The 116,566-nt window shown below is 42.8% G+C and overlaps 5 protein-coding genes across 9 annotated transcripts; all 5 read left to right on the forward strand.

Moving 5' to 3' along the window:
- Positions 1 to 452: 452 nt before the first annotated feature.
- LOC139539602 (FYN-binding protein 1) lies at positions 453 to 21,978 on the forward strand. The gene is made up of 16 exons (XM_071342686.1): positions 453 to 555; positions 2,289 to 2,940; positions 11,899 to 11,995; positions 12,158 to 12,267; positions 12,505 to 12,542; positions 12,660 to 12,697; positions 12,952 to 13,087; positions 13,924 to 14,086; positions 18,467 to 18,638; positions 18,749 to 18,768; positions 18,867 to 18,927; positions 19,700 to 19,763; positions 19,932 to 20,088; positions 20,259 to 20,292; positions 20,433 to 20,473; positions 21,701 to 21,978. The coding sequence occupies exons 1-16, from the start codon at positions 553 to 555 to the stop codon at positions 21,742 to 21,744; spliced, it is 1,830 nt and encodes a 609-aa protein (XP_071198787.1). The 5' UTR covers positions 453 to 552; the 3' UTR covers positions 21,745 to 21,978.
- A 206-nt stretch (positions 21,979 to 22,184) lies between these two features.
- pex11g (peroxisomal biogenesis factor 11 gamma) lies at positions 22,185 to 25,724 on the forward strand. The gene is made up of 5 exons (XM_071342687.1): positions 22,185 to 22,517; positions 22,698 to 22,889; positions 23,375 to 23,553; positions 24,308 to 24,370; positions 24,693 to 25,724. The coding sequence occupies exons 1-5, from the start codon at positions 22,455 to 22,457 to the stop codon at positions 24,913 to 24,915; spliced, it is 720 nt and encodes a 239-aa protein (XP_071198788.1). The 5' UTR covers positions 22,185 to 22,454; the 3' UTR covers positions 24,916 to 25,724.
- Positions 25,725 to 28,226: 2,502 nt separating this feature from the next.
- Positions 28,227 to 46,821, forward strand: LOC139539604 (amyloid-beta A4 precursor protein-binding family A member 3). 3 transcript variants are annotated; one of them, XM_071342688.1, is made up of 11 exons: positions 28,227 to 28,517; positions 29,403 to 30,437; positions 31,224 to 31,254; positions 31,377 to 31,522; positions 32,053 to 32,139; positions 34,699 to 34,887; positions 35,327 to 35,506; positions 36,101 to 36,313; positions 44,465 to 44,584; positions 45,002 to 45,142; positions 45,259 to 46,821. In XM_071342688.1, exons 1-11 carry the CDS (start codon positions 28,293 to 28,295, stop codon positions 45,328 to 45,330), a joined length of 2,439 nt encoding a protein of 812 aa, XP_071198789.1. In that variant the 5' UTR covers positions 28,227 to 28,292; the 3' UTR covers positions 45,331 to 46,821. The 3 variants fall into 3 exon arrangements, with proteins under 3 accessions (XP_071198789.1, XP_071198790.1, XP_071198791.1); XM_071342689.1 differs by having other exon boundaries at positions 29,469 to 30,437; XM_071342690.1 differs by having other exon boundaries at positions 28,378 to 28,517; positions 29,267 to 30,437.
- Positions 46,822 to 54,955: 8,134 nt separating this feature from the next.
- Positions 54,956 to 106,548, forward strand: abca7 (ATP-binding cassette, sub-family A (ABC1), member 7). Of its 2 annotated transcripts, XM_071342691.1 has the most exons (50): positions 54,956 to 55,070; positions 56,970 to 57,072; positions 57,456 to 57,549; positions 58,792 to 58,933; positions 59,272 to 59,399; positions 59,570 to 59,691; positions 61,375 to 61,569; positions 62,335 to 62,427; positions 62,684 to 62,921; positions 63,184 to 63,323; positions 63,476 to 63,592; positions 63,881 to 64,072; positions 64,413 to 64,618; positions 66,491 to 66,667; positions 66,845 to 67,067; positions 71,779 to 72,000; positions 72,241 to 72,445; positions 72,693 to 72,806; positions 72,899 to 73,070; positions 75,110 to 75,241; positions 76,187 to 76,326; positions 76,496 to 76,633; positions 76,838 to 77,058; positions 77,443 to 77,500; positions 77,784 to 77,986; positions 80,374 to 80,500; positions 80,631 to 80,654; positions 80,807 to 80,952; positions 81,096 to 81,220; positions 81,646 to 81,738; positions 82,172 to 82,364; positions 82,618 to 82,712; positions 82,821 to 82,859; positions 83,043 to 83,148; positions 83,242 to 83,316; positions 83,423 to 83,592; positions 83,887 to 84,064; positions 84,718 to 84,833; positions 85,125 to 85,269; positions 85,559 to 85,682; positions 101,484 to 101,613; positions 101,960 to 102,083; positions 102,205 to 102,267; positions 102,413 to 102,519; positions 102,803 to 102,944; positions 103,084 to 103,218; positions 103,326 to 103,429; positions 103,565 to 103,657; positions 103,952 to 104,201; positions 105,233 to 106,548. In XM_071342691.1, exons 2-50 carry the CDS (start codon positions 57,007 to 57,009, stop codon positions 105,641 to 105,643), a joined length of 7,053 nt encoding a protein of 2,350 aa, XP_071198792.1. In that variant the 5' UTR covers positions 54,956 to 55,070; positions 56,970 to 57,006; the 3' UTR covers positions 105,644 to 106,548. The 2 variants fall into 2 exon arrangements, with proteins under 2 accessions (XP_071198792.1, XP_071198793.1); XM_071342692.1 differs by lacking the exon at positions 80,631 to 80,654.
- A 1,787-nt stretch (positions 106,549 to 108,335) lies between these two features.
- r3hdm4 (R3H domain containing 4) lies at positions 108,336 to 114,799 on the forward strand. Of its 2 annotated transcripts, none has more exons than XM_071342695.1 (8): positions 108,336 to 108,514; positions 109,465 to 109,622; positions 109,817 to 109,938; positions 110,084 to 110,198; positions 110,472 to 110,548; positions 110,726 to 110,811; positions 110,964 to 111,019; positions 112,676 to 114,799. In XM_071342695.1, exons 1-8 carry the CDS (start codon positions 108,474 to 108,476, stop codon positions 112,780 to 112,782), a joined length of 762 nt encoding a protein of 253 aa, XP_071198796.1. In that variant the 5' UTR covers positions 108,336 to 108,473; the 3' UTR covers positions 112,783 to 114,799. The 2 variants fall into 2 exon arrangements, with proteins under 2 accessions (XP_071198796.1, XP_071198795.1); XM_071342694.1 differs by lacking the exon at positions 112,676 to 114,799 and adding an exon at positions 111,125 to 111,795.
- Positions 114,800 to 116,566: the final 1,767 nt, after the last annotated feature.

Raw genomic sequence — 116,566 nt, forward strand, 5'->3', positions numbered from 1 at the left:
GACAAATGTGAATTTTATATTTCCTCCATTTATGTAAACAAGGTAAAGTGGTTGTTTATGTTCCAGAAAGTGACATCCATGCATGCTGTGGATCTCATAATGACGGATGATGAGTGCTCATAAATCATGTTTGTCAGAATTTTTTTATCAAGTAATGCAGGTGAAATACATTTATGAGTATCTCATCTCCAATTTTGATTAAACGGTATTAGGCCTACTAAAAAAAAGTTTTTCTAAAGGAACAGAAGCTTCGTAAATGGTAATCAAATCAAAAGACAGTCATTAAAATAAATTACTGTTGTGTATCACATGCATTTCATAATAAAAATCCATAGCCTATAATTAACCTTCAGATTCAAATTTTTACCGTGATATAAATTAACTGTTACAGTAGCCTTTTGTCACCCGCCCCACCTATTTCCTGATTTTAGCATTGGAGATATCCATTGTGTAACAAACGGAACAGTGTCGCGCAGCATCCTTGAATGACACAGTTCAACATGGACCACTTCATTTTCATCTAAATTTAAGTTAAACTCCAAACGGACAAAGATGGTAAAGTATCACTTAAATATTGATGAAACGACACAGGAAAAACATGCAAACGATGAATATTAAACAGCATATATATATAGGCTATAACAATCGTTTACTGTCTATGACATTTTTTGTAGCTCGTATTCTCTCTAACAGGTCGCGTTTCTTATTTGAGGTCGAATTTTTTGCGCTTCTACAAATACATGCGTGAAATGAAATGTCAATGGCTCGAGCATCTATAAACCATATGTTCAACCCCAATCTCTTTTGGTTGAAGAGTGACTTTCACATCTACTCTTATGAGACACAATAATCACTTATTATTAGACTGGACATGATTGATTTCACTGTTCTCCAATTCAAAAAATGTTAATACATTTTTGTTTAGATTCAACAAAAATATACAAACTTAAATGCTGAAGATGTGAAGAGAATTAGCCTAGATTTAAGTACCTAAAAAACGAAATAATGTCTTGAATAATGTTATTTCAAGGGACTAGTTTGAATTGATCATCAGGATATAGTCTGGAAATAATATATTCAGTCTCAATTAAGTTGAACATTTAAACATTGCACTCAAGCTATTTGATTAGTTGTTATTTCTCTGTGTAAGAAGTGGTGGTTCAGATAGGGAATTATTGATTACTGTTATAACCAGTTAATTATTAACACTCAGCATTCCACACACAATGGATCCACACACTTTCTCTCCTATTAGATTAGATATTTGTTTAATCTGTGTTTTGTTATTTGGTATCACATTATCCTTTAACCTTTATACACCTATCCCATAAACAAACTATATGTTAATAACTCATGTGAACTCTTTCAGACAATTTTGGAAAGTTCTGGAGGCAATGATCATGTTAAAGGGCATGCAGTTCTGTTTTGAGTAAGCAAGTGCTTGAGAACAATGACAGATAGGCTCCATCTGTTGTGGTCCACAGACAGGTCTTTCTTATTTCCTCTGTGTGTCACAAGAAAAATATCTCTAGCAAAGCATGCACCTCATTGGCCCATTTAAGACTGCTACTGCATTTTCTATGGCAACCATTGCAGAGTGATACACGGGGTGAATAGGTGTGTGGTTGTAGTTACTTCCTGTTTCTCTTCATTGTTTTATTCTTTTAACTCTTTATTCAGCAAAGATCTTTGCTCTTGAAGTAATGATTTTTGAGTGTGGGTTTTTCTAAACTTTTCAGAGAAGTAGCATTGATCATAAAAGTGCACTGTCTGTGGACAATCTGACCTAATTGATTACTGTGCCATGACCTCTATCTCAGAACATCTTCCCTTACTGGCTCTTTGGTAGTTTCACTTGCATAAGACATTTGGTTTAGTTGCACCTAACATGTCAAATGTGCCTCAGAGAACACTATTCACACATCTATTGAAATATCTATCTGTGTCTCAAAGAAAATAATAGCTTTCAGTTTTATCAGCTTTCTCTGATAGTAGCACATTCAGAAAGACTTGTACCTGTGTTTTCACTCTGGTGCTTGAGAGAGACTTTATATTGGTCAGAGCAAGTAATTTATTGAGCCTATAATGTCATTTAGTGGTAGTAATGATGCTAGGATCAGGAACCGCTAGTGATTTGACGTGTGCATTCCCTCATTTGAATGATGCCTCAGTATTGGTGTGTGAAGAAAGAGAAATGTGTGTGGGGGTGGTTGCACTTGTTTTTGCTATTCTGCTAACTTCCTGCTTACAAACTGAGCCGCATTCTCACCTTACTGTATCTGTGTCAGGGGGAGAGTGTGGATGTTCGTGCGTTGAGGGCCAGGTTCCATGCCAAGGCTGACATGGCAGGTAGCCAAGATAGTACTTCTCCAAAATCTCCACTGCCAGGATTTGGTAGAGGAGGCCCGTTGTTGGCAGATGTCGGTGTTACAGCAAATGGAGGGGTCCGACATAAACTGATGCCTATGGTTCCCACACCACCACTTTCTGGATCAAGCTCCACACCCGACATTCAGAGACTACCACCACGACCTGTAAGGGCTGAACTGGAGGGCATATCCACCATCCCCAAGCCTCATGGTGTCTTCCCCCGCCCTCCACCATCACACCGCCCCCATGGAGCCACCAAGGAGCTGCCCCGACCTCTACCCCCACCCTCAGACACTGACAGGTTAGGGAAGGTGAGGGTCACAGGAGAGCGCCTGCAGAATATGATGCTAACGCACAAGGGAGTACCCACCGCCCCTTCCAAGCCAGCGCACCCCTCCCTACCCAGCCAGAGGAGTCTGACGGAGGTAACCCCCCTGAGAAGGACCCTGCCCTCTGAGGGCCCCAGACCCATAAAGCCCAGACGACCCCCCCACGTCAACCTGCAGGCCCATCAGAGAAACACCAGGGCACCACACCTTGCAGGGCGCCCAGGGTTAAGGAAGACTGAAGGTAAGCAGCTTGGGCCTAGATCAGATCAAGCGGTCACCGGCGATAGCCGACACCGGCATAGCTGGTGTTTTGGCGGTGTCAGAGGTGTAACTTAGTTTGGCTAACACCTACAGTGCCTTCAGAAAGTATTCACACCCCTTTACTTTTTACAGACTGCTTTTTAAATTGATTGTGATCTACACGCAATACCCCATAATGTCAAAGTGGAATTGTGTTTGAAGAACATTTGAGATTATACTGAACAAAAATATATACGCAACATGTAAAGTGTTGGTCCTATGTTTAATAAGCTGAAATAAAAGATCCTAGAAATGTTCCATATGTACAAAAGGCGTATTTCTCTCAAATTTAGTGCACAAATGTGTTCACATCCCTGTTAGTGAGCATTTCTCCTTTGCCAAGATAATCCATCCACCTCACAGGTGTGGCATATCAAGAAGCTGATTAAACAGCATGATCATTACAGTCTCACCAGGGTCAACCTGACTGCAGTTCAGCATTGTAACCGATTTCAGCGGGTAAATGCTCACCTTCGATGGCCACTGGCACGCTGGAGAAGTGTGCTCTTCACGGATGAATCCCTGTTTCAATTGTATGTGCTCTTGTGGGCGAGCGGTTTGCTGATTTCAACATTGTAAAAAGAATGGTGGCGGTGGGGTTATGGTATGGGCAGTAGCGATGGACCGGTTGACTCATAATCCGCAGTCTCCACGGTTATATCCACGGGGCGGATGGGTTTAGGGGTCATTTAATATTGGCTGAAGGGGTGGGTGGCGGGCTGGTTGAATAAAGAGAAACAATACCTTTAAAAAAATCAACAAATGTATAATTATTGTGCAATTTATATAGGCTACATTGAGGTTTGTCGTTCATTATTTTAGGGTATTAGTGTATAACATGCTGACCACAAGGGTCGCGTCGCGCCAACGAGTGACTGCATTACCAGGCGCTAAAATAGAAGTTGATTCTATTTGTGGCACGGGATGCGCTGCAAGTCCTGTCTCTCCAATCTCCTCATTGGCTTTTAAATCAAATCAAATCAAATTTTATTTTATTTGTCACATACACATGGTTAGCAGATGTTAATGCGAGTGTAGCAAAATGCTTGTGCTTCTAGTTCCAACAATGCAGTAATAACCAACAAGTAATCTAACCTAACAATTCCACAACTACTACCTTATACACACAAGTGTAAAGGGATAAAGAATATGTACATAAAGATATATGAATGAGTGATGGTACAGAACGGCATAGGCAAGATGCAGTAGATGGTATAGAGTACAGTATATACATCTGAGATGAGTAATGTAGGGTATATAAACATAAAGTGGCATAGTTTAAAGTGGCTAGTGATACATGTATTACATAAAGATGGCAAGATGCAGTAGATGATATAGAGTACAGTATATACATATACATATGAGATGAGTAATGTAGGGTATGTGAACATTATATTAAGTGGCATTGTTTAAAGTGGCTAGTGATACATTTTTACATAAATTTCCATCAATTCCCATTATTAAAGTGGCTGGAGTTGAGTCAGTATGTTGCCAGCGGCTACTAAATGTTAGTGGTGGCTGTTTAACAGTCTGATGGCCTTGAGATAGAAGCTGTTTTTCAGTCTCTCGGTCCCTGCTTTGATGCACCTGTACTGACCTCGCCTTCTGGATGATAGCGGGGTGAACAGGCAGTGGCTCGGGTGGTTGTTGTCCTTGATGATTTTTTTAGAAGCATATACCCACGTGGGTGGTTGAAAGATGAACTGAGGTCAGTTATGGTAATACGCCTTATTATGAAAGTTAGTTGCCAATCGCCATATAAAATCCAAAGATTCGGTTGACCGTTTTATGTGTGGATTAATTGTCGGAGTAGAGGACCTTGTGCATTTCAGGTAAAATAACAACTCAATGTGTATATCCTAGGACAAATTAGCTAGCAAGAGCAAGCTAGTTATCTAAATAGGACAAATTAAAATGCCTTAAACGTTTAATGCTTTCGAGCTGTCCCCAAATTAATATAATTGGTTAAGAGTTTGTTTTGATATTTCAACCTGTGTGTCCTGATCTTTGGTGTGGGGTGACAAAATCAATTTGAGCACAATGGCGCACGAGTACGCAGGCACACGTCTGGTTTGTGCATGGTGTAAATCTAAACGTTAGGGCTTAACGGTACACTCGCCAAATAGCCTACTCAGCCAATCGACAAATAATGTTTTTGGGAACGGGCAGAAAAAGTTAAGGGAGGTAAAAAAAGGACATTGTTGAAGTGTAATGCAATAAGACAAAAGCTGCGAAAGGAGAGTTGAAAATAAAGAGTAGGGAGGGCCAGAGAAGTCATGTTTGGAAAATATTTTGTGAAGTGGCAAAAGAGGATGATAGCAGTGCCGGTGTTGTGCCGAAAATCTCCCCCCTGCCAGAATCCCCCCCCCCACACTCTAATTTCCTTAATTTTGTGGCTAGAGTTAAATACTTTCTGTAACACACATCAGAGTCAAATACTTTCTACAGAACAAACTTCACGTCAGGATAGGCAACCGAAATTAATAATTAATGTATGTGTGTTAAATTAAACATAGAGGGGGAGTAAAATGTTGGCAAGCAATAAACATTTCAAAACAATTATGGCTGAATTATTATCCTTACACATTCAAAAATACTAGTCGAATAAGACCTGAGAGAGATGACGAATTTTGGCAAAGAGATTTATTTATAGAGGAATACAAAATTCAGCAGCGGATTTAGGTACGGGCGACATGGGCAGCCGCCCAGGGCAGCATCTTGCCGGGGGCGGCCCCGGGTGCCCCTAGGTGTGGGCGGGGTCGGGCGCGGACGCTGAAGGTGGGGTTCGCCCAGGGCGCCATACAAGTTAGAACCGCCACATACACTTGAAACAAATATCCAAACCGAAAACTGCAGACAAAAATGCTTTCTGCTACTAAGGTCAGTGAAATGTAGGCTAAACTGACAACGGAGTGAAGAGCAGAAATCTCAACTAGCAAGCAAATCGCAACAATGAAGAACGCGGAGGGGGGTGAGAATTCTGGCAGGGAGGAGATTTTCGGCAGAACACCTGTTATGTTATGTGTGATGATTGTGAGGCACTATACAAATTCGACAGTCACAAGACGAGACTTCAACATTTGTGGACTATTTAATTGGCCTATGGCATGTCAAGGGAACTGTAGCCTACTGTTTAGATTGGTTAAATTGAAACTGAAATCTGGACACTGACTGTAGGTCTATAACCTCTCACATATCCTTAATAATAACTCCTGCAGAATTAAGCATTTCTTGCAGTAAAACTGCAAACTGCGAAATTTGGACTTGGGAACAGGAGTGGAGAAATATGATTTATTTATTTCTGCATCTTGAGAGAATGCTATGCTTAATTAGACACCATCTGTAGAGGTGCTGTCTTCATCATAAAATCATCTTAAAAGCTGATAGTATTTTAACCACATAAAATATGCATTGAAGATTAACTGAAATCTTATCAGATGGGTTATTTTAACTTTTTTCCCCCTACAACCAGTCAAACCGATATCATTTAGACATTTTGCACAGGAAATCTTTCTGTTTTTTTTTTTTTTTTTGCGTTATTGTATTTTCTCCCCAGTCCCTAAACGTCTTTGCTCCGTGAAAGATGACAGAAAACTTTACCATGTCAACTATATTGAAGCATTCATTCTATCGATCTATGACATTATTCTGTTGAGCAAGGGTTTATTTAGTCTTCTAGGACGACATATATATGTTTCTTATTTAACTAGGCAAGTCAGTTAAGAACAAATTCTTATTTACAATGACGGCCCACCCCGGCCAAACCCTGACCCGGACGATGCTGGGCCAATTGTGCGCCACCCTACGGGACTCCCAATCACTGCCGGTTGTGATACAGCCTGGAATCAAACCAGGGTCTGTAGTGATGCCTCTAGCACTGAGATGCAGTGCCTTAGACCGCTGCGCCATTTCGGAGCCCTCGGTCAGTCAATGTCTGCGTTGGAAAGGGCACCATATCACTGCTTTTGACTAGTGCACAATATAGGGAATCGGTTGCCATTTTGGATAAAACCAATGTAACTTCAGTTCAATGGGTGCATGGAATTTGGCTCACGAAGTATGGACTGAGTGTAACATTCATTCTATATTCCAAATGGGACAAGTTCTAAATCAAGTGAAACACTATGAATGGAGTGTATCATTGTAGTGTGCCAAAATTAAGCCTAAATCAAATGCACTCAATTGTTATGTCATAAATTACACCCTTTTCCCTATATAGTGCACACCTTATTAGGTAATAGAATGCCATTTGGGGACACACACGATGACGAGCATAGAGGTTCTCCAGGGAACTAGTGGAAAGATTGATGTAACTGTTGTCGTGTCTTTACTATTATTAAATGACGTGATTGAACTGATTAATCATGTAACTGTAATTAACTAGGAAGTCGGGGCACCAAGGAAAATATTCAGATTACAAAGTTAGAATTTTCCTAATATAACTTTTCAGATATTTTATATCTGATCAATTAGTCTTCGAATTAATTAATTATTTACTTTACCTCACTTTAGTCTCATTCCAAACGTCATAAATTGTTGGTTATCTGCACGAACCCAGTCTTCACTATGAGTCATCCATACATAAATTGTCTTAAATCCTTTATTTACTAACTAAGTAATTCACAGAAATGCATAAACAAACAGTTGATAGTTACAAGGAAATGATAACGGAGTTTCCCTAGTGGGCTAAACCGGCATGGCGGCTTGTTGTACAAAAGGGAAGTGGGGGTCGACTGAGATAAGACAACACACGGTTGATAATTATAACAATTGAAATGCTAATCCTTTGCACATGAACGCTCACTCATTCGGGAACAATTGCAATCAATATATATATTTACGCTCAGTGTGTCGTCGGGATCTCTGCTGAAAAGTTAGTTTCTGTTGGAGAGTTTCCGTCCTCTCTCTCTGTCTCTCTCTCTGTTGTGGTTAGAATGGATAGTTCAGAGTGACATTCATTCAATTCCGAATGCACCGCACCGTCTCTCATGAGTTTTACAAACTTGTACCAAACGGACCAGTTCGTAGCTGGATTCTTCACCGATCTTTTATACCTTCTCCGGAACATAAATGTTGTTCGGACCTCAAGTTCTGAGGTGGAAGAAATTCCTTTGTTCTCTATGAAACTTCACTCTGTCTCTATACTGTGGCCATGAGGAGATAATCTCCTCCAGGAATTTACGACCTCTCTGACCACAGCAGCCTAGTTGTAGGAGACAGAGAGAGGGGGATGGTACTCGCTGTACCCAAAGAGGGCAACGTCATGACACTGTCATAAGTATGATGGAGAGACGTAAACATCTAACTGTACAGTTTAGATTTAAGTTAGTTAATATTGAGTTAATCATAACAATAATACAATTATTTTGCAACTCAAATCTTGTTGCATACAGTATATAGCAAAACAAAAAAGGATTCATAACAATCATGTTTGTTCCCTCGATAGAACATCACACCCCTCCAGCATAACGCCACCTAGTCCCATTGTGATGTCACAGCGTTCTCCTGAGACGACTACCCCTGACAATTTGTCCTTATTGGTCTCTGTCATATAATATAATGACAAAAAAAAGAAGCAAACTGTGTCTAATTATAGACAAGTTGACTAACAAATAGCTTACCAAAATGTCAGGAATTATAAGCAGAAACATATTTAAATCAGGCAAAAACAAATCCTGCACCCCCTGTCAAAAAATTGTTCTGCTGTCTTTGACTGTAGCCTATAGCGCATTTTTTCTATAATTGCAGGTTAGAGTTGGGTGCAGGCCTCAGATTTTCACTTCATCAGCGGTTGCAGATGAGTTATTAGCAATTGCTGACGGGTGCTACGGACAACAAACGCAATTGCATTTTATCAATTGCAATTTGAATGCACAGAGATACCGTGAAGAGATCCTGAGGTCCATTGTCGTGCCATTCATCTGCCGCTATCTTCTCATGTTTCAGCATGATAATGCACTGCCCCATGTCGCAAATACCTGTACACAATTTACAAGCATCTCACTACACTCGCAATAACATCTGCTAACCATGTGTATGTGACCAATAAAATTTGATTTGATTTGACAATTCCTCGTAGCTTAAAATGTCCAAGTTCTTCCATGGCCTGCCTACTCACTAGACATTTCACCCATTGAGCATGTTTGGGATGCTTTGGATCGACTTGCACAACAGTGTGTTCCAGTTCCTGCCAATATCCAATATTGAAGAGGAGTGGTACCACATTCCACAGGCCACAATCAACAGCCTGACCAATTCTATGTGAAGGAGATGTGTCGCACTGCATGAGGCAAATGGTGGTCACACCAGATACTAACTGGTTTTCTGATCCACACCCCTAAGGTGTCTGTGACCAACAGTTGCATATCTGTATTCCCAGTCAAGTGAAATCCATAGATTAGGGCCTAATTTATTTATTTCAATTGACTGATTTCCTTATATAAACTGTAACTCAGTAAAATCTTTGAAATTGTTGTATGTTGCGTTTATATTTTTGTTCAGTGTAATAAAAAATGAAAAGCTAAAATGTCTTAAGTCAATAAGTGTTCAACCCCATTGTTATGACAAGCCTAAATAAGTTCAGGAGTAAAAATGTGCTTAACAAATCACATTGTAAATTGCATGGACTGTGTTCAATAATAGTGGTTAACATGATTTTTGAATGACTACCTCATCGAGTAGTGAATTTCAAGCACAGATTCAACCACAAAGATCCGGGAGGTTTTTCAATGCCTCACAAAGAAAGGAACCAATTGGTAGATGTGTAATAAAAAATATCCCTTTGAATATCCCTTTGAGCATGGTGAAGTTATTATTTAGGCTTTGGGTGGTGTATCAATACACCCAGTCACGACAAAGATACAGGCAAGTTAGTTTTGTTACTCCACAATACTAACCTAAATGATAGAGTGAAAAGAAGGAAGCCTGTAACAGAATAAAAATATTCCAAAACATGCATCCTGTTTGCAGCAAGTCGCTTAAATAATGCTGCAAAAAATGTAGCAAAGAAATTACATTTTGTCCTGAATACAAAGCAATATGTTTGGGGACAATCAAACACAACACAACAGTGAGTACCACGCTTCATATTTTCAAGCATGGTGGTGGCTGCATCGTGTTATGGGTATGCTTTTCATCTGCAAGGCCTTTTTTTAAAGAAAAATACTTTTTGGATAAAAATAAATGGAATAGAGCTAAGCACAGGCAAAATCCAACAGACACTGGGAGACAAATTCACCTTTCAGCAGGACAATAACCTAAAACACAAGGCCAAATCTACTCTGGAGTTGCTTACCAAGATGACATTGAATGTTCCGGAGTGGCTTAGTTACAGTTTTGACTTAAATCGGTTTGAAAATCTATGGCAAGACTTCAAAAATACTTTCTAACAAGGATCAACAACTTACTTGACAGCTTGAAGATTTTTTAAAAATAATAATGGGTGAACATTGTACAATCCAGGTGTGCAAAAACTCCTAGAGACTTACCCAGAAACACTCACAGCTGTAATAGCTGCCACAGGTGATTCTAACATGTATTGACTCAGGGGGTTGAATACTTATCTAATAAAGATACTGTATATTAGTGTTTTATTTTCCATAAACATTTTCTTTAAATGTTAGAATTTTTCTTCCACTTTGACATTACATAGTATTTTGTGTGGATCGTTGACAAAAAATTACAATTAAATCCATTTTAATCCCACTTTGTAACGCAACAAAATGTGGGAAAAAGTCAAGGGGTGTGAATACTTTCTGAACGCACTGTAACTCTCGAACTCTCGACCAGAGTCTGGTATGACTCTTTGATGTTGTTGGCACAATGCGTCGATAAGGAAAGGGGCTGTGTTGGGTTTCCTCTGTGTCTATCTCAATCAAACCCACATGCACAGCCACACACACTTCAAACCCCCAGGGAAAAAGCATATTTGAGAGAACCAATTAAACCCGTCGCACAATTTCTGAGCGATTATTGCATTAGCAAACAGCCTCCTTTCCAGACTAATATGGTCACAGCTCTCCCTGCGCTGTGAGTCACCTGGGTTGCGTCAGCCAGGCTAGGTGTAACTGCTTTAGAGCTGTCGAATCACAGCGTCTGCTCGTGTGGACCGTGTCACAAAGCCACACCCGTCCCAATCGCATTAGAACTAGAAAGTGTAGGTTATATAGAAAAAATGACACCCAAATTGAAAATCTTTAAACTAAATAAGGATTTCTATCAGCCTAATCGAGGAGTAATTACAAATCATATTCCACTGTTCGAACTTATAAACAAGGCTGCATGGGATTTCTCTTAATGCGACTTCGTGCAGCCAATGGCAATTTCCGCTTTAGGTATAATGCTGGGAGCCACTTGTGGATTCGATAGCTCCACCTCTGACACCGCCAAAACAACCATTATGCGGGTGTCGGCTAGTGTGGGTCTGACCTTAATCTAGGCCTTAATTTCCTTTGAAAAAGCCCCCCTTCCGTACAAGTGTAAAATGGAAAACTGACTGTTTTGAATACATTTATACAATGGGTGGATTTAATCCTGGATGATGGTTGGTTAAAACCGCATTCCAGCCAGTGTCTATTCTATTTGAATACGTGTATGGACTTACTGTAAGCACCATAATGACACAAGAAAGGTATCTGTTCACTTGCAACCTGTATAATATGCAGTGTGCCTTATCTAGTTACCAGTTAAAACCTCAAAACGTCTCTCTCTAAAAAGTATTTTTGAATGACCTACTGTATACATGCGGAACAGTATCTTCTGTAAGAAATGAATGATCAAAATAAATTCTCAGACTGCTGCTGCTGGTGCAGAGCATTGCCCTTCAATATATATGTTAATGTTGAATTAGGTGGTGAAGACCTACTGTAGACCTACAGTGCAGGTTGTTTCTTTTCCTCAGGTGGCAGCAGTAAGTCTCTTCCAGGGATGGTCAGTCTGTCTGGCCCCTCAAGACTCCCAACCAAGCCCAGCAGCCTACCACGGCAGTGTACCCCTGTGTGAGTGTGCTCACTTGAAATGTCAAGTGTTGAGTGTTAAATATTGAGTGATAGTATGAACACAATTTGTGATTACTCTGTTGGAAACTGGATTTACAGGAACAAAAAAGCCACATTTTTCACGTAAGTATTTTTTCCCTCTGATTCCTGTTGTCTCGTTAGACATTCCGAGGATGACCAGGGGGTATATGATGACATAGGCCTAGGCCTAGATGTAAAACCACCTCCCCCACCTCCAAACCCAAAACACCCAGGGAGCTGGGACAAAAGTGGTATGTCTGAAAATAACTACTATATTTCCATGAACACATGCAAGAGATTCACTAGCTATTGTGAATTTAGGGCTGAATCATGATGACTCTTAAATCGTAAATGTATGATTTATGTGAAAGGTTGAATTATATACACATATAGTTTCTCAATCCATCATCCCATAATGTATGTATTTTACATGTTCATCGCTTGTTCATGCATGTCATGAATTATATTTTCTGCTATTTCACCTACAGACTCCTGGAATGAAAATAGTTCTTCACAAATAGATAAGGTGAAAGAATAGGAACACAGACCATCAATGCAGAACACTGCTTTTGAATTATTTCTGAAATACTGTTCTTGATACACATGCTTTTCATGACATCTATGTTCTTATTCCTGGCTGCAGGGGAGCGATGAAAGTGAGGTCTATGATATGATTGATAAGTAAGTATAGTATTGAAATACAACTTTGATCCCCTGCCTACATACAGTACGTGGTATCTTGGGTTTATGCCTGTCTTACAAGTAGACAACTCAATGGCGGGCATAGCATACTTTAAACAGCCAATATCACAAGCATAATAATAAAAAACACTTGGATACTCACATATCTGTTATAACATGTTTATATAGGCGCAATAGCTGTCCACTTCAAATAATCACTGACCCGTTAATGTCTCTGTCTTTTGCCATCTCAGAGGCAACCAAGAGGAGGTGAAAACCACAAGTTCTGATAAGAATAAACAGAAAGAGTTGAGGTGGCAGAAAGAGCAGGAGAGGAGAGAGCAAAAGGAAATACTGGAAAGGGAAAACAAATACAGAAAGAAATTCAAGGTGATATGCCACATTTCCATGCGCTAACAAATCAATAAATCCCCCCAAACAGTAATGTTTGTCATAACACACTTGCTACATTTGATACCAGTGTTTTGGATATGGTGCTGCAGCCTGGTCTCAAAGCATTTCTCATTATTCTGTATTTAAATCCAAGACACTCCATTTAGTATGATATGTTACATTTCGTATGGTATGTATTTATATGTGGATGTCTATCACCCATTTCGTATGATATGTTACAAATTACAATTCATATTATATGTTACAAATTTGCAAAATGTACAATATATTATGAATTTGCAAAATGTATGATATATTACGAATTCTAGCTAGGTGGCAAATGTTAGCTACCTGGCTAACGTTAGCTAGGCTAGGGGTTAAGGTGAAGGTTAGGGTTAGGGTTAAGTTTAGAAGTTAGGTTAAAGGGTTAAGGTTAGGGTTAGGGGAAGGGTTAGCTAAAAGGGTTAAAGTTAGCGTTACGGTTAGCTAACATGCTAAGTAAATGCAAAGCTAAAAAGTAGAAAGTAGTTAAAAAGTTGCTCATGAACTAAAATGCCTTAATTAGCCATCTGTCTTATGTAACCATACCAAACGTAACATATCCTACTAATTTAAGTGTCCCGGATTTACGTTTACTATGTTACGTCTGAGACCAGGTTGGGAATTCTGGAACACACCTGTAATACATCTCTGTGAGCCTTTTACATATGGTGTTTTGCCAAATATAGATATACAGTAATGTAATCTCACATGCAGAACATAAATCTCATTAATCTCTGCAGTCTAAAAACACCACTTTACAACCCTCTGTGTTTATTTGTACCCTTCCACAGCTGGGGACTGGGGACATAGAGGTCCTTCACATGGCCAGGGTTCGACATGACTGGCAGGGGGGGAAGCAGGATCTAACTGTTCGACAGGGAGACAGTGTGGAGATCTTACGGGTTAAGAACAATCCTGGGGGCATGTGGCTAGCCCGCACACAGACTGGCACCTGTAAGTAAAACACTGTTAAGTTCTATAGAACTAAGGGACGGTTCTAAATTTAATGGGGTGAGGTGGCTGGTCCAAAATAGGGGGGGGGGTTGTCTAACTTATTTTTTTGATTTGGGGAGGGTAGTGTGATTTTTTTAATGGGCACAGGGAACGGTAGTGTATTTTTTCGCTTGTTTACAATCCCCATTTTGCAGGTTTTACTATACAAATACCTAGGTGTCTGGTTAGACTGTAAATTCTCCTTCCAGACTCATATTAAGCATCTCCAATCCAAAATGAAATCTAGAATCGGCTTCCTATTTCGCAACAAAGCATCCTTCACTCATGCTGCCAAACATACCCTCGTAAAACTGACCATCCTACCGATCCTTGACTTCGGCGATGTCATTTACAAAATAGCCTCCAACACTCTACTCAGCAAATTGGATGCAGTCTATCACAGTGTCATCCGTTTTGTCACCAAAGCCCCATATACTACCCACCACTGTGACCTGTATGCTCTCGTTGGCTGGCCCTCGCAACATATCCGTCGCCAAACCCACTGGCTCCAGGTCATCTATAAGTCTTTGCTAGGTAAAGCCCTGCCTTATCTCAGCTCACTGGTCACCATAGCACCTCCCACCTGTAGCACGCGCTCCCGCAGGTATATTTCACTAGTCATCCCCAAAGCCAACACCTCTTTGGCCACCTTTCCTTCCAGTTCACTGCACCTGTACACAGCCCATCTGTAAATAGCCCACCCAACTACCTCATCTCCATATTGTTATTTTTTTGCTCTTTTGCACCGCAGTATCTCTACTTGCACATCATATAGCCACATTTCCTCATCTGCTTGAATGCACCTCCCTTATTAAGGTGTTTTGGTACTTCCCTTAAGCACGTTGCTTTTCTGCACTCCTAGTATACAGTCAACTCTATCTTGCCCATCTATACATAGTGACAGTAGTGGTAGGTGGATAATTTGCCCAGATCTGTAATAGGTTAACTAGCAATCATACTGCACATAAAATCCTTCAAATCTGCACATATTTTCCATATAAATCCACAAGAACATAGAGGATTAGCTGATAGGAGACACGCAGCTCAAAAAGCTATCTTATTGATCTTGTTTAGACTACAAATTTAATTTACTGTATAACGGATTCCCTCTTCACATTTATCAAAATAGTGAAAACTAAAGTAGTGATTCCTTCAATTCATATGAATTGATTATTTTTAACAATAATTTTTCACTAACCGAATGATGTGCTTTGCCATTGTAGTAGTTGGGGGTTTGGTTAAATCGCGGTTAATCAAATTATGGGAATAATCATTTGTGAATCACAAACAGTAAAAGGAAACAATTCAGCTGTAGACTTCCTTTCGAATTGTGTCGCTGCAAAACTCATTTTGTAGATGCTTTAAGTTGATTTGGACGTTCAACTTTTATTTTATTCTATATATACAGTTGAAGTAGGAAGTTTACCTACACTTAGGTTGGAGTCATTAAAACTTGTTTTTCAACTGCTCCACAAATTTCTTTTTAACAAACTATAGTTTGGCAAGTCGGTTAGGACATCTACTTTGTGCATGACACAAGTAATCTTTCCAACAATTGTTTACAGACAGATTATTTCACTTATAATTCACTGTATCACAATTCCAGTGGGTCAGAAGTTAACATACACTAAGTTGACTGTGCCATTAAACAGTATAAACACCATGGGACCATGCAGCCGTCATACCGCTCAGGAAGGAGACGCGTTCTGTCTCCTAGAGATGAACGTACTTTGGTGCGAAAGTGCAAATCAATCCCAGAACAACAGCAAAGGACCTTGTGAAGGTGCTGGAGGAAACGGGTACAAAAGTATCTATATCCACAGTAAAACGAGTCCTATATCGACATAACCTGAAAGGCCGCTCATCAAGGAAGAAGCCACTGGTCCAAAACCGTCATAAAAAGCCAGACTACGGTTTGCAATTGCACATGGGGACAAAGATTGTACTTTTTGGAGAAATGTCCTCTGGTGTGATGAAACAAAAATAGAACTGTTTGGCCATAATGACCATCATTATGTTTGGAGGAAAAAGGGGGAGGCTTGCAAGCCGAAGAACACCATCCCGACCGTGAAGCACGGGGGTGGCAGCATCATGTTGTGGGGGAGCTTTGCTGCAGGAGGGACTGGTGCACTTCACAAAATAGATGGCATCATGAGGAAGAAAAATTATGTGGATACATTGAAGCAAAATCTCAAGACATCAGTCAGGAAGTTAAAGCTTGGTCACAAATGGGTCTTCCAAATGGACAATGACCCCAAGCATACTTCCAAAGTTGTGGCAAAATGGCTTAAGGACAACAAAGTCAAGGTATTGGAGTGGCCATCACAAAGCCCTGACCTCAATCCCATTGAAAATATGTGGACAGAACTGAAAAAGCGTGTGCGAGCAAGGAGGCCTACAAACCTGACTCAGTTACACCAGCCCTGTCAGGAGGAATGGGCCAAAATTCACCCAACTTATTGTGGGAAGCTTGTGGAAGGCTACCTGAAACATTTGACCCAAGTTAAACAATTTAAAGGCAATGTTACCAAATACTAATTGGGTGTATGTTAACTTCTGACCCACTGGGAATGTGATGAAAGAAATAAAAGCTGAAATAAATAATCCTCTCTGCTATTATTCTGACATTTTACATTCTTAAAATAAAGTGGTGATCCTAACTGCCATAAGACAGGGAATTTTTACTTGGATTAAATGTCAGGAATTGTGAAAAACTGAGTTTAAATGTATTTGGCTAAGATGTATGTAAACTTCCGACTTCAACTGTATATATATATTTTTTGCTGGCTCACCTCACTTATCCGTTATACAGTTAATTACATTTATATTGCCTTGGTGACGATACAATTATCCTTCTTATTACCTAGAATAGCCTACAACACCACAGTGCAATGAATATTGCATTATAGTTTTCAAGTTAGTACAATTCTCCCGATAAGGCACTGCATCTGAGTGTTAGAGGTGTCACTACAGACCCTGGTTCGATTCCAGGCCGTTTCACAAGGGTGGTGAACAATTGGCCCAGCGTCACCTGGGTTTGGCTGGGTTAGGCCGTCATTGTAAATAAGAATTTGTTCTTAACTGACTTGCCTAGTTAAATAAAGACTAAATATATATATTTTTTAAATAATAAAAATAATTCAGTACAATTCTCTAGGCTGTAAACTGCAGTGAAAATGTAATTTGAATAATGGCGCAAAAGCCCTGTTATTTCAATGTTTCATTCCATTTGGATCAATTGTGGACAGTCTAGCTGTATTTTTACTTCTGATACTGATGCGCTGTCTGTTGCGGGTCATCATTCTCCCAAGTCATCCAAGTGGCCACATAGACCTATGCTCCCAGCAGGCCCAGTTATTCAGGAAAGCTAAACACACGTTCTAGTCCTCGACCTCTAGCTCTAACCTTCAATATAGCCAAACTATTTGTAATTTAACTTTTAAAATGTACCACCTTTTATGAGTGGCATGATCACAACTAATCACAATGTTTTAATCTGATTAGGCTACTTCAAGTCTCTTGTACTGTAGGCTGCCTGCGCATGTTCATCCACTCCACTCCACACGAATGCGCCCCGGCCATTCGATGAATGGAAAGAGACATCTGTTACAAAACACCAAAAAGTTGATTGACATTCTGAGATTGTCAAGCCAAGCCTTAGATACTGATAAGGGAGGGATGAATTATCTGTTTGTTGAGATTGACATACTCTATTTGATTGTGGTGTTGAAATGCAAACCATAATGAAGCTCTCGAAGTCGGTAATCGGTATGCAGTTATGTGTTGCTTATTGGTTGTGTGTGGTGCATTGGCACAGAAACCTAATTATAAATTGAGCATCAAAATGCGATTTCCCCCTAGCTGATCATTGTCTGCAGCCAGCTATCATCATAGTCTAATGAGACAGGCAGGGAGAGTGAGCTTGTCTGTGGTGGTCAACCTTCTGGCCCGTAGCCCTGCTTGGCATCAACTGTGCTACAAAACCATGCTGAAGTGGTCAAGTCAATATCCACATAAACACAAGGTTGCTACAGTTATTATTTGTGGTGGTAATCATTATTTTAGAGTTCATTTTATGAGGAGGGAGGGTGTGCATAGTTTTTTACAGTACAAGGGGAAAAAAACATTTACATTGGGGAGGGAGGGGGTACATTTTTTTTATGACACCTGGAGTTGGACAAGCCCCACCCCCCACTCCAGTAAATTTTGATCTGTCCCTAAACAATTCCATATATGTTTCATATTTTATACTTAGTCCATATTTGCTGTGACAATGCTGAAAACCACACATTTCGTGTACCTAAAGCTACCAAAAACCAGTAATGAAGTGTTACTTTGCAGATGGCTACATCATTAACACATGTGTGGATGTGGACTATGAGGAAGTGAAACGTAAACTCAAACTGTCCAGAGCCCCTGACCCCTCACTGCCACCACCACCACCTCCACCTCCCGTCTCTTTTGAGGACAATGACATTTATTATGATGTCGACTCCTCAGATAACATGAACAGGTAGCTCTCGCAAGCACAAATATACCATGTTGCTTTAACTTTGTCTGTAATTGAAACAGTGTAACCTGAATGCAAGTGATTGATATGATTGATATGTTTCTCTCTTACAGCAGCATGACTCAGGAGGAGGGTAAGTGGAGCTGTGAATGACCATTTTCCATTAAGTTGTTCATGTAGTATGCTTATGTTACACTCGCTCTCTCTCTCTCTATCTCTCTCCCTCTCAAGATGACTACGATGATGTGCAAGGAATTAACAATGACTTCCCCCTTCCACCTCCTGAAATAAGGTATTCCTCATATACAGTATCTTTTAATTAAATTATTTTTATTTTAGTACTTTTCCCGATACACAGGAGAGTAAGTCACAGATTACTGCACCTGTACATAGCCTATCTATAATTTAGCCCAAACAACTACCTCTCCCCCTACTGTATTTATTTATTTTGCTCCTTTGCACCCCATTATTTCTATTTCTACTTCGCACATTCTTCCACTGCAAATCTACCATTCCAGTGTTTTACTTGCTATATTGTATTTACTTCGCCACCATGGCCTTTTTTTTGCCTTTACCTCCCTTATCTCACCTCATTTGCTCACATTGTATATAGACTTATTTTTCTACTGTTTTATTGACTGTATGTTTTGTTTATTCCATGTGTAACTCTGTGTTGTTGTATGTGTCGAATTGCTATACTTTATCTTGGCCAGGTCGCAGTTGCAAATGAGAACTTGTTCTCAACTAGCCTACCTGGTTAAATAAAGGTGAAATAAAAAATAAAAAAGTCAAATGCCTTCCTCTGTCTGGGGTTTTTCATAGTGTGGTGTTGCTTTAATAGCTTGCCAACTTTGGCCTGTATGTTTACTTAAAATATGAAAATCAAAGCTTGTATACGGTTTAACTTGTCTGTTGCATAGAGCATGTATTGCACTGTATATAAATAAAGTAGTTGCTAATGGCTAACAATAAGAAAGCATAAATAAGAAAGTTGGCTACTAAAAGAGGACAAAACCGACTTTTGTGATCAGATAAAAAAGGACATGTTTGTCTTTATGTTCCAGTCTACATCCAAAAATGAGCAAGAAACTGGAGAAAGATGAACAAGAGTTCAGAAAAAGATTTAAGGTAAATCTTAATTTTCTCTTCTTGCATATCTGTTGAACTGTTAAAAATAGCTTTTACCGCAATTCATGTGCACACATTACTCTGAAAGCACAATCACTAGTCGCCTAATAATATGACATTACCAAATCATATGAAAAAATAAACATAACTTTTATTTTGTTCTGTCAGTTTGAGGGACCGATTAAGGTGTTACACTGCATGATGGTTGATGCAAGCATCAAGAAGGCAGGAGGGAAGGATCTAGCTGTGGTTCAAGGAGAGATCCTGGAGATAATTCAACTCACCAGTGACAAGAAAGCCCTGTGTCGCAACGAGCAGGGGAAATGTATGTGAATACATTGCCCTCTTGTGAAAAGTTTCTGTAAAAGTCAGTTGTATATTTGATTAGGCTACAGCCTAATCAATTAGAGATTGCAGAGAATTCCCTGTTTTGATTACTTTTGTCAGCATGAGTGTCATTATTTTAATTGTTCATTAATTTTCTTTCTCTCACAGATGGATATGTGCCCAGGGTTGTTCTTCTTCAGGCGTAGGTTTCTTATATATTTATTCAACACAATTATTGGTAGAAGCCATAGTCTCTGTTAGTCAGTCACTGGTATCATAATTTGCTGCTGACAACTGTGTCATAATGTTTTGGTTAATATGGTTTTCAATATTCCTTTTCAGGGAAGGGGAGGATGTTTACGACGATGTTGATCATATTAACGGTAAGTTATTGTTGAATGAATTATGCTTACTGTAAATACATTTATATTTTGACTCTGAAGTGATATTATGAATCTAGCTTTGGGACACAACATCAGGAGTCACAGACCCCAGATGAGCTCATGTAATATATACTGAACAAAAATATAAATGCAACATGTAAAATGTTGGTCCCATGTTTCATGAGCTGAAATTAAAGATCCCAGAAATGTTCCATACGTACAAAAAGCTTATTTCTCTCCAATTTTGTGCACAAATTTGTTTACATCCCTGTTAGTGAGCCTTTCTACTTTGCCACGATAATGCATCCACATGACAGTTGTGGCATATCAAGAAGCTGACCAAACAGCAGGATCATTACACAGGTGCACCTTGTGCTGGGGACAATAAAAGCACACTCTAAAATGTGCAGTTGTGTCACACATCACAATGTCACAGATGTCTCAAGTTTTGAGGGATCGTGTATTTGGCATGCTGACTGCAGGAATATGCACCAGAGCTGTTGTCACAGAATTGAATGTTCATTTCTCTACCATAAGCTGCCTCCAACGTTGTTTTAGAGAATTTGGCAGTACATACAACCGGCCTCACAACCGCAGACCACGTGTAACCACGCAAGCCCAGGACCTTCACATCCGGCTTCTTCACTTGCAGGATCATCTGAGACCAGCCACATCTGAGACCAGCCACCAGCTGATGCCCTTATGAAAAAAGATTGCAGTCAGAGTGCAGTATAACTGCGGCATGCTGCAGTATAACTGTAGTAAGAGTGCAATATGACTGCAGTATGCAGGAAAATACTGCGTCCAAAATAACACCGTTTTTTAAACTGCAGTAATTCTGCAATTACTGCGTCCAAAATACCAGAGTCGACTGCAGTTACTGCACCTTTACTGCAGTTTCAAAACTGCAATCTTTTTTTGTAAGGGTGAAACTGAGGAGTAATTCTGTCTGTAATAACACCCTTTTGTGGGGAAAACTCATTCTGATTGGCTGGACCTGGCTCCCAAGTGGCTAGGCTTAAACCACCCCTGCCCAGTCATGTGAAATCCATAGATTATCGCCTAATTTATTTATTTCAATTGACTGATTTGCTTATATGAACTGTAACTCCGTAAAATCGTTGAAATTGTTGCATGTTGCGTATATAGTTTTGTTCAGTATATATGCAAAGTAGTAAAAGTACAAGGAGTTAACCCCTTTCTTGACCTTCTCTCTCCTCCTTACAGATATCTATGACAATGACAATGTCTATGATCACACAATCCACTGAAACCCTTTTCCTTTCCTGACCAACATGGATCACCAATCCTGGACTGACAATTTAATGCTTGTCTTCCAGGGAGACACACACACACACACACAAATGTCCTAAGAATTGAAACAATCATGGCATGATTGTTGTTTGCTCGAATTTGCTTGTAGAACTATTTAATACACTATGCTTTGTTCGTGGCTGGGCTTCTTGAGATGAGTTTGAATAATAAATACTTTTTTGTCAGTTGTATTTTGTGTATTATTCATATTTTATTAGTGTACTCAACAAAATTATCCTCCCAAGAATTAGAAGAATAATTTAAAAAGATGATACATTTATTGACATTCCCATGGAATTTATTACCAAAAGCTACCCACTTTTTCAGTTTTTTCAAAAAGGCATTGCATCTTTGAATATGTGATCTATTACTACTGCCTGAATATCGATAAACGTTTCACTGAACACTTCCTGTTCAAAGTACACCATTTTTTCTGTCACAGATTGTAGAGGAAACCTGTTTTTGGTACTATTTCACACAATTTCGTGTGGATCTTCGTGCTGAAAAAGATGACATCTGTCACGTGCATTTACAGATCTTTGTTACTTTGACGCACAGTCATTGCTTTGACGTTGCAGTCAACACCGGCAGGATTAATTTGATTACCATTCGAGTGAACAGAGCTGTGTGCACCTGACTTGCAGACCGCTACTAGTGTGTTTACATAATGCAAAATTCCTTGGAGTCGCTTGTGAATGTGCTTGAGTCGTACAGAGGAAGAGATAAAGTGGTAAGTGTAGCACCAAAACATTTCATAAAAAATCTGATGTAGTATGAATACAAACTACATTCAGTTATTTCATTTTAAATATGACAAATGTTGAGTCATTGCCCTATTTAAATGAAGATGCATACCACCACATTCTTCCTAATAGAATGGCCTTGTGTTATGTGGGATATTTGTGGGCAGATAAGGACACTGTGCTATGGGTCCCAGCTGGTTGGTGGGGTTCTGTCTGAGAAGCCAGGGCTGTCATCCGCACAGCTTGGAAAGAGCCTCCTACTGTTCTCTGCACAGCTAAGCCACTGTCGGACTGTACTTCGACTCTTCGATGACCTCTCCATGCTCACATATTCACAAAGCTATGGTCTTGGAGCCGGGGTGAGCAATGAGACTATAGCAGCGTTTCCCAAACTCGGTCCTCTGGACCCCTAGGGGTGCATGTTTTGGTTTTTGCCCTAACACTACACAACTGATTCAAATGTTCAAAGCTTGATGATTAGTTATGATGATTATTGGAATCAACTGTGCAGTGCTAGGTCAAAAAACAAAATGTGCACGCCTTGGGGGACTGAGTTTGGGAAACCCTGGTCTATAGGATTGGACCTTTCTGTCATGAAATTATATATTTTCTTTATTTCTATGACCAGAAATGCCCTGTATGAAAGGTTTCTGAAATGACATAGCCAGCCATCATCTGTGTCTCAAGACATGGCAATAGCCCCACTTTAATATCAAAGCATGTCAGTGTCAACACACAATTGAAACTAATTAAAGCCAGATTCCCGTAGTGAGAGATTGAGGGCCAGAGACTTAGAATAGAATTAACACTTTCTTTAGATTGACATGCATTTCCCTCTCTCCAGGAAGAAGATTCTGCACTGCGCTGGATGTCTGTGCTGAATAATGTGGCTGACCAGTTGTATTACCCTTGTGAACATATAGCGTGGGCTGCCGATGCCAAGATCATCAGTGCTAAGTCTGACAAATGGTGGCTACTAAGCGGTATACTCTGGGGAGTATCTCTGCTTTTAGGCGTTTTCAGGTAAGACTATTTCTCCGCTGATGGTTTCATACTACAAAACAAATCTGAGGCACTCTTCAATCAAATCAAATCAAGTTTATTTTATATAGCCCTTCGTACATCAGCTAATATCTCGAAGTGCTGTACAGAAACCCAGCCTAAAACCCCAAACAGCAAGCAATGCAGGTGTAGAAGCACGGTGGCTAGGAAAAACTCCCTAGAAAGGCCAAAACCTAGGAAGAAACCTAGAGAGGAACCAGGCTATGAGGGGTGGCCAGTCCTCTTCTGGCTGTGCCGGGTGGAGATTATAACAGAACTATGCCAAGATGTTCAAAATGTTCATAAGTGACAAGCATGGTCAAATAATAATCATGAATCATTTTCAGTTGGCTTTTCATAGCCGATCATTAAGAGTTGAAAATAGCAGGTCTGGGACAGGTGGCGGTTCCATAACCGCAGGCAGAACAGTTGAAATCAGTGAAAATCAGTGAAAGTTACAATGCTGCTAGCCTATTTGGCATATGGCCAAAGTACTAAAAAAGTTGGTATTATCCTTGTTCCCAGGCTCAATTTCTACTGTAGAGAGTGGTTCAGTTTGGAGCTGGCTGGTGGACGAGATTACATTGGCATACTTACAGTACAGATTTTGGCATGGAGTTTTCCTTCGAATGTAGCCTATTGCTTTGGACAGGATTTGAAACACTCAGTGATAGTGGGGAGGCATGTAGAATGGCTATAAGCCAGTTTTACTCACCATACGCACTTCCCATTCTAGGTCTATGAGGGTTGTCGTGCTGCTGCGGATGAAGTTAAGGAAGTCAACACGAGGCGACAGTAGGTGAGTCGGGTCAATAGTGTGTGTGTGTGTGTGTGTGTGTGTGTGTGTGTGTGTGGTGTGTGTGTGTGTGTGTGTGTGTGTGTGTGTGTGTGTGTGTGTGTGTGTGTGTGTGTGTGTGTGTGTGTGTGTGTGTGTGTGTGTGTGTGTGTGTGTCAATGACTGTGTTCCATTGCGTAAAATATATTGATGGAATCTTGGCGTTCCCAATGCATAGTCATCACATCAATTGGGAGGACATTTCAGGTAAGGATACTAGATACGTGTGTCGCTAAACCAATGAGTGTATATAAACGTATCTTGGGTTTGATTTGTCTCTCTCCAGTGAGGGAACTGTTGCCAGCAGGTCTCAGCTCCGGAGGCAGGTGCAAGGGGAGGTCCTCAGTATTCTCAGCAGCATGGCAGATCTGAGTAATGCCATTCATTGGATGCCCCCTGGTTTCCTCTGGGCAGGACGCTTTCCCAATTGGCTAGTTGGACTTATGGGCACCACGTCATCCCTGATTGGCTTGATCCAGATGGGTGCCAGTCAAGCAGTCAGTGCCTAGTCTTATTGCTTTGACAAATCTTTCAATCTTTTTTTTTTACTAACACATTTGATAACCCAATCAGCATTAGTGGACAATATCATTTGTTGAAAAATCTACTGAAAATTGGGGAACATTCATCAACATCAAACCCTGTTCTGGATGACATCGTTGTGCCCAGTGTTGGTAATTAACGGGTCTTTTCTTGACAAAGCTCCACAACCAGATGCAACAGTTGACTATTGTCTGTTTTTAAACTGCTACCAACTGTTCAGCGGTGTTGAACATAGCCCAGACATATTTTAAGTTGACTTGTTACTAGTAGGAATACAGTGAAACATGGGAAGCTCTGTCAGCCTGTGCTTGAGTTGAGTCATGTTCAGCTGGCCTACTGTTTCTCCTAGCTAGGCACTCCAATTATCTGTTATGAATCTCAGTATTTCTTACATAAACCCATGGAATGTGAAGTGAAAAAATATATAATATCTATTACAACATTTTAATTAAATGAATTAACCTATTAAACACATTTTTTTCAGAATTCTGAGTGTTAGATATGAACAATATTGCTGTAACATTAATTGTTTGGCATTTTGGCACCAATCAAATTTTTTTTGTAAAATATAATCATAACTTTAGCTCAGAGTAGCAATTGCCCTTTCAGTATGGTAATGTTCATAAAACCAATCAAACAACGTCAACACAACATTTGTGGCTACTATTTCAACCACAGAAACATGCTCAACAATAATTATATCACCTGCTGTGAACAGTGATGAATTGTAATTTTTGTTCATAATTTTCCTAGAATAAAATAGACAATTAAATGGCGTAGTGTATTTCTGTTTTATTATATATAAATCACGTACAGTGTACAGTGAACGTATTCAGACCCCTTGACTTTTTCCACATTTTGTTATGTTACAGCCTTATTCTTAAATTTATTACGTTGCCCCCCCCCCCCTCAATCTACACATAATACCCCATAATGACAAAGTAAATTTCTTTAAAAAAAAAATGAAATTACATTTACATAAGTATTCAGACCCTTTACTCAGTACTTTGTTGAAGCACCTTTGGCAGCGATTCCAGGCTTAAATCTTCTTGGATATGACGCTATAAGCTTGGTACACCTGTATTTGGGGAGTTTCTCCCATTCCTCTCTGCAGATCCTCAAGCTCTGTCAGATTGGAGGGGGAGCGTTGTTGCACAGCTATTTTCAGGTCTCTCTGGAGATGTTCGATCAGGTTCAAGTCCGGGCTCAGGCTGGGCCACTCAAGAACATTCAGAGACTTGTCCCGAAGCCACTCCTGCGTTGTCTTGGCTGTGTGCTTAGGGTCGTTATCCTGTTGGAAGGTGAACCTTCGCCCCAGTCTGAGGTCCTGAGCGCTCTGGAGCAGGTTTTCATCAAGGATCTCTCTGTACTTTGCTCTGTTCACCTTTCCCTTGATCCTCTGCCCACTGCCCTATCCCATCTGGACAAGAGGAATACCTATGTAAGAATGCTGTTCATTGACTATAGCTCAGCATTCAATACCATAGTACCCTCCAAGCTCATCATTAAGCTTGAGGCCCTGGGCCTGAACCCTGCCCTGTGCAACTGGGTCCTGGACTTCCTGACGTGCCGCCCCCAGGCGGTGAAGGTAGGAAACATCACATCCACTCCGCTGATCCTCAACACTGGGGTCCTACAAGGGTGCACACCCCCCCCCCCCCCCACCCCATCTACATCGACGGACCGCAGTGGAGAAGGTGGAAAGCTTCAAGTTCCTTGGCGTACACATCACTGACAAACTGAAATGGACCACCCACACATACAGTGTGGTGAAGAAGGCGCAACAGAGCCTCCTCAACCTCAGGAGGCTAAAGAAATTTGGCTTGTCAAATGTCGCAGGAAGGCCAAAAAGTTCACGGGCATCAACCACCCGAGCCACTGCCTGTTCACCCCACTATCGTCCAGAAAGAGAGGTCAGTACAGGTGCATCAAAACTGGGACTGAGAGACAGCTTCTCTCAAGGCCATCAGACTGTTAAACAGCCATCACTAGCACATTAGAGGAAGCTGCCTATAGGCATAGACTAGAAATCACTGGTCACTTAAAGGAATGGAACACTAGTCACTTTAATAATGTTTACATATCTGGCATTACTTATCTCATATGTATACTGTTTTTCTATACTATTCTGTATCTTAGTCCGTTCCGCTCTGATATCGCTCGTCCATTTGTATATAGTCTTAATTCATTCCTACTTAGATTTGTGTGTATTGGGTATATGTTGTGTAATTTGTTAGATATTACTGCACTGTCGGAGCTAGAAGCACAAGCATTTTGCTACACCCGCAATAACGTCTGCTAATCAAGCGCATGTGGCCTATAAAATTTGATTTGAGAAACATCCCCACAGTATGATGCTGCCGCCACCACAATGCTTCACCGTAGGGATGTTGCCAGGTTTCCTCCAGATGTGACGCTTGGCATTCAGGCCAAAAAGGTCAATCTTGGTTTCATCAGACCAGAGAATCGTGTTTCTTATGGTCGTAGAGGCTTTAAGGTACCTTTTGGCAAACTCAAAGCGGGCAGTGGCTTCCATCTGGCCACTACCATAAAGACCTGATTGGTAGAGTGCTGCAGAGATGGTTCTCCTTCTGGAAGGTTCTCCCATCTCCACAGAGGAACTCTAGAGCTCTGTCAGTGACCATCGGGTTCTTGGTCACCTCCCTGACCAAGGCCCTCTTCCCCTGATTTCTCAGTTTGGCCGGGTGGCCAGCTCTAGGAAGAGTCTTGGTGGTTCCAAACTTCTTCCATTTAAGAATGATGGAGGCCACTGTGTTCTAGGGGACCTTCAATGCTGCAGACATTTTTTGGTACCCTAACCCAGATCTGTGTCTCAGAGATCTACGGACAATTCCTTCGACCTCATGGTGTGGTTTTTGCTCTGACATGCACTGTCAACTGTGTGACCTTATATAGACATGTGTATGCCTTTCCAAATCATGTCCAAACAGTTGAATTTACCATAGGTGGACTCCAATCAAGTTGTAGAAACATTTCAAGAATAATCAATGGAAACAAGATACACCGGAGCTCAATTTCGAGTCTCATAGCAAAGGGTCTGAATGCTTATGTAATTTATTTTTTTATTTTTAATAAATTAGCAACATTTTCTAAAAGCCTGTTTATGCTTTGTCAATATTGTGTGTAGATCATTTAAAAATGTTTATTCCATTTTAGAATAAGTAACGTAACAAAATGTGGAAAAGTCAAGGGGTCTGAATACTTTCCTAAGGCACTGTATGAAGTTCAGTTTGACAATAGATTGAGCATGACTTGAATCAGTCGTACGCATGCGCACTACATCAACATTGTAGCAGCAGAGAGAAGACCACCGAAACAATTTATGAAACTCTGTAGCAGAGATGCATACAACAGCAGCATTTTATGTGTCATACACGAGACGGGCGTACTGCTAATTGACTCAGCACAGTGCTGTTACAGTTGTAGCTATTACTACGAAGACACTGCTATATTGCTGACTTGTTTCGTTGCAAAAGAGTTCCCAGCCACGTCAACTTCATCCGTGGCAGTAAAGTTCAAGCATTCATCGGATCCAGAATTTAACAGGGTGAGCATCTGGATCATGTCAGTTAGGGTGTTACTGCCAATATCGCCCTAAACGTCCCTAACTTGTTCGCAAACCAGCAGGAAGATTACTAAAGCTTACTAAAGCTTATTGGCTGTAAATAGGCTGAAAGTTAGCTGAGTAGCTAGCCATACTTGCTAACGCGTTAGCTAAGCTAAACGAAGCTAGCTGGCTAACGTTAGCAAATTAGCTCTAGTGATCCAGCCAGGCTACGACAATTAAATACTGCAATTTCTCTAGCTAGCAGCAGTGCAGCATAAAGAGATGTTTTCAGTGTCATTATTCGGAAGACTGGTGTCTTGTATTTGTAAGTGTTAAGTAGCTCACATCATAATTACTTATATGTTAGCTATGATAATTGTTTTATATTGGTTACAGCTATTTTGTTACATATGGAGAAAATGTTACAATGACGACAGTAACTTAATACGAATACAAACATACCATATTGTCAGGCTAGTTACACAAAGGGGACTTGATGTCACATGACCATAACATGTACTTTGAGCCTGAAGCAAAAGCAGCACTGCTTTCTTGGACATAGGCCAATGAAGACAGAAAAAGAGGGTGCTTTCATTATCCCCTGCACAAGAAATGGGGGAAGTGAAAAGCATTTACAATTTTGATTACTGTTGGATAGTGTTAGACGATACGCAATTTGATGGTGTAAATATAAATTTTTATCAAGTCATATATTTTAATGTATGTTTTAAAATGGTCTACTTTCACAGTGAAACAGTATAGTAACCCCTTTTAAATGGCTCAACCTTTGCCGAAATACCCCACAAGACATTGAAAGGTGCTTGTATGTGGAGTCTATCATGTCAACTTGTTGATGTGTTGCCAATGACCCGTGCTCCTATCCAGAAAATGGAGGCTGATAATTGCCCTGCTGGAAACAAGGTGGAACAAACAGTTTCCTCACCTCAACAGGAGAACACTGCTTGTGGTGGACCTGCTGTAGGTGATCCAGACAGTCAAAGCCAGTCACCTAAAGCTGCCGCCAAGGTTTCCCACCCTGAATCAGAGGATCTGGACTCCTTTAACCTGATAGAGCCCCCTCCTCTGGACTGGAGGTCAGACGACTCTAGTGAAACAGGGTCAGTGGAAGAGATGGATGACCCCAGCTTTCCTCCCTCCTCGGTCCCTGTGGACAGTCCAGAGGATGTACTAGGTGAGTCCCTATCTGCCGCGGATGGAGTAGGTGAGTCCCTACCTCTCTTGGACACCAGTGACACTGTAGCTTTACCTGTGGTAGTTAGCCAGGAGGAGCTAATCAACTTTGCTCCTGAGGATAGAACCCCAACTGAACGGGTCCTGGATCCTTGCGAAAAGGAAAGAGTGGTGGAGGAAGAGAAGAAGGTTGAGGTCTGGAGACCAGGTGACGAAGACCACACTCGGATCCACCACCTGTTGAACCGACTCCAAGTCATCAGAGAAAGCCCTCTCCCCAGGGACTCAACCGCTGACCCTACACCATCAGCGTTCTCTGAGTCCTCGGACTTTGACCCTCCAGGCCCATCTCTGTTGACTGACGTCAGCCCTTTCCTACCAGAGCAGAACCTGAACCAGGCCTCGGGGCTGCTGTTCTCTGAGAGTCAACAGAGAGACCTATTAGGGCTGCTGGGGTGTACAGAGATAGGGGTTCCCCAGCCCAGTCCTTCTGATACCCAGGTTCCTCCTTACATGGCCCGGAGAGAGGAGATGGATGCGGTGGTGTCTGTCTCCTACAACCAGGAGGATGGGGAGAGGTTCTGGGACCACTTTGGGAACAGCGGGCGGCTACGCCACAGAGATGACTCCGTGGACTCTATCCCAGAGGATGAGGTCCCAGAGCCTGTGTGGAGGAAGTTAGGGGAGGAGGCTCCAGAGGAGGTCAACGATGCAGAGAACAGTGAGCGGGTAGGTTTGACATGCTGAAAGATGGTTATTAATGATTAATGGTGGTGTTATTATACTGAACAAAAATATAAACACAACATGCAACAAATTCAACTATTTAAAAATTCATTAGGCCCTAATCTATGGATTTCACATGACTGGGCAGGGGCACAGCCATGGGTGGGCCTGGGAGGGCATAGGCCCTTGGGGGCATAGGCCCTCCCACTTGAAGAAGCCGAGGTTCTGGGCTGGCGTGGTTACACGTGTCTGCGGCTGTGAGGCCGGTTAGACGTACTGCCAAATTCTCTTAGACAACGTTGGAGGCGGCTTATGGTAGATAAATGAACATTCAATTCTCTGGCAACAGCTCTGGTGGACATTCCTGCAGTCATCATGCCAATTGCACGCATCCTCAACTTGAGACATCTGTGATATTGTTGTGTGACTAAACTGCACATTTTAGAGTGGCCTTTTATTGTCTCCAGTACAAGGTGCACCTGTGTAATGATCATGCTTTTTAATCAGTTTCTTGATATTCCACACCTGTCAGGTGGAGGGATTATCTTGGCAAAGAAGAAATGCTCACTAACAGGGATGAAAAACCAATTTGTGCACAACATTTCAAAAATACATTTATTGTGTTTATGGAACATTTCTGTGATATTTTTTTTGCTCATGAAACATGGGACCAACACTTCACAATATCTTTTGTTTGGTAAAGTATCAATTATTTTGCTGATGATTGATTGGTTCAAATGAGCTGTGTCTTTTACTTTGTTCAATTATCATTGACCTCTTCACTTACAGGGCACAGAGGACCACCCAGCCTATAAAGATGGTAAGCTAAACATAGGCTATGTAAAACTTCTGTGCTTCTTTTATTGGAATCTCAATATTAATAATAATAGTAGTAATAACAATAGTAATATATTTCTGATAAGTCACTTTGTTTTTTGTCAGTGCCTGGCCCCTGTGACCCAGATGACCTCCTGGATGGGGTTATATTTGGGGCCAAGTACCTGGGCTCCACCCAGCTCAAGTCTGACAAGAACCCTTCCACCAACGCCCGAATGAAACAGGCCCAAGAGGCTGTGGACAGGATCAAAGTAAGTTTACTTTTGGCATTTTAGTCATTTAGCAGATGCTCTTATCCCAAGCAACTTACAATTTGGTGCATTTATCTTAAGGTAGCATGGTAAGACAACCACATATCTCAGTCTATTGGGACCGCTGGGGTTTAGAGTGCGCTGCGGCAGAACCTTGTTTTTCCCCGCTGTGGGATGGTGCTACAGTCAGTCATAGATGCTTTATTGAGGAAAAGTTTTACTATCAGCAAAGTCAGTGCTAGTAAGAAAAGGCTGGCGTGAGTTCAATGGCAGGGTTTTTTCCCCCATTCTACTTTTTGAAGAGGTAGGTTTTTAGACATGGTCGGAGGATTGCAGGGACTGTGCTGTCCTGACGTTAGGGGGAAGCTTGTTCCACCATTGGGGTGCCAGGATAGAGTACAGCTTTGACTGGGATAAGTGGGAAGTGGGAGGGCCGAGGTGCCAGAATGGGTAAGACACACCATTCTGCTAAAAAGCGGTGATCTGCTTTAGATTGTGTCATCAAAACATCTGCTCTTGTCTTTCTCCAGGCCCCAGAGGGAGAGTCTCAGCCTATGACTGAGGTGGATCTCTTCATCTCCACTCAGCGCATCAAAGTCCTCAGCGCAGACACACAGGTTTGGTTTGAATGGATGACAAAGTAGTTAAGGTCATTTCTTGAATAGCAGTGTCTCTAATTTGAGTCGTACTCAGCCTGTACAGTTGAATAGTCAAGCGAATTTTGTGACAGTTTTTCAGCTTTTTCCCTTCTGAATGGCTGGCTGGTCCTAGATATATAGCGGTTGCTGTTTAACTAGCCTGGCCGTCTTTGTTGTTAGATCCAGTGGGAATGGATCTATCATGGATTTTTTTCATTAGTGTTAAACTTACTCCTAAAGGTTCAGCCCCTGGGTTGACCGTGATCTTGCAGAGTTACTCCAACTCAAGAATTGCTTTTGGCAAAAGACTCGGCACACGCTGACTGGCTCTCGTTCAGGCAAATGAGAAATAAGTGCACTCAGGCTATCCAGGATGCCAAAGTTAGTTACTTTAAGGAGCAGTTCTCTCTCTGTGGGTCTAACACCAAGAAGTTCTGGAAAACGGTTATAGACCTGGAGGATAAACCCTCCTCCTCACAGCTGCCCATGTCCCTTAATGTTGATGTGGCTGTTACTGACAAGGAGCACATGGCTGAGCTCTTTAATCACCACTTCATTAAGTCAGGATTCCTATTTGACTTAGCAATGCCTCCTTGCCCGTCCAACATTTCCTCATCTCCCACCCCTTCTAATGCGACTATCCCCGATGCTTCTCCCTTTTTTCCCCCTGCCCTGCTACGAAGTTTCTCCTTGCAGTCCAAGGTGCTAAAGGAGCTCCTTAAACTGGGTCAGATGGTTTAGACCTTTCTTTTTTAAGGTTGCTGCCCCTATCTTCGCTAAGCCCATCTCTGACCTTTTTAACCTGTATCTTCTTTCTAGGGAGGTTCCCATTGCTTGGAAGGCAGCCAAGGTTCGTCCTTTATTTAAAGGGGGAGATCATGCTTAGCCTAAATGTTATAGGCCTATTTCTATTTTGCCCTGTTTATCAAAAGTGTTAGAAAAACTTGTCAATAATCAATTCTGGCTTTCTTGATGTCTATAGTATTCTCTGGTATGCAATCTGGTTTCCGCTCAGGTTATGGATGTGTCACTGCAACCTTAAAGGTCCTCAATGATTTCACCATTGCCCTTGATTCTAAGCAATGTTGTACTGCTATATGTATTGACTTGGCCAAAGCTTTTGATACGGTAGACCATTCCATTTTTGTAGGCTGGCTAAGGAGTATTGGTGTTTGAGGGGTCTTTGGTCAGGTTTGCTAACTACCTCTCTGAGTGCAGTTTATAAAGTCCGAACATCTGTCTCAGCCACTGCCTGTCACCAATGGTGTACCCCAAGGCTCGATCCTAGGCCCCGCTCTCTTCTCAATTTACATCAACACAGCTCAGGCAGTAGGAAGCGCTCTCATCCATTTATATGCAGATTATAGTCTTATACTAAACTGGCCCCTCCCCGGATTTTGTGTTAAATGCTCTACAACACAGCTTTCTTAGTGTCCAACATTCTTTCTCTGCCCTTAACCTTGTTCTGAACACCTCCAAAACAAAGGTCATGTGGTTTGGTAAGATGTGATTACTTCTTCTGAGGGTTTAGAGCTTGAGGTAGTCCCCTCATAAAAGTACTTGGGAGTATGGCTAGACACTACACTGTCCTTCTCTCAGCACATATCAAAGCTGCAGGCTAAAGTTAAATCTAGACTTGGTTTCCTCTATTGTAATCGCTCCTCTTTCATCCCAGCTGCCAAACTAACCCTGATTCAGATGACCATCCTACCCATGCTAGATTACGGAAACATAATTTATAGATCGGCAGGTAAGGGTGCTCTCGAGCAGCTTGATGTTCTTTACCATTCGGCCATCAGATTTGCCACCAATGCTCCTTATAGGATACGTCACTGCACTCTATACTCCTTTGTAAACAGGTTATCTTTGTATACCCATCGCAAGACCCACTGGTTAATGCTTATTTCTAAAACCCTCTTAGGCCTCACTCCTCCCTATCTGAGATATCTACAGCAGCCCTCATCCTCCACATACAACACCCATTCTGCCAGTCACGTTCTGTTAAAGGTCCCCAAAGCACACACATCCCTGGGTCGCACGTCTTTTCAGTTTGCTTCAGCTAGCGACTGGAACAACCTGCAACAAATACTCAAACTGGACAGTTATCTCAATCTCTTCATTCAAAGACTCAATCATTGACACTCTTACTGACAGTTGTGGCTTCTTTGCGTGATGTGTTGTCTCTACCTTCTTGCCCTTTGTGCTGTTGTCTGTGCCCAATAATGTTTGTACCCTGTTTTGTGCTGCTACCATGTTGAGTTGCCTCCATGTTATGTTGTTGTCTTAGGTCTCTCTCTTTATGTAGTGTTGTGTTGTCTCTCTTGTCGTGATGTGTGTGTGTTGTCCTATATTTTTTTATACATTTTTATTCCCAGCCCCCTTCCCCGCAGGAGGTCTTTTGGTAGGCTGTCATTGTAAATAAGAATTTGTTCTTAACCGACTTGCCTAGTTAAATAAAGGTACATATAAAAAAAAAAAGACCAAATAAAGTGTTAGTAAACAGTTTCTATACATTCATCCCTCCTGTTTCTCCTATAGGAGGCCATGATGGACCACCCTCTCCAGATGATCTCCTACATCGCAGACATCGGCAGCATCGTGGTCCTGATGGCCCGCAGGAAGCCGGCCGTGGGCCATAAAAGCCAGGAGGGGAACCCCACAGGGGCCAACTCCCCCGGGCCACAGAAAAAGTGCTGCATGATCTGCCATGTGTTTAACTCCGATGATGTGAGTCAGCCAAGTGGAAACCGTACAACTTTATGTCCAATATGTTTTGTGTTTTTTGTTGAAAATAATTAGGTTGAGCTGTTTTTTAAATTTTATTTCCGGTGCCAGTCTTTTTCTACAGTACTTGAGCCAACTTGTCGTTGTCTTGCCTAAGCAACTAGGTAAACCAGCTTTGTTGAATACAGAAAGAAACAGCCTGGCACACAGGTTATTTTTCCATGCCAGGAGTCGATTAACAGGAGGAAACACTAATTAGCAGTTCATTACATTATTATAGGTTAAGGTTTGGTTTAATAATACGTTAGCCACAGCCTATTTTGGCTACTTGAAATACTCTGTGAGAAGGAACAGGTATGTAAAGGATTACCATACTGTTGGCTGCCAGTCTGGAACATGTCTGAACACGCCCACTGACTCACTGTCACTTTCCTGCATGTAGGCCCAGGTGATCGCTCAGGCGATTGGCCAGGCCTTCGGTGTGGCCTACCAGCAGTTCCTCCACGCCAACGGCATTAAGGCCAGCGAGCTAAAGCCCAGCGAGTACAGTGACTACTTGGGCACACAGGAGCTCTACAACGGAGACCTGGTGCACTTCTCTGATTCAGATAACATCAGAGAGGTACAGTAACACTCAATTTCAGCACCTTGTTGTTAGGACCAGCCGGGGTGTCCTTTTAAATGTAGGTCTACAAATGCGGTATTCCTCCTATCCTGCAGGGATTCTCAACCCTCTCCTTGGGGACCACCAGACGTTTCACATATTGGTTGTAGCACTTAACTGGCACTCCTAATTCAATTAGTCAACTATCACCAAGCCCTTAACTAATCGAATCAGGTTTGCCAATTCAGGGAAACAACAAATGTGTGAAACATCTGGTGGTCCCTGATGAGAGCTTTGGGAAGTACTTGCCTAGATAACAGTTCATGGAGATAATATTGTCCTTAATAAACCAGAGGTATTTGTGGTTTTACACTATGCAACAACCACTCACTCTTTTGCTCAAGACACTAATGAAACAGATCCATACATTTCATGATTTTAGTGAAATGTACATCAAAGTTGTGTTCAGTAAAGACAAAAACATGTTTAAACTGGGTTAGGTACTCCCTGAACGTATCTACTGTTTTACATCTTGAAAGGTGTTTCCCTACTGAACACCACCCAGATGAAATTCCATCTTTCTCTTAAACCACCTCCCTGCTGTCTGTCCAGGTGTCCATCTCCAAGGCTCCCGGGGAGATAGTGGGGGTGGCGGTGGTGGAGTCGGGCTGGGGGTCCATCCTGCCCACGGTGGTGGTGGCCAACCTGCTCCACGGTGGCCCTGCAGAGCGCTGCGGGGCCCTCAGCATTGGAGACCGCATCATGTCCGTCAATAGCACCAGCCTAGTGGGCCTCCCTATAACCACCTGCCAGAGTATCATACGGGTAAGAGGGGGTTGTGTTGTGTTGTGCCTTTGTGTTTCATTATTTCCTGTGACTGTTGGCTGTCTATCATGTAGTTCCTAGAATGCACACTAGATGGTACTGTATTGCTGAAGTCATACAGCAGGGTTCCCAAACTGGCGGCCTGCGGGTTATTTTTATTTGGCCCATGTTGACTCCAATGCTTCTCACATTTGTGTGAAGTTGGTTGGATGTCCTTTGGGTGGTTGAACATTCTTGATACACACGGCAAACTGTTGAGCTTGAAAAACCCAGCAGCGTTGCAGTTCTTGACACAAACTAATGCCCCTGGCACCTACTACCATACCTCGTTCAAAGACACTTAAATATTTTGTCTTTCCCATTCACCCTCTCTGAATGGCACATACACAACTCATGTCTCAATTAGAGGTCGACCAATTATGGTTTTTCAACGCCGATACCGATTATTGGAGGACCAAAAAAAGCCGATACCGATTAATAGGCCAACAATTGTATTTATTTATTTGTAATAATGACAATTACAACAATACTGAATGAACACTTTTCTTTTACCTTAATATAATACATCAATAAAATAAATTTTGCCTCAAATAAATAATGAAACATGGTCAATTTGGTTTAAATAATGCAAAAACAAAGTGTTGGAGTGAGAAGTAAAAGTGCAATATGTGCCATGTAAGAAAGCTAACGTTTAAGTTCCTTGCTCAGAACATGAGAACATATGAAAGCTGGTGGTTCCTTTTAACATGAGTCTTCAATATTCCCAGGTAAGAAGTTTTAGGTTGTAGTTATTATAGGAATTACAGGACTATTTCTCTCTATTATACCATTTGTATTACATATACCTTTGATTATTGGATGTTCTTATAGGCACTTTAGTATTGCCAGTGTAACAGTATAGCTTCCGTCCCTCTCCTGGCCCCTACCTGGGCTCGAACCAGGAACACATTGACAACAGCCACCCTCGAAGCATCGTTACCCATCGCTCCACAAAAGCCGCGGCCCTTGCAGAGCAAGGGGAACAACTACTCCAAGTCTCAGAGCGAGTGATGTCACCGATTGAAACGCTATTAGCGCGCACCCCGCTAACTAGCTAGTCATTTCACATCAGTTACACCAGCCTAATCTCGGGAGTTGATAGGCTTGAAGTCATAAACAGCTCAATGCTTGAAGCACAGCGAAGAGCTGCTGGCAAACGCACGAAAGTGCTGTTTGAATGAATGCTTACGAGCCTGCTGCTGCCTACCATCGCTCAGTCAGACTGCTCTATCAAATATCAAATCATAGACTTAATTATAACATTAACACACAGAAATACGAGCCTTTGGTCATTGATATGGTCGAATCCGGAAACTATAATTTCGAAAACAAAACGTTTATTCTTTCAGTGAAATACGGAACCGTTCCGTATTTTATCTAACGGGTGGCATCCCTAAGTCTAAATATTGCTGTTACATTGTACAACCTTCAATGTTATGTCATAATTATGTACAGTTCTGGCAAATTAATTACGGTCTTTGTTAGGAATAAATGGACTTCACACAGTTCGCAACGAGCCAGGCGGCCCAAACTGCTGCATATACCCTGACTGCTTGTACGGTACGCAAGAGAAGTGACACAATTTCCCTAATTATAAGAAATTCATGTTAGCAGGCATTATCAACTAAATATGCAGGTTTAAAAATATATTTTTTATTTTTTTATTTTATTTCACCTTTATTTTACCAGGTAGGCTAGTTGAGAACAAGTTCTCATTTGCAACTGCGACCTGGCCAAGATAAAGCATAGCAGTGTGAACAGACAACACAGAGTTACACATGGAGTAAACAATAAACAAGTCAATAACATGGTAGAAAAAAAAGAGAATCTATATACAATGTGTGCAAAAGGCATGAGGTAGGCAATAAATCGAATAATTATAATTTAGCAGATTAACACTGGAGTGATAAATCATCAGATGATCATGTGCAAGAAGAGATACTGGTGTGCAAAAGAGCAGAAAAGTAAATAAATAAAAGCAGTATGGGGGGTGAGGTAGGTAAATTGGGTGGGTAGTTTACAGATGGACTATGTACAGCTGCAGCGATCGGTTAGCTGCTCGGATAGCAGATTTTTAAAGTTGTTGAGGGAGATAAAAGTCTCCAACTTCAGAGATTTTTGCAATTCGTTCCAGTCGCAGGCAGCAGAGAACTGGAAGGAAAGGCGTCCAAATGAGGTTTTGGCTTTAGGGATTTTTAAGTACATTTAAGTCATTTAGCAGACGCTCTTATCCAGAGCGACTTACAAATTGGAAAGTTCATACATATTCATCCTGGTGCCCCCGTGGGAATTGAACCCTGGTCCCCCCGTGGGAATTGAACCCACAACCCTGGCGTTGCAAGCGCCATGCTCTACCAACTGAGCCACACGGGACCACAGGGATGATCAGTGAGATACACCTGCTGGAGCGCGTGTTGCGGGTGGGTGTAGCCATCGTGACCAGTGAACTGAGATAAGGCGGCACTTTACCTAGCATAGCCTTGTAGATGACCTGGAGCCAGTGGGTCTGACGACGAACATGTAGCGAGGGCCAGCCGACTAGGGCATACAGGTCGCAGTGGTGGGTCGTATAAGGTGCTTTAGTAACAAAACGAATGGCACTGTGATAAACTGCATCCAGTTTGCTGAGTAGAGTATTGGAAGCTATTTTGTAGATGACATCGCCGAAGTCGAGGATCGGTAGGATAGTCAGTTTTACTAGGGTAAGTTTGGCGGCGTGAGTGAAGGAGGCTTTGTTGCGGAATAGAAAGCCGATTCTTGATTTGATTTTGGATTGGAGATGTTTGATATGAGTCTGGAAGGAGAGTTTGCAGTCTAGCCAGACACCTAGGTACTTATAGATGTCCACATATTCTAGGTCGGAACCGTCCAGGGTGGTGATGCTAGTCGGGCGTGCGGGTGCAGGCAGCGAACGGTTGAAAAGCATGCATTTGGTTTTACTAGCGTTTAAGAGCAGTTGGAGGCCACGGAAGGAGTGTTGTATGGCATTGAAGCTCGTTTGGAGGTTAGATAGCACAGTGTCCAAGGAAGGGCCGGAAGTATATAGAATGGTGTCGTCTGCGTAGAGGTGGATCAGGGAATCGCCCGCAGCAAGAGCAACATCATTGATGTATACAGAGAAAAGAGTCGGCCCGAGAATTGAACCCTGTGGTACCCCCATAGAGACTGCCAGAGGACCGGACAACATGCCCTCCGATTTGACACACTGAACTCTGTCTGCAAAGTAGTTGGTGAACCAGGCAAGGCAGTCATTAGAAAAACCGAGGCTACTGAGTCTGCCGATAAGAATATGGTGATTGACAGAGTCGAAAGCCTTGGCCAGGTCGATGAAGACGGCTGCACAGTAATGTCTTTTATCGATGGCGGTTATGATATCGTTTAGTACCTTGAGCGTGGCTGAGGTGCACCCATGACCGGCTCGGAAACCGGATTGCACAGCGGAGAAGGTACGGTGGGATTCGAGATGGTCAGTGATCTGTTTGTTGACTTGGCTTTCGAAGACCTTAGATAGGCAGGGCAGGATGGATATAGGTCTGTAACAGTTTGGGTCCAGGGTGTCTCCCCCTTTGAAGAGGGGGATGACCGCGGCAGCTTTCCAATCCTTGGGGATCTCAGATGATACGAAGGAGAGGTTGAACAGGCTGGTGATAGGGGGTGCGACAATGGCGGCGGACAGTTTCAGAAATAGGGGGTCCAGATTGTCAAGCCCAGCTGATTTGTATGGGTCCAGGTTTTTCAGCTCTTTCAGAACATCTGCTATCTGGATTTGGGTAAAGGAGAAGCTGGGGAGGCTTGGGCGAGTAGCAGCGGGGGGGGCGGGGCTGTTGGCCAAGGTTGGAGTCGCCAGGAGGAAGGCATGGCCAGCCATTGAGAAATGCTTGTTGAAGTCTTCGATTATCACGGATTTATCGGTGGTGACCGTGTTACCTAGCCTCAGTGCAGTGGGCAGCTGGGAGGAGGTGCTCTTGTTCTCCATGGACTTTACAGTATCCCAGAACTTTTTGGAGTTAGAGCTACAGGATGCAAATTTCTGCTTGAAAAAGCTGGCCTTTGCTTTCCTGACTGACTGCGTGTATTGGTTCCTGACTTCCCTGAACAGTTGCATATCGCGGGGGCTCTTCGATGCTATTGCAGTTCGCCACAGGATGTTTTTGTGCTGGTCGAGGGCAGTCAGGTCTGGAGTGAACCAAGGGCTATATCTGTTCTTGGTTCTGCATTTTTTGAACGGAGCATGCTTGTCTAATATGGTGAGGAAGTAACATTTAAAGAATGACCAGGCATCCTCAACTGACGGGATGAGGTCAATATCCTTCCAGGGTACCCGGGCCAGGTCGATTAGAAAGGCCTGCTCGCAGAAGTGTTTTAGGGAGCGTTTGACAGTGATGAGGGGTGGTCGTTTGACCGCGGACCCGTGGCGGATACAGGCAATGAGGCAGTGATCGCTGAGATCTTGATTGAAGACAGCAGAGGTGTATTTGGAGGGCAGGTTGGTCAGGATAATGTCTATTAGGGTGCCCATGTTTACGGATTTAGGGTTGTACCTGGTGGGTTCCTTGATGATTTGTGTGAGATTGAGGGCATCAAGCTTGGATTGTAGGACTGCCGGGGTGTTAAGCATATCCCAGTTTAGGTCACCTAACAGAACAAACTCTGAAGCTAGATGGGGAGCGATCAATTCACAGATGGTGTCCAGGGCACAGCTGGGAGCTGAGGGGGGTCGGTAGCAGGCGGCAACAGTGAGAGACTTATTTCTGGAGAGATTAATTTTTAAAATTAGAAGTTCGAACTGTTTGGGCATAGACCTGGAAAGTATGACAGAACTTTGCAGGCTATCTCTGCAGTAGATTGCAACTCCTCCCCCTTTGGCAGTTCTATCTTGACGGAAAGTGTTATAGTTGGGTATGGAAATCTCAGAATTTTTGGTGGCCTTCCTAAGCCAGGATTCGGACACGGCAAGGACATCAGGGTTGGCAGAGTGTGCTAAAGCGGTGAGTAAGGCAAACTTAGGGAGGAGGCTTCTGATGTTGACATGCATGAGGCCAAGGCTTTTTCGATCACAGAAGTCAACAAATGAGGGTGACTGGGGACATGCAGGGCCTGGGTTTACCTCCACATCACCCGAGGAACAGAGGAGTAGTAGGATGAGGGTGCGGCTAAAGGCTATCAAAACTGGTCGCCTAGAGCGTTGGGGACAAAGAATAAAAGGAGCAGATTTATGGGCGTGGTAGAATAGATTCTGGGCATAATGTGCAGACAGGGGTATGGAGGGGCGCGGGTACAGCGGAGGCAAGCCCAGGCACTGGGTGATGATAAGAGAGGTTGTATCTCTGGACATGCTGGTCTCAATGGGTGAGGTCACCGCATGTGTGGGGGGTGGGACAAAGGAGGTAACAGAGGTACGGAGAGTGGAACTACAGGGTCCATTGCAAACCAAAACAATGATAATGATAACTAGCCTGAACAACAGTATGCAAGGCATATTGATATATGATAGAGACATACAATAAGGCATAAAGTGATTGCAGGTCTTGATTGGGAGAGCTAGCTAAAACAACAGGTAAGATAACAGCAGCAATAACAGGGTGCTAGTCTAACACAGCAACAACAGGTAAAAATGGCGACGACTCGGCAGAGAGGGTCGGATTAACTACACACAGATCCTGAGTTAAAGCACAGAGCCGACAGGTAAAACACAAATAAACAGAATGGAGTACCGTGAATTAATGGACAGTCAAGCATGCATCAGCTATGTAGCCAAGTGATCATAGTGTCCAGGGGGCAGCCGTAGATGGAGCAGGGAGGCCTCCACTAAGCTAGCACGCGGCGTTTAAAGTTAGTAGCCCGGGGGGTGGTCTGCTCAGACGGCGGGGGTCTGCTCAGACGTGGTCGTGTCGACAGAGAATCCAAGCCGGATGGCGAAAGAGAGGTTGTGAATTGTAGAATTGTGTTTGCTAACTGGTGCTAGCTTCGTGGCAGTGGCGCTAGCTGCGCTAGCTGCAAGCTAGCTGTGAGGATCAGAAGTAGTGGCTCAGGGATTACGGCAGGAATCCGGCGTTGTTGTCGAGAGACAGTCCGATGCTGGTAAATTGGTGAGTAATATCCAGGCTAATAACAGGGCTGGTGTCTGTGCAGAAGGTAAAAGCTACTAGCAGCGGCAAAAAAATGGCTAAATTAGCTTGTAGCTGATTTAGACCAGTTGTGATGGATTGGCAGGGCTCTGTGTCGGCAAAAAAAAAAGGTCCAGTCCAATTGGCAAAAGAGGTATTGTAGCCCAAGAATTCGCTGGTAGACCTCTTCGGCTAGCCGGCAGATGGGCCTAGCTCGAGGCTAGCTCAAGGCTAACTGGTGCTTGCTTCGGGACAGAGGTGTTAGCCAGTAGTAGCCACTCGGTTGCAGCTAGCTAGCTGTGATGATACGGTGTAATTGTCCAGAGCTTGCGTCAGGAATCCGGTGATGTGGTAGAGAAAAAGCAGTCCTATATGCTCTGGGTTGATATCGCGCTTGCAGACTGGCAGGTATTGGCCCGGTATTGAAGCTGGCAGTGTCCGAGTTGAGGGTGAAGACCGCAGCAGTGGCTAACTGACTACTAGCTAGTAGCTAGTTATCTGGCTAGCTTCTGATTGGGGTTACGGTTCTAAAGTATAAAAAAATAGCAGGTCCGTACCACATTGGGTGAGGCGGAATGTAGGAATGTATATTCAGTTCCTAGATGGAAAGTGAAATTAAAATATATACGAAATGTATACGAAAAATACGAAGACTATTTACACGGGACAAGACAAGACAAAGACACGTCCTACTGCTACGCCATCTTGGATCAATGTACAATGTAATGATCAATATACTTGTGTACTGATTTTAAAGAAAGGCATTGATGTTTACGGTTAGGTTTGGTGCAACGACTGTGCTAAGTCATCACCCGTTTGGCGAAGTAGGCTGTGATTCGATGAGAAATTAACAGGCACCGCGTCGATTATATGCAAGGCATCGATTTATATAAACTAGTAATATCATCAACCATGTGTAGTTAACTAGTGATTATGTTAAGATAGATTTTTATAAGATAAGTTTAATGCTAGCTAGCAACTTACCTTGGCTTCTTGCTGCCCTTGCGTAACAGGTAGTCAGCCTGCCATGCAGGCTCCTCGTGGAGTGCAATGTAAGGCAGGTGGTTAGAGCGTTGGACTAGTAACCGGAAGGTTGCAAAAACGAATCCCCGAGCTGACAAGGTAAAAATCTGTCGTTCTGCCCCTGAACAAGGCACTTAACCCACCGTTCCTAGGCCGTCATTGAAAATAAGAATGTGTTTTTAACTGACTTACCTAGTTAAATAAAGGTGTTTAAAAAATGTTATAATAATAATAATTCGGCCAAATCGGTGTCCAAAAATACCGATTTCCGATTGTTATGAAAACTTGAAATTGGCCCTAATTAATCGGCCATTCCGATTAATCGGTCGACCTCGATTCTCAATAGTCTCAAGACTTTAAATGTCCTTCTTTAGCCGGTCTCCTCCCCTTCATCTACACTGATTGAAGTGGATTTAACAGGTGACATCAATAAGGCATCAGCTTTCAACAGGATTCACCTTGTCAGTCTGTCATGGAGAGAGCAGGTGTTCCTAATGTTTTGGATACTCAGTGTATGATCGTATACAAATGTAATCAAGGTTTGAAATGACAGATTATATATTTTTGGGCTTCAGGTCAATTTGCAGTCTACAAGTTATTTGTAATTATGTTCCGGCCCCTTGACCATCTACTCTATAAAATAATCTAGTTGATGATCCCTGTCATAGACTGATGCGGGTGACATGTTGAGTGGGAGATCAATTGTTGGAAATGTTTGCGTTCTAAAGTATAATTTCGGCATGAGGTTGGACTTGATGGTAGGATGTTGGATTTCTTCACCTAATGTTGTTGAATGTATTCTACGCACATGCACGGATGCACACAATACCCATTCTGTGAATGCCTTTCATCATGTACGGAGCACAGAATGCAATTAGATAGTGAATGGATACTTTAAGGAGACATAGAAATTTATGTTTGCAGGAATCTCTCCAGTATTTGTATGATGTATTTTCCCCTTTTTTTGTTGTTTTTATAAAAGGATTTGAAAAACCAAGCCGAGGTGAAGCTCAGTATTGTCCACTGCCCTCCCGTCACCATGGCTATAATCAAGCGACCGGACCCAAAATTTCAGTTGGGCTTCAGTGTGGAGGAAGGCATTGTAAGTGACAGTTACTTTGTATATAATTGTACTCTACATTTTTATAAAAATAAGAACGATGTATATGTATTCAACTGCCAGACAGGATCTAACATTCAGGTTATTAATGTTTTATTTATGTCAATATTTATTTGGCTCAGGCCCTCTCCAGTGAGTACTATGCATTTGAGGTTATTTTTTGTTTCTCACTGCGAACATGGTCTTGAATAAAGTTAATCTGAAATCAATGTGGTCTGAAACAGATTTTTCGATTGAATAGTACCTGTACGGCATCCATTTTATGAAAGTCCATAGTAGTAAAGCAAAAAGGGTAAATTGCCCACTTTCATAGCTTAACTTCACAGCCTTCAATCACCTCAACTCTCTTGCGTATATTTTCATTCTGTATCTTTCTCCTACCCATGTTGCCTTGAGCAGATCTGCAGTCTGATGCGTGGAGGGATTGCGGAGAGAGGTGGCATCCGGGTTGGACACCGCATCATTGAAATCAACGGGCAGAGTGTGGTAGCCACTCCTCACGAGAAGATCATCCACATTTTGACTAACGCAGTCGGGGAGGTGAGAGGAATTCCACCCCAAATCAGAAGCACTAGATTTAACACTGATTTCATTTCAAGAAGCCTACTTTCTCTTTGTTAGCTTTGTCATTCATAACTGCTCATCTTTCTGAACAGATTCACTTGAAGACAATGCCAGCCTCTACATATCGCCTTCTAACGGGACAAGATACGCCAGTATTTCTCTGAGAGAACGGAGAAGAGTGCTGCTGCGCTCACAAGCAAACGAGCTGTACGCAAGCCATTTTACAACTATACACAGGCCATTTTACAACTATACACAGGCCATTTTACAACTATACACATGCTCACTCGCAGCCTCATTCGATTTTTTTTCTCCCCATATACAATTGTACTGTATCAGCTGGCTATTGATACACATAAAGGGGTTCTCCACCTGTACAGAATATTTGATGTATGTATGTTGGAATTACATGATGCAGCACATTTAGATTTTTTTAAATTAAACTCAGTTTATATTTATGAGATGTTTTAAAGCAAATGATAACTAAGATTGGCAATAGGAAAGTGAGGTTATTTTTCGACTATACTAAGTATCTTAACAGGAACAGCATGAGTACGTGTAATTATTGTCTTCCACCACCGTTCTTTAGTTGCAGATGTGCCTCCGTTGAACTTGAGTTAATGGAGAAAAGCCTTAAGGAAGACATCTCTTGTTGTTTCGTGCTTCCCGCCTCATTCTATTTTGGTATTTTATTAGGGTCCCCATTAGCTGTTGCAAAAGCAGCAGCTACTTTTCCTGGGGTCCACACAAAACATGAAACATAATACAGAACATCATTAGACAAGAACAGCTCAAGGACAGAACTAAATACATTTTTAAAAAGGCACATGTAGCCTACATATCAATGTATACACACAAACTAGGTCAAATAGGGGAGAGGAGTTGTGCTGCGAGGTGTTGCTTTATCTGTCTTTTGAAACCAAGTTTGCTGTTTTTTTTAGCAATATGAGATGGAAGGAAGTTCCATGCAATAAGGGCTCTATATAATACTGTACATTTTCTTGAATTTGTTTTGGATCTGGGGACTATGAAAAGACCCCTGGTGGCATGTCTGGTGGGACAAGTGTGTGTGTCAGAGCTGTATGTAAGTTGACTATGCAAACAATTTTGGGATTTTCAACACATTAATGTTTCTTATAAAAAGAAGTGTTGCAGTCAGTCTCTCCTCAACTCTTAACCAAGAGAGACCGGCATGCATATTATTTATATCAGCCCTCTGATTAAGAGCAAAACGTGCCGCTCTGTTCTGGGCCAGCAGCAGCTTAACTAGGTCTTTCCTTGCCACACTGGACCACACTACTGGACAATAATCAAGATTAGACAAAACTAGAGCCTGCAGAACTTGCTTTTTGGAGTGTGATGTCAAAAAAGCAGAGCATCTCTTTTTTTACGGCTAGACAATGTCATTGACTAACATGCACGTCAACAGGTGACTACATGAGTTTTAAATTGTTATTACACTATCTCAGAACGGTGTACTATTGAAATGCTGAAAGATGTATTTTGCATGCCATTCCCTATTCCCATTTCAGTGCCTGGAAGAATTCATAATGTTGAGTTCTGTATTTGCAGAATCGAAGGTAACTTTTAGCGTTAGAAAGAGATATTTTTAATGACTGCAGTTTTGGATGTTTATTAAATTTGATCTATCCCTGGCAATTTCCATTGTTTTTATTGAGTATGGACTGGGGATATGTGTGACTAAACCATGTATTGTAGGCTGTTTCTCTAATGGTATTGTGTGACATGTTTTGTTGTTGCTCTACCTCCACAGTTTTTTATATTTAATCCAAAAATTGATAAAAAGGTGCAGACTAACCTGTGACATATCAACATCTTAGAATACTCATACGTGTGAGTATCAGTATGGTGGTGCATTATCTTCAATGTATGGATCTTATTTTGTATAAGTTTCAGGCCTGACCCCACAGTGACAGAGCTGGACTGGACAGTAATGAGAGGCTGTCAATGCCGTCTTGCTATATTCCTATGATAGGAATATGGCCTGTCCACATGTTAAGAGAATTATGTTCTCATGTTCATTAACCAATTACATTAAACTACTCAGTCTGCTATATCAGGATTTGTAGGATACTGATAGAAATGAAAACAGACAGAGGCCAGTCTACAATAGTCAGAATGTTTATTTACCAGAGCTCTGCCCATCCTTACATGTACATTGGTTTATATACCTCTCATTTTGTCATAACTGTCCCTCCTCTAAGACAATGACAATATTGTTCACAAGTCTTCTCCTTCTCATACATTGTCTGCCACCTGTTATACAATCTACTACAAGCCCAAGGTCTCTCCCCTCCCTGGGTGGGGACAGAATGTCCTGAAAGGGTAGAATTCTGTTAGTTATAGTTCTACGTTAAATGTATACATCATTTAGTCATTATTCATAAAATTCATAACACCACATTGGTCATTACAGGTCAGTACCTGGCTCATAAACTCAGCAAAAAATGAAACATCCTCACTGTCAACTGCGTTTATATTCAGCAAACTTAACGTGTAAATATTTGTTTGAACATAAGATTCAACAACTGAGACATAAACTGAACAAGTTGCACAGATATGTGACTAAAAGAAATTGAATAATGTGTCCATGAACAAAGGGGGGTCAAAATCCAAAATAACAATCAGTATCTGGTGTGGCCACCAGCTGCATTAAGAACTGCAGTGCATATCCTCATGGACTGCACCAGATTTGCCAGTTCTTGCTGTGAGATGTTACCCCCCGTCTTCCACCAAGGCACCTGCAAGTTCCCGGACATTTCTGGAGGAATGGCCCTCACCCTCCGATCCAACAGGTCCCAGACGTGCTCAATGGGATTGAGATCCGGGCTCTTCGCTGGCCATGGCAGAACACTGACATTACTGTCTTGCAGGAAATCACGCACAGAAAGAGCAGTATGGCTGGTGGCATTGTCATGCTGGAGGGTCATGTCAGGATGAGCCTGCAGGAAGGGTACCACATGAGGGAGGAGGATGTCTTCCCTGTAACGCAGAGCATTGAGATTGCCTACAATGACAACAAGCTCAGTCCAATGATGCTGTGACACACCGCTCCAGACCATGACGGACCCTTCATCTCCAAATCGATCCCGCTCCAGAGTACAGGCATCGATGTAATGCTCATTCCTTCGACGATAAACCCGAATCCGACCATCACCTCTGGTGAGACAAAACCGCGACTCGTCAGTTAATAGCACTTTTTGCCAGTCTTGTCTGGTCCAGCGACGGTGGGTTTGTGCCCATAGGCAACATTGTTGCCGGTGATGTCTGGTGAGGACCTGCCTTACAACAGGCCTACAAGCCCTCAGTCCAGCCTCTCTCAGCCTATTGCGGACAGTCTGAGCACTGATGGAGGGATTGTGCGTCCTGGTGTTACACGTGGTCTGCCACTGCGAGGACCATCTGCTGTCCGTCCTGTCTCCCTGTAGCGCTGTCTTAGGCATCTCACTGTACGGACATTGCAATTTATTGCCTTGGCCACATCTGCAGTCCTCATGCCTCCTTGCAGCATGCCTAAGGCACGTTCACGCAGATCAGCAGGGACCCTGGGCATCTTTATGTTGCTGTTTTTCAGAGTCAGTAGAAAGGCCTCTTTAGTGTCCTAAGTTTTCATAACTGTGACCTTAATTGCCTACCGTCTGTAAGCTGTTAGTGTCTTAACGACCGTTCCACAGGTGCATGTTCATTAATTGTTTATGGTTCATTGAACAAGCATGGGAAACAGTGTTTAAGCCCTTTACAATGAGGTTCTGTGAAGTTATTTGGATTTTTACAAATTATCTTTGAAAGACAGGGTCCTGAAAAGGGACGTTTCTTTTTTTGCTGAGTTTATAAGGGCACACAATAGCAAAACGTTGCGGAATGGTGAACTAAATATGTTGATGAATATTGAATCCACTTTTGAAATCAGTTATTGCAGTACCAACTATTTTTAGCGTACACAATTCCTGTTGAAGAATGTGTGCATGCAATATGTCATGCATAACTGTTTGTTTGATAGGAAGGTGTCTACAAAAAACAAAGTGTTGGGCTATTTGTTATATTGCCTTATTCTACACCTAAAATGACCTCTACTTTTTTCTGTTATTGAGTAGTAGTAGTCGATCCTGTGTAACACTGCCTGTTATACTCCTGGCCAATCAGCTTAATTTGTGTGCCAAAATAGAGGTAGAATTGGCTATGTCAATAACCCTCAAAGTTCCAGAATTGGGGGGAAAATGGCAGCCATATTCATCAGGGAGAAATCCAAACGAGTCTAATTGGAATGAATGGCATGCATCATAATCCTGATTTTACTTATGCAGGAAGATAAAAGTAAGGAATGTAATATATCAGAAATTGTGTAATAGAATTATTGACAACATAAAATATTGTCATATAATTATAAATACAATTTATAGAGGTTTTATACACACTTTCTGTATAGAACCCCAAAACAATTTTCAGACAATTGAGAAACAGATGTACTATCTCGATTTAAGAAAGCTAAAACAAGCTACTTTTTATCTCTGGCGATCCTGCAAAATTTTGGAAAACAGTAAATGCACTGAAGAGTACAAATTCCTCTTCCCTGCTTAAGCAAGTTAGGTCTGACTCTATCAACATAATTGAGAAGAATTGGATAACTGATGCTTTTAATCATAATTTTATCTCGCCAGCCTTTTTATTTGAGAGAAACTGGGCTTTAATTGACTTGACTGCTCTTCCCTCTTCCAGTCTCTAGCTGACTCAACAGTTAACCCGTCAACTTCTAGTGAATCTCTGTTTTCTGTGATGTGCTAGATGCCTTGCTTGAGATTTATGTAAAAAAAAATAAAAAATAATCCATTGCGGCAGATATGATTGATCCATTTTTGCTGCAGCTCTGCCCCCCTGGTTGCTGAATCATTAACCCATATTTTTAACCTGACGATTATATCTGCTACTATCCCCAAAGTTGGAAGGCGGCCCATGTACTCCCCCTTCACAAAGGTGGTGACCTAAATAATTATCACCCTATTTCTACTTTCTTGCCTAGCTAAAATATTAGACTCCTTGATTCATTCTCAGCTAAGATATTTCTTATCTTTGAAATGTATTCTAAATGTACATCAGTTGGGTTTTAGACCAGGTCATAGCACTATCTCTGCTGTGTTCCTAGTTATAAATGATGTTAAAGGCTTTCGATACTGTTGATCACTCACTGCTAATTCAGAGGCTTTTGACCTGACAGATAGAACTCAATGTGTATCTACTGATGGTGTTAAATCAGGTTTCCTGGATATTAAGAAAGGTGTCCTGCAGAGGTTGATTCTGTGTCCTGTACTTTTGACTGTTTACATAAGTCTGTATTGTTAGTCTGTAAAAATTGTAACCTGCACTTGTATGACGATGACACATGTGTATGCTTTTGCCCACATAGTTAACCAGGCTCTATCTAAACTACAGTCTGCCTTCATTGTATTACAGAACAACTTTATTGACCTGAAATTAGTATTGAATGCAGGTAAAACTATGTATATGTTCTCTAGAGCGCATAGAAATAACTTATTTAAGCATATGTACTTTGGATTGTGTCCATATTGATCGTGTCCCTGCTTACAAATATCTGGATATATGAAAAGGTGTCTTTTAAAAAGCATATTGATGAGTAGTTAAGAAACTGAGAATAAAAATGGGCTTCTATAGGTCTAGCCTCTCGCTGAATAGTAGAAAGCAGATTATTCAGTCGACGTTCCTATCGTTCATCTATATGAAAGCAGCTGCTTCTTCATTAAAGCAGTTAGATACAGTATCATAGCGTGCTGCGCTTTATTACGGGCAACAATTGTAGTACTCCTCACTGCATTCTCTACTAGAAAGTTGGTTGACCCTCTTTGATGTCACATAGGTTGATACATTGCTATGTTTTCATTTATAAAGCCCTTTTACAAAACGTCCCACTGTACCTAATATCTTTACTAAACTTTAGACATATGAGTTACCACACCCGGTCTCAGGGATGGTTAACTCTGGAAATTTTAGTCTCTACTGTTTTAGGTAAATCAGCTTTTAGTTTTCTTGTTCAACAAATAAGGTGCAATCTTCAAAATGTTCTTAAATGTGAAGTTTCGGTGCCTCTAGGGTAATTCAGAAAACTGACTGAGGATCTTATTACTGATTATTATTATTATTTTCTGCTTGCGTTTTGTATTTATATTGATGTGTATTTTCTGTAATTTATTTAATTTAGGCTGATCTGTAAAAGAGACCTTGGTCTCAGTATTACTCCCTGATAAAATTCAGGTAAAAATAATGTATATTGCCACTGTCACGTTCTGACCTTAGTACCTTTTTTATGTCTTTGTGTTAGGTTGGTCAGGGCGTGAGTTGGGGTGGGTAGTCTATGTTCTTTTTTCTATGTTGTTATATTTCTGTGTTTGGCCTGGTATGGTTCTCAATCAGAGGCAGCTGTCAATCGTTGTCTCTGATTGAGAATCATACTTAGGTAGCCTGTTTTCCCCATTTTGGTTGTGGGTGTTTATTTTCTGTGTAGTGTCTGTTCACCTTGCAGAACTGTTTCGTTTTCTCCTCGTTGTTATTTTTGTGTAGTGTTCAGTTTTCAATTAAATTATGACGAACACTTACCACGCTGCATTTTGGTCCTCTTCTCCTTCACCAGACGAGAATCGTTACAGAAACACCCACCAACAAAGGACCAAGCAGCGTGGGAACATGGACTCCTGGACATGGGAGGACATTTTGGACGGCAAAGGACCCTGGGCACAGCCGGGGGAGTATCGCCGTCCGAAAGAGGAGCTGGAGGCAGCTAGAACGGAGCGGCGCCACTACGAGGAATTGGCGCGAGGTAACGGGCACGAGAGGCAGCCCCAGAATTTTTTTGGGGGGGCACACGGGTAGATTGGCGGACTCAGGTAGGAGACCTGAGCCAACTCCCCGTGCTTACCGTGGCGAGAGAGTGACTGGGCAGGCACCGTGTTATGCGGTGAAGTGCACAGTGTCCCCAGTGCGCACGCATAGCCCGGTGCACTACATCGCAGCTCCTCGAATCGGCCGGGCTAGAGTGGGCATCGAGCCAGGAGGGCTGATGCCGGCTCAGCGCATCTGGTCTCCAGTGCGTCTCCTCGGCCCGGGGTATACTGCACCAGCCCTACTCACGGTGTCTCCAGTTCGCCAACACAGTTCGCCTGTTCCAACTCCCCGCACTTGCCGGGCTACAGGGGGGATCCAGCCAGGACGAGTGGTGCTAGCTCTGCGCTCGAGACCGCCAGTGCGCCTCCATGGTCCAGTGCATCCTGTGCCTTGGCCAAGGACAAGGCCTCCTGCATGTCTCCCCAGCCTGGTGAGTCCTGTGCCTTCTCCCAGAGCCAAGCCTCCAGTGATGATCAATGGCACGAAGCCTCCAGTGATGATCAATGGCACGAAGCCTCCAGTGATGATCAATGGCACGAAGCCTCCAGTGATGATCAATGGCACGAAGCCTCCAGTGATGATCCATGGCACGAAGCCTCCAGTGATGATCCATGGCAAGAAGCCTCCAGTAATAATCCATGGCACGAAGCCTCCAGTAATAATCCATGGCACGAAGCCTCCAGTGATGATCCAGGGCACGATGCCTCCAGTGATGATCCATGGCAAGAAGCCTCCAGTGGTGATCCATGGCAAGAAAGCCTCCAGTGATGATCCATGGCAAGAAGCCTCCAGTGATAATCCATGGCACGAAGCCTCCTGTGATGATCCATGGCACGACGCCTCCTGTGATGATCCATGGCACGAAGCCTCCTGTGATGATCCATGGCACGAAGCCTCCTGTGATGATCCATGGCACGAAGCCTCCTGTGAGTCCGGAGCCTCCAGCGTCGCCCTCTAGTCCGGAGCCTCCAGAGTCTCCCTCCTGTCCTGAGCTGCCGGAGTCTCCCTCCTGTCCTGAGCTGCCGGAGTCTCCCTCCTGTCCTGAGCTGCCGGAGTCTCCCTCCTGTCCTGAGCTGCCGGAGTCTCCCTCCTGTCCTGAGCTGCCGGAGCCGCCCGTCTGTCCTGAGCTGCCGGAGCCGCCCGTCTGTCCTGAGCTGCCGGAGCCGCCCGTCTGTCCTGAGCTGCCGGAGCCGCCCGTCTGTCCTGAGCTGCCGGAGCCGCCCGTCTGTCCTGAGCTGCCGGAGCCGCCCGTCTGTCCTGAGCTGCCGGAGCCGCCCGTCTGTCCTGAGCTGCCGGAGCCGCCCGTCTGTCAGGAGCTGCCGGAGCCGCCCGTCAGTCAGGAGCTGCCGGAGTCGCCCTTCACTACGGCGCCGCCAGAGTCTCCCGCCTGTCCGGCGCTGCCGGAGTCTCCCATCTATTCGGGGCCCGCTGCAAGGGTCCCCAGTCCGAGGTCGGCGGCGAGGGTCGCAGCTCCAAAGGCGCCACTTAAGCGGGCAAAGACTATGGTGGGGTCCACGTCCCGCGCCAGACAGACGCCCACCCAGACCCTCCCCTATAGGTTCAGGTTTTGCGGCCGGAGTCCGCACCTTTGGGGGGGGGGGGGGGGGGTACTGTCACGTTCTGACCTTAGTTCCTTTTTTATGTCCTTGTGTTATGTTGGTCAGGGCGTGAGTTGGGGTGGGTAGTCTATGTTCTTTTTTCTATGTTATATTTCTGTGTTTGGCCTGGTATGGTTCTCAATCAGAGGCAGCTGTCGATCGTTGTCTCTGATTGAGAATCATACTTAGGTAGCCTGTTTTCCCCATTTTGGTTGTGGGTGTTTATTTTCTGTGTAGTGTCTGTCTGTTCACCTTGCAGAACTGTTTCGTTTTCTCCTCGTTGTTATTTTGTGTAGTGTTCAGTTTTCAATTAAATTATGACGAACACTTACCACGCTGCATTTTGGTCCTCTTCTCCTTCACCAGACGAGAATTGTTACAGCCTCTAAAATATTTGTAAACCGTCTATACATGTCTCAATTTTAGTTTTGAAATGTTGGGTTATATTGCTTTACTCTACACCTAAAAATGTATTCCCCTACCTTTTTCTGTTATTATTATGTAGTAGTTAAAAAAATAAAATAAAATATGATAATGTAGAAAAGTCTGTATACATACAAGACGTACACAACTAGACAATGATAACATATTCTAGGGGATATAACAAATTACAGATTATACAAAGACCTTAAAAGAAGCACACATATTGATTGCTTTAACAGCTTTCTTATTAGAAGAATGTTGAATGGTCTTAATGTACTGCTCGAATTCCTTATAGAAAACACAGAAGTGTTTTTTTATTAGTGAATTTACATTTATGAATATTACATTTTTCCATTAGCACAATTAGATTTATGAGGTAAAATTGTTTTTCTTTATCTTTATTATGATTAAGGAAACCGAGCAGCACATTATCCCATAAAAAAACTATAGTCAACAAGAATATTAACAATTATAAAACTGTGAATATCTTTCCATAATTGTTTTACATGTAGACAATGCCGAAATAAATGCGAAACTGTTTCTGGTGCTCAACACAAAAAGTACAATCAATGTTAATGTATTTTTTGAGTTTCTTCAGGTAATGATTCGCAGGGTAATACTTATGGATCATTCTGAAAGAGACCAATATTATGTAGTAGTAATCGACCTTGTGTAACACTGTACGTGTCATACTCCTGGCCAATCAACTTCATTTGTGTACTTTGGTAGCGGTAGAATTGACGGTGTTGCAACCAATGAGACAGGAAACCGGTTTCTGTAACCTCTGTCATAATCCTCCTTTAGCCAATAAACATCCACCAGTGGGCGTGCAGTCTGTAGATTTCATCTCCAATTACAAACACATGAGAAACACACACACACACACACAGAGTTTACGTCAATGCGGTACCGAAAATACTTATTTGGTACATCTACACTGATAAATAGGAATATTGTCATTCATGCAAAAGGTGAGCCTATTACATTATTGTCCCGGGATGCCTCTCTTTCGGCTAAATTACCTAATTTAATCCTTAATACTGCGTAGGCTGCTTTATCCCAAACACGTTAGCATCACTTTGGGAGAAGTGCATGTACAATTGTTATAGTGTGTACATTTTTGTAGCTATGATAACGTGTATAACCAGTCATTTATTTTAATGTTACATAATTATTTGTCTGCTTTTATAGTTTGATTATATGAACATTTAAAAAAAAAAAAAAAATTGCTGACTTGTTTGAATGAATAACACTGGTATATAGCCCTGTAAATGATTACATTTAATTTAGTTATAATTTGATTAAGACCTTAATTTGAATTGAATTCATTAGTAATGAACGTGTTAGCCTACATTTGAGTGATCGCTGTGTAGCATTGCCTGGTATGGAATGTTGTTGACATACGTTCTTTCTCAGGTGTGTAACCCAAATTGTGTGAAATGTTGAGAATACTTTCAAAATATGTGGTCATCCATTGTCAAACATTTAGTAATGTCTCTCTTATTCATTTTAGGGTGCGGTATATAATTTTAGCCCAGGTCAGTTAATATTCTCTATGGGGGTAGGCCTATTTGTCTTCCGACCTCTAGTCAAATCAAATTTCAGATCAAATTTATTTAGAAAGCCCTTCTTACATCAGCTGATATCTCAAAGTGCTGTACAGAAACCCAGCCTAAAACCCCAAACAGCAAGCAATGTACGGTGGCTAGGAAAAACTCCCTAGAAAGGCCAGAACCTAGGAAGAAACCTAGAGAGGAACCAGGCTATGAGGGGTGGCCAGTCCTCTCCTGGCTGTGCCGGGTGGAGATTATAACAGAACATGGCCAAGATGTTCAAATGTTCATAGATGACCAGCAGGGTCAAATAATAATAATCACAGTGGTTGTTGAGGGTGCAATAGGTCAGCACCTCAGGAGTAAATGTCAGTTGGCTTTTCATAGCCGGTCATTCAGAGTATCTCTACTGCTCTATCTCTACTAGTGTCATTCATCCAGGCCCCATCTGGGTTCTCAATTGAATTGTGTTTCATATAGTCAATTCCATGTCTGACATCAGCCTTACCATTTTGATCTGGTTGTTGTGGAGATGTTTAAAGAAAAGGAACTTATTGAGCATGTATTCATTTATTTGCACATTATGATAATGAGCATGTTATAAAGGTTTACTGCGGATAAAGTGCATCGTTGTACACAGATGAATGCACACATAATAGCTTGGCACTAGGGATAGGCCTATGAAAAATGAGGGAGGTGAATTTGCAAGTGAAATCACACCTGTTTGCTGGTGAATTAATTTAGATGACATAATGCTGTTTATCAACAAATGATAAGACGTGGAAGCATTTGTTCAGCAAAAGTTAATTTAGAAATCTCAGAATCACGTAAACCAATTGGGATAATGAGGATTGCAGGATCAACCTAGGAGGAGTCCTGAGCAGATTCATGTTTTCTCCTCTGTGACATAATAGCATAGTACCCTCATCTTCATGCTATTTCATTGTTTTTGTTAAATATTTATCCCGCATTAGATGACATTACTCAAAGTTTTCCAACTGAAGCTACACTGCATCTGTGAAGTACAGATGTTTGTTAAAAGAGAATGTTTATTGTCTGGATTAAGCTGGCCTGTCGGGATCTATCAGTGTCTTCAGACTCCCTGTGAGGATGTGGGACTTACAGGACAGTGTGCTCCCGTCTGCACCTGAATTAGCTATGTACTGTGGCAAATATCCCAATTTTTTGGCTAATTTTAAATTTCCAAGTGGAGGTGCTCACACTGCTGTTGTTTAGTTCATTTTCTTTGGTCAGAAAATACTTTTTTAGTCAAGACACAGGTGTCCAACTGCTCTCCCTCATGTTTTGTTCCTATAGTGCTGCACTATGGCTTGGTAGCACCTTGCAGCACAACATGGGGATCGGGACTCAGCTCTTGCTCCTGCTCTGGAAGAACATCACTTACCGCAGGAGGAACAAGGTGGGAACTGAACTGGCACGTGTTCAGTAGTTGGCCCTACATCACATTAACAGATGAGATTAGGATATTAAGAGCCAACATGTCTCAATGTACCCCAATTTATAAAGAGCAAACATGTATGTGTGTACCACTTATGTAAAGCCAACATGTCTCTATGTACCACTTCTGATTCTAACGTTCCTATTGACCATGTCCCCTTTTTAATCATGAATGAAATTGATATCCATGATGTAACAAATTACTTAGGCCTTTTTGACCATTAAGCTACAGGTGCAATCCATGGTCTTAAGACTCCTAACATAAGGCAGGCATCAAAGGCAGTGGTAGCTACTAGCCACTATTAGCCTAATGTGTGTGATGATGTAATCCCTCCCTCCCTCCAGGTCCAGTTGATTATCGAGCTGGTCTGGCCTCTGTTCCTCTTCCTCATCCTCATCTCAGTGCGTCACTCTCATCCTCCCTACAAACAGAGCCAATGTGAGTGCCCATCAGTCATTCTACTCTTGTGTTGACAGTGTTGCTCTCGTGTCAACTGCCTACCAGCTCTGCTGTAACACACAGGTTAAGCTCTCCCTCCCTGCCTCAGAAATTTCCAGCCAACCACATAAGCTGATTAGCTAGGTGAGAGTGATTCTGGGTGCCGCCAGACTTTTTCCAGCCTGTTCTGCTCTTGATCGTCATCTTGCTTATTTGTGGACTCTTGTCATGCAGTGGGTCAATTTCACAGTCGTAACATTGTATGTATTTTAGCTCAATCTCAGTGTTTACATTTGTCCATGGTTCACATCATGACTGGTTTCCTCTCACATGAATCCTATCAGTCTCGAGACCCCAGCAAAAATGAGCTTTAAATTTATCTATTTGACCTAGATAGTTTGTGTATGTATTGATACATAGACTGCGTGTGACTTTTTTAAAATCGTTTTTTTATTTAGTTCTGTCTTTGAGCTGTTCTTGTCTATTATGTTTTGTGTGGACCCCAGGAAGAGTAGCTGCTGCTTTTGCAACAGCTAATGGGGATCCTAATAAAATAGCAAATAAATGTATCTGCATGTCCAGACCTTATATTTAGCCTCACAATGAAGTGGTTTACCCTTTTCTTTTCAGGACAACCAGGGCAACAAGTAGAACACAACACAATTTGACATAGACATGCATTCATGAGCTTTATTGACAAATGTCAATAAAAATAAGATTAGCCAAAGCAAAAACCTGATAAAAATGAATGTATATGAATGCTGTAAGTACAGAAATTGTTTTCTCAGTGGGAAATGAATATCCAACTAGTCAGTGACAATTGTGTGGTGTATGTGACAGCAGCTATGTGCGATTCTGATTGTCTGTAGTTCAAACACACAATGTTTAAAAGGGGTTTGAAGGTGGGACTCATTGGATTAACAATGTTCTGACAGACATCTCAGAGACTAGGCCAATCTTACTGTGTTGAAAGGAGTGTGATTATTACACACATCAAAATCTATCACAGGAACTGGGCAACAGTTCAACAGTGTTTTGCATGTCTCAGGTCAATCCCACATCTAACGTGTGTGTGTGTGTGTGTGTGTGTGTGTGTGTGTGTGTGTGTGTGTGTGTGTGTGTGTGTGTGTGTGTGTGTGTGTGTGTGTGTGTGTGTGTGTGTGTGTGTGTGTGTGTGTGTGTGTGTGTGTGTGTGTGTGTGTGTGTGTGTGTGTGTGTGTGTGTGTGTGTGTGTGATTCCAGGTCATTTCCCCAACAAGGCACTTCCCTCAGCAGGCACCCTGCCATGGGTTCAGGGGATCATCTGCAACATCAACAACCCCTGCTTCCACAACCCCACTCAGGGGGAGACCCCAGGGCGGGTGGGCAACTTTGACAACTCCATGTGGGTGAACTGCAGTGTATTTGTGTGTGGCCAAAGTACTTAATTGGTGGTTGTTGAACATCAGGGATTTGGGCCAGTTCTGTTTCAATGTTTTCTGATAAAAGTGTTCTAAGCCAGATTATGTGATACAATTAAAGTACCGGTAAATGATTTAGGGCATGTGTTGGAATCAGAACATTTCAACATGTTTATTTTTTATTTAAACTGAATTGGAGTTGACTTCCAACCCTACTGCATGCCACTGAGTTGTTTGATATGAAGCTTTAATTGTATAACAACCAATCCATAAATCTGTTTTATCTCTCCATCTCACCCCAAGTGTTTTTTTCCTCCTGCAGACTCTCTCGACTCTTAGTGGACTCGCAGACAATCCTGTCCTACAGTGGCAACCAGACAGCCTTCTCTGGCTTTCAGGACCTTCTAGATACTATACGGAGACTTGGAGAGAGGCCAGGCGCCTGGCCAAGTATGTGGCTGTCTTGAGACAGTGAATACGGATCAGAGCATTGCAGTCCGCAAATTCTCTTTGTGGATTGTCTCAAACAGGAGAAAACAATGAAGTGTCAAGTGTCTGTCTGTCTGTGCTGTTTTGTTGTCCTGTTATGTCCTGATTCATGTTTTTTGTTTGCGTTATAGATCTTCCTGTGGGAGAATACCTGCGAGCCAATCAGACCTTCTCCAACTTTCTCCTGACCAATGGCAGCCTGTCTCCCTCTGCCCTAGACCAGCTGTTCAGGGCTCGCCTGAACTTTCAGGTGGTAAGCACTGCATTAAACCACATGTTAACTCCCAGTCAGGCTAAAAGTATCTCATGAGTTCAACCAAGGTAGTATGCACAGAAAAAAAAACTAATTGAATCAGCGGTGAACATAAACCTGACTATATACACGCCTACTTACATTATTTAGCAGACAGTCCAGAGCAACTTACAGTAGTGAGTGTATACAATTTCATAATGGTCCCTCGTGGAAATCAAACCTACAACCCTGAAGTTGCAAGCACCATTCTCAACCAACTGAGCCACACGGGACCACTTGTTTTACATCTGTGTCTTTGGGTATCTTCTTGACCACATGTATCTCTGTGGACAAGAGAAATACCTACAGTATGTAAGAATGCTGTTCATTGACTATAGCTCAGCCTTCAACACCATAGTACCCTCCAAGCTCATCATCAAGCTCGGGGACCTGGGTCTGAACCCCGCCCTGTGCAACTTGGTCCTAGACTTCCTGATGGGCCGCCCCCAGGTGGTGAAGGTAGGAAACAAAACCTCCACTTCGCTGATCCTCAACACAGGGGCCCCACAAGGGTGCATACTCAACCCCCTCCTGTACTCCCTGTTCACCCATGACTGCGTGGCCACACGCCTCCAACGCAATCATAAAATTTTCAGATGACACAACCATAGTAGGCCTGATTACCAACAATGACGAGACAGCCTACGGGGAGGAGGTGAGGGCCCTGGTGGAGTGGTGCCAGGAAAATAACCTCTCCCTCAACGTCAACAAAACGAAGGAGCTGTTCTTGGACTTCAGGAAAACGCAGAGGGAGCACACCCCTATCTACATCGACGGGACCGCAGTGGATAAGGTGGAAAGCTTCAAGTTCCTCGGCGTACACATCACTGACGATCTGAAATGGTCCACCCACACAGACAGTGTGGTGAAGAAGGCGCAACAGCGCCTCTTCAACCTCAGGATACTGAAGAAATTTTTCTTGGCCCCGAAGACCCTCACAAACTTTTACATATGCACAATTGAGAGCATCCTGTCGGGCTGTATCACCGCCTGGTACGGCAACTGCACCGCCCGCAACCGCAGAGCTCTCCAGAGGGTGGTGCGGTCTGCCCAACGCATCACCAGGGGCACGCTGCCTGCCCTCCAGGACACCTACAGCACCCGATGTCACAGGAAGGCCAAAAAGATCATCAAGGACATCAACCACCAGAGCCACTGCCTGTTCACCCCGCTATCATCCAGAAGGCGAGGTCAGTACAGGTGAATCAAAGCTGGGACCGAGAGACTGAAAAACAGCTTCTATCTCAAGGCCATCAGACTGTTAAATAGCCATCACTAGCCGGCTACCACCTGGTTACTAAACCTCCCACGTTAGAGGCTGCTACCCTATGTAGACTTGGAATCACTGGCCACTTTAATAATGGAACACTAGTCACATTAATAATGTTTACATATTTACTCATTTCATATGTATCTACTGTATTTTAGTCAATGCCTCTCCGACATTGCTCGTTCTAATATTTATATATTTCTTAATTCCATTATTTTTCTTTTAGATTTGTGTGTATTTTTGTGAACTGTTAGATATTATATTAGATATATATTACTGCACTCTTGGAGCTAGGAACACAGCATTTCGCTACACCCGCATTAACATCTGCTAAATATGTGTATGTGACCAATACAATTTGATTTGATTTGTAGGTGTCTCTGGCAGGCACTGGGGTGATGCTGAAGGACATTGTGTGCAATGCCACTGTGCTGAGCCAGTTCCTCACTGTAGATCAAGAGGATTCTATGGCGGAGCTGCAGAGCCAGCTCTGTGCCATCCCAGCCGACACCCTGCAGCAAGCAGAGCAGCTCTTCCTCTCCCAGCTGGACTTCAGCAAGTTCTTCACGGTCAGTTGAGGTCGCACACTCTCTGTCTGTGGCTGTTCATGTTGTTGTGAAAGGAAAAATATATTGCTGTTTTCCTATCGAAGTGCATGTAAATTAACTTGATGTACAAAAATATTCAGCCACTCTTGGAGGAAAATACATTTTTCTATGCTATAACAATGGGTCGCATAGTATGTCTGCTTGTTCTTTTATAGATTAATTCTACCTGACAACAGGTGCTTTTTATTGTCTTCCAAGAATCAAGTACTGTATGCATGAAGTTAATGAATCAACTGCTGTGTCATGTTCTTAGCTGTGAACAAGCTAAGAGCATCTGTCTATCATCCACCTTCCAAAAGACTTTAGTTACAGGGACTACATTAAAGCGCTTTCTAAATATGCACTTAATTCACAGTAGCAGTGGAAAATAATAGTCTGTCCTATATAATCCACGGAATTTTATAAGAAATGTGGAGTAAATTGCTTGTTCAGTTTGGCCATTTACTTTTGGATTAGATTATTATATGAGCGGACCCTCTGCAATTATGTGGCTTTAATTAGAAATGTTTAGGTGAGCTCAATTAATTTCTATTGGGGAATTCAACTGTTTGAAGGTTTTTAGAAAGCTAATTTACTATAGCATTTGTGCTAATGTAGCATTATACTCTTAACACTAACATAGAATATCATTGCACACAATAGAATCTCCAATCTTCAGTCTCTAGATGTGGATAACAGATCGAGCTAAATCCTAAGGTTAATCCTGGCTCTACTTTCCTCCCTCAGAGAGACAGACTGAGGGCCAACGCCGGTGACCTCCGGGTCATCAGTCAAGCGGTCACCTCCGTGTCCAAGGAGTTGGCAGTACTCATGGATGACGTAAGAATACCACCTTCTATTCTTTCTTATATTTCTTAGGTAAATGAGAATGAGATAATTAGCCGTTCAACTTGAATACCTGCCTTGATAGCTTTGTGACACTGCCTAAAACACATTCTCACTCAGTATTAGCAAAACAATGCTTCACACCCGCCTGCAGGAAAATCCATTAATGTTGCATCTCCCCTTCGCCTTTCTTCGCTCTCTCCTTTCTTTTTCCTCTTTTCTCTCTTACTCGCTCTTTTTTTCCCGCTAGCTGTCCTCTCTCGCTAGCTTTAGGGAGTTGAACTCGGAGCTGCGTCTGCTCTCGCCAGAGAACCGTTCGACCCTGCCACGGGAGAGCTTCAGGGCCTTCTCCAGGATTATGTGTGGCCACCCTGAGGTGGGCGGCGAGAGGATCCCTTCACTCAACTGGTACGAGGACAACGACATCAAGTCCTTCCTGGGCAAGAACGGCACTGAGGACAACGACATGGACAAGGACAACGTCACCAGTGAGAGAAAGATTTCAAAGTTCACTAGATATCTATAGGGTTTATGTGTGATAGCATTAGCTAATACTAATGAAAATCAAAACTAGCATAACTGTAGATCATCTTGGATGAAAGGGGATTTGATAATTAGATTGACATGTGTTTTCTTCTTTTTGGATGGTGGATGAATTGATGTACGTTCAAAAGGTGTATTGTTTACAATAAGTGGTGAGCTGATGAGCCGACAACCTACTTAACATGGGTGTTGTGTTGGTTCTCCCAGCCCCGTACTGTAAAAGCTTGATCCAGAGCCTGGAGTCCAACCCACTGTCTCGCATCGTGTGGCGAGGGATCAAGCCCCTGTTTATTGGCAAACTGCTGTACACACCAGACACCCCTGCCGTACGCGATGTCATGAAAGAGGTACATCAAGCCTCTTGTCTTTTCACACTCATACCATTCGCTCTGTATTTATTGGTGTTATACAATTTTCTCTTAGCTCTATGTTTGTAATAAATAAAAAAATTCATGAAATATTTTCGGTTTTATTCTATGATCCCTGTCTTCACTCGTAGGTGAACAAGACCTTCCAGGACTTGCAGATCCTAGAGGAGCTGAATGGTGCCTGGATGGAGGTGGCACCTGGTATCAAGACCTACATGGAGAGTAGTGTGGAGATACAGCTGCTGCAGGTACTGCACACATTAAAAATGCCAACAAACCTGGAGATGTCTTGATTAAGAAAATGCAATCGTGAATACTGTGTGTCTGTAGCTATGACGTCGCAACCAAAGTGCATGGTCACTATTATTATTATTGTATGTTGTGTATATGAAGAGCCATAGGACCCAGCAAGCCAGAACTTCTAGAAATTAGAGCCTCCCTCGTGAGAGTGGTACTATTTCTAGTCTGGCCTTCGCCATTGAAATCCTCCTCATTTGGCAGCTTTGGCCAACCGTGTCACTTCCTCTGTGTGACAGGATCTGCTGAGGCGGCCGGAGGTGGCCGTGTTGGTTAATCTGCAGCTGGAGAACACTTCCTGGACAGCCAAGCGCATTGCCCGCTTCTTGTCCACGCCCAATGAACCCAGGAAAGAAGGAGCGCCCCCTACCTGGCTGGACGTGTACTCCGACCTAAACAACACCATCACCACTCTGGCTCAAGTTACCCAGGTAGCTACCCCTCCTCTTAATCAACCATCTATGCTGCGTATTGTAGATCAGTGATCAACAACCCTGGTTCTGAAGAGCTTGTCAAGGCCATGATTAGTGTAACTTTTACTTAACCGTTAATTAGTCTAATTAGTTTAGTTGTTCTACCACTGAATTAGAAGTCCTCATTGGCATTGTGTCTGAGTTAGCTTCACTAGTCTACAGTTGTGGTTTCAGCCATTGTGTATGTAGTTATTACAGCGTGTATAACTTCACCCATTCCCTCACATTGAGTGACATTATGTTTATCTTGTACATTGTTTTGTACTGTAACGTTACTCATGTCCTTGTTATCCTTCAGTGTTTCTCCCTGAACAAGCTGGAGGGTGCTGCCACAGAGGGACAGATGATTGACAGGGCCTTGGAGCTGCTGGAAGAGAGAGAGTTCTGGGCTGGGATAGTGTTCCTCCTTCCCAACACGTCTTTACCCGGTCTGCCCCCTCATGTCACCTACAAGATCCGCATGGACATTGACGATGTCGCACGCACCAACAAGATCAAGGACAGGTAAACTCACTGAGGGGAATGTTTGATATGAACAATGCTATTGGTTGTATTTTGGGTCATCAAACTATGTTTGTCATGTGCCGAATACAACAGGTGTAGACCTTACAGTGAAATGCTTACTTACAAGCCCTTAACCAATAAGTGTTAAGTAAAAAATAAAAGTAACAAATAATTAAAGAACAGCAGTAAAATAACAGTAGCGAGGCTGTATACAGAGGCTACCGGTACAGAGTCAATGTGCGGGGGCACCAGTTAGTCGAGGTAATTATGGTAATATGTACATGTAGGTAGTGACTATGCATAGATAATAAACAGAGTTGCAGCAGTTTAAAAGAGGGGGAATGCAAATAGTCTGAGTAGCCATTTGATTAGCTGTTCAGGAGTCTTATGGACCTAGACTTGGCGCTTCTGTACCATTTGCTGTGCGGTAGCAGAGAGAACAGTCTATGACTAGGGTGGCTGGAGTCTGACAATTTGTAGGGCCTTCCTCTAACACCGCCTGGTATAGAGGTCCTGGATGGCAGGAACCTTGGCCCCAGTGATGTACTGGGCTGTACGCACTACCCTCTGTAGTGCCTGCTGGAGTGCCTGCTGGAGGAAGTCAGGAAGCTGTGAGGAGAAACACAGACCGAATCTCATCCTAATCAGTTCTTAGTCAAGCGGAGGATGGCGACATCGAGATCTACCTCTGCACGTTCGAACAGACACTCCGGGATGGATGGCCCAAGGCCCCGTTCCTGTCCGGAGACGCCCAAAAGGCGTATTATGACCTCAACACCGAACAGGCGGCAAACTATGACTGTCTCGAGTGAGGTACTCAGCCGCTACGGGTACAGCCTGGCACGTCAGGCCCAACTGGTCCACAACTGGAGGTTCGTGACCGAAGCTTCCCCCCGAGCCCAGATGAGCGACCTACTGCACATCACCAGAGCATGACTCCTAACCGACATAGCCACCCTCCCCGTTATCGACAAAGTGGTCATGGATCCCTTCTTTCGGGTGCTACCTTACGACATGAAGAGGGCGGTGAGCCTATGCACGCCCCAGACCTTGGACCTCTTGGGAGCCGTGGAGACCCACCAGAATACTGAGGCCCTGCTGAAGGGAATGCAGGCCGAGGCCGGGAACCGTCGAAGGGGACCCCACCACTGTACTCCCCAATCCGACAGTCAGCCAGGCTAAAGGACTGCAGACCCGCGGAGAGACAGCAGGTTGGAGAGTCGACCCTCCGCCGACGACCCCAGGTGGATGAAGACTAAAGGAGGTGTTTGAGTGTGGCGCCCGGGAACACCTCGCATGGAATTGCCGGTTCGAGAGGAGTCGATGTCATCAGCGTGCCATGCAATAAACTACGTCACCTCCTGTTGGGCCCACAGCGAACCACCAGCACCCATGGTCCCGTTGAAAGTCAACGGTCATAACAGCCACATTCTGTTGGATTCCGGGAGTGTGGCAACGCTCGTACAAGCGCGACTGCTGGACCATCCGACCGACCGTGGTGAGAAGTCACGTGCCGAATACAACAGGTGACATTACAGTGAAATGCTTACTTACAAGCCCTTAACCAATAAGTGTTAAGTTAAAAGTAACAAATAATTAAAGAACAGCAGTAAAATAACAGTAGCGAGGGTGTATACAGGGGCTACCGGTACAGAGTCAATGTGTCGGGGCACCGGTTAGTCGAGGTGTCAGTTGAGTTGCTGATACAAAGAATGAGGGCTGGTAACCCTGGCTTGCTCTGTTGCCCCCTGCCTAAAATAATTGTGGGTACATTATCCCCTGATAGACTTCCACTATTGCTTTAGATACAACCATGGTGCTGCTGCATTACAATACCAATATAATGTTCATGGGAATGTTTCCCCCCCCCAGGTTCTGGGACCCGGGCCCAGCAGCGGACCCCTTCAGTGACATGCGCTACATCTGGGGGGGCTTTGTGTACGTACAGGACCTGGTGGAGAGAGCTGTGGCCCGTGTGCTGAGTGGTGTGGAGCAGTACACTGGCCTCTACATCCAGCAGATGCCCTACCCCTGCTACGTGGATGACGTGTGAGTAGGACTCAAACCTCCCCAACCTCCTTATCAACTTTTTTCCCCACCCATCCTCCTCTCACTCTTAACTTTTCCTTTTTTTCATGCTCTATGAAACGTTTTCACATACTATCTATTACTCACCCATACCTCTCTTCCCTCCTTACCTTCTCTTTTCTTCTATCCCTCCTCCAGTTTCCTACGAGTGCTGAACCGCTCGCTGCCCCTATTCATGACGCTGGCGTGGATCTACTCGGTGGCCATGATCATCAAGGGCGTGGTGTACGAAAAGGAGGCGCGGCTCAAGGAGACCATGAGGATCATGGGGCTTGGTACAGGCCAGCTGTGGGTCAGCTGGTTCATCAGCAGCCTGGTGCCCTTCCTGGTCAGCGCCGGCCTCCTCATTGCTCTGCTCAAGGCATGTGGTCTAATATCAGTCAATCAATCAAATTTATTTATAAAAACCTTCTTACATCACCCGATGTCACAAAGTGCTGTACAGAAACCCAGCCTAAAACCCCAAACAGCAAGCAAAGCAGGTGTAGAAGCACGGTGGCTAGGAAAAACTCCCTAGAAAGGCCAGAACCTAGGAAGAAACCTAGAGGAACCAGGCTATGAGGGGTGGCCAGTCCTCTTCTGGCTATGCCGGGGGGAGATTATAACAGAACATGGCCAAGATGTTCAAATGTTCATAGATGACCAGCAGGGTCAAATAATAATAATCACAGTGGTTGTCGAGGGTGCAATAGGTCAGCACCTCAGGAGTAAATGTCAGTTGGCTTTTCATAGCCGATCATTCAGAGTATCTCTACCGCTCCTGCTGTCTCTAGAGAGTTGAAAACAGCAGGTCTGAGACGGGTAGCATGTCCGGTGAACAGGTCAGGGTTCCATAGCCGCAGGCAGAACATTTGAAACTGGAGCAGCAGCACGGCCAGGTGGACTGGGGACAGCAAGGAGTCATCAGGCCAGGTAGTCCTGAGGCAGGGCCCTAGGGCTCAGGTCCTCCGAGAGAGAGAAAGAGAGAGCATACTTGCATTCACACAGGACACTGGATAAGACAGGATAAATACTCTAGATAGGAACACCGAAATTTACAGTTGATTTGTCAGAGGACAAACCATCCACAGAGATAAACTGTTATCTTTCCGACAGATAAGATCTAAACCAGGCCAGCACTTGTCCGTGTAGACAAATTTGGGTTTCCAATCTCCAAAAGAATGTGGTGATCGATAGGATCAAAAGCAGCACTAAGGTCTAGGAGCACGAGGACAGATGCAGAGCCTCGGTCTGACGCCATTAACTTCTTACGGCTGAGATCCCGTTAACGGGATCGATATGACAACAGCCAGTGAAAGTGCAGGGCGCCAAATTCAAAACAACAGAAATCTCATAATTAAAATTCCTCAGACATACAAGTATTTTACACCATTTTAAAGATACACTTCTTGTTAATCCCACCACAGTGTCCGATTTCAAATAGGCTTTTCGGTGAAAGCACCACAAACGATTATGTTAGGTCAGCACCTATTCACAGCAAAACACAGCCATTTTTCCAGCCAAAGAGAGGAGTCACAAAAATCAGAAATAGAGATAGATTGAATCACTAACCTTTGATGATCTTCATAGGACTTCATGTTACACAATACATGTATGTTTTGTTCGATAAAGTTCATATTTATATCCAAAAATCTCAGTTTACATTGGCGCGTTATGTTCAGTAATGTTTTGCTTCCAAAACATCCGGTGATTTTGCAGAGAGCCACATCAATTTACAGAAATACTCATAATAAACATTGATAAAAGATACAAGTATTAAACATGGAACTTTAGATAAACTTCTCCTTAATGCAACCGCTGTGTCAGATTTCCAAAAAACTTTACGGAAAAAGCACACCATGCTATAATCTGAGTACAGAGCCCAAATAAGCCATAAAGATATCCGCCATTTTTTGGAGTCAACAGAAGTCAGAAATAGTATCATAAATATTCACTTACCTTTGATGATCTTCATCAGAATGCACTCCCAGGAATCCCAGTTCCACAATAAATGTTTGTTTTGTTCGATATAGTCTATCATTTTGTCCAAATACCTTCATTTTGTTCGCGCGTTCAGTCCAGTAATCCACATTCATGACGCGCAGTTCAGACGAAAAGTCAAACAATTCCATTACAGTTCGTAGAAAATTGTCAAACGATGTATAGAATCAATCTTTAGGATGTTTTGAACATAAATCTTCAATAATGTTTCAACCGGAGAATTCCTTTTTCTTCAGAAATGCGATGGAAACAGGTCGCTCTCACGTGACCGCGCATGTTCAGCTCGTGCCAGACACCTGACTCAAAGAGCTCTCCTTCCCTCATTCTTCACAGTAGAAGCATCAAACAATGTTTTAAAGACTGTTGACATCTAGTGGAAGCCTTAGGAAGTGCAAAATTACCAATATCCCATTGTATATTGGATAGGCAAACCTACAAACCTTAGATTTCCCACTTCCTGGTTGGATTTTTTCTCAGGTTTTTGCCTGCCTTATGAGTTCTGTTATACTCACAGACATCATTCAAACAGTTTTAGAAACTTCTGAGTGTTTTCTATCCAGATATACTAATAATATGCATATCTTAGCCTCTGAGCCTGAGTAGCAGGCAGTTTTTCATCCAAGCTACTCAATACTGCCACCCAGCCATAAGAAGTTTTAAAAGGTAATTTACCACCTTCACAAGTGCAGTCTCAGTGCTATGATGGGGTCTAAAACCAGACTGAAGCGTTTCGTATACATTGTTTGTTTTCAGGAAGTTTTCTAACATTTTTGAGAGGAATGGGAGATTCGATATAGGCCGATAGTTTTTTATATTTTCTGGGTCAAGGTTTTGCTTTTTCAAGAGAGGCTTTATTACTGCCACTTTTAGTGAGTTTGGTACACATCCGGTGGATAGAGAGCCGTTCATTATGTTCAACATAGGAGGGCCAAGCACAGGAAGCAGCTCTTTCAGTAGTTTAGTTGGAATAGGGTTCAGTATGCAGCTTGAAGGTTTAGAGGCCATGATTATTTTCATCATTGTGTCAAGAGATATAGAATTAAAAAACTTGAGTGTCTTCCTTGATCCTAGGTCCTGGCAGAGTTGTGCAGACTCAGGACAACTGAGCCCTGGAGGAATATGCAGATTTAAAGAGGAGTCCGTAATTTGCTTTCTAATGATCATGATCTTTTCGTCAAAGAAGTTCATGAATTTATCACTGCTAAAGTGAAAGCCATCCACTCTTGGGGAATGCTGCGTTTTAGTTAGCTTTACGACAGTATCAACATTTTTGGGGGGATTGTTCTTATTTTCTTCAATTAAGTTGGAAAAATAGGATAATCGAGCAGCAGTGAGGGCTCTTCGATACTGCACGGTACTGTCTTTCCAAGCTAGTCGGAAGACTTCCAGTTTTGCGTAGCGCAATTTCCGTTCCAATTTTCTGGAAGCTTGCTTCAGAGCTCGGGTATTTTCTGTATACCAGGGAGCTAGTTTCTTATGATAAATGTTTTTTGTTTTTAGGGGTGCGACTGCATCTAGGGTATTGCGCAAGGTTAAATTGAGTTCCTCAGTTAGGTGGTTAACTGATTGTTGTACTCTGATGTCCTTGGGTAGGTGGAGGGAGTCTGGAAGGAAATCTAGGAATCTTTGGGTTGTCCAAGAATTTATAGCACGGCCTTTGATGATCCTTGGTTGGGGTCTGAGCAGATTATTTGTTGCAATTGCAAACATAATAAAATGGTGGTCCGATAGTCCAGGATTATGAGGAAAAACATTAAAACCCACAACATTTATTTAACGGGACAAAACTAGGTCCAGAGTATGACTGTGGCAGTGAGTAGGTCCGGAGACATGTTGGACAAAACCCACTGAGTCGATGATGTTTTGGAGTGGGAGTGGGTCTGGAGTGGGTCTGTGGACTTTTCCATGTGAATATTAAAGTCACCAAAATGTTTTATATTATCTGCCATGACTACAAGGTCCGATAGGAATTCAGGGAACTCAGTGAGGAACGCTGTATATGGACCAGGAGGCCTGTAAATAGTCGCTATAAAAAGTGATTGAGTAGGCTGCATAGATTTCATGACTAGAAGGTCAAAAGACGAAAACGTCGTTTTTTTTGGTAAACTGAAATTTGCTATCTTAAATGTTAGCAACACCTCCGCCTTTGCGGGATGCGCGGGGGATATGGTCACTAGTGTAACCAGGAGGTGAGGCCTCATTTAACACAGTAAATTCATCAGGCTTAAGCCATGTTTCAGGCCAATCACATCAAGATTATGATCAGTGATTAGTTCATTGACTATAACTGCCTTGGAAGTGAGGGATCTAACTTTAAGTAGCCCTATTTTGAGATGTGAGGTATCACAATCTCTTTCAATAATGGCAGGAATGGAGGAGGTCTTTATTGTAGTGAGATTACTAAGGCGAACACCACCATGTTTAGTTTTGCCCAACCTAGATTGAGGCATAGACATGGTCTCAATGGGGATAGCTGAGCTGACTACACTGACTGTGCTAGTGGCAGACTCCACAAAGCTGGCAGACTGGCTAACAGGGTGCAGGCCAGGCAGCAGGCTATCTCATTGTGGAGCTAGAGGAGTTCGAGCCCTGTCTGTGTTCGTAGATACGATGAGAGCACCCCTCCAGCTAGGATGGAGTCCGTCACTCCTCAACAGGCCAGGCTTGGTCCTGTTTGTGGGTGAGTCCCAGAAAGAGGGCCAATTATCTACAAATTCTATATTTTGGGAGGGGCAGAAAACAGTTTTCAAACAGCGATAGCCTTGTGTTGATAATTTAGTCACTTGTTTATTTTGCCCGGGACCATGCACAGCTTGTTTATTTGCTTTAGATGTTATCAAGCCAATTATCAAGCCATTTTGTATTTGCTGTCTTTTGGCAGGACTGAAAAGTATTCACATCACAACTATGCAGTTGTCCTAGAATAATGCCCTGGATTAATGACTGGGTTCATTACAGCACTCTGTATAGTTTTAAGGCATTGCATTAGGGACACACTAAGATATAGTACTAAGACAATGAAACATCACAGAGGTGTATCACTGTCGTCTCACCCTCATCTCTTCCTGTATTGTGTTGTTCTCTTCCTCCAGTGGGGGGACATCCTGCCCTACAGCAACCCGGCTGTGGTGTTCTTCTTCCTGACGGCCTTCGCTACGGCCACCATCATGCAGTGTTTCCTCATCAGCACATTCTTCTCCCGGGCCAACCTGGCAGCCGCCTGCGGAGGCCTCATCTACTTCGCCCTCTACCTGCCATATGTGCTGTGTGTGGCCTGGAGAGACCACCTCACCACCACACACCGTGTCCTAGCAGTGAGTAATCATGTTACACATTCTCTTTGTTGTGTTTTGTTAAGGTTTGCAAGAGTCGTTTTTTGTTTATAAGGAAGAATGATTATGGTACTGTATTAAACCCATTACTTGCTGCTGATAAGTCGCTCTTTTAAATGAGGTTTGAAATCTCAATGGAAACACCTGTATAAATATATGAAATGAACCCATCCAATCTGGTAATACTGCAGTATCCATTAAGATTCTCATCTCTCCCAACAGAGTCTGTTTTCTCCTGTGGCCTTTGGCTTTGGCTGTGAGTATTTCTCCCAGTACGAGGAACAAGGAGTGGGCATACAGTGGTTCAACCTGCACTCCAGCCCCATGGAGGGAGACACCTACAATTTCACCACTTCCATAATCATGCTGCATATCGATGCATGTATCTACGCTCTGGCCACCTGGTACATTGAAGCTGTTTTCCCAGGTAAGGTACATTAAAGCTGTTTTCCCAGGTATGGTACGTTGAAGCTGTTTTCCCAGGTAAGGAAATTAATGGTTTAAGTAATTTTTTTCTAACTGCTCTATGGTTTCATGGAATTTTGCATAGAAGTGCATATTAAAATACATATTATAATGAACATATAACTGCAATGCCAGTGCACCTTTGCAGATAGTAAAACTGCACTTATACTGGTTTGACTAAACACATGTTGTTGGGATCTTTTGTCCAGGTGAATATGGGGTGCCCAGGCCATGGAACTTCGTGTTCAGTTTGAACTATTGGGGAGGAATTCCTCTAGAGGCCGGCATGCCCATCCCTCCGGCTCCCAGGGGACAGGGAGGAGGTAAGAAAAACACACACAAAAACACATGATGTAAAAAAAAAAAACTGACACCATTTTATGGTCCTGAGGTTCCCTCTCTGTACCTGTCTCAGATCGCATCGAAGCCGACCCCTCTCACCTCATACTCGGTGTGGCCATCCGCAACCTGGTCAAAATCTACAAGCAAGGTGCCAAGCTGGCGGTCAACCACCTCAATCTCAAGTTCTATGAAGGGCAGATCACCTCTTTCCTGGGGCACAACGGTGCTGGGAAAACAACCACCATGTAAAGGCTGTGCTTTAAGAACCATTGAATCAATATAGAATGTTTTAAAATGAAGTACAACAGCCAACACCACCATGTAAACCTGCACCTACATTACAGACACATAGAAATGAATGTGGTGCTTATGTACAGTAGGTGTTTTGTATTACTAATGAATGTGGTACATACTGTCGCGCTAATCGAGGGCCATTGTACTGCTTATGTATTGTATTTGGAGTCGTACCGGAGCCAGCGTCTAGCTCCAGTTGTCGGATCCTCACCTCCTTGTCGGCTTCTATTTTCCTAATTTCAAGATCAAAATGCATCCGTCTCTCCTTATCTTTTTGCTCCATTTCTAACCGGGCCAGCCTCACCTTCAGCCTAGCGGTCCCGTCTGAACGACCTGAAGCAGAAGATAAAGGATCATATCGAGGCAATGCAAAGGGGGTACGAGCAACCCCTTCCTCCGCCCTGTCCTCCGACTTGGCATCGGAAGGTCTACCCATCTCCTCTCCTTGCAATGAGAGAATTCTTTCGCTCACTAATCCATCCCTGACTAGCACCAAAAGCTCAGCCTTTAGGGCTTTCTCAGGGATAATGAATCCATAATGGTCAGCTATAGCTAAAAGGTCTACTTTACGAAACCTCAACAAACAATCAGTAGAGGACGCTTCAATGAACTTGGAGATGGCAGAGGCAGCCATCTTGTACACAACAATCTACTGAACACACAAACTAAACAAGTCATCCAAACTCACAACCTACCATCACACCTCAATCACTAACCACAGAGAGCTCAGTGCAGCAGGGTCCGGTGGGTTTAATGGAATCCCGGATGAGCCCCCATTATGTTACGCACGCCTCTATAAAGAGGGAACGCAACTCCCTGCTGCAACTCAACTCTCCGTGAAGCGAAAGAGGTATGAACTGTAGGTGGGAGAAAGGACGACAAAGGCAGAATTGACCGTTTACTAGGATTTATTTCCTTTACACGGTAATATGGGGAAAAGGGGCTGGACGGAACCAAAGGAAAGAAAGTAAATATCAAAGCTCCCCCTCTCCTATCTAACCTGCCTACCCACTTAACTTACCTAACTTAGCACCACCTGGTGCCCTAACCAAAATACAGGGGGTGGTCCGCCCAGGTCTTACCTAGTGTGCCTAGACAGTAAATATACTACGGGTATATGTATGCCCGCGGGCCTCTTGCCTAAGCACTCCCAAAGTGCCTTCTCCTTCCCCCCTGGGAACAAATGAAACAGAATAATTATTAACAATTTCACAAACACTTTACAACAAAACTGAGTAAACTAACTCAGTTCACTAAAGATGCTCTGAACAAGCAACAAACACAGAACATTGCAAAGCTGCTACCAACAACAACTAACACAGTGCATACTCACGACCAACATGCTATAACCCCTCAGCCATAAACCTCTCTCTCAGCAATGATCTATATAACATTCACTCTCTCTCTCTAATCCTCTTTCTTCTAATGATCTCTCCAAAATATTCAATCTCCCCATCCTGAACTGAACACTGGCTTTTCTAGCTTCAGGTGGCAATGGTGATTAGAAACAGCTGTATCTTGACGAGGGGGCGGGGTCAGCTCTCCAATTAGCCATTGAGTCGACCAATCAGCTGGTTGGGGAGTTCAGGAATTTCTCCTGAAACACACACTCAAATACAAACCACAACACAGAAACTGGGGAACATAACACTTATGAATGTTCTATGAACCTCTAATTTAGGGTTATCATGCTAAAATACACAGTTCATTTCCATTGACAGGTCTAATCTAGGGCCCTTGTACTTGTGGTGCTTATGTAGGTGTTATGAGTTGCTTATGAATGTGCTTTGAAGCTCTAATGTAGGGTTCTAACTTATAATCGGTGATGTAGTAGTTAAAGAACAAATGGGTAAACTCTGCCGTTCGTGGTGAGTAAAGTAATTTCTATACTTTCGATGCATTTCTCAGCAAAAGGTGGGTAAGTTTTATTTACATGCTTTTACCCTCCACTGGTTATAATGCATAATACGCAGTTCATTTCCATTGACAGGTCTATCCTGACGGGTCTGTTTCCCCCCACGGCTGGGACTGTGTACATTAAGGGCATGGACATCCGCACTGACATGGACATCATCAGGAAGACCCTGGGAGTGTGTCCTCAGCACAATGTCCTTTTTGACATGTAAGCCCCTGCTGCAGGTAGCCTAGTGGTTAGAGCGTTGGGTCAGTAACCGAAAGGTTGCTGGATCGAATCCCCGAGCTGACAAGTTAAAAATCTGTCGTTCTGCCCCTGAGCAAGGCAGTTAACCCACTGTTCCCCGGGCGCTGAAGACGTGGATGTCGATTAAGGCAGCCCCCCGCACCTCTCTGATTCAGAGGGGTTGGGTTAAATGTGGAAGACACATTTCAGTTGAAGGCATTCAGTTGTACAACTGACTAGTTATCCCCCTTTCCCTAATATTTCTACTCTATATCTCTTGAATACATGTCATTAAGTAATTTATCCTATTTCATTATATTGTAGTGCATACCATGTTGACTCCATTTATCTGTGGTGCTTGTTTTCTATCTTCCGACATAAATGAATTCCTTGGTAATGTTAAAGCTGCAATATTTAACTTTTTGGACATGTTGAGTAATGTGAGTTTATATATCTGTCCTTCTCATTGAAAGAAAGTCTAAGAATCAGTAGATCTGTTCTATGTGTGCTATTTCTATGCTTCCCGTTCTTAAGTTTCGTTTTTGCGTCTTTTGCGTTTAGTTTTGTACACCAGCTGAAAATACAATATTTTGGGATATTGAAAATATATTTCACAGCGGTTTAGATGGTCCAGTTATTATTGTTTTGTCACATAAATTGAAATTAGGGCGGACTATTCTAATTTTAGAAATCAGGAAATCAGATATTTGGAAATCAGGCAATTTCTGCATATTGCACCTTTATATAACTGATATAACAATGACAAAGATGAATAATCACTAGAGGGAATCAAGATAACGAAAGGCCCCATTCACTTAATCTCTTGCCCCTCAGGCTCCATCTTAAAACATTTACCCACTGTACATGTAAAAGAGTTTGATGTTACTTAATCAGCCCTCTGACTTTAACCTTGTTATTCTTGTATAGTCTGACCGTAGAGGAGCATGTGTGGTTCTATGGTCGTCTGAAGGGCCTATCAGGCGATGAGGTGAGGAAGGAGTTGGACACTCTCCTGGAGGATGTGGGCCTGCTGCACAAACGCCACGAACAGACCAGGAACCTGTCTGGTATGGCTCCCTCCCTCTACTACTCAACATCCATTACAAATATGGCCTTCAGCTGTATACTTTACAATATAATATATCCTTCAACAGCCACTACATATATAATACCATACTCTCTGTCTCTCTGTGTCTGTCTTTCTCGCTCGCCCCCTGTCTCTGCCTCTACTCTCAGGTGGTATGCAGAGGAAGCTGTCGGTGGCCATAGCATTTGTGGGGGGTTCGAAGGTGGTGGTCCTGGATGAGCCCACAGCTGGGGTGGACCCATACTCCCGTCGAGGCATTTGGGACCTGCTGCTCAAGTACCGCAAAGGTTAGCCCTGAACTGTGTCAAGGGTTGCAACATTTTCTGTGAACTTTGCCAAAATTCCCAGGATTTCCAGAAATCCCTGGTCTAACTTGGTGGCGGAGTTTATCATTTCATGTCAATTCAGGTGAAATATAATTAAATTGAATACTATTTAATCTACTAGATCTTTTCACTCTCTTTTTCTCCTTTTCCTTCTCTCTCCATCAGATTGCACCATCATCCTCTCCACCCACTACATGGATGAGGCTGACCTTCTCGGAGACCGCATAGCCATCATCTCCCAGGGGAAGCTGTGCTGCTGCGGCTCCCCCCTCTTCCTCAAGGCCAAGCTGGGGATGGGCTACTACCTCACCGTCGTCAAGAAGGAGGGACTGGATACTCGAACCCCCAGTAGTGCCAGCGCTACCAAACTGCCCCCTGCCACAAAGGTGAGTGAGAGATTGTGTATACCCCTGCAAATGAAATTTTCTCAGGAATACATTGTGCTTATTCACAAAGCGTCTCAGAATAGGATTTCTGATCTAGGAACAGGTCCCCCTGTCCTCATAATTAAGATCTAAAAGACCAAACTAATTCTACATCAGCACTCTAACGCTGAGACACTTTGTGAATATGGGCCCTGAAGACCATTTTACAAGTGCATCTTAATAGTCAAAAGTGTCTCTCCTTGTCTCATTTACTTCAGAGAGGAGATGAGGAGGTTATTGTAGACTATCGCAATAGGGCTATGTATACTGTGGGATTCTAAAGGTTATTACTTTTATCACTCAACTATGACCCCTTTGCTGATTGGCTCTCCCTCTGTATTTCAGGACAGCGACTCCTCCATGAGTGACGACACAGGTCTGGGCAGTGATGTTAGCGGCTCAGGTAGGGTCTCCAACCCAAAGTCACTTAGTGACATCCTGCTAGCTGTGTGTTGACAGCTCGCCATTATTGTAGACACCTGAAAAAACAACCATTTGCTTGGCTGTTCTGTTCGTCCATAGCTAACCCAATGGCGAGCCTCTACCCCCCCTACAGACTGATCTGAGGGGATCAGATCGGTCTACACAAGTATCTAGTGTGGGGTTAGGGCATGTTTCTGGACAGTGAAGTTTCAAACCTCCTCTGATAGTTATTCTTTCTCCCTCCCGCTCCCTCTCCCCTGCAGACCTGGCTGCCCTGTTGACCCTGGCACAGCGTCACATCCCCGGGGCGCGGCTGGTGGAGGACGTGGGGCGTGAGGCGGTCATCAACCTGCCCCAGAAGTCGGCAGAGGACAGCAGTCTGGCCATCTTCCTCACAGAGCTTGACAGGAGGCAGGCTGATCTGGGCATCACCAGCTACGGCCTGTCTGACACCACCCTGGAGGAGGTGAGGAAAAGGAGACACACATACACATATACAGTGCATTCGGAAAGTATTCAGACCCCTTGACTTTTTCCACATTTTGTTACATTACAGCCTTACTCTAAAATTGATTAAATTGTTTTTTTCCCTTATCAATCTACACACAATACCCCATAATGACAAAGCATAGAAATCTTTAAAAATAACTGAAATATCACATTTACATAAGTATTCAGACCCTTTACTCAGTGCTTTGTGGAAGCACCTTTGGCAGTTATTACAGCCTTGAGTCTTCTTGGGTATGATGCTACAAGTTTGGCACACCTATATTTGGGGAGTTTCTCTAATTCTTCTCTGTAGATCCTCTCAAGCTCTGTCAGGTTGGATGGGGAGCGTTGCTGCACTGCTATTTTCAGGTCTCTCCAGAGATGTTAGATCAGGTTCAAGTCCGAGCTCTGGCTGGGCCACTCAAGGACATTCAGAGACTTGTCCCGAAGCCTTTCCTGCGTTGTCTTGGCTGTGTGCTTAGGGTCCTTGTCCTGTTGAAAGGTGAACATTCGCCCCAGTCTGAGGTCCTGAGCGCTCTGGAACAGGTTTTCATCAAGTCGATCCTGACTAGTCTCCCAGTCCCTGCCGCTGAAAAACATTACCACAGCATGATGCTGCCAACGCCATTCGTTCAGGCCAAAGAGTTCAATCTTGTGCCTTTTACTGAGGAGTAGCTTCCGTATGCCATTCTACCATAAAGACCTGATTGGTGGCATACTGCAGAGATGGTTGTCCTTCTGGAAGGTTCTCCCATCTCCACAGAAGAACTCTAGAGCTCTTGTCAGAGTGTCCATTGTGTTCTTGGTCACCTCCCTGACCAAGGCCCTCCTCCCCCGTTTGCTCAAAATTGGCCGGGTGGCTAGCTCTAGGAAGAGTCTTGGTGGTTCAAAACTTCTTCCATTTAAGAATGATGGAGGTCACTGTGTTCTTGGGGACCTTCAATGCTGCAGACTTTTTTTGGCACCTTTCCCAGATCTGTGCCTCGACACAATCCTGTCTTGGAGCTCTATTGACAATTCCTTCGACCTCATGGCTTGTTTTTGCTCTGACATGTACTGTCAACTGTGGGACCTTATATAGACAGGTATGTGGGTCTTTCCAAATCCAATCAATTGATTTTACTACAGGTGGACTCCAATCAAGTTGTAGAAACATCTCAAGGATGATCAATTGAAACAGGATGCACCTGAGCTCAATTTCGAGTCTCATAGTGAAGGGTCTGTATACTTATGTAAATAAGGTATTTCTGTTTTTAATTTGAATACATTTGCAAAAATGTATTGTCTGAAAAATATTATTTAATCCATTTTAGAATAAGGCTGTAACGGAATTAAAAAGTCAATACTTTCCGAATGCACTGTATACACACACGCACACACACACACACACACACACACACACACACACACACACACACACACACACACACACACACACACACACACACACACACACACACACACACACACACTACAAAGGCACAGCTGGGGGGGGGGGGGGGCTGGACCGGAGCCCATGCTGGCCATGAGGTCAGCATTCTTGCTCGTAATGGGCTACACTCTCCCTCTCTCACATACACACACACACACACACACACACACACAGGCATTAGCACACACATAACACACACACATTGGCATACACACAGTCTCTCTCACACACATTTAGGGCTTAAAGAGGCTTTGCGTCAGAAGTTGTTCTAAGCACTATATTACGTAGACACTAGCGTGTAACAGGCCAAAGTTACATGAAGCTCATCCTAAATATAGTCATGACTGCACTAAACTGACCTGTATTTACAAGCCATCCATTGAACCTCTTGTGGACAGTTAAAACTCAGCTTTAACTAGATTAAGCAGGGTTTACCCGGAATAGTATATTTGTGGAGTTACTGTCACGGTAATGTGCTTAGGCTGCCAGCTTACCACGATTACCAGAAAAGATCCCGTTTGATCAATAGATCAATAAGTCAATAGGTTGGCTCCAAGCAGATCCTTTCTCTCCCCAGAGTTTTGCATTTTTGTGTTAGAGTTCTGAGTTCTCTATTAGTTATTATAAACTGTGAGCCCTGAATGATGATTGGTTGACAGCCGTGGTGTATCAGACTGTATACCACGGGTATGACAAAACATTTATTTTTACTGCTCTAATTACATTGGTCACCAGTTTATAATAGCACCTCTGGGTTTGTGGTATATGGCCAAAAAACGTTGCGTCGTTCATAAGAACAGCCCTTAGCCGTAGTATATTGGCCATATACCACACCCCCTCAGGCCTTATTGCTTAATTGATACATGACATTTATCTACTTGATTCCAACACACAAGGCAGAAGATGTTTTAAAATGTCATCTGTTCCTGTAGATCTTTCTGAGAGTGGCTGAGGAGACAGGGGTGGACGTGGACCCAGAGGACAGCCCAGGACAAGCCGACACACCCCATGGGCAGGGTCAAGGACAGGGCTTGTCTGGAGAGCCATCTGAGGATCCAGGTAAACACAAGGGGAAACATAATCACACACACACACACACATAGAAACACGCCTAGAAACACAGTCTTCCTGTGTTGTTATTTAACATGGTCTGTCCTCCTTTCTGACTCTTTCTTTGCACTGCTGCCAGGAAGAAAACGGCTTCGCAAGCAAGGTACCTACAGTAGTGGGCCTTTAACTTCCTTTTTTCAGAAGCTCAGCTCTCTAACCCTAACACTAACTGCAGCAGTTGGAATAAGAGTCGTTTGGCTCAATGAACAATGTGTTTCTTTCTCTCCACCATGCTTGGGCCTTTCCTGCACTCAGAGCCCCAGGAGACAGACCTGCTGAGTGGGGATGGCCATGGCGGTGTCCCTCTGACCGGTTGGGGTTTGACGTGGCAGCAGTTGCGTGCTCTCTTCATCAAGAGGTGGCTGTATGCCCTCCGCAGTCGCAGGGGCTTTTTCGCTCAGGTGCAGACTCATAAACTTGACTTTATTCTCAATCAGTTGACCTTATCAAATAAAAGGTCTGATATGAACTAAAATACAAGCATGTGATGCAATGAAGAGAGACCAATGACAGGCTATTGTGACACCATGTCCTTGTGTTTCAGATCGTGCTGCCTGCTGTGTTTGTGTTGATCGCTCTCCTTTTCAGCCTCATCGTCCCTCCGTTCGGAAAGTACCCCTCGCTCCAGCTACAGCCCTGGATGTACGGGGAACAGTACACCTTCTTCAGGTAAAGACCTACATCTATTGATTTCAAGTACAAATGTAGGATCTTAATATGAGCCAGTTTTCTACAGCAGGAAAATAATCCTGCAGCAACAGGAAATGTGGATTATTATGTGGATTATAATTAATGGACATTTTTGTAGGGGTTAATAAATTTTTCGTAAGGGAAAATCAAGTCCGAAAATGACAAACTACAGAAGCATTTTTAAACCTCAAATATACTACAAGTTTTAGTTCTCCTCCAACAGGGTGATCAGATTAAGATCCTACATCTGTAGTCTTGAATGGCAATTATCAGATTAACATTCTAATAAATGTTTGGACTGGAGCTTCAAGGAGTCAGTTGTTCCCATGTTGCCAGATTCTGCTTTGTCTTCCTTTTTTCCTTTGTTTGTATTGAACCTTATCTGTGTGGTGTCCTCTTTCCAGCAACGATGCCCCTGGGGATCCTGCCATTCAGAATCTGCTGGATGCCCTTCTGGACCGGCCTGGATTTGGAACCAAGTGCATGGAAAACAGCACGTAAGGCCTTCTCCTCGGTTCTCTCCTCTACTAAAGCAACACGTACTGTAGAAACACAACACTGTGTTACCTGGCTAGTCCAGTTGCAACCACAAAGGAAAGCAGACACTTATGTGTTATTTTAAAGTGTAAACCACTATCTTCATTATCGGCATTACCAATTAGGTTTTTTCTGTTGTCTCAATGTTTTCTCAGTTCGTTTGCACGTAAAGGTGTGTTTTTATGAGAAAGAGGGTTCATTCTATTATGGACCTGTCATTCACCAGGTTCCCCACATGACTTGTGACTTAGTGCTATTGACTTTTCCTAAGGACACTGCTAGAGGGACAGTGCATATTAGCATGAACATAAGAGATTTAAGTTGGGCCTATGTTTCCTCGATTGGGTGTCGTGGCGTATTTTGCATGTTCACGCTAGGATGTGTCCCCTGCAGGGATCCTCAGTGTTTGCAGGAGGAGGAAGGCATGTTCATGAGGCCCCAGATTCTCTACTCCACCTGGCAGCTCTTCAACAGGGGCAACTGGACTGCAGACAAGCCATCTCCTGACTGTGAGTGCAGCTCTGAGGAGGTCCGCAGGATGCTACCAGAATGCCCCGAAGGAGCCGGAGGCATCCCCCCTCCACAGGTCAATACCTCATAATAAACACTTTTACTTTATTCTTCTTATAGTTAAACATTGCATTATATATACTGTTACTTTGTTCTCAGTGGTTAAACATTGCATAAATAATGGTACTGTAACTAATCTCCTATGACAGACTTTCATTAAAATATGAGAATTTGTTCTCAATGACTTAGCTACCTGCCTAAATAAATATCCAATACCTAAATGTCCACATACTGTTGTGTGTACTGGAACTTGTTTCTATGTTCCACAGGTCCAGAGATTGACAGGGGATATCCTGCAGAATATGACCGGCCGCAATATCTCGGACTACCTGGTCAAGACTTACCCTCAGATAATGAAGAAAAGGTCTCTTATACCTCTTGATTGTTTTCTTTGTTGGAAAGTATTACTGTGACTAAATCTGTTTTTTTCCACCTTACAAATTAATTTATTCTTACAATCTTACGGTTTCAGCCTAACTTCAGCCACTAAGAAGTGGATCAATGAATTCAGGTAAGTGGAGTGGGATACTTACTCACCATGTAAAATCATAGACATCACTTATCTACAGCCCTAATCTCGGTTAACCCAGAACTAAAATCTTGCATAATTTGGTCAGATGCTGTCCAAGAGAGATTACTAATACATTACAGTCCATCTACTCTGATGTAAATGTGATGTCTGTTTCTGTTATAGATATGGGGGCTTCTCTCTGGGGGGCAGAGGTACTCAGGCTGTCCCACAGGCCTACCAAATGGAGGACTCAGTCATGTCTATACGATCACGTTACAAAGTGGCACAGGTAGGAGTTGAAATCTTTTACACCCTCAACGTCAAGTTTCCTCTTAGTTTCTTTGTTGTCTCTATTTAATGTCTGGTTCTTTCTTTCTCACAGAATAGCTCATTGGATCAGCTCCTGGGTCGCCTACCAGAGTTTCTGGGTGGACTGAATAGTCAGAACAATGTTAAGGTGAGAGGTCAAAGGATGAGTGTGTGTGAGCAACTGTGGGTGTGTGTATGCATGTGCATCTGTGTTTTGTTTCACCGTTACCTAAGCTCTACCTCACCCCTGCTAGGTGTGGTATAACAACAAGGGTTGGCACGCCATGGCATCGTTTGTCAATGTCATGAACAATGGCCTGCTCCGTGCCAGCCTGCCCCCAGGGCCAGAGCGAATGAAGTATGGCATAACCGTCTATAACCACCCTCTCAACCTCACCAAGGAACAGCTCACTGAAATTGCCATGTAAGCTCTCTGTCTCTCTAGTTTCCTATTCAATTCACACCAATAAGTCCCATTGTTGATTAAGCCTAAGCTTAGTGTGTCGGAGCGAATCAAATCCCTCTTTTTGGAATTGCTTGTTGTAAGCACTATTAGACAATAATTGTACTGTACAGAGCAGGTTGAGTACTCTTAGTATGAAAATGTGATAGGTAGGAAAACATGATACCCCACTGGCCTTAAAAGTGACTAATCATTTCTGCCATCAAAATACAGAATAAATTGTGCTTACCATACTCATTGCCTCTCTGTTTTCAGGATGACCACCTCAGTAGATGTTCTGGTGTCCATCTGTGTGATCTTCTCCATGTCCTTTGTGCCGGCCAGCTTTGTGCTGTTTCTCATCGAGGAGAGGGTCAGCAAAGCCAAGCACCTTCAGTTTGTCAGCGGAGTCCGGCCCATTCTCTACTGGCTGGCTAACTTCACCTGGGACATGGTTAGTCTCCCACCATCCTGATAGGCTTAACTGATACCTGTTTTGTTAGCACTAATATTAAAGGTACACTCCAGAGCCTTATTCACTAGTTACCTTGAGTTTTGGCTCAAATATCAACTTTATATCAAATCATATCAAATACAATTTTATTGGTTGTGTACACATTTTGCAGATGTTATCGCAGGTGTAGCGAAATGCTTGTGTTTCTAGCTCCAACAGTGCAGTAATACCTAACAATAGAAAACAATACATGCAAGATAAATAATTTATGAATAATATAACTGATGAAAAAGAGACAAGGGGAATGAAAGTAGGCATGTATTGTCTATGTTTCAGAAGCCTGATAATGTTGACAGTAAAACGTCTCCTTTCAATCCTTGTGTCTCTCTATCAATCAGTGGCATGTACTGTAACTGCAGGGCACAATTTTTTTAAAGTTATCGATCTGGATTTCGCCTATCGGATCAAATTAAATGCATAGAAATAGAATGGCCGAATCATTGACTTGCCTTTGTTCTATTTATTATATTTCTATGCATTTAACCATATCCGATAGGTGAAATCCCTGATAGATAACTTTTGAAAAACTGGACCCAGGGGATAAGTCTCATCTCTATTGAATTGTACTTAACTGGCCTTCTACTTTCTCCCAGCTGAACTATACAGTCCCGGCCACTATGGTGGTCCTGATCTTCATTTGCTTCCAGCAGCAGTCCTATGTGTCTGAAACCAACCTCCCTGCTCTGGTCCTGTTGCTCTTGCTTTATGGGTAAGGGCCATGGACACTGGTGGCTTTGTTATCATTGCACTCATAACTAATGATGTTGTATGTGCACTTTATTACATTCAGTAATAAACAATTATAAAAATTCAGAATTATCTTTTCAAACATCACTACGACAGTATGTTTGCTTGAGTGGTCATATCAATGTTTATTTTATTTCAATAGCTGAGGTCTCCTTTAAAGAATGTTACATAGAGTTGTTCTTAGCAAAGTTCATGGTGCATTACGCAACAAATTCCTTCTTACTGATTAGAATTTATCTATCCTCCATTTCAGCTGGTCTATCACTCCTCTCATGTATCCAGCCTCCTTCCTGTTCAGTGTCCCCAGCACTGCTTATGTTGTCCTCACCTCAATCAACCTCTTCATCGGCATCAACGGCAGCATAGCCACCTTTGTCTTGGAGCTGTTCGTAGATCAGGTGGGTCATGCACTTGACTATGATATTATATCAGGGCTACTGATTAGTCTCAGGGCTCTGCTGATATTTAGATTTACAACCAACACTCGGTCAGCTGAGGCTGTCTGGTTACATGGTACAACAGTGTACTACTTTAAATGTTGTTGTTTTTTCAACTTGCTTGCACCACTACAATTGCAAAATGTTTGCCACTGTTACTGGAAGCAAACATGGCTGCAGATTAACAAATCAGATTTGAATGTTTTTTTACTATGGTATTCAGACATGAACTCGTCTGTCTGCTTTTCAGCACTTGAACGATATCAACAAGATCCTAAAGAAAGTCTTCCTGATCTTCCCCCACTTCTGTCTGGGTCGAGGCCTCATCGACATGGCTAAGAACCAGGCTATGTCGGACGCTTTCCAGAGACTGGGTATAATAATATTTTTTTTTATTGTGACCAACTTTTTATTTAGTTTAGTATTTTTTTCCCAGAGGGAGGGCTTACAGGTACAAAAAAAACAGTCCGCATTCTCCATTTCATCGTAAAATGTTTCCTTGGTGTTAAATAGTCTGTGAACAAACTTAAAATGTATAAATTGGTGGTTCGGATTAAGGGATGCCAAGGAAATATTTTTCCATATTCTGTTCCAGTTACAGGGTTGTTCAGATTCAATTAGATCTGTGGACCATACTTTTTTAATGGCTATCTCATAATATGAGCGTTCCAAAAGTTGTTTATATATTATAGAGATCAGTTCTTTCAGGATAATTTATTTATAAATCACATCATTGGATGGTTCGGTAGTTGGGTTTTCCAAGGGACTCCATAGGCCATCATAGCTGGAAATACCATTTAAAGTTTGGTACGGATAGTCCTCCTACGTCCTTCCCTTTTTCCAAGATTGTTTAACTTGCCATATACAGTGCCTTCGGAAAGTATTCAGACCCCTTGACTTTTTCCACATTTTGATACGGTATCAATCAAATTCATCAGCTGATGTCACAAAGTGCTGTACAGAAACCCAGCCTAAAACCCCAAACAGCAAGCAATGCAGGTGTAGAAGCACGGTGCCTAGGAAAAACTCCTTAGAAAGGCCAGAACCTAGGGAGAAACCTAGAGAGGAACCAGGCTATGAGGGGTGGCCAGTCCTCTTCTGGCTGTGCCGGGTGGAGATTATAACAGAATATGGCCAAGATGTTCATAGATGACCAGCAGGGTGAAATAATAATAATCACAGTGGTTGTCGAGGGTGCAACAGATCAGCACCTCAGGAGTGAATGTCAGTTGGCTTTTCATAGCCAATAATTCAGAGTATCTCTACCGCTCGAAAACAGCAGGTCTGAGACAGGTAGCACGTCCAGTGAACAGGTCAGGGTTCCATAGCCGCAGGCAGAACAGTTGAAACTGGAGCAGCAGCACGGCCAGGTGGACTGGGGACAGCAAGGAGTCATCAGGCCAGGTAGTCCTGAGGCCAGCAGCACGGCACATCCTTATTCTAAAATTGATTAAATAAAAAAATACCCCATAATGACAAAGCGAAAACAGGTTTTAGAAATGTTTGCAAATGTATTACAAATAAAAAACAATGCCTTATTTACAAAAGTATTCAGACCCTTTGCTATGAGTCTCAAACTTAAGCTCAGGTGCATCCTTTTTCCATTGATCATCCTTGAGATGTGTCAACAACTTGATTGGAGTCCACCTGTGGTAAATTCAATTGATCGGACATGATTTGTAAAGGCACACACATGTCTATATAAGGTACCACAGTTGACAGTACATGTCAGAGCAAAAACGAAGCCATGAGATCGAAGGAATTGTCTGTAGCGCTCCGAGACAGCATTCTGTCGAGGCACAGATCTGGGGAAGTCTACCAAAAAATGTCTGCAGCATTGAATGTCCCCAAGAACACAGTGGCCTCCATCATTCTTAAATGGAAGAAGTTTGGAACCACCAAGACTCTTCTTGGAGCTAGTCACCTGGCCAAACTGAGCAATCGGGGGAGAAGGGCCTTGGTTAGGGAGGTGATCAAAAACCTGATGGTCACTCTGACAGAGCTCTAGAGTTCCTCTGTGGAGATGGTAGAACCTTCCAGAATGACAACCATCTCTGCAGCACTCCACCAATCAGGTCTTTATGGTAGAGTGGCCAGACGGAAGCCACTCCTCAGTAAAAGGCACATGCACGCCCGCTTGGAGTTTGCCAAAAGGCACCTAAAGAAGAAGATTCTCTGGTCTGATGAAACCAAGATTGAACTCTTTGCCCAGAATGCCAAATGTCAAGTCTGGAGGAAACCTGGCACCATCATTACAGTGAAGCATGGTGGTGGCAGCATCATGCTATGGGGATGTTTTTCAGCGACAGGGACTGGGAGACTAGTCAGGATCGAGGCAAAGTACAGAGAAATCCTTGATGAAAACCTGCTCAGGACCTCAGACTGGGGCAAAGGTTCACCTTCCAACAGGACAACGACCCTAAGCACACAGCCAAGACAACGCAGGAGTGGCTTCGGGAGAAGTCCTTGAATGGCCCAGCCAGAGCCCGGACTTGAACCCGATCTAACATCTCTTGGAGAGACCTGAAAATAGCTGTGCAGCAACGCTCCCCATCCAACCTGACAGAGCTTGAGGATCTGCAGAGAAGAATCGGAGAAACTCCCCCAAGTATAAAAACCTGTACTAAAAACCTGTTTTGTTTTGTCATTATGGGGTATTGTGTGTAGTTTGATGAGGATTTTTTATTTTATTTTTTATTTTAGAATAAGGCTGTAACCTAACAAAATGTGGAAAAAGTCAAGGTGGCTGAATACTTTCTGAAGGCACTATAAATGTTGAGACCGCACTATGAATTTGATCCAAATAGCTAGAAGGGGGAGCCATGGGAAGCATTGAACAACAGAAATTCAGCCGTGGCAATATATTCATTTTGACAATAGATATTCTGCCGGTTAAAGCAACTGGAATATTATTCTATCTACTGAAGTTGAATTGAATTGAGCGTTCTGTTAAAGTTTTTGGCAATGGTTTTATCTAAATCAAATCAAATAAAATCAAATTTTATTAGTCACATACACATGGTTAGCAGATGTTAATGCGAGTGTAGCGAAATGCTTGTGCTTCTAGTTCCGACAATGCAGTAATAACCAACAAGTAATCTAACCTAACAATTCCACAACTACTACCTTATACACACACAAGTGTAAAGGGATAAAGAATATGTACATAAAGATATATGAATGAGTGGTGGTACAGAACGGCATAGGCAAGATGCAGTAGATGGTATAGAGTACGGTATATACATATGAGATGAGTACTGTAGGGTATGTAAACATAAAGTGGCATAGTTTAAAGTGGCTAGTGGTACATTTTTACATAATTTCCATCAATTCCCATTTTTAAAGTGGCTGGAGTTGAGTCAGTATGTTGGCAGCGGCCGCTAAATGTTAGTGGTGGCTGTTTAACAGTCTGATGGCCTTGAGATAGAAGCTGTTTTTCAGTCTCTCGGTCCCTGCTTTGATGCACCTGTACTGACCTCGCCTTCTGGATGATAGCGGGGTGAACAGGCAGTGGCTTGGGTGGTTGTTGTCCTTGATGATCTTTATGGCCTTCCTGTGACATCGGGTGGTGTAGGTGTCCTGGAGGGCAGGTAGTTTGCCCCCGGTGATGCGTTCTGCAGACCTCACTACCCTCTGGAGAGCCTTACGGTTGTGGGCGGAGCAGTTGCCGTACCAGGCGGTGATACAGCCCGACAGGATGCTCTCGATTGTGCATCTGTAGAAGTTTGTGAGTGCTTTTGGTGACAAGCCGAATTTCTTCAGCCTCCTGAGGTTGAAGAGGCGCTGCTGCGCCTTCTTCACGACGCTGTCTGTGTGGGTGGACCAATTCAGTTTGTCCGTGATGTGTACACCGAGGAACTTAAAACTTTCCACCTTCTCCACTACTGACCCGTCGATGTGGATAGGGGGGTGCTCCCTCTGCTGTTTCCTGAAGTCCACAATCATCTCCTTTGTTTTGTTGACGTTGAGTGTGAGGTTATTTTCCTGACACCACACTCCGAGGGCCCTCACCTACTCCCTGTAGGCCGTCTCGTCGTTGTTGGTAATCAAGCCTACCACTGTAGTGTCATCCGCAAACTTGATGATTGAGTTGGAGGCGTGCATGGCCACGCAGTCGTGGGTGAACAGGGAGTACAGGAGAGGGCTCAGAACGCACCCTTGTGGGGCCCCAGTGTTGAGGATCAGCGGGGTGGAGATGTTGTTACCTACCCTCACCACCTGGGGGCGGCCCGTCAGGAAGTCCAGGACCCAGTTGCACAGGGCGGGGTCGAGACCCAGGGTCTCGAGCTTGATGACGAGTTTGGAGGGTACTATGGTGTTAAATGCTGAGCTGTAATCGATGAACAGCATTCTCACATGGGTATTCCTCTTGTCCAGATGGGTTAGGGCAGTGTGCAGTGTGGTTGCGATTGCGTCGTCTGTGGACCTATTGGGTCGGTAAGCAAATTGGAGTGGGTCTAGGGTGTCCGGTAGGGTGGAGGTGATATGGTCCTTGACTAGTCTCTCAAAGCACTTCATGATGACGGAAGTGAGTGCTACGGGGCGGTAGTCGTTTAGCTCAGTTACCTTAGCTTTCTTGGGAACAGGAACAATGGTGGCCCTCTTGAAGCATGTGGGAACAGCAGACTGGGATAAGGATTGATTGAATATGTCCGTAAACACACCAGCCAGCTGGTCTGCGCATGCTCTGAGGACGCGGCTGGGAATGCCGTCTGGGCCTGCAGCCTTGCGAGGGTTAACACGTTTAAATGTTTTACTCACCTCGGCTGCAGGAACGCGAAGCGAGGCGGCCATCTCGTTTTCGGAAGAAGGAAATACATTACCAGTCAAAAGTTCGGACACAACTACTCATTCAAGGGTTTTTCTATTTTTATTTATATATACTCCTAAATATTTTAAATGGGAAACAATTGGGATTTCATAATTAGAGATGGAGTCCTCCATCGGGGTCTTGAGATTCAGTATGGCTGATTTAGTTAAATTCAGCTTTTTTCAAGTTATAAAATAATCTGTAATCTTCAATGTGTTTGGGAGTGATTGAGATACATTGTCTAGATCAGTGGTTCCCAAACTTTTTATAGTCCTGTACCCCTTAAAGCATTCAACCTCTAGCTGCGTACCCCCTCTAGCACCAGGGTCAGCGCACTCTCAAATGTTGTTTTTTGCCATCATTGTAAGCCTGCTACACACACACTATACGATACATTTATTAAACATAAGAATGAGTGTGAGGTTTTTGTCACAACCCGGCTCGTGGGATGTGACAAAGAGCTCTTATACGACCAGGGCACAAATAATAATATAATAATCAATCCTTTTGCTCTTTATTTAACCATCTTACCTATAAAACCTTATTTGTTCATCAAGAATTGTGAATAACTCCCCACGGGTTAATGAGAAGGGTGTGCTTGAAAGGATGCACATAACTCTGAAATGTTGGGTTGTATTGGAGAGAGTCTCAGTCTTAAATCATTTTCCACACACAATCCTGTGCCTGTATTTAGTTGTCATGCTAGTGAGGGCCGAGAATCCACTCTCACATAGGTACGTGGTTACAAAGGGCATCAGTGTCTTAACAGCGCAATTTGCAAAGCCAGGATACTTTGAGCGCAGCCCAATCTAGAAATTTTGAAGTGGCTTCTGATTAAATTCAATTTTCACAGAACCGCTTGTTGCAATTTCGATGAGGCTCTCTTGTTCAGATATCGGTAAGTGGACTGGAGGCAGGGCATGAAAGGGATAACGAATTCAGTTGTTTGTCATCTGTTTCGGGAAAGTACCTGCGTAAAATACCTGTGTGTTGTCCTTGTTAATACAGACAGAGAAAAGCTCCAACATCTTAATCATAGCCTCAATTTTGACCCGCACATTGAATATAATTGTGGAGAGTCCCTGTAATCCTAGATTCAGATCATTCAGGCGAGAAAAAACATCACCCAGATAGGCCAGTCATGTGAGAAACTCGTCATCATGCAAGCGGTCAGACAAGTGAAATTTATGGTCAGTAAAGAAAACTTTAAGCTCCTCTCTCAATTCAAAAACACGTGTCAATATTTTGCCCCTTGATAACCAGCGTACTTCTGTATGTGTAAAAGCTTTACATGGTCACTGCCCATATCATTGCATAGTGCAGAAAATACACGGGAGTTCAGGGGCCTTGCTTTAACAAAGTTAACTATTTTCACTGTTGTGTCCAAAACGTCTTTCAAGCTGTCAGGCATTCCCTTGGCAGCAAGAGCCACTCGGTGGATCCTGCAGTGTACCCAAGTGGCGTCAGGAGCAACTGCTTGCATGCGTGTTACCACTCCACTATGTCTCCCTGTCATGGCTTTTGCACCATCAGTACAGATACCAACATGAGCAGCAGCAACGTTTGGCTACATACAGACTGTTAGTGGAATTCCCGCGAGAGAGTAACGGTTAATGTGATTGAATGTTAATTATTTGACTAGGCTACCTGTAACGCTCGTCGTTAGGTGGAAGAGAGGAGGACCAAATTGCAGTGTGGTACGTTTCCATATTTATTGGAACACTTGACAAAACGAACAAAACAATAAACGGAAATGAAACTAACGACGCTACAGACCTGAACATGTGAACATACAGACAACGAAGAACGCAGTGAACAGGAACAATCACCCACAAAAAAACAGTGAGGACAGCCTACCTAAATATGGTTCCCAATCAGAGGAAACGTAAAACACCTGCCCCTGATTGAGAACCATATCAGGCTAGTTGACAACCATAAACCAAACATAGAAACACATAACATAGAATGCCCACCCAGCTCACGTCCTGACCAACTAAACAAGACTAAACAAAGGAAATAAGGTCAGGAACGTGACACTACCTGTATTTGACATTGTTATTTCGCTGAACACTAGATGGTTTAATTTTATTTTTGACAGTGAAACGAGGCTAATCGGGTGAGAAAAAAACCTCACCCAAATGTATAGCCCTGTTGAAAAATATAAATGGACTGTTTGAAAATGTGAAGGAAAAACAACGTTTAAAAAATGTAAATATTAAATATATGTGAGGTTTTATATATTATATATATAAAATAATTGTGAATCACATTTTTATCTTGCGTATTCCCGATGGCATTGCGTGTACCCCTGGGGGAATACCTGGTCTAGATATAATAAAATATTGTCTGTTTTTAATGAGAAGTGATCAGTAGATTTGAGGGAAATTGGTGTTATTTCATTCGATTGATGAATTTGCCTGGGCCAGGGGTTCCATGGATAATAAGAGTAGCAAAGGTGAAATTGGATTGCCTTGTCTGCTGCTTCTAGTGATTCTGAACGGAGCAGAGCAGATATTTCCTGGCTGAGGGATTGGCATATCCAGTGCCTTCAGAAAGTATTCACACCCCTTGACTTTATACACATTTTGTTGTTACAGCCTGAATTTAAAATGGATCAAATTCAGATTTTGTGTCATTGGCTTACACACAATACTCCATAATATAATTTTTTTTAAATTACAAGTTAATTAAAAAGGAAAAGCTGAAATGTCTTGAGTCAATAAGTATTCTACCCCTTTGTTATGGCAAGCCTAAATAAGTTCAGGAGTAAAAATGTGCTTAACAAGTTTCATGGACTCACTCTGTTTGCAATAATAGTGTTTAACATGATTTTTTAATTACTACCTTATCTCTGTACCCCACACATTATCTGTAAGGTCCCTCAGGGCAGTGAATTTCAAAAACAGATTCAACCACAAAGACCAGGGAGGTTTTCCAATGACTCACAAAGGACACCAATTTTTTTACTTTATTTAACCAGGCAAGTCAGTTAAGAACAAATTCTTATTTACAATGAAGGCCTAGGAACACAGAACGACAGATTTTTACCTTGTCAGCTCGGGGATTCGATCCAGCAAACTTTCGGTTACTGGCCCAACACTAACCACTAGGCTACCTGCCGCCCCAAAATTGGTAGATGGGTAAACAAAAACAGACATTGAATTTCCCTTTGAGCATGGTCAAGTTATTAGATGAATCCAAGATGGCGTAGCAGTCGGACGTGTGTTTGTCTTGTCCCGTGTAAATAGTCCTCGTATTTTTCGTATACATTTCGTATATATTTTAATTTCACTTTCCATCTAGGAACTGAATATACATTCCTACATTCCGCCTCACCCAATGTGGTACGGACCTGCTATTTTTTATACTTTAGAACCGTAACCCCAATCAGAAGCTAGCCAGATAACTAGCTAGTAGTCAGTTAGCCACTGCTGCGGTCTTTACCCTTAACTCGGACACAGCCAGCTTCAGCTCGGGCCAATACCTGCCAGTCTGCAAGCGCGATATCAACCCAGAGCATATAGGACTGCTTTTTCTCTACCACATCACCGGATTCCTGACGCAAGCTCTGGACAATTACACCGTATCATCACAGCTAGCTAGCTGCAACCGAGTGGCTACTACTGGCTAACACCTCTGTCCCGAAGCAAGCACCAGTTAGCCTTGAGCTAGCCTCGAGCTAGGCCCATCTGCCGGCTAGCCGAAGAGGTCTACCAGCGAATTCTTGGGCTACAATACCTCTTTTGCCAATTGGACTGGACCTTTTTTTGCCGACACAGAGCCCTGCCAATCCATCACAACTGGTCTAAATCAGCTACAAGCTAATTTAGCCATTTTTTGCCGCTGCTAGCAGCTTTTACCTTCTGCACAGACACCAGCCCTGTTATTAGCCTGGATATTACTCACCAATTTACCAGCATCGGACTGTCTCTCGACAACAACGCCGGATTCCTGCCGTAATCCCTGAGCCACTACTTCTGATCCTCACAGCTAGCTTGCAGCTAGCGCAGCTAGCGCCACTGCCACGAAGCTAGCACCAGTTAGCAAACACAATTCTACAATTCACAACCTCTCTTTCGCCATCGCCATCCGGCTTGGATTCTCTGTCGACACGACCACGTCTGAGCAGACCCCCTCCGTCTGAGCAGACCACCCCCCGGGGTACTAACTTTAAACGCCGCGTGCTAGCTTAGTGGAGGCCTCCCTGCTCCATCTACGGCTGCCCCCTGGACACTATGATCACTTGGCTACATAGCTGATACCTGCTTGACTGTCCATTAATTCACGGTACTCCATTCTGTTTATTTGTGTTTTATCTGTCGGCTCTGTGCTTTAACTCAGGATCTGTGTGTAGTTAATCCGACCCTCTCTGCCTAGTCGTCGCCATTTTTACCTGTTGTTGCTGTGTTAGACTAGCACCCTGTTATTGCTGCTGTTATCTTACCTGTTGTTTTAGCTAGCTCTCCCAATCAAGACCTGCAATCACTTTATGCCTTATTGTATGTCTCTCTCAAATATCAATATGCCTTGCATACTGTTGTTCAGGCTAGTTATCATTATCATTGTTTTGGTTTGCAATGGACCCCGTAGTTCCACTCTCCGTACCTCTGATACCTCCTTTGTCCCACCCCCCACACATGCGGTGACCTCACCCATTGAGACCAGCATGTCCAGAGATACAACCTCTCTTATCATCACCCAGTGCCTGGGCTTGCCTCCGCTGTACCCGTGCCCCACCATACCCCTGTCTGCACATTATGCCCAGAATCTATTCTACCACGCCCATAAATCTGCTCCTTTTATTCTTTGTCCCCAACGCTCTAGGCGACCAGTTTTGATAGCCTTTAGCCGCACCCTCATCCTACTACTCCTCTGTTCCTCGGGTGATGTGGAGGTAAACCCAGGCCCTGCATGTCCCCAGTCACCCTCATTTGTTGACTTCTGTGATCGAAAAAGCCTTGGCCTCATGCATGTCAACATCAGAAGCCTCCTCCCTAAGTTTGCCTTACTCACCGCTTTAGCACACTCTGCCAACCCTGATGTCCTTGCCGTGTCCGAATCCTGGCTTAGGAAGGCCACCAAAAATTCTGGGATTTCCATACCCAACTATAACACTTTCCGTCAAGATAGAACTGCCAAAGGGGGAGGAGTTGCAATCTACTGCAGAGATAGCCTGCAAAGTTCTGTCATACTTTCCAGGTCTATGCCCAAACAGTTCGAACTTCTAATTTTAAAAATTAATCTCTCCAGAAATAAGTCTCTCACTGTTGCAGCCTGCTACCGACCCCCCTCAGCTCCCAGCTGTGCCCTGGACACCATCTGTGAATTGATCGCTCCCCATCTAGCTTCAGAGTTTGTTCTGTTAGGTGACCTAAACTGGGATATGCTTAACACCCCGGCAGTCCTACAATCCAAGCTTGATGCCCTCAATCTCACACAAATCATCAAGGAACCCACCAGGTACAACCCTAAATCCGTAAACATGGGCACCCTAATAGACATTATCCTGACCAACCTGCCCTCCAAATACACCTCTGCTGTCTTCAATCAAGATCTCAGCGATCACTGCCTCATTGCCTGTATCCGCCACGGGTCCGCGGTCAAACGACCACCCCTCATCACTGTCAAACGCTCCCTAAAACACTTCTGCGAGCAGGCCTTTCTAATCGACCTGGCCCGGGTACCCTGGAAGGATATTGACCTCATCCCGTCAGTTGAGGATGCCTGGTCATTCTTTAAAAGTTACTTCCTCACCATATTAGACAAGCATGCTCCGTTCAAAAAATGCAGAACCAAGAACAGATATAGCCCTTGGTTCACTCCAGACCTGACTGCCCTCGACCAGCACAAATACATCCTGTGGCGAACTGCAATAGCATCGAAGAGCCCCCGCGATATGCAACTGTTCAGGGAAGTCAGGAACCAATACACGCAGTCAGTCAGGAAAGCAAAGGCCAGCTTTTTCAAGCAGAAATTTGCATCCTGTAGCTCTAACTCCAAAAAGTTCTGGGATACTGTAAAGTCCATGGAAAACAAGAGCACCTCCTCCCAGCTGCCCACTGCACTGAGGCTAGGTAACACGGTCACCACTGATAAGTCCGTGATAATCGAAAACTTCAACAAACATTTCTCAATGGCTGGCCATGCCTTCCTCCTGGCGACTCCAACCTTGGCCAACAGCCCCGCCCCCCCCGCTGCTACTCGCCCAAGCCTCCCCAGCTTCTCCTTTACCCATATCCAGATAGCAGATGTTCTGAAAGAGCTGGAAAACCTGGACCCATACAAATCAGCTGGGCTTGACAATCTGGACCCCCTATTTCTGAAACTGTCCGCCGCCATTGTCGCACCCCCTATTACCAGCCTGTTCAACCTCTCCTTCGTATCATCTGAGATCCCCAAGGATTGGAAAGCTGCCTCGGTCATCCCCCTCTTCAAAGGGGGAGACACCCTGGACCCAAACTGTTACAGACCTATATCCATCCTGCCCTGCCTATCTAAGGTCTTCGAAAGCCAAGTCAACAAACAGATCACTGACCATCTCGAATCCCACCGTACCTTCTCCGCTGTGCAATCCGGTTTCCGAGCCGGTCACGGGTGCACCTCAGCCACGCTCAAGGTACTAAACGATATCATAACCGCCATCGATAAAAGACATTACTGTGCAGCCGTCTTCATCGACCTGGTCAAGGCTTTCGACTCTGTCAATCACCATATTCTTATCGGCAGACTCAGTAGCCTCGGTTTTTCTAATGACTGCCTTGCCTGGTTCACCAACTACTTTGCAGACAGAGTTCAGTGTGTCAAATCGGAGGGCATGTTGTCCGGTCCTCTGGCAGTCTCTATGGGGGTACCACAGGGTTCAATTCTCGGGCCGACTCTTTTCTCTGTATACATCAATGATGTTGCTCTTGCTGCGGGCGATTCCCTGATCCACCTCTACGCAGACGACACCATTCTATATACTTCCGGCCCTTCCTTGGACACTGTGCTATCTAACCTCCAAACGAGCTTCAATGCCATACAACACTCCTTCCGTGGCCTCCAACTGCTCTTAAACGCTAGTAAAACCAAATGCATGCTTTTCAACCGTTCGCTGCCTGCACCCGCACGCCCGACTAGCATCACCACCCTGGACGGTTCCGACCTAGAATATGTGGACATCTATAAGTACCTAGGTGTCTGGCTAGACTGCAAACTCTCCTTCCAGACTCATATCAAACATCTCCAATCCAAAATCAAATCAAGAATCGGCTTTCTATTCCGCAACAAAGCCTCCTTCACTCACGCCGCCAAACTTACCCTAGTAAAACTGACTATCCTACCGATCCTCGACTTCGGCGATGTCATCTACAAAATAGCTTCCAATACTCTACTCAGCAAACTGGATGCAGTTTATCACAGTGCCATTCGTTTTGTTACTAAAGCACCTTATACGACCCACCACTGCGACCTGTATGCCCTAGTCGGCTGGCCCTCGCTACATGTTCGTCGTCAGACCCACTGGCTCCAGGTCATCTACAAGGCTATGCTAGGTAAAGTGCCGCCTTATCTCAGTTCACTGGTCACGATGGCTACACCCACCCGCAACACGCGCTCCAGCAGGTGTATCTCACTGATCATCCCTGTGGTCCCGTGTGGCTCAGTTGGTAGAGCATGGCGCTTGCAACGCCAGGGTTGTGGGTTCAATTCCCACGGGGGGACCAGGGTTCAATTCCCACGGGGGCACCAGGATGAATATGTATGAACTTTCCAATTTGTAAGTCGCTCTGGATAAGAGCGTCTGCTAAATGACTTAAATGTACTTAAAAATCCCTAAAGCCAAAACCTCATTTGGACGCCTTTCCTTCCAGTTCTCTGCTGCCTGCGACTGGAACGAATTGCAAAAATCTCTGAAGTTGGAGACTTTTATCTCCCTCAACAACTTTAAAAATCTGCTATCGGAGCAGCTAACCGATCGCTGCAGCTGTACATAGTCCATCTGTAAACTACCCACCCAATTTACCTACCTCACCCCCCATACTGCTTTTATTTATTTACTTTTCTGCTCTTTTGCACACCAGTATCTCTTCTTGCACATGATCATCTGATGATTTATCACTCCAGTGTTAATCTGCTAAATTGTAATTATTCGATTTATTGCCTACCTCATGCCTTTTGCACACATTGTATATAGATTCTCTTTTTTTTCTACCATGTTATTGACTTGTTTATTGTTTACTCCATGTGTAACTCTGTGTTGTCTGTTCACACTGCTATGCTTTATCTTGGCCAGGTCGCAGTTGCAAATGAGAACTTGTTCTCAACTAGCCTACCTGGTTAAATAAAGGTGAAATAAATAAAATAAAAATTAATTACACTTTGGATGGTGTACCAATACACCCAGTCCCTAACTCAGTGTCACCCAGGTGTCATTCCTAACTCAGTTAACCTTTACCGAACCTCAACCCCGTATCCGGGATCACCCCCCACCCCCCACACACTGATTAGCATAGATAGCATAGCTTCAGAAGTAGATAGTAGCATCTAAATATCATTAAATCACAAGTCCAAGACACCAGATGAAAGATACAGATCTTGTGAATAAAGCCACCATTTCAGATTTTTAAAATGTTTTACAGGGAAGACAAAATATGTAAATCTATTAGCTAAACACGTTAGCAAAATACACCACTATTCTAACTCCATCAGTTTCTTACTCCTTCAGGTGCTATCACCAATTCGGCTCAACTAAGATATTGATATCCACTAACCAAGAAAAAACCTCTTCAGATGACAGTCTGATAACATATTCATGGTATAGGATAGTTTTTGTTAGAAAAAAGTGCATATTTCAGGTAGAAATCACAGTTTACAATTGCACCGACCATCGCAAATCGACTAGAATTACTAGATAGAGCAACGTGTATGACCAATTTACTCATCATAAAACATTTCATAAGAATAGACAAAGCATAGCAATGGAAAGACCCAGATCTTGTGATTCCAGACAATATTTCAGATTTTCTAAGCGTTTTACAGCGAAAACACAATAAATCGATAAGTTAGCATACTACATGTGAAAACGTTACCAGAGCATCGATTCCAGCCAAAGAGCGCTATAACGTAATCACCGCCAAAAGATATAAATTTTTTCACTAACCTTCTCAGAATTCTTCCGATGACACTCCTGTAACATCATTTTACAACATACATATACAGTTTGTTCGAAAAGGTGCATATTTAGCCATACAAAACCGTGGTTACACAATAAAAATACTAGGAAATCAAGCCTCAATATGTCTGACGTCATCTATCAGAGTGATCTAGTTTAATTAAAAGCTAATCATATACTTGACTAAAAAATACAGGGTTGACAGGAATCGAAAGACAAATTAGTTCTTAATGCAACCGCTGATTTACATTTTTAAAATTATCCTTACTTTTCAATACAGGGTTGGCCAAGTGAAGCTATACCAAACAAAATGGCGATGTATGCGTTTAAAATATTTCGACAGAAACACGGTTTATCATATTAAATATTGCTTACTTTGAGCTGATCTTCCATCATATTCTTGGGCAATGTATCCTTTCTATGTTATAAACGTCTTTTGGTCGATAGATGTCCTCTGTCCTTCGAAATGTCCACTAACAACGACCGAGACCGCGAAACGTTCCCAAAGCTAGAAAGTGCACGACAAATAAATTCCTCAGAATCGCACTAAACGGATATAAATTGCTATAAAACGGTTAAAATTAACCACATTATGATGTTTTTAACAACTATAACGACTGAAAACATGACCGGAGAAATATAGCTGGTTAGAAAACGATTTGGAACGAGGCAGGTCCGATGGCCTTCACGCTTGAGGCGCACGTTGAGAAAGGGCGGTCTCTGTACATTTTGGTCATTTATAATGGCTGTGAACGTCCCATCGATTTCATTGAAAACGTGATGACGTACAGACACCCAGAGGAAGACGTAGGCAGTGTCGGTTTCTTCATAGCATTCACTGTGGCCTTATAAACAGACCCCAGATCAGAGGTAAAAATTTCTGAAATCTGAACCCTGTCATGAAAAGTGCTGTAAAAATTGTTCTGTACCACTCAGAGACAAAATTTCAACTCCTATAGAAACTATAGACTGTTTTCTATCCAATAATAACAATAATATGCATATTGTACGATCAAGAATTTAGCACGAGGCAGTTTAATTTGGAGACCCAAATATGCTAATGCGGAACAGCACCCCCTATAGTTGCAAGAAGTTAAAGGAGAGGACGGAAACCTCTCAGGGATTTTACCTTGAGACTAATGGTGACTTTAAAACCCCATAGAGTCGATTTTGCGGCTCCGTTGAAATCTAATTAGCATAATAATAAAAAATCCCTATAAAAAATAGATATTTGTTTTTTTTGCATTGGATACATCTCAATCCACCGCATCCACTGATGTTGCACTTCCGTATCTGCAGTGAAAGGTGACAGGGCTTGAGCAGTGTTTGTCAGACCATGAGACATCCCGAAAATCGGTATTCTCACAAAATCGCCTGTAGCGTCCGAACGGTTTGGCCTACAAACTACTGTGACCCCTCTATGGAACGATGAGACTCTCACAAACTCGATGGTGTTCTCCATTTTGCTCTACAAGAAGCGTCTTGGGACTCGTCTGAAGTCAGTACAGTCAATCTGCAGCGTTTGAACACTTTGGGCTATACACTAAAGCTGTCATCAAGGCAAAGGGTGGCTCCTTTGAAGAATCTCAAATGTAAAATATATTTTCATTTGTTTAACACTTTTTTGGTTACTACATGATTCCATATGTGTTATTTCATAGTTTTGATGTCTTCACTATTATTCTACAATGTAGAAAATAGTACAAATAAAGAAAATCCCTGGTATGAGTAGGTACCTTTTGATAGGTACTGTATATAGGGATAGTGCCAGAAATAAGGGGTAAAATAAAAACATGTTTCCTGATCTTACTAACATCTCTCAGATATAAAACCGACACTTCAGAACAAACTTCCTTTAGATATTTGGGGAGGAGTATCTATCGTTCATTGTAGTGAATCTGTAAATCAATGACTTTGTATGGGCTAATAGCAAATTTAAGGCCAAATTACAATTTTCATTAAAAAAACGTTTTATTGATATTTTTTTAATACCTGAAGGGGTCTTAAAATTCTAAATCATATAGCTAAATGATCCTTGGTATGACCTTCTTAAAACAATTCCATATAGTTTAGTAAAATGTGGCTTTCTCTGTTGAGAGAAGAGGAGTTCTTAATGATAATACTCGTCTAAATTGTCAACATCAAATCAGTGCCAACGACATCATCTGGTTTGAAGTGAATTCATTGTTTCCATGTGGGTACCCATGTCCACAGGCGCAAAGCAGACCCTGGACCCCCTGGAATGGGACTTTGTGGGGAAGAACTTGTTTGCCATGGCTGTGGAGGGTGTTGTGTTCTTTCTCTTCACAATACTGCTACAGTACAAATTCTTTGTCAACTGCAGGTAGGTACTGTGACCTCTGCTGCTGGTATTTCAGTTGGTAAAATGTAATCTCATTCATAGATCCCTTTTCAAATACTGTGCTTGTCAAATGCATCTTTCCTAATTCTTTGCTCAAAATTATTCCTGATCACAATGTGATTAGGTGTATTGAGTGAGGCACTCCGACACAATGCAAAAGTACTTTAAGACCTAGTGAAGAAAACGACATAAACACATTACTATAGTATTGCTATCATTATAGGTGAAATCTTTACCTCTTCTCCATAGTGTCAGATCAGTGAAATCATAACATTTTTATGGGCTCAGTACTTCTCAGGTCATCTTACTCATAAGTCTATTCTTCCAGGCCCTGCTCTGAGCCTGAGTTGCCGCCTCTTGGCCCGGAGGACGAGGACATCGCCAGGGAGAGAGAGAGAGTGAAGAGTGGGAAAGCCCAAGCCGATATACTCACCATGATGGACCTGAGTAAGGCAAGTAAAACCAACTTTGGACTTGTAGATGAAAAAGTTGGGTCATCTACTGTATTTTAGGTTTAAATGCATGGGATATAATCTCTAAGGGGTTTAAACGGATTACCCTGTGTTTATGCAGGTGTACAAAGCTGGCAAGAAGCCAGCAGTAGATCGTCTGTGTCTGGGTATTCCTCGTGGAGAGGTGAGAAATAGAGCTGTGTTTCTGTCAGCCACAAATCTACTGTTGACTCTATAGAGCACTTAGCGAGGGCATTGAGTAGCACACTATACATGTTTTAGATAGGTGTGACTGTGAGTGTTGCATTTTCTCTGCCTCTCCCTGTCAGTGCTTTGGCCTGCTGGGGGTAAATGGGGCTGGGAAGACCTCCACGTTTCGCATGCTGACTGGAGACACTGCGATCACCTATGGAGAAGCATTTCTCAGTCATCACAGGTAAGTAAGACCAGTTTGATTAAGCGGTCACCATTTACTCTGTAGATATACCAAATATGTTTGCGCTTTCCTTCCTGCTATTTTAGGACATTATTCATATGCTGAGTAGCTGTGAAAAAGAAAGTAATATAAATCATTTATCATGGAAGAAATAAAATTACTCTCAATGACATAAGAGGGAGTGAAAGTGAGTCTAGAAATGCTGTTCCCACATTCATTGTATCCATAATGATAATTCCTACCGCACTAACCCTACATTATACCTGTACTATGTGATATGTAGTGTGCTGACGGAGATGGAGCGGGTCCACCAGCTGATGGGCTACTGCCCCCAGTTTGATGCCATCTGCGACCTGCTGACTGGCAGGGAGCACCTGGAGTTCTACGCTAGGCTCCGAGGGGTGCCAGAGGAGTCTGTGGCCAAGGTACTTAAAACCCACACACACAAAAACACACACACACACACACACGACCTACCTACACACCAAGTGAATAGGGTAGCAATTTACCCATAGCATTTGTCTTAGAAAATGTCCTGACAAATGTAACTTGTGTCCCTCTAAGGTGGCTCAATGGGGAGTGAAGAAGCTGGGGCTGACCCAGTACGCAGAGCGAGAGGCCGGAGGCTACAGTGGAGGCAACAAACGCAAACTCTCCACTGCTATCTCCCTGATCGGAGCTCCTCCTGTTATATTCCTGGTAGGTATGAGAGAAAGGAGTGAGTGGATTTCTAAAATAAGATGATGCTTTCCTTTTCTCATATCTCCTCTAACCTACAGTTACGTCTGCACTCCTGTTGTTTATAGGATGAGCCCACCACTGGCATGGACCCCAAGGCCAAGAGATTCCTGTGGAACTGCATCCTGAGCGTCATCAAGGAGGGAAGGGCCGTTGTTCTCACCTCCCACAGGTAAGTGGTGCTATTCATGCCAACAGCGCACCCTCCTAGGCCTCAAACTTGGTCTATTTAATTGAAGTCTTAACACTTGTACGGTATGAACATTGGCTAATAATGGGGTGTTTTGCTGTATGTGTGTGTGAGCAGTATGGAGGAATGCGAAGCTCTCTGCACACGAATGGCCATCATGGTGAACGGAAGGTTCCAGTGTCTGGGCTCCGTTCAGCACCTTAAGAACAGGTACAAGTTTACTGCTGATTTGACTCTCTTTATAAGGTATCTTAGTGTAACATACATGATCACTGTCAATGTATAGATATGATCACACTTCAAATTGTCCTAAACTCAGTGATACTGTCCTTTTTATAGGCCTTCACTCGCCAATATCATTATGATACAGACCTAACCCATTATACAATTTAACACACAATACAAATTTCCATACACATTTAATACAGTATCTAAACCGGCACTCTTTTAAGACTTTCAAATCCCTCTCCTCTCCCTATTTCCACTTTGTCATCTTTTCCACAGGTTTGGGGACGGCTACACGATCGTCCTGCGCCTGTTGGGGACCAAGCCTCCCGAGGATCCGTGCCCGGTGGACACCTACATCAAGGGCTCCTTCCCGGGCATCGAGCTAAAGGAGAGGCACCAGAACGTGCTGCAGTACCAGCTGCCCTCCCACTCCTGCTCCTTGGCGCGGGTCTTCGATGTGCTTTCCAACAACCATGAGGAGCTGGGCATCGCCGACTACTCAGTGTCACAGACCACCCTGGATCAGGTAGAGGTCATTCAGGTGTCAGTCACGTGGGATGATTAAAGGTTGAGGCTGGGGGATTTCCTTCATAGAATCAGTAGCAAAGACTCCAATGTGGGGAGAGAAGGGAGGGAAGAAGTAGATTATAAAATGTCAGATTACACTGAAGAGGCTAGCAGTTGTTTGCCAAAGTAAGTGAAACACTGACATAAAGCATCTTAATAGCCCATTGGGCTATTAAGATGCCTGAACAGCTTCAATGCTCCTTGGCATAGACGCCTGAACAGCTTGAACTTGCTCCTTGGCATAGACGCCTGAACAGCTTCAATGCTCCTTGGCATAGATTCTACAAGTGTCTGGAACTCTATTGGAGGGATGCGACACCATCTTTCCACGAGAAATTACATAATTTGGTGTTTTGTTGATGGTGGTGGAAAAAGCTGTCTCAGGCACCACTCTCTCCCATAAGTGTTCAATTGGGTTCAAATCTGGTGACTGAGACACACACCCTTTAAACCCCCTATGCTCCTTTAAGATCCATCTTTCAAAGTCATTGAGATCGCTTCTTCCAGCCATGGTCAGAGATGCTCATGTCTCCTCCCTAACAATGGGAGTCGTTGTCCCAAAGGTGGGATGGCAGGTGACAAGCTTAGGTCCAAAATAATCCCATAGAAATGTATTTTAGACAGATTTATGAGAGATTAAAACCTCTCACTTCCTCTCTGCCATGGTAGCCAAAATAATGGACAACTGGGCATTTTTATACGTGACCCTAAGCATGATGGGATGTTAATTACTTAATTAACTCAGGAACCACACCTGTGTGGAAGCACCTGCCTTCAATAAACTTTGTATCCCTTATTTACTCAAGTGTTTCCTTTATTTTGGTAGTTACCTATATAACACTTCAGAATTCATTTTCTACTTATTCACTGTGAGGCACTTGAACAGGGCACTTCTTCCTCCCTCCAAGCACCTACTTCCATCTCATCTTAAACCATGCCCGTGTTAACCCTTCGATGTATGTGCATTACCTCCTCTCCCCCAACCTGCAGGTGTTTGTCAACTTTGCCAAAGAGCAGAGCGATGACGACCTGCTGAGGGAAGTGACAGTCAACGGTGGGACACCAGCACCTCAACCCAGAAGAGCGGCCCAGCCCACCCAACCAGGGCAGACAGCCAAACCAGCTCAAACAACCAAGCCTCCCCAGTCTGTCAAGTCCTCAGACGGCAGACCCAGAGAGACCAAGCCAAACGGGGTCACGGACAGTGGCATGGCGATGACAAGCAGGCCACAGGAGAGGCCCCAGTCGAGCAGGGGAGAGAGCAGGAGAGAGTTAAGTAGTCGGAGGTCAAGCAAAGAATCGTCCGCCAACGGATCCAAGGGCACAAGGGAGACTTCAGGCAATAAGGATCCGACCAGTCTGTTCCTAGTGGGTAGCAGCACACAAGACAGCAGTGTGTAAAGTTATTGGGGAACAGCCCCCTTAATGGACAGACCGGGAGCGCTGTGCCCTCTAGGAGAGGGGGGAAAGTACTACCGGATAGCTCCTCTAATTTCTGGGTGTGGTGCCTTGTTCATTCTCCATCACAGCTATACTGTAGTGCTCCAATACATCCAAACGAATTGTATTTACCTCCAATTACATACATGCACTTTCATTGGTCAGGTCTTTTGCTTATTATTTACTTTTTATTTGTCATTTCAATTTCCAAATGTTTTGAAAATGAATGATGGTATAGTGGTATTCCTCATGGGTCAATCATCGAGTCTTTCAATATTTTAGCATTTGCATTTTGCCTAAAGCACTTTAACTGAAAAATGCTGCACAAAATGATTATTACATTATCACTGAAGATGTTCAGGGCAACAAAATCATCAATATCTTTTCACATTGGTCTCATGTTTTGCACAGAGAGAAAAATATATATTTTTCTGATGTCCAGTCACGTTTATTATTTGATGCTAAAAACATGGTTTATTTGCACTGGCACAACATTGAGATGTACAGTTACCAGACTGCATACCAGACTCCAAACACTGCCTTCATTAGGTAAACTGTTGTTTTTATATAGTTTTTTTAATCTGTTTTTAATTGGGCTCATGTTATACTGTATGGAACTTGAAAAAAAAAAATATGTAGCTGTAAATCCAAAGCAGTTTACTACTGAGCTGTACTGCAGTCTGACGTATTGGAGAGATACAATAACTGATAGGCATGTGTAGAATATCTATACATACAATTGAATGTATGGTCTTATGATGTACTATATTATGCTTGAACATTCATACTTGATTGTGTGTATGATTATTTATGTGTACATACAACTAGATGTATACAGAACATATAGTAATAAATCTTTAAATGGGGATACGTCTATCTTGGGTATTTTGTTCTAACAACTTTATTAACAAGTACAATTTATCTATTGTTGATGGTGATTCATCCATGTTCAAAGGCTGCCTTTGGTCATACTAAGGATGACAGGCAGTTTGGTTTTATTGCAGAGGGAGGCAGGGTTCTGCATACCATTCTCTGTTACTAGAGTGGTCCCTTTCTGGAGCCTCTTCTCTCTCAGGTTTCGCAGTGCGCCAGCCATGAGAAGATGATCAGGATTGTTCAGTCCCGATGTCTCATCCCTCTTTCTCTCTCTCCTTCCCACTCGCTCTGCAACTCTCTGAAGCAGGCCTTCTATACTGGACACTGAGATCTCAGGGAGGTGAACCTGGGCAGACCTCTGAATAGAGACAATATGAAGATTTAGATGTAACTGCTTCAATGGTGGATGTAATTGCTCATTCAGTATTTGATACACAATGGATTACTTTTTTATTTCCCTTAGATCATTTGTGGAATAAATTAAGGTACATTTATAGTGGATTTTGACAAGGTTTGATGCTCTGTTTACCAATTAAGTAATTGTGTAATACTTGAAAGGTGGTGAAAATGCAGCTGATCCTTACACATTGGGAGATAATGGTGCTGTCCATCAAAGTGCTGGTCTTCTGCAATAGGATCATGGGAAATGGTGCCTTATTCTCATTGGCTTTTGTCCCCTTGGAGGATTTGACCAAGGCATCTTGGTCTGATACACATATCTGTGGCAGAGATGTGTGTGACACTGGCATTCCCATGCACTCTGAATGTGCTAGTCGTGTTGTAGGGGATAGTTTACTTATGGGTGGTAGTAAAATAGGCTTCACTAGACGGCTTGCTTTAGCCCTGTCCAATTCTTGTCTAACGTGGGGTCTCCTTTCTTGGTCTCTCGGACGCTGCTCACCAGACTTTGATGTGTTGAAGGTCCTTGTATCTGTGCTGGTCCCAGGTTCCTCTTCATCCAGCGAATCACTGCTTTCCTCTACAGGCTCTTTGGCTGAAGCCAGGACAGGCCATAGATTGACACAGATTTTCACCACTCTATTGTCTAATCTCTCATACGTATTGGAGACAGAACTTCGTATGTTTGTGGTTACTTCACAAGCCTTAATTAACTTTAAGGCAGTCTTCCTGGGTAGTACACATTTCACTGCTCCCACAACCATTGGAAGAGGGTCAGGTGTTACCCGTTTATCACCTATTTCTGGTCTTGTTGCCCTTGGTTTGTTCCTCCGGCCCATTCCTATGTCTACTTGTCTACAATTTGGCCTTAAATAAAAGTTCACACTGTAAACATGATGCTCTAATATTATGTAAGCAAAAGCTGCTTTTCTAAAACATTTGATACTAGTATAAGTATTCATTTACAAAGGAAAACACCAGGACATACCTGAGTAAGATATCCAAAAGATAAAAGTAGCCTTTTCCCAATTCTATCCCCAAACAAGGAACAACAAGAACAGTAGGCTACTGACTGTCTAGCCGGATGGGACTGTCTGGGACTCTGACTTGTAAATTGTCTCTCTTGCCTCTGGAAGGGCACAGTTAAACATTGCTGTTATGGAAACGTCTACAACCTGAACTTTACGAGACATGTTCAGATGTCATTGAAATAGAGCCTGCATGTATTTTTCGCGTGGCTAGCTACTAATAAAAAAAGAAACGTTAAGGCGAAAAATAGTTATTTTGTAGCAAACGTCAAAACTTGGTTTGATGTGGACGATCAAGATTCTAATGACCTAGAGCTCGTGCCTCGTTTTCGGTTTTGTGAAGGGCGGGGATAAGCTTTGCTGTTGTCTGTGTACCTTTTCTGACAGCGCCAAGCTAGCAAGTGGCTAACTGAACGCCTACGCTAGTTCTGTGTGTATCGTAGCTACTGTTTTTGTTCTCACCCCTCGTTTGTTGTTCTTTGCGTAAGATGGTTGTTTTGACAAATAATAATGAGGAACAGGATATTATGTGAGTGAAAAAGTCTAACTAAAGTGGGAACTTGAGAGCTAACGTTAGCTAGCAGTAATCGACAAGCACATTTTAGTCATTGTTTTCAAACATTGAATATTTGATAGCTAACTTAGTCTGTATCGTAGATTTTGCCCGTTTAGATACCAGGCACATTTGTGTAAATGAATGCTATATTAATATGCTTGGGCTTAACGCTACACTATGGGTAGCTAATGTTAGCAAGCTAAGCTTGCAAGCTGGTGGTGGTACACGTCGAAAATATGTGTGTAGGTTTGCCGGTTTCCGTTGATGAAGGTGAACTAAGTTTATTACAACTGGCTTGTGTAGATGTTACATTTACGCCATTTCAAGTGGCTGACCCTAGTTAGTAAGATGTAAAACTGGTTAACAGGATGTTTTTTTTGCTTGTGTCGTTTGTTAACACCTCTGCTGCTCTCGTTCTACTCATGCAAAAATATTTGTAGCCAATCGTTATATTCTCTGACGAGACCTCTTCTACACACACCTAACTATAGCTGTTACTAATGTAACCAATAATGTACTTCTTCATGACAGATCATCAATGTTACTAACATTTGCATGAGCAATTTGTTGGTTTGTGCACTTCTGTCAGTATGATGCAATGACTATGATAGGACGTTAACTACAATGTTGCCGTCTGGTCTAAAAGTGGTAACAGTGAAAATCGACCATTCAGAGCTCGAGAATCTTAATGGGGCGTGGCTTTGAAATCTAAACCCACTGACCCACTTTTTAAGGTGGGGTGTCATGTAACCTACATCTAGCCTACTATTCTGTGGTCAGTATAGCGGTAGCGAGATTATTCTATTAGTAAGGCCATTCAATATTAGCTACTAGCCACACATGAACAAATACATATTTTGTGAAGAGGTCACCTTCTGAACACATAAGTCAACACACTAATTCTTGCTCTCTATTTCTCTCAGCCTGATAGAGGAGCGCAAATGCACCTCTCTGCCCAACTCCCCAGCCAAACGTGTGTCTCCAACCAAGAAGAAACAGTTCTTCATCAACCAGGCCATACGCAACTCTGACCTCACACCAAGAGCCAAAGGCAAAAAGAGCCAAAGGCGGCAGGAGAACAGTAAGTTCTCATGTCTGTCAGTGGGAATATTTCACTCCGCTGTAGATGGAAGACACCTGTTCAGCACATATTCTTACTAGCTTGATAGCAGCTGGTCTGAACGTGTTCAATAGTCATAGCCATTAGCCAAACAGTATTTTATCAACATGATTTAACGATGCTGCCTATTCGTTTTTTATCTCCCCCCAAAAAAGGTCGCTACCTTGCAAATCTACTTGAAAAAGATGAGTGCTCCAAAGACGAGGCAGAGGTATGCAGTGACCCTGCCCTCCCTTCTATCTTTACTGAGGCCTGCACCAATGGCAACTACGTGGAGGTAGGATTCTACTGGTCCCAACAATTTATCTTCAATCAGGCCTCGCTTGTTGCAAGTGAGACTCGCTGAACGTTTTACCACCACTACCCCTAACTAAATGTTTTCCCCTAAACTGTAGCTCATTGTCCCCTTGTTTGTCTCCCAGCAATGGAATGACTTCATGAATCGCTCTGGAGAGGAGCAGGAGAAGCTTCTGGCACTTCTGGAAGAGGAGGCCAAGAGGAGCAACTCCAACAAGCTCCCCAAGGACCAGAGAGAGGGTGAGAGCCCAGGATAAATGCCTGCCACACACCCAACATGCGCTGCCCTATATACAAAGCTTGTAGCGTTATGCTGTTGAATGTTCATTACCAAGCGTATGTTTCGGTTGATGTGTTTTATTACTACAGGTCAGTGAACAACGATGTTTGCCAGGAAATAAAATGTGTAAATGATGAAAATGAGTGCATCATTGGTTTAAACATGCTCATTGTCAGGATTTGGGGATATTTGATATGAACTGATCACATTTTTCTACTCTGCCGTGAATCCAGCCTTCACTGCTCAAGACTACTTCCAGAGGATTGATCGAAGGCTGCGTGCTACGCTGAAACGCAAACAAATTCCCATTGTAAGCATCAACATTCATCATTATGAGATTTTGACAAATGCTTGTCAACCATATCATGGTTTAACCTAAAGTAAAGACACTGTTATCCGTGCTAGTGACACCTGTCCTCATCAACACTTAATTACACACTTTAACTTCTCTCTGTCTCATTGCCATTCTCCCCTCTGATTGGTTTAGGGGACACTTGAGGTACTTGAAGAGAACCTTCTCAGTTTCTTTGGTGCTCAACCTCACTCTGTTTACACCACCAACCTTGGAAGCAGGTACTTTTTTCCCTCTGAAAATGTTCCCCAAACATAATTATCAGAAGTGTTCTTTACACATTTGAGAAGCTCTTCTGGGCTAATATTTGGACTTGTATAGATACCAATTATGAATTAATTGGATGTTACTGATTTTGTGTTTTGTTTACTAGCTTTGAGAGGCTACTGCTTCATGCCGTCTGCCAGTACATGGACCTTGTTTCAGCAAGTGAGTAGTAGAATGACCATGAGATATGTTTAATTTTTAAAAACTTTTTTTTGGTGTACTTTTACCCCTTTTTTTCTCCCTAATTTCATGATATTCAATTGGAAGTTACAGTCTTGTCCCATCACTGCAACTCCCCTACGGACTCGGGAGAGGCGAAGGTTGAGAGCCGTGTGTCCTCTGAAACACGTACCCTGTCAAGCCGCACTGCTTCTTGACACACTGCTCTCTTAACCCGGAAGCCATCTGCGCCAATGTGTGAAACATGTACAGCTGGCGACCAAAGTCAGCTTGCAGGTGCCCGGCCCGCCACAGGGAGTCGCTAGAGCGTGATCGGACAAGGAAATCCTGGCGGACCAAACCCTCCCCTAACCCTGACGATGCTCGGCCAATTGTGCGCCGCCTCATGGTACTCCCGGTCACGGCCGGCTGCAACACAGCCTGGTATAAAACCCGGTTTATAGTGATGCCTCAAGCACTGCGATGCAGTGCCTTGGACCGCTGTGCCACTCAGGAGGCCGCAATATGTGATTTCTATAGTTATTTATGACTTTTAAAGTGACACTGGCACCTAACCTACTCTTGTGGAAAATAGCATATTTCTCCAATATTTTGAGTGCGAATATTTAAAAAAAATATGCACATTTTCCCACCAGAGGTTTGTTACCATCAAACTGACTTGTTGCAGTTTAAAGGCTGTGTGTGTTGACGTAGTGCACATAAAAAAAAACTTTTGCACTAAAGTTCTCATGTGCCGAATAAAAAAAACATAAGCTCAATTTCCATTGCATTTTCCACTCTATCGATGGTTTTGGTACACACACTGTTGCGATAAATGTCAAACTTGCCCACTCTCGTTTTTTGCGCATGCTCTTTAGACAATAGTTCGCTGATATAATGGGCATGTTACGTTATATGATGAGATGGTTAAGAGCAAGATCATTTTTATTTCTTAATTGGCAGCTAAGCACCGATCATAATGTCACTAGTATACAAATAAAACTCCTAAATATTTATTGGAAAGAAGCAACAAGCTCATCACGTGCACTTTCACCACCTTGTGAAGTTCATTTCAATCTATTTCATCTGTAGCCTAATGTGCATGCTTTGTCAAGTTGTAGTTGGAAGACCACACAACAAAGCATAGCGTGACTGCAAATTTACCTCGACATGATGGTTATTCTATCAACAATTACCCAAGAAATTGTTTCCACCGAAATTTGTAGCATAATTCATTTTACAGACACAAAAGATCCCACCATATTGAACAAACAAATTGTCGACATTTATGAAATTGTACCAACAGCTAATTTAAAAAAATGTACTTTATGACTTTACTCGTATAAAAACTGTGGATGGAAATGTGGTTAGTAACATGAAAATAGAGCCCCACAGTGGAGGTGTCATAATACCCATAAAACCTTGTCCTAGAGAGATTTACACGGTTATCAAAACGTCATGCCAGGGTAAGCCTACACAATACACAGCCCTTATTATAAGTGTTTCTAAAATCGCCAACAGGAAAAATGTATGGTGTAAAAACGATAGGAACTATTTCCCTGTTTGACCGCTAGGTTTTATGGGTATTATGACTCATACTGTGTTACTCTATAATGAGGTATGTATTGAGAAACGTTTTATGTTGTCTTTGTGCTGCAGGCTCAGACTGCAACGGTGCTCGTCAGACTGATGTCATGAACAAACAGGAGGGCTTGTTCCAGCCTCCCAGCCCCATGCTCTCTGCCTACCTGGAGCACATGAGCTGAGAGATGGTCACACCGCTGGACAGATGGGCCTGGTTCCATTTCACTCCCTAGCCCCATAAGTGCAGACTTGAAAGGTACAGATAGGCATAAGTTAGTGTGTATATAGGAGTACTCAAATACGATTCTGGAAGTCCAGAGTACTGCTGGTTTGATGTCACTGATTAGCCAGAGATTCCACTCAACTGGTGTCAAAAATCTGAATCTGTCCATGATTTGTTAGAATGAAAATCAGCAGTGTTGCTAACATGGATGTCCACATTTAAGTAAGTTGTGTTGACTACCTAGTCCACTCAAGTGCTTTGTGGATGTCATATTGCTCTTAACTATCCAATCCAATCTTCATCTATCTGTGAACGTAAAATTGATGGCCACCAGGGTAAGGGGGCAGAGATCAGAATAAAACTGGGCCAGAGAGGGAGTATGCAGTTCACCTACTGTATTTGTACTGATTATTTAATTAGCCACTTTGAATTGGGGAAAAAAACAGCTTTAGTGGTAGGACCAGGCTTAAAACCCTTGGACCTTTTCATGCAACTTGAGAGTGCAGAAATAGCGTGATCGGGAACTATTCTATAGCACAGAACTCATCACTATGATCATTTATCAATGTATACGGCTTTGGAGGTATATCTATGGTTTTTGTTACCTGTACTGGTAAAAAAAAAAATACTTGCAAACTCTCTTGGCACAATATTCACATTCTTGCAAAAATATAAGTCTATCCAAAAAGATATCGGGCACTTTCCGATTTGACTTTGCATGATTGTGTTTTATTTGGGGGAGAAAACTTTTCAATTGTTTTGTCAAAGATGTATACCATTTGGCAGCTTTTTATACTTGCATGCATAGACCTTGTGTTCTACTGTACTGAATGCAGGTACATTGTTATTCTCCCATTATTTACATTATTTAGAAAATTATGTAAGTTTACCATCTGACAATGAAACAGGTCAACTTCAAAAAATGTATATACAGCTTCTTCATAGACTTTTTCAACAGCTATTTGGTTTGGAATGTCTAATCAAAAGTACTGTACCGATAATGTGCAGTACTAATGAGTTAATATAACACAACCTTCTTACTGGACAGCAAACCTGCTCTGTGCTTTGCCTCTCAGGCACTCTTTTCTATCATAAACCACCCCTGGACTAGCACTTTTGCCTTACGAATGCATTCCTGGAACTTTCAATAAATTCCCTGCTTTTCCAGAAATCCTGGCTGAATGGATTCGGATTTCCTGCTTATTCCCTCCTGATTCCGGGAATCCTCCAACTGGGATTTTGGGAAAAACAGAGAATTTATTGAAAGTTCCAGGAATTCTGGCAACCCTATTTCTGTGTATTTGTGTATGTATTTATACATTTATACTAATGGCTTTTTGAAAGCATCCATCCAGGTTATTTAAAATATCCATAACTTTATTTGTACTATCAAAAATGGTATGAAGAAACTTGACCTGCCGGTGCATCTGTGTCGATAACCAAAATTTGTTGTGCCCGTACATTTAGTTTCTCAGGCTTTCAACCACTCACTATGAATGTCTTTTGTGATTTCACAAGTAATGTATGCATACGAGAAGCTTAACTTCTTTTGAATATTACAACCAACAACCCTCTACTGTATGTAGTGGTGCAATTTTTTTTGTCAACTTTGTCGCTTGTTTATTACTAGTAGTGCTGTAAATATTAAGCCCCAACATTAATTAATTGAACTCATGTTCAATGTGTGCCAACAACACAGGATAGGAAAAGTTCTGTTTCTGCGTAGTATTCTCTTAACTTAAAGCTTTTTACAGTGATATGAATGGATGTTTCCTTCAATGATTGTTTGATGCAAGAGTGTATATCTTAAGTAATGTCAGTACATAATTATATCAGTCAACAAATGATAATATAGTAGTTTAGTTTGTAAACGTTTCTCCTATTGTCTAGGTAGTTGGTTGTGTAATCCTTACTGAAAGTGCCGAAAACCATGTCTGAATAGACACATTTTAATAAATGTTAACTCAAGTGTTCAATGACTCTTAAATGACTTGATTATTTAATCATCGATTCAGACAGTATTTCATGAACATCTTAAAATGTATATCCCTTAATTTTGCATTTGGAACGTTAAATGGACAAATGGTAGCAGTATGATGACGCAGTGTGACTCCCTGACAATTTTTACATTTAATGTTACTGCTTGATGGACACTTCATATGTAATAAAAACAAGTTATTGCACGGGATCTTTAAAGAATGTATTGCATAACAGGAAATGTGGAATGTAATTGAGCTTCAAATGTGAGGAAATGTCCACATAATATGCCACAAGAATGCAATACCTCTGACAAAACATTTCTCTGAGTTGGGTACCACAATGTGAAAGACTAAACTTTTTTTACCAATTACAAACCTGAACTCAACTAAAACTGAGCAATTAGTCAATAGATCTTGGATCAAAATAAAATGATCTGCTGCAACATCCAAACGTGAAAGTGGGCTTTTACAGTATATCTTTACATTGTGTCAAGTTTATAAATAATGACAAAAGCACAAACTCAGGGTGTATGTTTGACTAAATGTTCACTTAAACATAGTATGTTTTAGCCAGGAGCCTAGGTGCACAGTCACACCTGTGACAGTTGGGCAATTACTTGCAGTAATTACTCCTGTTTTGAAGTGTGAAATAAACATTTATAATATTTTATGATGGTGATCATTGCAATAGCTAACTAAATTGTTTGCAAGATACAGTAGAGTATTCTATTTTGAGAGCCGGCATGATTCATGCATCTATCCACTAGATGGCAGCCTAATCTTAGTAATGCGTCTGTTAATATTTTATAAGGAACTAGTAAACTACAATAAATGATTTGTGTTTTATTTATTTATTAAATGCAGCCAAATATGTAATAGGTAAAGTGTTGATACTGTTTAGAATTAAATTAGACATCAATTAGATTATGTTTATTAATTGGTGTTTATAATAACATATAGCTGCATTGTTGCTGACCTTTGCTGTGTGATTAAAATGCGTAGGCTACCCCTTGATACAAGTAACTGATGCAGAAACGCAAGGTTTCGGCTTATAACTGTTACGCATTAATGATGGTACTAATAATGATGAATTATGTCATAATAATGACATAATTTTATTTACCAAGGAAATTCCACCATAACATTTATTACATGGGAATTTTGATGAGGGGAAAAAGCAAAGGAGTTTGCGAAATTTATAAGCGATAATTAGGACGCGTGGTCTCATCATCTTCATTCAGTTTGTTTATTTTGTGTCCTACGAGCATACAGTAGTCAGTAGGGCAGAGTAGGCAATTAGATTCAGCCGCAGGCCAATTTTAGTCAGAGCTGATGGTCGAGGGCTAGAACAAAATTATAATAATTTGAACATTGCAAGTTGACCACAACTAAGCCCAGAAAGAAATTGTATTTGAAAATTGAGACACGATCACATCTCTTTTTTTATTCGTGGGAATACTTGCAACACATTTCCTAAATTAAACATAATTTTTAGCTGAATTCCTGGTGATTTTAGTCTTTTTTATATATATATATTTTACAACAAAAAATCTACAAAACAAAATAAATTGCTTGTGGGGCCAGTTTGGGCCGCCAGTTGCAGACCCCAGCAGCAGAATATTGGCACCACCCACCTGCTGTAGGGTGAAAAGAGATCGCTCACTACCTAAGGGAACGTCGCCAAAAGCTCAAATGGGGTAGGTAGTCTTTCATTATAATGTCAAGGGACAATCTGCCAAGTTTCATACGTCGAGATGTGCTTAG

The sequence above is a fragment of the Salvelinus alpinus genome, chromosome 15, assembly GCF_045679555.1.
Source record: "Salvelinus alpinus chromosome 15, SLU_Salpinus.1, whole genome shotgun sequence".
In the NCBI taxonomy this organism is placed as follows: Eukaryota; Metazoa; Chordata; class Actinopteri; order Salmoniformes; family Salmonidae; genus Salvelinus; species Salvelinus alpinus.

What these genes read in the sequence shown, in the direction of transcription:
- LOC139539602 (XM_071342686.1), top strand. An exon ending in AATACAGAAAGAAATTCAAG is followed by an intron (nt 13,088 to 13,923) that starts GTGATATGCCAC and finishes ACCCTTCCACAG; the next exon opens with CTGGGGACTGGGGACATAGA. An exon ending in AGTTCAGAAAAAGATTTAAG is followed by an intron (nt 19,764 to 19,931) that starts GTAAATCTTAAT and finishes TTGTTCTGTCAG; the next exon opens with TTTGAGGGACCGATTAAGGT.
- pex11g (XM_071342687.1), top strand. Translation starts at nt 22,455, where the DNA reads ATGCAAAATTCCTTGGAGTCGCTTGTGAATGTGCTTGAGTCGTACAGA. An exon ending in GCTATGGTCTTGGAGCCGGG is followed by an intron (nt 22,890 to 23,374) that starts GTGAGCAATGAG and finishes CCCTCTCTCCAG; the next exon opens with GAAGAAGATTCTGCACTGCG. An exon ending in TCAACACGAGGCGACAGTAG is followed by an intron (nt 24,371 to 24,692) that starts GTGAGTCGGGTC and finishes GTCTCTCTCCAG; the next exon opens with TGAGGGAACTGTTGCCAGCA.
- LOC139539604 (XM_071342688.1), top strand. Translation starts at nt 28,293, where the DNA reads ATGAAACTCTGTAGCAGAGATGCATACAACAGCAGCATTTTATGTGTC. An exon ending in ATGCAGAGAACAGTGAGCGG is followed by an intron (nt 30,438 to 31,223) that starts GTAGGTTTGACA and finishes CTTCACTTACAG; the next exon opens with GGCACAGAGGACCACCCAGC. An exon ending in AGGCTGTGGACAGGATCAAA is followed by an intron (nt 31,523 to 32,052) that starts GTAAGTTTACTT and finishes GTCTTTCTCCAG; the next exon opens with GCCCCAGAGGGAGAGTCTCA.
- abca7 (XM_071342691.1), top strand. Translation starts at nt 57,007, where the DNA reads ATGGGGATCGGGACTCAGCTCTTGCTCCTGCTCTGGAAGAACATCACT. An exon ending in GCAGGGGCTTTTTCGCTCAG is followed by an intron (nt 80,953 to 81,095) that starts GTGCAGACTCAT and finishes CTTGTGTTTCAG; the next exon opens with ATCGTGCTGCCTGCTGTGTT. An exon ending in CTCCTCCTGTTATATTCCTG is followed by an intron (nt 103,219 to 103,325) that starts GTAGGTATGAGA and finishes TGTTGTTTATAG; the next exon opens with GATGAGCCCACCACTGGCAT.
- r3hdm4 (XM_071342694.1), top strand. Translation starts at nt 108,474, where the DNA reads ATGGTTGTTTTGACAAATAATAATGAGGAACAGGATATTAT. An exon ending in CCAAAGGCGGCAGGAGAACA is followed by an intron (nt 109,623 to 109,816) that starts GTAAGTTCTCAT and finishes CCCCCAAAAAAG; the next exon opens with GTCGCTACCTTGCAAATCTA. An exon ending in CCCCAAGGACCAGAGAGAGG is followed by an intron (nt 110,199 to 110,471) that starts GTGAGAGCCCAG and finishes CCGTGAATCCAG; the next exon opens with CCTTCACTGCTCAAGACTAC.